Raw genomic sequence first — 126,253 nt, 5'->3', positions numbered from 1 at the left:
TTACAAGAATGTGCTCATTACCTTGTGAGGTTTTCGGCAGGGGCCCAATGAAGTCAAGGTGTACCCGTTCCATTGGGGCTCCGGCATGATAGTTCTTCATGGGATGTCTCCCATACCTCACAGGTTTTTTGTTCTTGTTACATGTAGCACAAGCTGTAATGTAGTTTTGTACGTCACGGGACATTCCGTACCAAAAGTACCGGGACCTTATTTTACTGTAGGTCCGGTTTATCCCAGCATGGCCAGCGGATGGGAGGTCATGGTTAAGCTTGATCACTTCATTCCGTAAAGAATGTGGTACCACTAACAGGTCATTGGCTTCATCCTTCCTCCAGATAAGGCCATCTTTCATATGAAACAAATCCCGGTTCACCCAGAGAAATTTTCCACCTTGATCCCATAACATGAGGGTACCTTCATCTGGTTCCTCATTGGATACCAGCCACTTTCGTAAGTGATTTAGCTGATCGTCGGTCTCTTGCTCCCTTTGCAAGCGTTCTTGGGATGTGAGATCCTCCTCACTATTGTTAACAGGAGGCCCATCATCACCGTCAACCCTAGGGTCCTCCACTGTTACCCCACTGACGAATATGATAGGCTCCCCTACAGTGGAAAGGATATCCACGTGGGTAACATTGTAGTCTAAGTCTTCAGGGAGACTCAAAGTGATTTCGGAGATTTGCTTCGACTTTGTAGCTAGTGAGATAACATCATCCACAGTGGCTACGAAGTGCGACCAGTTCTGATGGGCTTTTTGACAGTAGGAGCATCCACCACAAGGCAAGGATTCTGGGAGACCCCCAAGACGATAATTTTCACAGAGGAACTCGTCAGGGACTCTGGAAAGAGCATCCGCATTCTGATGCTTCCTGCCGGGTCTGTGCTCCACTTTCATGTCATATTGTCCCAGTTCCTCAAGCCACCGTGCCAGCTGGCCCTGGGGCTCCTTAAAGTTGAGTAGCCATGTAAGGCTTCCATGGTCTGTTCTAACCGTAAATGGTTTTCCAAGGAGATAATGGCGGTACTGACGTGTGAATCTAACAACAGCGAGCAGTTCACGACGGGTGACACAATATCTCCGTTGTTCTGGAGATAAAGATAGGCTTCCATACGCAATGACACGCTCTTGTCCACTCTGGACCTGAAGGAGCTCAGCTCCGATTGCTGTGCCAGACGCATCAGTATCCAAAATGAAATGGTCAGTCGAGTTTGGTAGGGCAAGAACTGGGGCAGACGTCATCAGTTGCCGGATATTGTCAAAGGCATCCTGGTGTTCTGGTTTCCATTGGAAAGACTGCTTGCCAGTAAGACCATAAAGAGGTCTTACGGTGTCTGCAAAGTCCTTCAGGAAGGTTCTGTGGTAATTGACGAGCCCTAGGAATTGCTCTACCTCTTTAGAGCTAGTGGGTGTTGGCCAATTGACCACAGCTTTAATGTGATCGTCTTTGAGGTGGAGTCCCTGTCTATCCACTTCTCTGCCCAAGAACTCGACACGTTGTTGGAAAAGAGAACATTTCTTTGGCTTGAGCTTGAGTTTGTGATCTCGAAAGCGCTCCAATACTTGTCTGAGATTCTTAACATGATCAATGAAAGAGGCTCCAAGCACCACAACGTCGTCTAGGAATGCCAGGGCAATGTCCCAGTTTAAACCCCTGAGGACTAGATTCATCACTCTCGAGAAAGTTGCCGGGGCGTTACAGAGGCCAAAGCCCATGCGTACAAACTCATACAGGCCATGTCTTGTGATAAAGGCCGTTTTTTCCCGATCTTCTTTCTTGAGTCTTATCTGCCAGTAGGCAGAGTTGGCATCCAGTTTCGAGAACCATATATTCCCGGAAAGGGTGTCCAAGCATTCCTCCATGCATGGCAAGGGGTATACATCTTTTTTGGTTACATCATTTAACCGTCGGTAGTCAATGCACCACCTTACTCCCCCGTCCCGCTTTCTAACTAGGACAGGAGGAGATGCCCATGCCGATACAGATGGTTGTATTACCCCTGCTGTAAGCATTTTGTTGAGGTGACTTCGTTCCTCTTGCACAAAGTTCATGGGGGTGCGCCTCATTCTTTGTTTGATTGGCGCTGCGTCCCCCGTGTTAATGTCATGTTCTATCTCAGTGAAATTCCCTAGGTCAAATTCATCTCTGGCAAAGACCCCTTCAAATTCTAACAGTAATTCCCTTAGAATTTCTTGTTGATCTTGGGTAAGGTGTTCGATGGACTGCTCCCAGAGGCCCTGTAAGTGAGCAGGGATTGGAGTCGGCGAAGGCAAACCGACACCCCGCACTTGCTTACTGACCTTGGTTTGTGATGACAACGCGGAGTCATGCGCATGCATCCTGCCCTCGTTTGGCGGATCCAAGCCTGGTTTAATGGCGGTAGCTTCTAAGGCTTCCCCAACTACCATGCCTTGTTTCCAACTTAGGTTTCGGTCAGTAGGGTTCAGTGCATAAAGATCAATGGCTCCTGCTGTTTCATGATACGAGCGGGGAATCAGTCCAGGAAGGTCGAAATGTGGTTCAATGATGAACTGCTCCAAAGCTTTGTCTAGTGTGCAGATTACCTTCTTCACAGACCTGGGAGGAAGGGTCACACACTGCTTTACCAGTACTTGGGCAATGGAAACGCGTTCATTTCTTCCCCAAATCATTGGGATGTCCTTGCCTTGAAATGACAATGTTGCTCTAGGGATGTTGATGGTGGCACTGTATTTGTGTAGGAGATCAACCCCAAGTAGCATATCATCTTCGATAGGAGCGATATAGACTACTTCAGTGAGTGAATATTCTCCCATTTTAATGACTATCGGACCGACAATCAAACCGCCCATTTGCATGTCACGGCCTGCCGTGTTTAAAATAACATGTTTAATAACTGGCGGCCTGGGACTAAGAGTTTGGTAAACCCGATCCGACAGGATAGTGACTTCTGCAGCCGTATCCACAACTGCATTTATCTGCTTGCCACCTATTTGGACTTCGATACTAAACATTGAAGATGTCTTGAGCTGACAAACGATGACATCTTCTGGATAGTCATCCATGGTGGCAGGTTCCGTAGTTCGCATCTCATGGGGACTGTGATCAGATTCTGGTTTGGCTGGTGGGGGCCATGGAGGTAGCACCCATGGGCAGGTTATGCTAGATGTAGGCTGCCCCTTCCTTTCTACCATGGTAGGCTGCAACTGAGGAGGTTCTCGGGAGTCTGCACCAGTATTACTCCACGGCTCTCCAGATACCCTTGCTGAGGAAGCAAGAGTAGATGAAGTAGAGGTGGGGCACACTACCGAGTAACATTCAACTGTTGCCTCAGTCTGTTTGGATAAGGCAGGGAATGGGGGCACTTCATCTTTCTCGATTAGTGCAGGGACCTGCAAAGAAGTCTGATTAGTGCCCTGGGCTATGTGGATCGGGGTCGGGCTTGTTCCTCCGATCCCAACTCGTTTCCCGGTTCGTCACCAACAAATGAAACAGTCTTCACTTGTTCAACTTCTGGACAGTCCCGTTTAAAATGGCCGGATTTGCCACATTTGAAGCAAGGATTGTCTGGGCCAGGTGACCTCAGTTTTCCTCTGGCCGGGGACGTCCTTCCTGGGGACGATCTGGGTTTAGGAGGATCACTCCTCATTTGAAGGGTTGTGATGAGCCCTTGCACCATAGAGTGAAGTGTTCCCACCTTTGCTTCGACTGAGTCTAGCTGCCCCTTGACAGAGTTCTGAAACGAATCAAATTTCTGTTCTAGTTGGGAGACTCGAGTTTCGAGGCTAAGATCGGAACAGTGAGAAGTAAGTGAAGATGGGACAGGTATTTCCATCTTCCGCACTTTCTTCTCAAAGGGGTCTACACAGGTAGATAACTGTCTGATGTCCTTCCGAGGTTTGCCTTGCATGGCCTGTCTGGCATGCTGGAACATTCGGGAAACTCGTAAGGCATCATCAAGATTTAGGGGTTGATGATTTAGTGTGTGCTGCCCTGCTTCGCGATCAGTCGATCCCTGACAGAAGCGCAGCACAAGCTGCTTCTGCACGTAACTATCGGGCAGATTGGGGAATGCCTGAGATGCTAAAGCCTGTAGTCGCTCGGCCCACTCTACACATGATTCTTCGGAAGTTTGCCTTGCATAATTAAAATGCACCTGGGCGACTTCCGGAAGTTCCTGTGGAGCAAATCGTTTCTCCAACTTCAGAACTACATCATAGTAGCTTATGGCCGGTTCACGTCTAATCAGTGAGGCGTAGTACTCGCTGGCTTTCCCATCTAATGCCCAACACAGTTGGTTTTGCCTATGTTGTTCATCCCAATTACTATCATTGGCAAATGATGTAAACTTGGCAAAAAATGCGTGCCAGCTCCCTGAACCATTAAAAACAATTGTTCTAGGTAAATATGTCCTGGGAGCGGGCTTGGGAGGCATTCCTGAATTTCCTGAGGAAATGGTGGGGGGAACTATCTCGGGCCGGTTTGAACTATGGCCCTGAAGTTTGGGTGAAGGCCTTGGCTCTGGCTGGTTGAACTTTGGAACTGTAACGGAAGAGACATTCTTCTGTCGGGTAGGTCCAGAACCCAGCTTAAATTGATTGGACCTAGGAGCCGGCTTAGGAGGCTGATTCAGTTCGGGATGAGGCAGTGGTGAGAGCCGGCGAACAGGTGGCGGCGACACCTTTACTGATGCTGAATATCCCCTCTGGTTTCCACCCTGATTGGGATAAAAATCATCATCCCTTAGAGCATGAGTTGGGGTCCGATCATAAGTCTGACGAGTATGATAACAATCACGATCGTCAGGGAGATATCGATCACGAATATGAGTACATCGATCATAATAGAGATCATCCCTTGGTCTTCGGGGAAACGACCCATTAAATTGATCCTCTTTCAGCTGCCTTGGGGGCACTTCCATCTGAAACAGAGAAAGTAACTCTCTCAAAAGATGTGAAGCCTCCTGGATGGAGTGCTCCCTTGGAAGGCGAGACTGTTTTACAGTCTGGAAGGCAGATGGACCAATTGGCTCGCCATATGAATGCAGTGGCTCGTCCATGGGACCACTTGGCTCGCCATACATATGCTGCTGTACCCCGCAATCGGGGATTGTTTCAAGATGATCTCTCGGCACGCCCTGGGTTTGCCTTCCCCCCTCTCCCATTAAGGGCTGTTCAACCTTATTCCTCTGGGGTGTGGAGGCTCCTTGCTGAGCACCCTGTAATTGTTTAGCTACTGTGGCCCGTGGTGTCGCAATGGGCCTAGTAGCTTGAGGTCTACCGATGTCAAGTGGTAGGGATTGTCCCTGCTGACCATATGACACAGTAGAGTCAGAGAGTCTTATCGGGAGGGATGCAGCCCTAGGATGTCCTGGTGCCGGAAAAACGATCATAAGGATACGGGGCAATAGGCGGTGGAGGAGTTCTCCTCCGTGCCTGAGGCACCGGTGAAATATGCGCGAGTGCATCTGCACCAGCAGGTGTAAAATCAAAAGCATCTATCACTTCGTTTAAGTTACGAATATGCGGGACCGAAGCTAATAATTCGGGAGTGATGTTTTCGGTAGCTTCGCGTAACGCAAGAATGCGATCGGCAGTGGCGGAGCCAATGCCTGGTACTCGTAACAAGTCATCCCTATCACAAGAATTAATACGGATCTTATCCATTGCGAAGAAAATTAAAATCAGAATCCGCAAATAAAATTAATTCAAAGACAATTGATGAATATTCGCTAGAAAATAGTGGAGAAATACATCAATTACATTCAGCAATAATCATTTAAAATTTATCCACTTAATTCAGCAAACCAATCGCAAATTCAAATGATTTGCAATTTAACAGTTAATCAATTATTTGCAAATTGAAGCTGTAAGCATTCATTCAACTATTGCAAATACAAATAGAAAATTACATCCAATTATATTATCAATTATTTGCAAGTTATGAAGTTAACATCAAATAATTGGTAACAATAGAGCGGATTTTCCAGTTAACAATTATCTGCAATTATTTCCTAAAGTAGAGAATGACAAAATAACAATAATTAAATCCAAATTTCCTATCTATCATTCATCAACTTATTTATTGTAATCTTTCTGGTGCAGTGTGATAAATTGATCTTTACCACTGCCAATGTTTCCGATTTGGAGTATCAGGAAACAATATTGATTCCAAAAATAAGAGCAAATATCATTAAATGGAAACAATAATCGGGTCACAAAATTTAATTGCAAAAAGAGAACAATTAAATCTACATTAAATGCTAAATGAGACCGCCTGTGATAGCAGAGTACCTAAATAAGCATAAAGAATTAATTTAAACTACAGGTTTTCCTTTTATATTTACTTTTAGAGAACAGTAAGGGAAAGTTATATTTAAATTTAACTCGACCAATATTAAATTTTATTTAAAAGGATGCCAATATGAGAAAGGGAAAAATTTATTTAACAGATTTACTTTGCCTCCAATTGTAAATTGGCAACAATTATCATTCGAGCCGCGTTTTTTACCGCTGGCGCGAAATTCGAATCATGTGAGTCACGCCCGAATTCAATAGGCTATTCACAAAAGACAAAGGCAGCCACACGTAATGGCGGCAGCTACGTTAGGGCGGAATGTTTTGCGTTTAGATAAATAGCTAGTTTAAGCAATTTAGGCCCTATACCTAGCCAGTGACAGCAATAACTATTTAATATGTACACAAACTAATTATTATTGGCCTACTTCTAACGTACCGTATTTATATTAGATCCTACCTAACTCCTAAGTTCCTAACACAAGTTTTAATTCTATCCGGTATCCCGTGCAGAAAACGTGTTCCTTAAACGGGTTCAAAATGGTGAGCAGTGTTTAACATTTGATCACCAAAATGCTGGAGCTGCTCGGACAGCGCCATTAATGTATTAATTAAGTATGATTGAGGCACTTACTGGATAAATGCCCCTGAGCTCCAAGGTGTATAATATCCCTCGGTAGTACGTGGTGTCCAGCGAAAATCTAGAGGTCCTGTATGTTGCGGCTGAACACGTACTTGACTTGACCTTCTTTCTCCAGACACAGAACTCTCACTGGTTAACCTTGACACTCGTCGATCGTCGGGGGTTGATTTTGGGGGGGAAGCGGCGCACGTGCGCCGTGCGTAATGCCCATAGATTGAGGTGAACGGGGAGCTATGTGTTTGTATTGGGTGGTGTTTTATTACCTCGCCGGGTATTTCCAGGCGTCACTATATATTCGAATACTGTTTATACTTCAGTATGTTGTATGGATGTATGTTTTATTTATTTAAATACGGGATAAAAAAACGGCTTTTAGCCGCAAGGCTGTTTTTCAGCAAGTCCGTACATAAGAGTTGAAAAACATAAAGCAACAAATTAGATGCGACGGCATGCAAAGGTGGTCAGCCAGTGCGTATAATCTAGCGAATAATATTACTTTTTCTCTCTTTTTTTCTGTCAGGTCCCGATGCGTGAGAAAAATGGGTGCCATGTGTGAGATCGTGACATGGGCCCTGAATGCAAGAGTCTCACGCACAATGCGCGAGACTTGGTAGCTCTGCCATTCATTTTTCAGTAATTTTTTTATTCTCATTTGCTCATTACTCTTTAATCATTTTTTGGCAGATTGAGATATCAATCATTTGAAGTTTTTCATAATTCTTTATAAATTCTGTGTACAATTTGTTTTCTGTTGTTCCCAGTACAAGAGTTAATTTTTAACCATTTCCTATTTTCATTTGTCATCAGTTCTCACAGAACCTTGATATCTTGGCCAAGCTTTTGGAAACAAGAGGAACAACGCTGGTGGAGGCGAGCCCTCGGGACAGGATCTGGGGTATCGGTATGGGAAAGGACAATCCAAACGCTAAGAACAAGAACAAGTGGAGAGGTCAAAATCTCCTTGGGTACATTCTTACAGAGGTCAGAGAAGAATTGAGCCATGCTGGTTGAGACTTGGAGGAAGTGGTCACAAAATAAACTAGTTGCTAGGCTTGATTTTTCAAGTGTTTCAGATGGGCAAACATATTGGTTAACTGGTTCATTTAAGGAAAATATAAGTGGGCATGTCAATTTCACAATATCACCTAATTCCTGAAAATGTTGCAAGACATTACCCCTTCCATATGGACATGTATCAGAATTGGTAGATAAGGATAATTTGCATTGTTTTTGTTTTATTTTTGTGCATAAAATCAAACATAAAAGCAACTGAGTGATCAAAGCTATTTGTTTGGAAAACCCTATACTCGCACAAATATCAGTCCTCTCTCTTTTCACCTTTTCCTACTAAAATGAGGACTGATGTATTGATGTGGGAGTGAGTTTAGGGTTTCCAGACCAACATCTACTAATGTCCAGAGCTAGACTAGTGGGTATGTTGCTTAATAGTGCTTAAGCAACGAGGGAATAAAATATCTTTGACAGCATCAAAGATATTACTGTGAATCCTGAGGGAATAAGTAGTGCCAAAGGTTCATAGTCTACTAGCAGTTGGTCTCCTTCTCAGAAAGTCCTATACACGTGCCATGAGGGCTAGTCCCATTTAGTCTATTGTCAATTTGGTCCAATTGCCATTCGATCTACACTATATTTGGTCTAATACCCACTTCTACTACCCCATTCTCATTTGGTCTAATACAACAGTCGTTTAATTCCCACTTCATCTGCTAATTACTTTTTACTTTGTCAAATGAAATTTGGTTCAAAACAAGTAACATTTATAGACTTGTTGCAAGAAGATATTTGCGATCAATTGCAAATATTCTGTTGCAATTTTTCAACTGATAGATCAACGTTAGCTGTAGAAAATCAGATTAAAACTTCTTGTTTCAAGGAGCAGATCAGCAATCAATCACTAATTTACAATGATTGATTTAGGGACCAAAATAGACTTGCAATTGATTGCAAGTTTCTTGCAACACCCCATAAGAGGGGTAGTTATACCAAGTGGTTATTAGACAAAATAGGTGTAGCCTACATGTGACTGCCTGTTATTCAGACTTTAATTTCCCAAAGGTCAAATAATCGCAGGCTATTATACCACTTAGCCTCATCTGTTTTTGGCCTCAGTGGAAATGTTAATGATGCTAAGTGGAGTGTTTGCCAAACTGAATCTCTGCATATGATACTCAGGACAACATAGTACTTAGTTTCAGGTTTTGTATTAAAGTATTTTCGTCTTTCAATTTTAAAAAATATATATCTTTAGTGTGTAGAGAGATAGTTGCAATTATCCCTAGCATGCTTATGAAATTGTTGAATTAGGAGTGCACACAAGAAAAGAAAAAAGTAAATTTACTAGGAAAGGCATTTGTTATGAATCTATCATTTTCCTTGCTGACGTCGCAGTCATGTTTTCCCTCGGGAAAAAATAAAATGCATGTTTTCTGACCCCCCCCCCCCCCCCGACCCATTAGCGCACTGTGCTCAAGACAAGTACTCTGCTGAACATGGCAGCTCTACCCATTGTGTACATCTCACTTGGTGCGCCTAGCATCCTAAACTTTTGATGAAATTTTTCATAAGTTATGAACTTTTGTTCTTATTTGATGTGATGAGGAATGAGACAGGTGGAAGGGATATAAACAAATATACAATGACTCATTGGATTAGGCTGAAACTTGTGATGTTCCTTGATGTGAATATTCTGAGCCAGATTTTTGAGAGTCGTACATGTAGTATATTAAATGATTTACAGGTAATTGTCATGTCTACTAGTAATACAGAAATATATACAATGTATATAACACATTATTTTCATAATCTGGTAGAAAAAATTGCTTTTACTCAGGTGCACATTAGACTGATTTATTTCCAATTCATCTACTGCCGATTCGTCCAATTGCCAACTCGTCAACTTACTATCATTTGGTCTACCATCAGTTCATCCACTTACCACAAGGTCTACTTTCATTCAGTATAATGCCATTCCGTCTAATAACCAGTTGGTCCAATTGCAATCTAGTCCATATACCATTTTATCTAATTTGACTAAGTTAAATTGTGCAAATGAATGAAAATGAATTGGATATTAGACCAACTGGTTATGGAACAAAATGGTGATTTAGACGAAGTGATGATTAGACCAAATGGTTAATGGACTAAATAATTATTAGACGAAATGTTGATGGATGGAATGGCATTAGACTAAATGAAAGTAGACCATTGGTAATTTACTCATTGGACTTATGGAAGGTCAAAGTGTGCAAGATAACCTTTAATTTATTTTGTGCATTATAAGCTTTCTGTGTTATTTCATCAACCTTATTTTGCAATACTTTGGTATTATTAAATCAGTAATTTTCTTGTCTGTGCGAGATTGCAAAGTGATCATTTCTTAAAATTGTGTCAAATGAACACTTGAAAATACTTGTAGCGGTTGCTCTATCCTAAGTCACCATTTTCCTGTGAGTCTGCCTTAGATTCTGAATAAATCAGTGTATTAACCTTAATAGTTAAGAGCCTAACTTTAGTTTGGGTATGTTTACATATTATAGGCCCACTTTTGTGTACGATGTTACAGAGAAATATACAGGTATATATTAACTATGAGCAGATTATTTAATTTACATGTTGGGATCAGGATTAATTTACATGGACCTACTTTTCTTTATCTAGAGGATTTTTATTAGTAAAGATGTTTGTAAAGTGATGGTATATGGAAAGCTGATTTGTTTCTTAATCTTTTGCAAATGTATTTGTTAAATAATAGAAATTTGTCACGAAATATAGCAGTGCAAAGTTTATAACCATAGTGTATTAAATGGAATTATCACACAAACTTATAAATTGTTATTAAAGTCAGGATAAAGAAACTTACTACTTCCAGCTTGGCTTTGAATTATTTGACTCTCCCGTTTTTTGTAGCTTTTATGAAACCATCAGGAAAGTTTTATAAAGCTTTTCATAAGATAAGTACAATTTGTATGCATGACATAATGCACTATTCAATTTCTTATGTATTTATGAATTTATTTATTTATAAAGTTGTGTGTAACAGTACCTCATGAACAGTGTTTATGAAACACCCCCAATATGTATTTCAATATTAATAGTGTGAATAAATATCAGGTGAAGAGCATTTTCTTTGTGTAGTTAAATTATTTCAAATTGCAGTAGAAAGCTACATGTACCATGTTGAAAACTACAAAAATTAAAAACAAAACTATTCCAGCAGAAGCTACAATGTTAAAGCAAAAAAAGTAATATGGAGTGTAAAACAGTAATATACCAAAAAAATAATAATGGTTGGCTGCTCTGTATATTGTAACATCACACATCATTCACTCAATGAAAAAATAATAACTTAATAAAAGAAACAAAAAATCATACCTGTTCAAACTGTGACAGAGCAGCCAGTCTCGTTAAACCAACAAAAAGGAAATCATGGCTAAACAGAGGAATTTCTCAACAAAACCTTTAAGTTTAAACTCAACCTGCCAAGCTCTGGGAAAGAGAAAGAGTATTTAATCAACATCACAAGTAAACTGAATTTGAAACACTGACCCACAAATGACCTTTGACCTTTGGTATAGTAACCTGAAATTACATTCAACCCATTACCTAATATTGTGCAAGTTTTATCATACAGAGACATTTTTTTCTCCATAAAGGATACAATTTCAATTTTTCTTGGAAAAAAATATTGAATGGAGAAAAAACATGCCGTAAATTGGTTTGTAAAACAGCAATGTGGCAAAAACATAATGGTTTGTAGCTCTGTGTATGATAGTAATGTTACATCGAATTAACTCAATGAAAACAAAACAACTTAATAAAAGAGACAAGCAACATAAAAATCATGGCAACAATCCAAATAATATATATTTTATTCTCATGTCACATCTACATATAACTCTCTTGAGCATAGAATTTTCTAATATAATTTGTAAAATATTCTTGTCGTATTCATAAAGTAAAAATAAAATTCATACAACTGAACCTCAATACTCGACATCTGCAAAAATAATACATACCTCCAACTATTTGAAATCTAATTTCAATACCTCACTAAATAAATTTTCTCAACATCAGTTTTGCGTATTGATTCTTATCTACATGTACTATAATATCAATTGCATATGCATGGCAGTATGCAGGAAAGTTCTTGTAAAAATTAAGCAATAGGTACATAAATAAATCAATTAGATATTGTTAATAAAATCAATATTCAAATAAAACAAAGGTTCTAAAATCTACAAATCACAATAGTAGCAGATTTGCAGTAGTATAAAACATCAACAGCAAGATAGCATATCTCGCTTGTCATATATTGGTACATAAAACAGAGGGACTGGTTGATATTTAATATTTGTAATTATAACTGAAAACAAAATGTATGTAAATCATTTCTATGATCAGTATTTTGGCCCTAACTATATAGGAAACAGCACCACTATCGACTGGAATCGAAGTATGACATTAAACTAATAGACAGGTAGATAGTACATGTTGGTGAAAGAAATAGGATGTGTGTATGAGAGTGTTTGTGTTAGAAAAGGGAGAGAAAGAGTGGTACTAGAAGGGAGTTTAAAGGAAAGAAGAGGGGGGGAAGCTAAAGACAAGAGGAGGGAAACAGAACAAAATGGATAAGAGGTGGCAACTAGGCACAGGATAAAAGTGAAAAATAATAGAGGGGAAAGAAAAATACATCAAGAGAAGGGGGAATCAGTGTGCTAAAGAGGAAAGAAAAGAGATATGCCCGGTTGTGGTGCCCGCATTGCCCTACATTGATGCATGCAAATGCGGGACACTTTATGGCACGACTTGGCTATATCAGTTCACGACATGTTTGCACATTGCGCATAGTTCACCCATTGTTCGCGCATAGTTCGCGCAGTGTTCACGCACTGTCCCGACGTGCTTTCAGCAAATATTCTCGACACCCTATTCTGTGACGTATCGAGCGCAAATTTAAATATTCAACGTTCTTGTGTTGACACCCTCTACGTTCGTTGATTAGGATGACTCATACTGATCACGTGGTTTGCACTCACAATTTTGCGCATATCATTTGTGAAGTATGCTTGACCTATGCGCGACCCTGTCGTGAACTAGTCGTGAACTGCATGCCACTACCCTGGGGGTGTGCCTACTATTCTTTGTGCCAGGAAATTTCTATTTCGATGCCACGAAGTGGTACGCAGTGGCACGACTAGGTTGCGCATAGTTCACGAACAGTTCATGAATTTGTAATGCGTGCCAAAATTTTCAACATGTTGAAAATTTTGGCATGTATTTCACGCACTGCCATGCACATATCTGCAAGCTGGCACGCAAAGCTCGCGCATTGGCCCGCATGAGTGCGTGCCCATGCGCAAACTATGCGGGAACCAGAATGCGTTCAAGTGTCAACCAGGCAAAAGTGGTACTCCACGTCATTGGAACATTCAATGAGGTCGGTGAAATACAATGGCATATAAAGGATCTTGATAGAGTCTCAAAGGAAAATGGAAAAGTCGTTCAAAGAGAACATACTAGAGAAAGGGATGTACATGTACCATGACGGAAAAGCTTTCATGAATAACATAATACAAATCATATCAAATTTTGTTAGATAAAATAAGTTAACACACACTTATTGCTGAACAAGGTCTGCAGGTAGTTTGCCATGTACATAATTATACACTCATAGCATTAAAAAAATGAACATCAAACACATCATTGACTCATACATGCTGTCATACATGCTGTCACATGATCAGTATTCTTTTTTTCACAAAAAATAGTTTTACTGCTTAATTTGCCACATTTAATACATTAGATATACATGTATATTTCAGTGTCCACCTCATCATGCAGCCAATAAACACTCGTACTTATCTATAAATCAAAATCTAGGAGCATTGCAAGGGTACACATAAATGAAGGGGCAAAGGAGATCTAAAGGCAACTATTTTCCCCCCTTTTTTATCTAATAATAACAAACGGGGGATTACATTGTTAAATGACCTAGTGTTTTTTAAAACACCAGCCATACACCTTTTTTTTAAAATCATCAATTAAAACACCTGTGTATACCTAGTTTCTAAATCTCTATGCAATGAAAAAAAATGTAGTACACAGCTAATTTCAACATATCCAATGATAAAGTCAGGAATCGTGTTACATTTTTGTGTATTTATGCCTCATTACTGAAGAAAGATTGGGCCGTCCACACCCCATTCTCTCCATTCGTTCTTCCATTTATGAACTGCTCGAGCCGTAAAATTTTCAGAGCATTACAAGTTCTCATAAAAACTCGAAATTAGAGATAAATAATTTCAGAAAGGTGCTAGGTATAGGGGATAAGATATACATACATTGTACATGTATTTCATTGAATTGCCCTTTTACAATATATATTCATCATCATAATCTTGTTCTTTTGAAATATACACATGCTTACAAAGTCAAGATCAGATGTAACATAACACTTTTCATCTTTCAAGTAGAATCTGACATATCAAACAAAAACTTTATATTACTTATGATAAGTTGTTCCAAAAAAGATATAGTACTCTGATCATGAAATACAACACAGCTGTGAATCAAAGAAAACATTCTCATAATAGTAAATACAATACACAAACTCAATGTAAAACCAAAGACTGAAGTTTAAAAAAATCCATAAAATTAACACAGACTTCAATAAATACTAAAGTTCCTAAATATCATGATTAATTGTGGTTTGTTATAAAATAGTATTTGTGTGTGTAATGAAAAGACATAATAAGCTTGATAGGCAGTTATCTAGTAAAAAAAAGAGATAAGGTAATACCTACTATATTTTCATATCTTTTGGTTTTAATTTCATTTTATTTCACTTACCGGTATTGGTTTTTACAACAGTTTCCTATTAAGCAACATTTATTTTGCATTATCAAGCACTATTCTTGAATTAAACTTACTAATTTCAAATTCAGTAATTGTTATTCTGAACCAAATGGGTATTATACAATCATACATAACATCAATCAAGTAATAAAGAATTAGATTTAAATTGAGACATGGTTTGTAGGAAGATTATCAAGGTACAAATAATCTAAACAATAAATAACAAATAAATACACACCATGCATATATTCAAATCAAGTGATAATGATATTACATGTAGTAAAGTTGTCTATTAAAATACTTGTTGAGGTAAACAGGCGTTTCTGGAAGATAAATTTGTCCAAAAATATGTAAGGAGTGTTTGAGCTTCAAACTATTTTCTAGAATACAGTCTTGCGGCGTAGGATAGTAAACAAACACACACTGTTTGTAATAATGAGATTGTGTAGAAAGCAGTCAATTTCTAAAATACATAATGACACTCTATACACTTGTATTGTCATATATAAACAAGAATTGGAACTTGGATCCAAGAAATTTATATACTTCAGCTTGAATTCATCATGAACGTGAGAATTTTCAAACTTTGATTATGAACAGTAGAATCCCTCTCAAATAGGGTACAATTGGCAAGTCAACCACTATCATCAATTTGCAGGTCTACAAGAACAACACAGTACATATTAACAAATCCATGATTTTTTTTTCTTCAAAAAAGGGAATTCACCTCTTTTATTTATTGTATGAGAGCATTCAGCTTAGAATCAATATTCACAGGAAAATATGAAAAAATTATGAAAATTAAGTTTAAGAATAGTAAATTTGTTATTTTTACTCGCCCATCTAAAAACACCATACACTAAAAACATACAAATTACTTTTCTAAAAAATCCCCTTTCCAAAGGAACTGATCGTACATGTTTATGTAATGAATTGTTTTATAAAAACAATGAAAAAGTCAGAATAATCCATTTGTAAATTAACTGACCTATCTAAAACCACCATACACAAAAACAAGTAAACAAATTACTTTTCTGAAAAAATCCCTTTTTAAAGGAACTGATCCTACATATTTATGTAACGAATTGTTTTATAAAAACAAATCTAAAAAAGCTACATGCACCTTATAGTGTGGTACGGTATGTCACTGATACAGCTCCCGTAGGACTAGCGTGCCAAAATTGATTTTTTGGTTGTTTTGGCTTCAATAGGGTCCCCTTAGGCCAAAAACGATGGGGTTCAAATTTTCAGACCCCTCCTTCCCTTTGTGGGGGGTCATTTTTGGCGCCATATTGGCCTGTACAAAGCCCAATAGGATAATCCATTGTTTTCAACCTTATTTCTCACCAATTATATTTTTAAGTTGTCTGAGGTGTATGAGAATGAATATTTGATGATGTTGTGATGTCAATGTTTTTTAAATTTTACCATATGGGGGCGGACTTTACGAAAAATGCCCCAAAATTGTAAAATATTGCCCCCAAAATATTATTTTTCCCTTTTTTGGCACTAAAATTAGGACAAAAGGATTAAAAAATGAAATGAATGTCTTTTTATACAATCCAAAAACAGAGGAATATATCACCTGTAATATATATTATTATTTTTGGTCAACTGATGTAAAAATCATCCCCATTTCAGGATTTTATGCAGTGAAAACCTTACTACAACACTAGAGGGCGCCATAACTTATGATAAGCACTTCCCTAAAAAAATCAAAATCTAGGCACTGTAATTTTATCAATAAATTTGAAAGCTGACACATTTCAAGAGCAATTATTTCCAATGCCGATTCATAGTATGGGCATCTAATTTGTTTGATTCTACCCCCCCGGGGGGGGGGAATAGCTGCCTTAGGCTAAAATAAAAAAATCCTGGATTCTTTTTTTTTTTTGTTAAATGTCCTTTATTTGGTTTCTATTCAAAGATTTTTAAGGCTGAAGAAGTATATCGGGAAAAGTTGCAAGGACCTAGAAATCCAAGATGGCTTCCAAAAATGGAGTTTAAAATGGCTGTTGATACTTTAAATGGACATAGCACATTTTATATACCTGAGATAGATGGAATTGGTGTCTAGACCATGGTTTCAACGATCAAAATTGGGACAAGAATACCGTTTCCTTTTTTTATTTATTCAACTTTTGGAGGCCATCTTGGACTCAACATACCGGGACAGTCGGTGGTCCGGTATGTTAAAATATCCAAGATGGCTTCCAAAAATGGGGTTTGAAATTGCTGTTGCTGCTTGAAAAACCAATACAGTTTGTTCAATATCCGGGAATATGAATGTGTGTGACTACCATGGAAAAGTGAGTCTAATAATACATTAGACATGTTAGAATAAGTTACAAGGAGAGTCGTTGGTCGAGTATGTTAAACAATAGAATATAAAATAGCCACTGTTATTTACAAGTGGACATGTAATATCCATCAAGAATATGGTTTGATGTCTAAACCATGATTTTTAATGTCTGAAAATTAGTTACAACCGTTCGAGTGTTGTGGCCCAGTGGATTGGTCTTTTGACTTTGAAAGGGTCATGGGTTCGAATCCCAGCCATGGCATAGTTTCATTCTGCAAGAAATTCATCAACATTGTGCTGCACTCAACCCAGGTGAGGTAAATGGGTACCCGGTAGGAAGAAATTCCCTGAATGCGGGAAGAAATTCCTTGAATGCTAGAGCGCTAGGCAGCCCATCTAAGGCAGGGGTAATAATAATGGCAAGGCCCGCTGGGAGAACAGTTTTTAGTACTGAAGTGGCTTCCCTAGGTAAATATACCTATATTATTAATATTATCATAACAAGGACAGTCATTGGTATATGCCGTTAAATCCAAGATGGCGTGAAGAAATCTGAGTCTAAAGTGAATGATGTTACTTAAAAATGGACATAGTTCATTTAAAATTCACCAAGGACATATGATTTTGGTGTCCACTCAATGGTTTATGATTATAGTGATACTTTCGACTAGTTACAAAGATATGCACTTGTCCATTTTGCCTAAAAATCCAAGAAAGTTTTCAAAATGGCATCTAAAATGATTCCTAAAACTCATTAATAATGGTCAGAGTTCATACAATATTAATATGTGAGGAATAATTTGGATGTCTACATGGTGGTATAAAGGGTCAGATAATACATTCAACAAATAACAAGGATATTTAGTTTTCCATTTTGTCTAAAATCCATGGTAGATTTTAAAAAATCATCAAATGGGTGCTATTACAAACTCATGAATCAATATGATAACTTATCCCATACATTTAAGTGTATACATTTAATATTTTTCACAGGTTTGTATTGTTTGAATAATTTCTCCACTTTTAAGTAACAATAGTCATTTTGGAACCCATTTTTTAAAGCCAACTTGGATTTTAAGGCAAAATTGATAACTGCATAGTCATTGTAGCCAGTCCTTAATAAATATTTTTAATTTCAACTCTTGAAATACTAGTGTAGACACCAAAATAATATCCCCAGGTGTATGTTTAATGTTCTATGTCCACTTTTAAGTACATGTTATATATAGCAGTCATTTAAGCAATCTTGGATTTTTGATAAACTTGACATCTGACTGTTCTTTCAACTTGAAACGATATTTATACTTTAAACTCTAGTGTAGACACCAAAATCAAATCCAAAATGTGCATTTCTAATGAACTATGTCTACTTTTAAGAACCACAGTCAATTTAGACCCTGCATTTTGGAGGCCATATCGCATTTCTTGACATACCAGACCACTGACAGCCCTTATTTACTTATCCAAATGTCTTATTTGACCCTTGAAACCATTGGTTTAGACACCAAACTGGGGGCCGTTTCATAAAGCTGTTCGTAAGTTAAGAGTGACTTTAAGAACGACTGGTTATCCTTTCTTACGCGGTAAACCATCGCCTATGATGTATACCATTTACCAAAAGAAAGGATCACCAGTCGTTCTTAAAGTCGTTCTAATCTTACGAACAGCTTTATGAAACACCCACCTGATATCTCCCAGGCCGATATGAAATGAACTATGTCCGCTTTAAGTATCAGCAGCCATTTTAAGATCATTTTTTTGAATTCATCTTTGATTTTTGGATATACCAGACCACTGACTGTCCTTGTAACTTATCCTTATATATTACTTGACCCAAACCAGTGGTTTAAAATTAAACATCGAAATCACATTTCCATGGACGATATGAAATCAGCTATGTCTGCTTTAACATGTTTAAGTTTAGCAGCCATTTCAGAATAATTTTTTTGAAGCCATCATGGATTTTTGGACCCACCAGACCACTCACTGTCCTTGTAACTTTTTCCAATTTTACTACTTCACCCTTAAAATCATTGAATCAAAACCAAATTGCGGATTTTTAGCACACGGTAGCCTTTTTTGATGCCATCTTATATTTTCCAGCTAGGTATCCTGGGGTCATAATTCACTCTATCCTGTGTCAACAAATTATTTTAACTCCTAGACCATTTAGTATGAAACTAATTAGGATTCTAGGGTGGATAATGAGTGAGTCGTATTCATTAATTTTAAGTGAATGGTGGCCATCTTGGATACTATCTTGAAAATAACCACTTTCCCTGATGCAGATTTTGGTAGATTTTTAGTACATTATTCCTCAGATCAATTAGTACTAAAAACTGTTGAAAAACAATGTAAGTTCGGAAGTTCTCTAAACACCACATGTTATTTCAATAATGATTATTTGCATGTGTGCGTGTGTGTGTGGGGGGGGGGCTAAAATATATTTTATGTGTTTCTTTCTGTCTATCAGTAATTGGAAATTAGCCGAGAAGTATATAATTGACAATTCGAATTGAAGTCCTTTAATCGTAAATTGTACTCTAGAACGAGTGGCCGAATGGTGAAAGTTGTATGCCAGTCAGTGGGGGGGGGTAGGAGATATGGTTGGTAGGATGCTCGTCTAACTTGAAACCTTCAGATAGGCATTCTAACTGTCTAGGGATGATAAAATACCATAAAACAATTCATTTTTTAACCGGGCGCAAAATTACTAATACTCCTGATTTTAGTGGGTCTTGATATAGGTGACCCCCTCAGGCAGTGGGTGAGGGTGGGGAAAATTAGAACCCTATCATTTCCTGATCGATTGGACCCAAGTGAATAATAAAAAAAAAACAATTTTGGCACAAAAATCCTGCAGGAGCTGTGTCATGATATACCGTACCACACTAATATCATCATGATAAGTTATGGCGCCCTCTAGTGTTGTAGTTAGGTTTTCACTGCATAAAATCCTGAAATGGGGGTGACTTTTACATTAATTTACCAAGAATAATCATATAAATTACATGTGATGTATTCCTCTGTTATTGGACTGTACAACAAGACATATAAACTTTATTTTGTAATCTTTTTGTCCTAATTCCAGTGCCAAAAGGGGGAAATTATATTTTTGGGGTAATATTTTACAATTTTGGGGCATTTTTCGCAAAATCCGCCCCCGTATGGTAAAAGTGAAAGTATATTGACATCACAACATCATCAAATATTAATTCTTGTACACCTCAGACAACTTAAAAATAAAATTGGCGAGGAAAAGTGAGAAATAAGGTTGAAAACAATGGATTATCCTATTGGGCTTTGTGCAGGCCAATATGGCGCCAAAAAGGACCCCCCACAAAGGGAAGGAGGGGTCTGAAAATTTGAACCCCATCGTTTTTGGTCTAAGGGGACCCTATTGAAGCCAAAACAACCAAAAAATCAATTTTGGCACGCTAGTCCTACGGGATGACACACCATACCCCACTATTAAAGTGATTGGTTAACATTGGTTTGACTTTTAAAAAATCTGAGCTAGAAGGTCACACTTGTCACCTGTGTCTGTGATATGTTACAAAAATAAAGCCCAGAAAAAATTTTGTTCAAAAATAATTATTTCGTGCTTCAAAAATTGAAATATAAAGTGACCGGAAACACAATCTTAATTTCATCCCATACACTTATGTGTAGTATTTAGGCGTCTATAAGACGCATATTTACAAAATCGGGGTTCACCTTGTAGTTTTAGCTTTTCATTCTCAATAATGGTTGTTTTCAGGGTTTATTAGTTCTAATACATGCACTTGTACACATGTTTCATCTTGGTTTGAGAATTTTTTAAATCGGCTGCTCACAAAGTTAAACAATACTTGCAATCAACACATCAATTTCAGAACAAGATTCTTGAGTGTTTCAGAAAAATATAAATAGACCCTGAATCAAAGCATGAACCTCATAAAATGATATCACTGCATTTAGATTTGCTTAAAGTAATCTCAATATTTCAGAAAATAATTCATAAAATTTATCTCATAAGTAATTTCACTTACAACTCAAGAGCACCATAAAACAATTTGACAGACAAACCTTAAAGGAATATCAGATATATATATTTGTTTAGACTGGAAGCGCTATTAAAGTAATCAGTTATAAACTATTGCCCCTCCAGTAGAGAGTTTTCAACTACAGTTTTTATGCGCTCATCACTTCGTGAACCCCACCACAAAATGCACTCCTTTATTCTTTAGTGTTGAATGTTCAGTGAGCCCAGAGAAACTAACTTCATTGCATGCAATATTTTATCACCTGACTTCACAATTAAATATCTATAAATATGACACAACTTGAACATAAATATATTCAATATCTGGTGGGGTTCACATCACTTTACATTGAGTAGCCAAGTTTCTACACCAAGCAGAGTGCTTATTTAGAGAGCAAAGCAAAGTTGATTTATATTTACCGGTACTTGTCAATTCTATTCTAATACCACACAGGATAAAAATGGTTTGGTCTACTATGAATTTGGTCTATCTGCTTTTCGTCTACACTAAACTTGGTTCAAAACCCACTTACTCCAATTATCATTTGATCTAGAGCCAAGATGGCCTAATTTCCATTTTATCCACTTATATGGTGGCGTTTTAATTTGTCAAATGAAAAAATTGGTTCGTACTTGCTGAACTAACCATACAGATTAGGCAGATGTACATGTACTAAGAGGATGTGAGATGAATCATGTACAACCCAAATGGAAATTAGACAAAATGATTAATGAACTAAATGGCAACCAGAACAAATTGTTAGTAAACTGGTTGTAGACAGACTACAGTGCATCCCACAAAAAAGGAAATCCTTTTTCAGAGCTAGATTTTACCACTACTACACGTTTTTACTGTGAATTTGATACTTATGGTAAGAGTGGAAACTCATCTTTAATCTGAGACAAACAGCTTAGCAAATCATTCATGCACTGCAGATTACAAACAATAAATATTGAGGCCTATCAGTAACGATTTGCACCATGAATCATGTGTGAATCTGAATCCACTCACATTTCAGGGATCAGTGAGAGAAACTTAACAAAGAATACAAAAAATGCTAATGAGCCAGTCATCAAATAAGCACGGTCACCGTATCGCGAACCGATCTTGTTCAAATTTTCTGCGCAACCTGATTTTGACATCAAAATTTCAAACTCCTGTAGCTCATTAATACGTGAAGTGTTCGTCACATGTGAGGCATCAAAATGTAGAGGAATAATTGAATTGCATGACAATGTAAATAAAATATCACTATTAATTTGCCTTTGATGTAAAAAGGTGAAGCAATCCAGATTCCTTTTTTCTGGGACACACCGCAGAATTTGATGAAATGAGATGACAATGGAAGTAGACAAAGCTGGTCTAGACCATATGACAATTTACAGTGTACCTTTTCTAACCAGACATGTATTTACAGAAGTGAAATAGAAAGAGTTAAGTACTAGAGAGTAGACTGAATAGACCGCAAGGCGACAGATGAGCGCGCTACATGCAAAAAATTGGGTATCATATTTGGGAGGCAAGTTAAATCAATGATCTAACATAATAAGTAGATACATCTAGGTAATTATCAATCTAGATATATAAGTTGACAGTGGATCTGGAGGTCAGATGACGTCTCACAGTTCCCCTAACTTCCTGTGGCAGGATAAGCATTATCACTTTAAATGTATTAAAGGTATATATTCAAACAAAGAGAGTTGACAAAATTATAATCAACATCCATGATAAATCAAGATGGCTGTTTCAGTCTGAGCCTGACACGACTATTTCTCATTCCTCGTGATTGGGGGAATTCAAGAACAAATACTCAGGGATTCTCACTGAAAATTGTTATAAGCTACTCAAATCCTTGCATCTGATTTGCTCAGAACAAAATTCGTCAGTGAAATTGCTGAAAGGATACTTCACGAAATACTCCTCAGGAGCTCATTCTTAGTCGGAAATACTATTTCCTGACAGAAAGCCAGCTGATAAGAATTGCCGTAGGTCCAGGTCTATTGTCTTAGGGCCTGGTCTAGGTCTGACATCAGTTCCAGCAGACATCCCATGGACCAGGCCTGCGTAGGGCAGCTATCTCTGCAGGGGGCCCCGTTCTTATTGGTCAGCTCAGGCAGCCCTCGCCATGGCGACACCATGATCTCCTCGTGGTGACGGATAAGGGTCTTGCGGATGGACTGCACGGTGCTTTCAAACGTATCGGCTGGAGCATCAGGAAGAACACGAGCGAAATGAAGTTTAGCTCGTAGGAAATATCCAAGCGGCCACACCCATTCCTACAGGATTTAACGAGAAAGAGATTGTAAAGCTGGTATTGTATTAGCTGGGCTAATAATGTCAATTATCCTGAAGACAGACAGTCTACTTACCCAAAACGCCAAGTTTTCTCTCCTGCTCCACAACTCCACTTGCCTAGTCGAGCCAGCTTTATCATATCTCTCCATGTCTTGGAACTACTAAAGCTTCTCTACCGTTTCTGGTTTACAGTCCTTTAAAGAACTACACTCATTTATGAAAAAAAATACTCTACCATCTAACCTTCTACATTCTAGCCCTTCCATTTCACTTTTCTTAGTCCTTCTACAACTCACCACATGGTGTACTATAAACCACTCCTCTGATTGTCCATACCACCTTACAGATCTTCATCCCATTTCAATTCAATAATTTATCTACAATACTGCAATTCTCTGCAGTTTAACAAGTGGAATGCCTCTTGCCGTCTCACCTGCATCATGCGATTCAACATAGCAGCATTGCTGACTTTGAAAACTACTATAAATCGCACAAGATGTTCAGTGACACTTGGTTACTCTTATTTCCACGTTTTATGAACTAGACCAATACACTTACAGAGATAGGATGGTAGTTCAACAAATACCCTCAAAGTGGCCAAAATTCATTGACCTCACATGACCTTTGACCTTGATCATGTGACCTGAAACTTGCACAGGATAATCAATAATACTTGATTACTCTTATGTCCAAGTTTCAAAAGTCAGATCAATAAACTTGCAAAGTTATGATGGTAATTCAACAGATACCCCCACTCTGGCCAAAGTTCATTGACCTTTTACCTTGGTCATGTGACCTAAAATGCCCACAGGATGTTCAGTGATACTTGATTACTCTTATGTCCAAGATTTATGAATTAGACCAACATACTTTTAAAGTTATGATGGTAATTCAACAAATACCCCCAATTCGGCCTAAGTTCATTGACCCTAAATGGCCTTTGACCTTGATCATGTGACCTGAAACTTGCGCAGGATGTTCAGTGATACTACCCCCAAATCGGCCAAAGTTCATTGACCCTAAATGACCTTTGACCTTGGTCATATGACATGAAACTCAAGCAGGATGTTTGGTGATACATGATTGACCTTATGTCCAAGTTTAATGAACTAGGTTCATATATTTTCTAAGTTATGATGACATTTATAAAAACTTAACCTCAGGTTAAGATTTTGATGTTGATTCCCCCAACATGGTCTAAGTTCATTGACCCTAAATGACCTTTGACCTTGGTCATGTGACATGAAACTCTAATAGGATGTTCAGTAATACTTGATTAACCTTATGGCAAAGTTTTATGAACTAGGTCCATATACTTTCTAAGTTATGATGTCATTTCAAAAACTTAACCTCAGGTTAAGATTTGATGTTGACGCCGCCGCCGTCGGAAAAGTGGCGCCTATAGTCTCACTCTGCTATGCATGTGAGACAAAAACAAGCCAATTTCAAAACAATACAAAATTCATGTCTGTTTGAATTCTCTAGAAATGTATAATTTTTCTGCTGCTTGATGCCTTCTCACATTGCAAACTTTAATTATCACAGAGGATTGGAGGTAGCAACGATTCAACGATTACCACACTTCTGTGAAATTGCCGTGTAAAGTGATAATCGAATATAATGTTTTATTTCCAATTTATCTAACGCCCATTCGTCAAATTACCAACTTGTCTACTATCATTTGGTCTACCATCAGTTTGTCCACTATCCATATGGTCTAATTGCCTATTTGTCCACTCACCATTTCGTCTAATAACTAGTTGGTCCAATAGCCACTTAGTCCATATACCATTTGGACTAATTCGACTTAGTGTTAATTGTGCAAAACAATTGAAAATTAAATGGATATCAGACAAACTGGTTACAAGAAAAAATGGTCATAGACGAAGAGATGATTGGACCAAATGGTTGTTAGACGAAATGTTGATGGATAAAATGGCATAATAGACTGCATGAAAATAATCCATGTGATTTGTGGACGAATTGGCAAATTAACAGGATAATTCACATGAATTTAAGTTCATGTCAGGCTTTCACATGAACAACTTGACTTAAGTCAATACTTAAGTCAATACTTAGAACCTTGATAAATAACTCGGAATGTGGGGACTTACCGGTCCTTGGTGGTAATTCCAACCTCTAGCAGTCTTTTTGTTAGGACCGTCATAGGCATTATCATAGACTCCTTCATATGCCCAGTCACTGAAAACAAACAGTAATAAGGATTGGGATAATTACCATGACGATATATTGTGAATGATGACAATGACGACGATGATGATGATGATGTTGATGAGATGAAGGTGATTATGATTATGAAGATGATTATGATGATGATAACAATGATGATGGTGATGATGACGACGATGATGACAACGATGAAGATGATGATGATATGACAATGATGATGATGATGATGGTGGTGGCGGTGGTGGTGGTGATGATGGTGATGATGATGATGGTGATGATGGTGATAATGATGATGATGAAGATGATAATTATGATGATGGTAATGATAATGATGATGATAATAATGATAAGAAAGGATGATGACAATGATCATGATGATGAGGAGGATGAGGATGGTGATGATTACAGTGATGGTGATCAAAAAAATGTCCATTGAAATGACGATACCATAAATGGCTATACATGTACATATGTAGCAATGATTCATTTAAAAATGGCATGCTTTGTCACATACCAACAAGGTCCGATATCACTTGCTTGACATGATTCCAATTAGATAAAGTATGAAGTAATAAAACATTAAATCTAAGTTTGGATTCAAAGGTCAGAGTTTTCCACTGTGTCTTACATAAGGAATGGTTTCAGCAATCTTTCCCTACTAACTCTCACATGTTTGTTTTGCTCTGGTTATGGTAGGAGGGGGCAGACCGAAAGCATCGCCTGTAGTTTCCTCCATCCCTATTGCAGCCACAAATGCCCCTTTACATCCTAAAAACATTCTTCCTGATGGAGACTGTTTTCTTAAAAACTGCGCCAATAAGGCACAAGAATTTCTGAGAATTTCTTTTTCTACAATTACTTCTACATTGACCCCACAAGAAAGTCCAATAAACAATATCATACAAGCTATATGTGCACCTTGAGCACCTAGCAAGGTGGATACGTGCCATATACAAATCCTATGTTATTATACACATGTAATTATATGCATACAATGTCTCAATATCAACTTTGTTGTGCATTACCGAACTGTGTGATGTAAACCAAATAAATTGCCCATGAATAAAATAAACAGTTCCAAATTAGTCAAATAATAGCCTCAAAAGAGGAAGTAAAAAGCCTTCAAAATGAATAATAATTCCCTACCCTGGGTCCAATGTTTTCATTCCTAGAGGGCCAAGTAGCTCCTTCTGTAGCAGACTCAATGCCGTCCATGCATTACTGGGTGTGAAAAGCTCTGGAGCCTGAGAAAATGATTATAACAGGGAAGATGCATATAATAAATGTTTGATCATTCATATTCACATAAACACAGGTCATTTACAATATAGTAAAATGCAACGCAATCATATGGGCATTTTCACGGTAACTGACATTACATGGCACAACTTTACACACTTTTCATTGTGTGTTTTAAGCAAACTCCCATCATTTGTTGTTTTAGTGATAATCATACACACAATGAAATGTGTGTGAAATTGTGCCGTGTAACGTCAGTTACCATGAAAATGCCCATATACATATTGATCCAAATAAAATACATCTAAAGAATTATTTTTGCTTCTAATGATAACAGTCATATAATTGATGCTTTTTTTATCAAAATAGTATTATATAAACAAATATAACAAATTTCTTCCAAAAATAATTTCAAAAATTCATATTAATTTCTTTTTAAAAATTAACATACAGAGGAAATCAAGTTTGGTACTGAATTTTTTTGTAAGGAATAATTGTTAGGAATGCTATACACTGTATCAAGAATATTATTTACACCAAACATAATATTCTAGGAGCTTTATTTAGTGAATCAGAGCAAAAAAAGAGTAAAATTTGCAGTATTGATATACATGAAATAAGATATATAAATTTAGTGAAATTTAGCTATGCAATTGCATTGTTCGTGTCATTTTCTACCAGCACACAATTTTTATGGCAATCACCGGATCTACGGCCAAGATGGGGGGGGGGTCTCGGGTCAAAGAAGACATTCCACTCTTACTATTAGTGTCAAATCTGTTCCTTTAATAATAATTTTTAATGATTTAAATTTTTTCCAGAAAATGGTTTCCTTTTTTAATTCTGGGATGCCCTGTAAATGCGAAACACTGTCCTCTAACTCACCACCACCATCGCGATTGGGAAGTTGGGTCTCAGCTGATAGTCCGCCCAAAACTGTGTTGCTCCAACACTATCCTTGTACATACCACGTCTGTTGATAAGCTTATTGGCCGTCTTACTCGCATCGGATGCTATCCAGAAATGCTTCTCAAAGTTAGCCTGGAGCTTGTGGTCCCACTCCCAGTACGTTAACTTACTTTGCTTTCCTGTAATGAAATAAAAACAAGTGGAATGCCTCTGGCCGTCTCACCTGCATCACGCGGTTCAATATAGCAGCAGTGCTGACTTTGCATACTACTCTAACTCGCACAAGATGTTCAGTGATACATGGTTACTCTTATGTCCTCTTTTTATGAACTAGACCAATAAACTTACAGAGATATGATGGTTATTCAATAAAAAACCCCAACATGGCCAAAGTTCATTGACCTTACATGACCTTTGACCTTGATCATGTGACCTGAAACTGGAACAGGATGTTCAGTGATACTTGATTACTCTTATGTACAAGTTTCATGAATCAGATCCATAAACTTTCAAAGTTATGACGGTAATTCAACAGATACACCCAATTCGGCTAAAGTTCATTGACCTTTGACCTTGGACATGTGACCTGAAACACGCACAGGATGTTCAGTGATACTTGGTTACTCTAATGTCCAAGTTTAACGAACTAGACCAATAAACTTTCAAAGTTATGATGGTAATTCAACAGATACCCCCGATTCGGCCAAAGTTCATTGACCCTAAATGACCTTTGACCTTAATCATGAGACCTGAAACTTGCACAAAATGTTCAGTGATGCTTGATTACTATTATGTCCAAGTTTCATGAATCAGATCCATAAACTTTCAAAGTTATGATGGGAATTCAACAGATATCCCCAATTCGGCCAAAGTTCATTGACCCTAAATGACCTTTGACCTTGATCATGTGACCTGAAACTTGCACAAAATGTTCAGTGATGCTTGATTACTATTATGTCCAAGTTTCATGAATCAGATCCATAAACTTTCAAAGTTATGATGGGAATTCAACAGATATCCCCAATTCGTCCAAAGTTCATTGACCCTAAATGACCTTTGACCTTGGTCATGTGACGTGAAACTCATGCAGGATGTTTATTGATACTTGATTAACCTTATGTCCAAGTTTCATGAACTAGGTCCATATATTTTCTAAGTTATGATGACATTTCAAAAACTTAACCTCAGGTTAAGATTTCGATGTTGATTCCTCCAACATGGTCTAAGTTCATTGACCCTAAATGACCTTTGACCTTGGTCATGTGACATGAAACTCTAATAGGATGTTCAGTAATACTTGATTAACCTTATGGCCAAGTTTTATTAACTAGGTCCATATACTTTCTAAGTTATGATGTCATTTCAAAAACTTAACCTCAGGTTAAGATTTGATGTTGACGCCGCCGCCGCCGTCGCCGTCGGAAAAGCGGCGCCTATAGTCTCACTTTGCTTCGCAGGTGAGACAATAAAAACTGAAATTCCAATTCACATTTAAATTTAAATCTAAATTTTAAAATGGCTAATATGCAAAAATTAAAATTCAAAATCAGATTCAAATTCAAATCCAAATTCATTTCAAAAAGAGTATATATAGTGCAAAATAATTACATAGATGTATGATTACATTTGATATTATCATTACAAAGAAATACACAAAAAAAATTGTAGACTATTCATGATAAATATTTTGAATAATCATATATGTGAAATATAAAAAAAGAAATGTATTTAGTGATTGACAGGTTTAAAAAGTTATAATGGCCTGTTGCGTTTGGAAATTGCTGAACGGTCTACACCCGCTTTGCCTACTTTCCACTTGTTCTCATCCACGTGGTCTTATTTCTATTTAGCTATTTCCAGTTAGGCTATATCCACTTTGTCTAATACCAACTTGGCCTATATGATTAGATACACTGTTAATGATACAACTTTTTATTTCACAATGCAAAATGTAATAAATAGACAAGGAATATTGGTATAAAATTTCATGATGATATTTAATTGAGATCATTATCACGATCACCAGAGCCATGATTATGATCGATATCACCACCTTCATCACAATCATCATCAGAGATGCCAACTTTTGGAAATCAGAATTAGGGAGGATTTGCAACTGCCACCAAATTATGTGCGCGTGCGCACATCTCGAGCGCGGAGCGCTCGCGCTCGACCCTTGCGGCCGGGGTCCAGGGCCCGCCTTAGGGCCCTGGAAGCTCTGGGTTTCTAGATGCTCTCTGGTGCAATCTGACCCTTATTTTGGGGCATTTCACATGTTTTCAAATAAAAATTGTTCCCACTTTTTTAACATAAAAAATATCAAATATGCATTCTTACATGTAAAAAAAATGAAAGGACAAAATAAGTAACTGTTCAACAATAATAATTAATAAGGAGGAATTATCACTATCGGCTATAGGTAGGTTATGTTCCACTATAAATCCAGTAAAGGTCCCTTGCTTGGTGAAATAAAGTCAACAGGGTACTAGTGGAGCTCGAAGATCTTGTCTTCGTAATGTCCGTAGGCCTATGCTGTTTGCTCCGGCTCCCGAACGGTGCTTCCGAATATCAATATCATCACGACCTCCGTACTCAACTGAAATGTCCACGCTGCAAGTTGCGCAAAATGCATGGTAAATTCCTCTTTCCGACCTCCGAATACACAGGTACTGGAGACTGTATTCAGTCTTATACTTTTGAGACCATTTCTTGGTCTTCTTTTGTTGATTTTCCGCCATTTCGTGTCAATATCAACCCATCAATACGCCAAAATCACACACCGATATTCCACCGCACGACTCGACAAATCCAGTGGCCGCGAGCGCACACGCCTCGCGAAGCTAGCCGGGCCTACCGGCCTGGTGCACAGTGGATTCCCGTTGGGCATATCACATGCACCAGCTTTTCGCTGCTCCTTATTTGTCTACCTTTAACACACAGAATTTAGTAGCAGCGAACGTAATGGAGTTAATACATGCTAAAGTTAGCAGACGATACATGTCCTTCCAATCCAATTTGATCAATTAAAAAAAATCGTAATTTCGGGAGGATAAGGATGGTAATCGTAAGGGCGGGAGTTGGGATGAATTTTCGGGAGCCTCCCGATGAAATCGGGAGGGTTGGCATCTCTGCATCATCATCACCATCATCATCACCATCATCATCATCACCATCATCATCACAATCATCATCATCATCGCTATCATCATCATCACCATCATCATCACAATCATCATCACCATCATCGCTATCATCACCATCAAAATCACCACCACCATTAGCATCATCATAAACAGTAGCTGCAGCTTTATCATCATCACCATCATAACCATCATCATCATCACCATCATCACCATCATCATAACCATCATAATCATCCGCATCATCATTTTCATCATTATCATCCTCATCATCATCATCATCATCACTAACACCACCACCACCACTACCACCATTATCATCATCATCACCATCATCATCATCATCATCGTCATCATCGTCATCATCGTCATCATCATCATCATCACCACCATCATCATCATCACCAACATTATCATCATCAGCATCATCATCATGACAATCAGCATCATCATCACCATCGTCGTCATCATCATCATCACCGCCATCAGCAGCAGCAGTATAATTAGCATCATCATCATCACAATCATAATCAACACCTTAGTCAACATTGACATCATCATCACCAATCATTATCAGCATCACCACCATCATCATGACCTAGTCATCCTCAGTATCACCACTATCAACACCACCACCACTACCAACCCTTCCATCACCAAAAAAAACCCACCAACACTTCCTCAAAACTGCCATCATCTCCAGTTCACTCATCACCACCACTCCCATCATCATTTCTGAGAAATCCTAACCCACCTTCTATCCTCACAGTGACCCCATCATGGGGGAATTTCCCTTCTTTATGAAGCGCCGTAAGCCACCTCACTGCTGCCTTGCATAGACCAACTATCTCTACTGGAGATCCATCCCTGCAGAGATTAAAGACATCACTTAACATTAGAAATTTATAATTAAAAACAATACCAAACATTGATGTTTGTTGCATTTGATATGGTTCATGATAATGTGGGGGCGTTGTGGTCTAGCGGTTATGACTCTAATCTCTCAATCAGATGGACATGGGTTCGAATCCTAGCCACGGCGTAATTTCCTTTAGCAAGAAATTTATCCACATGGTGCTGCACTCAACCCAGGTGAGGTGAATGGGTGCCAGGCAGGATTAATTCCTTGAATGCATGAGCGCTAAAAGGCAGCTCAAGCTACTGTAAGCCTGGCTCACATCTTTGAATTTTGGACTTGTGCTCTGCTGTGCATTGTCTGCAGACATGCCAAGTCTAGTTCCGTAATATGATTTTTTTTTATATTTGTATGAAGTTCTGTAGTGTGAATTTATTTCCAACATCCACAACTGAGCGCAACCAAAATCCATACAAGCACAAAAAAGTGGCAAGAAGCAAATGCAAGCAAAGACACACAGGGATGAGCAAGGTTACTGCTCAATTTCCCTCGATTTACCTTGCTATAGTTGCATGAACCTCAAAGTGCACTCTGACAAGCTTGTACATAAAAGTGTGAGGGCAACTGATTACATGTATTTCACTGCGTAGCATGCTGCGTTAGGCTTCATATTTGCTGCTTTCGGCTAACGCAGCAAATATGCAGCTTATAATGCAAAGGTGCATGAGAGCCAGGCTGAACACATGTAGATTGTGGAAATAAAATTTGGATGATGTTTCCAGTCACTTTCCTTTTCCCTTTTCAAAGCACATAATGATTTTCCAGTGCAATTTTTTAAAGGTTTGATTTAAAATTTATTAAAGACATTGTTGACTCACCTGGGAGTAGCAGGAATCCCTCTGTTGCCTCCAAGCTCAGAATCTCCAACCTTGTCCATCCATGTCCCACAATTCCACTCACTTCCTCCGAACGGAAAGCCAGTATTATGATCCACACCATGCGTTACATTGAACCCTATGAAAGAAAATGTAGAGGAAATAGAAGTTGTCTGAGAAATCTAAATTTGTCTTAAACTTTGGTAAAATTTAAATAATGCAGATGATCATCTATGATTTTAAAACTACAAAAGTGTAGCAAATGTTAAATCTTTTTAAACATCTGTTGATTCTCTGTGAAAATTTGAATTTCACAGTTTATATTCAGCCTCCTCTCCCTACAATGTATACATTTATCTTGAAAAGAGGATCTTACAATATCAGCTTCAAGCAAAAATTATGTTGTTTGTCCAATCCATGCTAGCAAAATGGTATTATGAAAAATAGAGTTTTAAAAATGCTATTCATTTTTGTTGGGATGTAATTTAATATAAAATCGTAAAACATGTCCACTGAAAACTTTTTTTTTAATATCAAATCATTTGCTTCATACCAATTTTCAAATACAAGTAATCATTTATATAATGCACTGACAATTTGGTAAAGGTACAAACATTTTTTTGGGCAGGAAGGATTTACAAAAGTTTAAGATTGGCTTTTAATAACCAAGTTAAAACATAAGAAAAAAAATAAGTCAAACATTTATCGATTAATGAATAAGTAAATCAATCATTTGCAAATTATTCAATCAATAATTAATCATTCATTGAGTCATCTATCCATCTATCACTCACTCCACCATCGTATATACCTTGATCTGTCATATTCCTGTCTAGCCCTTGCCCAGCATGCCTCTCTCTATAGCTCACTCCCTCAGCATGTCTCTGCATTGCTTCTTGTATTACTTCACTCAGTGGTTGGTCCTATAAAACAAAACATTTTTTTATAAGGTCTATAAATTCAATTCAACACGCATTTACTACATTCTCACTTAAAAGTATACACAATACAAAATATGAGAAATTATTAACAAGCCAAGCCATAAATGATTTTCCATACTTCCCGAGTTATCATTTTCAATATTTTATATTTTGTGACACTATTTTGTAAGAATATATTTCAGGATAGTTTTAATGTAGTCCCCTCTCCTGGCTGCTATTGCTTCAAAGTTTATCAACAGAGACAAAGGGGGAAAAATAACAATTTACAAGATAGAAATGACAATGCATACATGTACTTCAGATAAAGAAACTGCTTCAATATTTTTTTGAAGGAATCAACTAACTCACTTTCAATTACATCTTTAAGGGTGGAGTTCCATATTATAGGGAAACTCTGTCATACAGATTTCATTATATTATTAGTTGAACAGGCCATAAGTGAAACAATAATTAAAACAGGTATTGTGTTCATGAATTTGGTGATTGAGAGTAAACATTTCATGATCATTAGGTCAACAAGTGCCAAAACTCCTGAGGAAGTTCAATAAAAATTGTCACTCTAGAACATATACACAAATATCAAGCAATACAAGTGCACAGGAGTTAGAGTCAGCATACATGTTTACATACAATATTACAAGGTATGGTGCAAAATAGCTCTTTTTTATTCTTTTCCTTTTTTCAGCTCTGAATTCATACTGTTTGAACTGCATTCCTGTCATATTTTCATAACAAACTAGGAACTATTCGTACTCACCACAAAGCCAGGAGGGTGTGGGTCGGCATCGTCCGAAGGGAAGATCCTTGAGATGGGGGCTTCCAGGATGGAGATGCCATCCTTGACTGTCTTGGTATAGAGCTGGATGCAGTAGAGCCAGAACCAGACCGCATCCCTGCAGTTAAACCGGGCGTGGTCCCCGCCTCCCAGGAGGTTTGGGATGAGCCCATGACGCAGGGTGCCGGCAAAGGCAAGAATCAGGTGTCTGCGGTGCAAGGAAAATGGGAGGAAGATGTACATGTATTAACCGATATTATAAAATGGATGAGAAAATTCCTGCAATCTGATTGGTTGAGAGCTGCATGCATGATATCCCGATAATCTAAACGATATCCACTGTAAACAAGCTATCGTCCGAAAAGGTCATTGTCATCGCGTATGACGTACTGTTACGCTTGTTTACGTCAAATTGCAAAAAGACAAAATTCTGAATTTTCGATCAAGGCAAAATGAATCAAATAAAGAATGCAAAATGATCTGTAAGTACAAATACGGTACCGTAATTGTTATAGGGATTAAAACTGCCTGCATACTCGTTAGTTTAGAAGTCCACACGTATGATCTAACGTTAGATCTACTGCCCTGGGCTGGCTGTGCACAGCCAATTCTCCACTGCAGGCCAAGGCAGCCTGGCCCCCGGTGCGGCCCGGGCATACACACACAGCTATTGGAGGTCTGAGGCTGCCTCATACTAGTCATAGATACTATAGATCTAGTCAATGCAAAGCTGTATCTGGCATTTTGGATATAATAATGCCTTTGTGCCAACATATTATCAAGTTAGGCATACATATTTATGTTGTCCAAGGTTATCAAAGGGTCTGCATTACATTTTGGAATTTTCATGCATCCAGTAATAAATCATGCGTCGGTAAAAAAAATCATGTGTCCGGTAAATTGACTTAACTTACTTTGCCTCATCAGCCCTTCCTGTGACGAGTAGCAATCCCGGGAGTGCGATGAACGTATCCCTTCCCCAGCATCGCATGAAACCACTGGAGAAATGAGGGAGCCCTGCCGACATGGTTGACGCCCTCTGCACGTACTTCCCGGTCTCCTCGTCCAGACCTGTCGGTACGCCCTCTAGTGACGGCGACATGACAGGCAGGGGAGAGGTTTTCACAATACCACACATCTGTACCGAGCCAAGAGCGAGGGATCGAACGAAGGAGGATCCGTCTAATACAAATCTATATTAAAGAGACAAGAGGCACTTATATGTATTAGTCAAATTTGTTAGAGGTCAAGAAGTTGGCCAAAAGTTGGTGAGATATCGGAGTCATGTCTTTCCACATAAATTTTCTTTGCTAAATCTCCACTTTCAGCAAAGATAAAACAATGTAGAATGTGGAAATGCTGTTATAAAAGACGCTGCATGTGCAGCAGTGCTGACTTTGAAAACTACTATTAAATAATTATTCACTAAAAACACCATTCATATAATGATAAAATACTACATTCATTGACAAATGAACTAGGTCCATATACTTTCTAAGTTATGCTGTCATTTCAAAAACTTAACCTCAGGTTAAAATTTGGTGTTGAAGCCGCCGCCGCCGTCGGAAAAGCGGCGCCTACAGTCTCATTCTGCTATGCAGGTGAGACAAAAACAAGACAAAACAGGAATAATACAATCATATATCAGGAAAGCCAGAGGTGAATATCAACAACTCATTAAGACTAAATATGAGTCTTTCTTACGAGCTCATTTTCTTCCAGGCCAAGTCGAGGATGACCGTGTAAGCTCCAACCATGATGGCATCAAAATAGCACGGTATGAGGTAGCGTGGGATCTGAGTGAGTGGTGTGAATGCTTTCTCAAACCATAAACCAAGCTGAAACAAAGAAAAAAACACATTTAAATAGTTATGGATTTGACCGCAAAGAGGAAGAGTCATGTACATGTGCCATTAGTAGCCTATAATCCTTTGGCAAGACGTCAATAGACACATCGCCAGTCTCCACCAATGAAGGGGTAAGAAATGAAAGTCTATGTGGTACGTCTAACGATTTGAAAACTCTTTGATGGAATGTTCCCCACGGAGTGGAAAAGGAGCATTTCGTGTCGTTGCAGGAACGCCCTTAGCACCACACTTACTTGCATTGCACGCGCGCAGAAACACAGTTAGTAGCGCACATGAGGATATTGCGTGAGGGCGTTTCTGCACCGGTGAGGTGCACGGAAGGTGTGGTGCAAAAGGCGTTCCTGCACTGACACAATGACTTATTGTGTACGGGGAAACCATGAATTCTTGATCAGGGTAATTCAATATACATGTACAGTAAAACATAAGTTTCGTTTTGATGTACTCCAAACTACATACTACTAGAAAAGCTAAAGTGATCCTGACCAACGAGAACCATGCTCTCCATAAATATAATTTGATGAGATCAGGAAAAACGTCTTGGATCTCTTCCCTGCAGAACCTCATGGTTCGTAAATTCTTTTGTTCATGTTTCAATCCATACATTTAATAGTCATACTTAAAATTATATTACCCCCCCTCTCCTGCCTTTATCTTAATTTTTCTTATCTTTGTTCATTCATTTGACAATGTTTACAGATATGCATAGTGTAAACTTTGTGTGTATCGTGATATTTCAAATTATTTTGTGCAAACAAGTTGAATCTCCATTTATACCTGATTGCATTATGGACAATAAAAATATCTGAATTCATATAAAGTGGAATATTATTTATCAGTATTATTAGTAAACTGGCATTGACAACTCTGAAAAAGCTGTGTTCAATATCAGAAAAAAGTACAATTTTGATGGCCTTATGGTTTCGTGTAAGATACATTTACCAAATCTCATGAAGTCACTCTTTTCCACCTCTTCGCTTCTGATTAATTGGTTAAGTTGTGAACCTTTTAACTAAAGAATTCTGTCATACCACAACTTAGTGCAGGAATCACATATTTCCAGTATGTTTATGCAAGGAACTTGCTCCTTGGTTTATGGTTAAGTTCTACCTGTTTAGTAGCAGGGTTTAACTTGAGTCTGTTAGCCACATAGCCTGGCATCCAGTCACCTTGCCTCAGGTTTTCACACATAGGATGGCCCAGGTCGTTCTTACTTCTGATATCTACTAGCAATGACATGAACCCTACAAGAAAGAGAAACACAAAGGCCCAAATTCACAAACGTGGTTTTGAAAACCCACGGTTGAGTCCATGGTTTATGCAAATTTCCTGTATAAATTACGCATAATTTACTGCGTATCGGGCGCATGAATAAAACATGTCCAATGCTGATGCGCGCTTTTGTCAGTGCGCCAAATTGATGCCTGTTACCATGGTTAGAAACGCTATTTTATTTATGAGTCCACTGTTTGAAGAGTGGACTCATGAATAAAATAGCGTTGATAACCACGGCAACTGGCGTCAATTTGGCGCACTGTGACAAAAGCACGCATCAGGATTGGACATTTTTCATACGTACTAAATTAAGCGTAATTTATATAGTAACTCTGCATAAACCGTGGACTCAACCGTGGGTTTTCAAAACCACCTTTGTGAATTTTGGCCAAAGACATTCACGTGACTGGAGTATCATCACTGGGTGTTAAAACGTTGTATCTAAATATTTGAAAATGTTGAGGGCAGCTAAAAAAAGCTGTATCTTAGAAATCGTAAATTGCCGATTCGTTTATTACCAACTTGTCCACTCCCCACATGGTCTGCCTTCATTTAGTCTAATGCCATTCCGTCCATCAACCTTTGTCTTACCACCATTTGGTCCAATCATCACTTTGTCTAAGCACTGGTTCGTCTATGACCATTTCGTCTCATAACCAGTTGGTTTAATCTCTTTTTTATTTTCATTCATTTTGCCCAATTAATACTTAGTCCACTTAGACCCAAATGGTATATAGACTAAATTTCTATTGGACCAACTGGTTATTAGAGGAAATGGTGAATGGAAGAAATGACAACTACACCATGTAGACAGTGGACGAACTGATGGTAAACCAAATGATAGTAGACAAGTTGGTAATTTGACAAATTGGAAATAAACCCTCAGAAATGTGGTTATAGTGGCAAACTCATTCCTGTATGATGGGATGTCCAAACTTCGCTGACTTTTCAAAAATATTCATAAAATATACAAAACCAATTCAAGAAATAGTTACCACATTGACAGCTGTCACAGTGGAAGTGAGATTGTATTCACTTATTTTGTTTCTATGGATACAGGAGGAAAGTAGAAGTGCCATCGTGTGGTGTTGTATAGGGGTGTGTGTGAAGATGAGTAATAGGAGATAAAGAAGAGATTAAATTTCGAGTGTGAAAGGGTCTTCACATTATGACATGTGTGCACTAGGTGTGACCAAGGTTAATCTTTATAGTGTGAAAGTGGTTTGTCTACAATATTGGAGCTAGTTTGAATACATACCTCATTTCTTTCAGCCGAGGAAAGGCTTTTCAAAGTAAATTCTTAGTTTTATTCAGCCCAGGATGGGCATTGTTTGAAGGAAATATCCAGGTGGTTAAATACAAATTAAATTTAATCATGCTCCTTGCACTGGGCAAGTAGTAAGGATTTTTGAGACAGACACACCTAGCCTATAGAGGAGACAGGTACCTTTTCCAAGGGCCTCTTTGACTTTTTTTCGACATGAGTTTCTCTACATGAGTTATTAATTTCAAGAGTTTATTTTCAAGTGATTTCAAGGCAAAAGGAAAGACCTGCAATTGTAATGACAGGCAAATTCTTCATTACGATGAATTTTCTCAAGCATTTATAAAGAGCACCAACGGTGAGTTAATTCTCATAATTATCTTGAGATTTGGAAGTAATTAAATAAATGTGTATGTTTCTAAGTGTGACAATAAAACAGGTCACGATAAAGCTTTAATTGAAATGTATTAATTAAGTAATTATATTGAGTAAAGTCTTATCTTTGAACTTTGAACAATGTGTCACTTTAAGTCAGAATCTTGGAAGTCTTAAGATAGAAGAACTTTGTAAGAATGGATACAAATATGAGAGTATTAAAGATGAACTGCATTATTTGTGTGAACCATTTTAGATAGATTATTAGTTAATCAAGAACCGCATAGTAGAAATTGTTTATGAAATCTATTTTTAGATGGCACGTAGTCTGGGGCAGGAGACACACCCCATCCAACTCTGATCCAACTACCAGTAAACTCAGCACTCAGGAGTCATGTACGATCATCACGACACAGCTTCGTCTTAACTACATAAAGGATTCTCAACGTCAAATCTTCAAGCGGTGACGTATGACATTTGATCAATTGAGAGAGTGACACAACTATGAAACATTTGGAACGATTTTGAGCGGTGTCATTTTGAGAGACTATAAATCCATCTTAGTTTGTGAGAGTTATAATGCGGTTCCTTTTTCAAGTTTAAAAAGGTTCATTTCGTAAATCAGTTTATTGTTATATATTTTTTTTTAGGTTTGTACTCTGGTATATTATAAAGTCATAGAAGAATAGTAAAACAAACTTTGGATTGATGTTTGTTTGTAATCTGGTGTATTGAGAAGAAAAGGGTAGCAAGACAAGACTTATGAATAATTACATCAGTATTGGTGATAGAACATAGATCTTTTGAGTCTGTTAGTTTTTTTTGTTTATCTTTGATGAGTGAATTTGCAAAGTATAGTTATTTTCATGTGACAACGGCAAGATCCTAAACTATAAAATCATGGACAAAAATGTACAGTAGGTCATAAGGTTTCGCTGGTTTCGGGATCTCAAAATTCTATTCCGATCGGCAAATGCGCGCTGTGCTTGAAAACCGTTCTGTAAAAGTGTGACCTAACTTCGCAGACCGAAGTTTATGTGGACATTTAAACAAAAACTCAAACTAAAAAAGTGACATGTTTATATCAGATTGACGGCAAAATGCTATAGAATCGGTTAGTACCACTTTTAACTCACAGTTTTGATGATTTCTGCTTGCAAAATGGTGATATCATAATGCTTGTTGAGAATATTAGATTTTTTCAAAACGGGCGCTAACAGTGACAAATTTGCCGATCTTTTGTCAACATTTTCATGAATACTGAACTCATCCTTAAGAAACTTACACCAAAGGATAATTTGGGGTCGCTTTTCATGTTGATGGTGTCAGATTTTAAGGATATTGGCTGGTTTTTAAGATAATGACTGTCCGGGAAGTATGGACACGCGTGAAGTTTGGACTCACTGCCATACACAACTACACCTTGGTAAATGAAGCAGGCTAGATCACAACTCTAAAATCAAGCTTTTTCTGAGTTGTCCTTAAAACTATTTATTTTAAAAGTTTAATCACCGAGCGATGACATAGCATGTGAAGTTTCTTAATCATTGTAATCAATTTCACCAAAGTTTGGCATTTCTTAGCGCAAGGTACATGTACATGTATATCATATGCCAAAATAAAAATGAGATTTAGAGAACTGTCAAACTCTCTTTAAACCTCCTGGGAGTGTTATACAAAAAATATAATCAATGATTGTTACTAACTGTTGTTATAAGCTACTGAAAATCCTTGTACTTGATTGGTTGAAAGCAAAATAGTCAGTGAAAATAACAAAAAGAACATTTTCATGAAACAAAAATAGGGAGTGGGACGAACAAAAAGGATTGTTTTATGGTATTGCCCAAATGCAAATATACCTTGCAATCCGCAGTAGACAAGCTTGCCAAAGTTTGGGATGTCGTAGGTCGCCGACCCCTTCCCATCATCCCTTTCCTCGTTATCACACCTGTAGAGGACATGGTTCATATCCGTCAGGGAGAGCTTCTGTGCCAGGGTATGGAAGCTGGAGTTGTTGGACGCCATGGGACTGGAACCACTGAGGGTTCGCACACGGTAGCCAAACTGAGCGATGCAGGACCGGAGGGAAGAGAGAGCTGCTCGAGCAGACGGGTGGGGGACAACTCTGAAAAATAGAAAAGTCAGTAACACCACTGAATAACTTCTTATGGCAATGTTTTTAAATAAGCCAGTGCCATATTTTCTATATCTGAATAAGATTCGAAAGTTGTCAGCACTGACAAATTGTCATTATCAGATAGTTACCACAATTAAAGTCATCTGCGGTTGTCAGCCGGTCAAAACCATGGATGATTGTATATGATATCAACAACTTTTCAGACAGTAAATGTAGATGGAACCCCTCCTCCTCCCTCCAGAGCATTTCATGAAGCAAATAGTTGATAATATCGCTGATTATCGATAAAACCAGCTTCAAGTCCTTGGATCTGATTGGCTGAGACCAAAGTGGTTTGTGACACTCTCCCCTATCTCCCGATCTTGGGTTTATTTCCAATTCGTCCAATTGCCAACTCGTCTACTATCATTTGATCTACTATCAGTTTGTCCACTATCCACATGGTCTAATTACCATTTCTCCACTCACCATTTCATCTATCAATTGGTCCAACAGACATTAAGTTCATATACCATTTGGTCTAATTGGACTAAAATTAATTGGAAGAAAGGAATGAAAATAAAATAGATATTAGACCAACTGGTTATGGGACGTGACGGTCATAGACAAACTGGTGACTAGACGAAGTGATGATTGGACCAAATGGTTGTTAGACAAAAGTGTTCATGAACAGAATGGCATTAGACTAAATTAAGATAGACCGTGTGGTGAGTGGACGAGTTGGCAGTGGACAAATTTGCAAGTTATCCAGATCTTTTGTTCTCTACAGACTCACTTGAAAGCAATGACACTGCCTGGTGGGAAGTTGATAAAGTCTATTTCCTGAAGAGAAGCCTGTGCCTGACTACCATGCTGCAGAAGCTCACACACCTCACTGTTGAGGAGTGTGACGTGGGTCTGCATCTGGACACCATAGTTTGAGAGTCCGGTGATGTGTGTGGAGGAGGACGGGGCACTCTCCCTCTCCTGCTCCACCAGCCTTGCCTCTAAAATGATCTCTTCCACAGAACCTGAACAGATGTGAGAAAGAATAATAATAATAATAATAACAGCATTATCGGCATAATCGCCCAGGGTAGCCGCTTCAGTTCCGAGAACTGATCTCCCAGCATGCCAAGCTATTATTAGAATGTTATATCACGAAGCCCAGCCTTGTAATGATATCATATACAGCGCCGCTATATATATTACAAAGCGCTTATATAGTCCCCTACATGTAATTTATACAATATAGAAAACAGAATTCACAAAATTCCAAAAGAATAGTCTTTGAAAACCCCAAAATATAATGAAAACTTATACAGAGAAAATCATAAAAATCAAAGCAGACTCAATGAAACACAATTGAGCAGAACAGAACCCCCCCCCATGTTTACAGACTAAGGACAATACCCTCTCTCCTCTATGTTCAATCTCATTCCAATGCTTCGTAGTGCCGCTCCAGAAACGATGCAAGCTACTACAAAGATTGCCACCTCACCAGCAAAACCTTACCAAGTAACAAGTTTTCATGATTGTGGATGAAAGAACATTTTCTATTAAAACAAACCATGCACAAGTGAAAATTTGCCCATCAAACATTTTCAGTGTTTAGCATGTGTTTTGCAAGACTGATCTTGGATAGAAACTGACATTTTTCTACAAGTTTCATTCTCAAAGGACAAGTCCACCCCAATAAAAAGTTGGTTTGAATAAAAGGAGAAAAATTCATCAAACACAACACTGAAAATTTCATCAAAATTGGTTGTTAAATAAGAAAGTTGTGACATTAAAGTTTTGCTTTAATTTCACAAAACATTTACATGTAATAGTGAGTGAGTGACATCATCAACTCTCTCATTTGCATATCACTGAGTTGTGCATATAACTGTTTTGTGAAAAATAAGCAAAACTTAAAAATACCATAACTTTCTTATTTTACATCTGATTTTGATGAAATGTTCAGTGTTATGTTCGTTTGATTTTTCTCTATCCATTCAAATCGACATTTTCCTAGGGTGGACTTGACCTTTAACAATGGGTCTTACCAGGTATGCACAGCGGTGGTATATGGCCTGTGTACTTTGCATTGTGAGGATGTTTGAAAGCCGTCCGGGCGACAAGGATGACAGAAAGATGTGATATTGGGCAGTGACGTGTGACAGCTACAATGTTCTCATCCACCTGATCTACGTACACCTGAGAGGGGGGAGAAGAATTGGAATAGTGGTTACCTTACCTAGGGGCCCGTTGCATAATGAGTTGCGATCAAAGGCAACTAAAAATAAATCAAACACAATTTGATTTTCGACCAATGGAATGCGCATATTAGGGGCATGCAATTTATTTATTTTTTTTTTTAAAGGCAGTTAAAGGACAAGTCCACCCCAACAAAAACTTGATTTGAATAAAAAGAGAAAAATTCAACAAGCACAACAATGAAAATTTCATCAAAATTGGATGTAAAATAAAAGAGTTATGGCATTTTAAAGTTTCGCTTATTTTCAACAAAATAGTTATATGAACGAGCCAGTTACATCCAAATTAGAGAGTTGATGACATCACTCACTCACTATTTCTTTTGTATTTTATTATATGAAATATGAAATATTTTGATTTTCTCCCTAAACACGTGGAATTCCATTATTTTAACATTTTGTGCTTCAGGCAAGGAGGTCCTAATTGTCAAATTCGTAAAAATGGAAATATTGTATGATTCTAACAATAAAAACAAAAGAAATAGTGAGTGAGTGACATCATCGACTCTCTCATTTGGATGTAACTGGCTCGTTCATATAACTATTTTGTTGAAAATAAGCAAAACTTTGAAATGTCATAACTTTCTTATCTTACATCCGAATTTGATGAAATTTTCAGCATTGTGCTTGTCTAATTTTTCTCTATTGATTCAAATCAACATTTTTCTGAGGTGGACTTGACCTTTAAAGTCGATGGCATTTCTAGACTCATGATGCCTGCACATTTTTTTCTAAACTGACTGACTAGAACTTTACATGTAATTATCATTACCCTGGTAAATGGTTCCATCACTGTTCTACACATTAAGTGCACCATCTCCACTCCCTGGAAAGCATCCTCATTATAAGATGGAAAATTGTGATTTTTTTTTACCTGCTAAGAAAGCATGAATGCTTGTAAGCAAGCAACCAGAGGACCAACTGCTTAAGGTCCTCTTCGATGGACCTGGTGATGAGGATTAATGCCTTACCAAAGGGCACTAGCGCACCAAGTGGGAATCGAACCTCGGTCGCCGGAATCTGAAACCCCCTCTATCGATTGAGCTATCCCGCCTAAAGCTTACCTGAGTATATCCTTGATCTCCTAGGGTCTGATGAAGTTCATTCAAAGCCCTCTTGGCAGCGATGATACCATTTTCAAAGTTGACCTCCGAACTATCCTTGGGATTCTCGTTCCAAGAAGTGTAAAATCGCTTTTCATTCACAACGTGGATCTGAGGAAAGAAATGAAACCAAGGGAGACAAATTGGACTTCAGAGTACTCTCACTTAAAACGGCCATATTTGTAAGAAGAAAAAAAGCAACATCAATGAAATATGCTGCAATGAGCAAGGTTTGTTGCCATGTCAGTGCATAAATTAGCTCTTGTTAGGCATATTTGAAATCTCCCATTTAGAGTTCACTATGGTAAACAGAGCCTAAACTGGATTAGTCCAGTCCCTTTATTTTTTAATTCATTTCAAGATAAATAACAGTTGTGGTAACGATCTCAAAATTAATTTGAACAGAATCCAATGAAATTACCACCCAAGTGTTTCTATGTACAAATAAAAAATATAGTTCAAATGACTCTGGAACAAAAATGTATAATTGCTGAGAAATAAGCAAAATGAGCACAGAATTCCATTTTATGTCGGGTATTTTTCCGAAAAATATTAATAAATAATAAACTGTTCCACATATGCTTTTTTGTGTTAGTGATCATCAGAAATTACAGGTTTATAGCTAAGATTTCATGATCTCACAAAAATAATTCTATTTCAATGTACTAGATCTAGATCTGTGATAATATTGTGGCAATTAACCTTTATTTAAAGGACTTTCTCATGAAATAATCGTTTGCTGCAGCTACTTTCTTTTACCATTAATAATGATTTTCAGGCACTAGTTTTTCTTTGCAGCTTGATTTTTACTATCTATCACAAAAACATGTAAAATTATTATTTCATAAAATTGAACACCTATTTTAGGATTAATTATATGATTGAATTTACCTGTTCATACACAAGTTCATCGTATCCCCGAGTGGATCCTATTGCACAGCTTGCCATTGAAACCAGGGCAGCACTGGGTAAAAGATCATACACTGATCGGACCTGCCAAATATCAATAGGAGACGAGAGTTGAGGTTCATTTAATTACCTATTTCTATTTCAGCCTTACAGCTGTTCTTAATTAAATCTGTGACTCATGAAAATGATATACAAAAGAATTGATTGTTTAATAACAAAAATCAAACCAAAACAGAATTATGACAATCAATATAATGTGAAAAATTATTAAGTACATAAGAAACTACTCGAAATATCAGATACAATGGCCAAACACAAACTTCAAAACAAAATTTTGGTTCAAGTAAAGTAATTAAAAGAAAAAAAATCAATATAAATATAGCTTAAGAAAAATAATCATTCATTCATAGTTGAGCACTATCACACCATTTAGCTCAACATAATCCTCCTTATTCAACATAATAATAATTCAAGTGTTTAATTGTGCATATCACTGCCTGGGGGTCTTTATGCAGTGAAGAATATAGACAAAGAAAGAGAGATGAAATAATCTGTGGAATTTCTAAAAACAATAACCACAACTTAAAACAGGGATTGTAGGGAACTAAAATGACTGCCAATTTGTTACCTGAACGGGTGACGGGTTGTCATGGGTTACATCCATGAATAGGGCGTGGGCTATACTTGGCTCTAGAGGGCGTACTGCAGGTTGGAGAAATGAACCAACAGGTTCCCCTCCATATCGGTAGACCAGACGACCTTCTTCGTGTGAATCGTATGCACTCATGGCCTCTGGGATGGGGGAGGATAAAGATGATAGTAGGTCAATTACAAACCAACATAATCGTGGTAATCATGATCCTCATCATTGTTATCATTCATGCAACCTACACTTCCATCATCACCACTATCGCAACTACCACTATCACAACCACCACTACCACCACCGCTACCATCATCATCAAAATCACTATCATCATCACAATCACCATCATCACCGCCACCACTACTACTATCATCACCATCATCATCACTATCATCTTCATCATCATCATCATCACCACCACAATCATCATCATCCACATCATCATCATTATCACCATCATCATCATCGTCATCATTATCATCATCATCATAATCACTATCATCATCATCACTGTCATCATTATTACAATCACCATCAGTCATCATCATCATAATCACAATCTTCATCATCAACGTTATTACCATCATCATTGCTATCATCTTCATCAAAATCCAATAAAAATCAAGGCGTTTGAACTAACCTCTTATGAGAGATGATATTCCTAACCTGTTGATGAACATGTTATCAATGTGTTCCGATGCGGTGAACAACTCAGCCATCACATACAAATCTGGCCGAATCTTACGCCCTTCATCCAAGAAATACTGAACAAGAAGTTGGAAAACAAGATATTTCAGCACCAAATGAAAATGTCAATATCCTACATGTATATTCTATGGAACAAAAGTGTGGTGTCATCAATTTTGTTTTTGTGCATTTCAGCATTTTAATAAATACATTTTAGTAGAGCATGATTAAAAAAAAAACCCTCCACACATGAAATTTGACATGAATTAGTTTGGTTCCAAGCAAAAATAGCCAATTTACACAGATTTCAATGAGGATAAGTATATCTTACTACAGCAGCATCTTGGGGCCCCCATGAATTGATTTTTTTTGTTGTAGGGAGTTTACCATCATGCTCCTTGAAATAGTTTAACAAGTGGAATGCCTCTGGCCGTCTCACCTGCATCACACGGTTCAATATAGCAGCAGTGCTCACTTTGAATACTACTCTAACTCGCACAAGATGTTCAGTGATACATGGTTACTCTTATTTCCCTTTTTTATGAACTAGACCAATAAACTTACAGAGATATGATGGTTATTCAACAAAAAACCCCAACATGGCCAAAGTTCATTGACCTTACATGACCTTTGACCTTGATCATGTGACCTGAAACTCGAACAGGATGTTCAGTGATACTTGATTACTCTTATGTACAAGTTTCATGAATCAGATCCATAAACTTTCAAAGTTATGATGGTAATTCAACAGATACACCCAATTCGGCCAAAGTTCATTGACCTTTGACCTTGGTCATGTGACCTGAAACGCGCACAAAATTTTCAGTGATGCTTGATTACTATTATGTCCAAGTTTCATGAATCAGATCCATAAACTTTCAAAGTTATGATGGGAATTCAACAGATATCCCCAATTCGGCCAAAGTTCATTGACCCTAAATGACCTTTGACCTTGGTCATGTGACGTGAAACTCATGCAGGATGTTCAGTGATACTTGATTAACCTTATGTCCAAGTTTCATGAACTAGGTCCATATATTTTCTAAGTTATGATGACATTTCAAAAACTTAACCTCAGGTTAAGATTTCGATGTTGATTCCTCCAACATGGTCTAAGTTCATTGACCCTAAATGACCTTTGACCTTGGACATGTGACATGAAACTCTGGATGTTCAGTAATACTTGATTAACCTTATGGCCAAGTTTTATTAACTAGGTCCATATACTTTCTAAGTTATGACGTCATTTCAAAAACTTAACCTCAGGTTAAGATTTGATGTTGACGCCGCCGTCGCCGTCGCCGCCGCCGTCGGAAAAGCGGCGCCTAGTCTCACTTTGCTTCGCAGGTGAGACAAAAACCGCTGATTATGCCATACATCATAAGTTTTTGTGACATCATCACGTATTCTATATCCTTCACATCATGGGCCCATCTTACAAAGAGTTGCGATTGATTCGATCAATCGCAATAACGTCGTTGGATGCGATCATCGCAACCATGGACGGTCAGCAATGTCATCATCTATTATGCATGTTTTTTCAAAATATTTTCTAACTATGATGTATATTCATGCATGAATTGTTTTCTTAAATAATTTACTGTACTTCTCTTTGTTTACAAATTCCTGCAGAAAAATTTATGACACTGACGGATTTCCATAGAGTTACGATTGATTGGATCAATCTAATTAATCTCTCAGGTTTGACATGAGCTTAAGACAACACAACATGTGCATGCATTATGAAACACACAAATTGCACACTGCTGATGCCCTTTTCTATATAACATTTCAACTTTTTACCCCTCCCCACGGTATACAAAATTCTTTAATCATCACCATGACAACCAAATTCATCATGAACCTAACAATAAAATAGTTACTGCTTACCTCTGCAACATGGATGGGAGTGCTGTGACAGTTATCAATACGGACACCGTGAAACACAGAAACAACGTTCTTTGTGTACTCTAGCATGTGTTGCCATAGAAACGGACAATCTTCAGGGCTTTTACCGTATCGTAGTTTGATGCTGTCGCCCCAGTTGAGGAGCTCTCTTCTTAGGTATACCTAAGTAACAATTAAAAACAAGTGGAATGCCTCTGGCCGTCTCACCTGCATCACGCGGTTCAATATAGCAGCAGTGCTGACTTTGATACTACTCTAACTCACACAAGATGTTCAGTGATACATGGTTACTCTTATGTCCACTTTTTATGAACGAGACCAATAAACTTACAGAGATATGATGGTTATTCAACAAAAAACCCTAACATAGCCAAAGTTCATTGACCTTACATGACCTTTGACCTTGATCATGTGACCTGAAACTCGCACAGGATGTTCAGTGATACTTGATTACTCTTATGTACAAGTTTCATGAATCAGATCCATAAACTTTCAAAGTTATGATGGTAATTCAACAGATACACCCAATTCGGCCAAAGTTCATTGACCTTTGACCTTGGTCATGTGACCTGAAACGTGCACAGGATGTTCAGTGATATTTGATTACTCATATGTCAAAGTTTAATGAACTAGACTAATAAACTTTCAAAGTTATGATGGTAATTCAACAGATACCCCCGATTCGGCCAAAGTTCATTGACCCTAAATGACCTTTGACCTTAATCAAGAGACCTGAAACTTGCACAAAATATTCAGTGATGCTTCATTACTATTATGTCCAAGTTTCATGAATCAGATCCATAAACTTTCAAAGTTATGATGGGAATTCAACAGATATCCCCAATTCGGCCAAAGTTCATTGACCCTAAATGACTTTTGACCTTGGTCATGTGACGTGAAACTCATGCAGGATGTTCAGTGATACTTGATTAACCTTATGTCCAAGTTTCATGAACTAGGTCTATATATTTTCCAAGTTATGATGACATTTCAAAAACTTAACCTCAGGTTAAGATTTCGATGTTGATTCCTCCAACATGGTCTAAGTTCATTGACCCTAAATGACCTTTGACCTTGGTCATGTGACATGAAACTCTAATAGGATGTTCAGTAATACTTGATTAACCTTATGGCCAAGTTTCATGAACTAGGTCCATATACTTTCTAAGTTATGATGTCATTTCAAAAACTTAACCTCAGGTTAAGATTTGATGTTGACGCCGCCGCCGCCGTCGGAAAAGCGGCGCCTATAGTCTCACTCTGCTTCGCAGGTGAGACAAAAAAATGAAATACCAGATTTAAAGTCTGTCTTTAAAGCTTTAAAGATAAATGCTAGTTGTGACAACACTCTTAACATGAGCTTGAATAAACTCAAAGCTTTAAAGATAAATGCTACTTGTGACAACACTCTTAACATGAGTTTGAATAAAATCAAATGAAGTAAATCAAATATCAAAATGCTGGATTGCCAGCATTGCAACAGAAAGAATAATCTGATTTGTGACTAAGTTTCTCATTGCAGCAAATAAGATCAGATCAAAGTGTAATTTTCATACCTTAACAAAAAGAAGACATGGAAGATGGAATAATATAGGAGGGAAGTAGGATTGGTTTGAGGATGTCAGTTACACTGATTTCTGCAAAGTGGAGGGAGAGGATAAGGGTGACTGTCACAGGTGTAAGGCTAATCTGGCCAAACCCATTCAATGGGGCAAAATTTAGACAACCAACTTGAAGGTCTATGCCTGAATATAGACCACGGGGTTGATACACTGGCCTGAATTCACAAAGGTGGATTTAAAAACGGTTGATCCCATGATTTATGCAGATTTCCTGTATAAATTACGCTTACTTTCCACGTAAAATAAATATCCAATGCTGACGTGTGCTTCTGTCAGTGCGCCAACTTGACGCCTGTTGCCATGGTTGAGTACGCTATTTTATCTTTTAGGCCACAGTTCAAAACATTGGACTTTGAAAAAAATAGCGTACCATGGGTTCAACCGATGGTTTTCAAAACCACCTTTGTAAATTTGGGACAGTGTCTGTAATACATACACATACAACATTAGGTCTTAAAAGCTATTAAAATAATTCACTTATCATGATCAACTTTTTAATTTATACCCTTTAATATAAAGATATGCATTATGGTATTTGAATGGAAGATATACGTACATGTATGCATTTAAGTTGACCTTCATATATCACTGTTCTACATTGTCAGCTGCTCTCATTTTATGCAATCCATTCCAAAAGCAACTGATTATGAAGAGGATAAAAGGTGCATCAAGAGAGGGGTGGGGGTGAACCAGCTTCATACTTCTTGCACTTTATTGGATTTATTCTTGGTTTTGTATTGTTTTTTGTTTGTGAGACATGTACATAGTGAAGTGAATGAATTCGCATCTGAAAGGTAAATTGCAAATTCGTCTACTGCCAACTCGTCCACTAACCACATGCCATAATGCCATTCCATACTTCAACATTTCGTCTAACAACCATTTGGTCCAATCGTCACTTTGTCTAATCATCATTTCGTCTATGACCATTTCGTCTCATAACCAGTTGGTCTAGTATCCAATTCATTTTCATTCATTTTGCACAAGTACATGTAACAGTAAGTCAAATTAGACCAAATAATATATATATGGACTAAATGGTTATAGGACCAACTGGTTTTTACATGAAATGGTGAGTGGACGAATTGCCAATTAGACCATGTGGATAGTGGACGAACTGATGGTCGACTAAATTATAGTAGAAGAGTTGGCAATTGGACGAATTGGAAATTAACCATCTGAATTACTGGCATTGTACAGACTCTACTGTCTATCGATCAGCCTGCGATCTATCAAGACTGCCTCGACTGACTGACCTTGGAGCCAGCTTCAGCAAAGTTCTTCAGAGGATCATCGCCCATAACCCATCCGTTGGAAGCCATGAGATGAGGGGCCTGAGGGGAGTCCATCAACGCTTCTTCCGTTCGGACATTGGTGGCCGGTCCGGGATGTCGAAAGTACCTGGTGGGAGAGAGGAGGGAGGAGTGAGAATTACCGTTGTTCTTTGTGTTTTCATAATGGCAATGGAGAGTATTGATCACTTTTACCATCAGAATCATCATCATACTATCATGCATGTTTTCACCACCGTCATCATCGACATCGTCAGAACAGCATTATTAAGTACCCCCATAAGCATCATCATTATCATTGACATTATTACTGCCCCCATAATCACCACCAACATATTACCAACATCTTCAAATTTTTCACATCACCATGACAATCATCATCATCACAATTGTCATCATCACTGCCATAATTTGGATCATGAAGATCCACATTGATCATTATCATCACCACAATCATCATTATCGTCATCACCCATCATCATCATCACCATCATAACCACCATGCATCATCATCATCATCATCGTCATCATCATCATCAACATCAACATCACCATCATCAGCATCATTATAATCATCATCATCATCACAATCACCCATCATCATCATCATCACATCATCATCACCATCATCATTATCAATATCATCATCACCACCATCATCATCATCGCCACCAACACTAACACCACCACCGCCACAAATGAGCATCACTATCATCATCACAAAGTTCATACATTCCTCATCCTCTTCACCTGAACGCCGTTACAGAACCATCCTAAGATTCCCAAGGAATCTTCAATTCTCACATACAGCTGACAACCACATGGATCTAGACAATGATAGCAGACATTACAGACAAGTTTCTACAGACTTGGCAAGCATAAAACTCTGGGGCAGAACCAGGATTTTTCTAAAGGGAGGGGGCACATTTTCTGAGAAAAAAGGTTTTAACCAAAAATTAAGGGTATTTCATCCATGACAAGCATTATTTGACAAGCAAAAAATAAATTACAAATTGTAATTGTGCCTCTCAAAAAGGGGGGCACAGGCCAGCGGTGCACCCCCCCCCTGGATCCACCAGTGAAAAAAATAACAACTCATACTTACTCATTTACAAGTGGATTTTTCTTGGTGACCTCGACCAGCTTCGGACCACTTGGTTCTAGATGATGATAGCGGACATTACTGATGAGATTCTCAATGGCGTTTCGTATATCCTCTCCCATCACGTTCGAAGCCAAGCCATTGAGACGTTCAAGATGGCTACGGAGATCCTGGCAACATTGCTCTATCCGAGCCTCAGGTTCATCAACTCCGTTCCTGAGAAATGCAAAAAGAATAATCAATAATCATTAAATCAATACTCAGTGGCCAGCAACTTCCTGATCCGTATAAAAGCAGATAACAAACAATAGGATGTACGTGAAGGTTTTTCTTTAATCAGCACATATCATAAACATATATCCATGATATATAGGTCTTTTATTAAACAGAATGTCATAATCATTACCCGATTATATTTCGATTCTCATCCCTGCACTCATGCAAGAATAAACAAAAATAAGAGTGCCACTGGGGAGAGCACATAACACGCCCGCCTGTAAGCGGAAAATGGAGTTATTGGTCAAGCAAGAAAAGTGGAAAGTGGCGACTTGACCTTTTGACCTCAAAATCAATAGGCTTCCTGGGATCCATGCTAGTATCATACACACAAGTGAGCTTATGTTAAGTTAAACTGAAGTTACAGAAAAATGTTAACGGACCAGCAGACGGACACCGAGCATTATACCATAATACGTCCCGTGACTCCCGTCCCGTAGCCAGGTTGGCGTATAAAGAACATACATGCTCCACACTTTACTCAATGGCCAGCAAAATCCAAACCCAGCGATAAATATCGGTTAATACAATCATGTTACGGGTATTCACGTATCAATGTAAACAAACTTGTTGCAATGCAAGTGAAATCAAGCGTCACTGGCAAGCACGCACATATATCATGCATTTTGGTCTTCCATCATTGTGAATGCTTTTGAAATCTATTTTTCTGATGGGGGCAATCTACACCTGGGCCCCATTGCATAAAAAATTTCCATAAAAAAAACTCTGGTAAGCAAAATTATGCTATTCAAAATTACACATTAAAAAAACTCTGGCAAAAAAATTGCCAGAGTTTTTTATGGCAAAAGTTTTATGCAACAGGCCCCTGTGGTGTAGTAAAAATGTTCTCATCGACAGTTTCCAAGCTAACCTCCTAACAGCTCCAGCTGGGCTGTACCTCAACTTACCTCTGTATATTGAAGTTATCCAAGGCCTTGTTCATGTCAATAGTACTCGCTAATCTTCTGTATTTTTTATCTTGAATAATGGAAACTTCCCATGGCTTACTCTCCTTTTGTGGTGTGGCCTCTTTAGAACCTTGTCAAAGATAGAAAATGAATTCGTAAGTATACTGGGTGGAACCAGCTGAGACGTTGACATAAGGGAGATTATTACGTTGACATAAGAGAGATATGTTACTTTGCCAAGCTGACTTATAAAAAGTTACATTAATAAAGAGAGGATATATTATTTTGCCAAGTCGACTTACCTGTCGACATGGGGGGATACAGTGTATGTTATTTTGTTGAGTCGACTTTAAAAAAAAATACATTGATCAAGAGCGGATATATCATTTTGCTAAGTCGACTTATAAAAAGTTACATGTCAACATGGGGAGGTACGATACTCTGCCAAATCAACTTATAGGATTTGTTTGAAGAGTGGACTCATAAATTAAAAACAGTGGACCCATGAATAAAATAGCGTAGATAACCATGGCAACAGTCGTCACACTGTGACAAAAGCACGCATCAGCAGTGGACATATTTTCATATGCGTGGTAAAATAAGCGTAATTTATACAGGAAATCTGCATAAACCATGGGCTCAAACCTTGGGTTTTCAAAACCACCTTTGTGTATTCGGGCCAGTAAGGCTATTAAAGTTAATATGGCAAAGCTTCCATATTTACCTTTGCATCTTTCTCTGAATTCTTCTAAAGTTTTCTCCACATCTAATTGATAAAACTCTTGTAACTTGAATGGAGGGAAGACTTCATGGGTTAGTATGTGTCTTATTTTCTGTGAACGAAATTACAGGAAAAGCATTGTTACAAAAGTAGGATGTGTAACACTAGTCTGGGTCCCGTAACACAAAGGTTAGTGATTAATCGTACGCTTGATTTCTAATATTGATTGTATATTGTAGCCAATGGAATCGATCACAGAAAAATGTTCTACAATCATTGCTATTAAAGATTTGTGTTACAGGCCCCTGAAAGCATAGACTCATATTTGACACTTTATCCAATTATACCTTGTCTAGAGTGAAGGTTAGATGCCAAAAGTTCTGTTTGCATCCATTGGTAGAGTCAGCCACAGTACATAGTCTCACTACAGACTCTGCATGATGCATTGTGTGAATTATGAAAACAGACTGAAGGGTCTGCGCATGCAGACTAGTATCACACTATGGTGCATACATCAAAGTGGCTATTTCCAACTTGACCTCAATCTTGTTTCTCTTTGTTTCTTCTTTCCTTCATGAAACTTATTCATGTTGATTTAGAAATAATTCTCTTTGTGCTTTAGTATTTACAGAAACAACGTTTTTTTCGGCAAGACAATATTGCAAAATCAAAGTAGAATTTTAAACCAGGGACCTGCTACATCAGAAGTTACAATTATCCTTATTTTGCCATCATGGCAACTCCTTTATACCAATAATGCTCAGCAGCCAATGATAATCAAGGTCTTTTTGGCAGTTACATTAATGGCAAAGTTACCTTAGTTGTAAGTCTTAATGACATGGGCCTACGATGGAAGGGATTCATTCTCATCTTGTTTCTACCCTCTTGCTTGTGAGGATTATAAGTTCACTTCTTATTGCAAACTTTAAATACTATTTGGATCTTCCATCAACTGAATCTATTTAAGATATCATGACAAATGTAAATCCTACCAGCTCGATAACTTTCATGAGAAATGATAACAGTCACTTGAGTATTGCACCACTATCAAACCCTTGCAATTGACTTACATGTAACTGTTCCTCATTGTCAATGATCTTGGGGATACCAACAGCCTCCCACTTCCCCTCCATCACCTCGGAATTGAAATGAGCAAAGATGCGATCGACAACGAATGCCGGCCGAAGATGCGGGGAGTTCTGGACGTTGTAAGCACACTCCGGATGTTCCTTCAGCCAGGGGCTGTCGAAGGAGGAGTGGTTCCAGACAACGTCGCATATGCTGAGGACACCCCATTCATGTTGCATCTTGGAAACCAGACCCTGGACATCCGCAAGGGTGACCTTGTTGCCGTTGCAATCGAGGGACGGGTTGATGGCGTGCTGGTTCCTGATGGAGTAGGAGGAATTGGATGCCCCGAGCTCCTGGATCGGTGTGAAGTGGATGACGTTGTATCCAGACTCGTGGCTGACCCTCAACCGATCTTCCCAGGATGAGAAAGGTCCCAGGCTCTTGGTGAGTACTGTCTGTGCAGTGATGCAGTCGAGGGGAAGGATGTCCGTCTCTGCAGCCACGGTCAGGACAGGATCTACCAAGAAGAACCCTGAGCCTTCCTCCTTCGTACTGGTGATTAATACAAAAAATAATTTACTCACCTGTTTGTAAATAACAATAAATTAATAAAATGATTCACTGAATCCTAATGGGTAAACATACCATAGCTTTACCCCCAAATGCATAAAAATATATTGTGATTACAGTGCAATCGTTCATGAAATTTACTCTAATAACATTGATGCTGACAGTGACAACAGAACTATTGGTGCATCTACAGTAGTCTGCTTCTAGTCCATATGCTACATGGAAGTAACTTGTGTCTCTTTATCAAAGGGCCATGGGTTCAAATCCCACCCAAGAAGATAACTTCCTTCAGCAAGAAGTTTATCCATTTGGAGCTGCCCTCAACCCAGGGGGGTGTTTCATATTTTTCTGCATGACTCAATGCACGACTTCTGACCCCTATACAGCTGCCTTAGTACTAAGAACATGTTCCAGTTGTTTGTGAAGTCACTTGTAACTTTACAAACAGCTTTAAGAAACAAAACCCAGGAGGGGGAGGAAGGGGGGTTGTTTCACAAAGATTTACGTTTGACTAGAAATCACACTTAAATTTTAAGTTACATTGGTCATTAAATTCATCATTGCATTGGTACTGCGAATTAATCAATGAGATTATGGGTTGACTATCATGCATGCCATGGCACATAAGAGGTGCTGTGGCTCCGTAAATAAATCTCCAGACTTTGAACCTCAAGGTCCGGGGTTCAAATCCCACCGCAGCACTCGCGTCCTGTGATCAATCACTAAGTTTTGTGTTATGGGGCCGGGGGGGGGGTTCACAAAGTACACTGTATGAATCACACTTTAAATGCCTAGTTGCATGCGTGATAAAAGGCATGACCACATTGGTCAGATCATGCCAAAGAGGATATGCATCACTCCATACTAATCAATAATCAATTGGGCGTTGCATATTCATATACGTCGGCATTTAAGTGCGACTCCAAATCGTACTTAAATCTTTGTGAAACAACCCTGTGGCAGGAATTTACCTAGTCATTCCTTCTCACCTGTTATCGATCGTGAAGTAGTACTGAAACGCTCCTGCAAGCCCAAGCTCCACCTTGCAGTATCTCTCCGACGTGTCACACTGTGACTGGGAAGCCATCTCCCAACCAAGCTCGTAGAACTCCTTCCGATTGAAGGTCTTCCCTTGGGGTGGATGGTTGGTGAAGACGCTTACGTTCCGAGCCTGCAGGGACGGCCCAAGCTGGAAGTGCAATGTCCATCCTACAGACAAAGAGGAAACTAATAAGCTTAAGGTTGTGAAGAATATTAATGGGATTAATTTCTAAAACAAGCAGAACACTCGAGAGACAGAGGCCCATATTCTGAAGTCGGGTTTAACTTAAACTCAGGTTTAAATTTGTGGTTTAAGTACATGTATGGGAAGCTAAAATTATCAAATTTTTATTAAGTTGTATATTTCTTATGTTTACTGTGCTCTTTCCTGATTCATCGATGATGAATAGATGTATACTTTATAGATAATTATGAATGATTTGAGAGCCAAATGAGATGAAGTATGATATCTCTACTGTTAGTTATTTATGTAACAATTGGCTATCCATACTCAAACCACAAATTTAAACCTGAGTTTAAGTTAAACCCAAGTCCAGAATAGAAGGTTTATTTCCCAAAGACGGATGCTTGCAGAAGATTTTTATGTACCTAGCCTATTGACAGCAGGAATGTAGTACAGTACATGTATAGGCCGGCACTTCTGAGTCATGAGACTGCTGGAGAAAACCTTTTTCCAAAGATTATTCTTGTGACTCGGTCCAAGACCAAGGTCAACAAAATGTGGCCTTGAGGTCAGCTTCGTCTACATTCCTGATGGACAAGTTAAACTAGAAGTGCAATGTCCTCCTCCAAATTGAAATTAAATAAGGTTGATATAAAGGTAAATTCATAGCAGTACATGCACTTTCAAGCTGACAGATGATTGGTGAAGAACCTTACATTAAAAGCCTTTAGGGATGGTCTAAACTAGAGTACAATGTCCATCATACAGATAACAGTATTAAAGGGGGAGTGAACTACATGTATGTGGGGTCTCTCATTGACTGTGTGTTATAAATACATAGTCTTTAAAATATACATTTTCAGATATTTAAATACTACAGAGAATAAATTGTCCTATGGTTGTATTAACAAGTATAGATAAACTAAAATGTTTTGAAAGGAAAATTAATTGTTTTGCTACTTTGTAAAACTATTATTGCGGTATAAATGTATTGAGTAGTTAAGCATGTTATCATTCAAGTGGGTCTATATTACTAGACTACACTAGCATCATGTGTCAGGAAACTGGCCAGGAATGAGTAGTTGAGGACTCAAGATGGCACTGTTGATTTGTATCTGCTTTATTTTAGGTTGAGCATGCAAACGATTCCTACCTGTAAGAGCCCTTCTTAAGCTTCAATGGTAAAAATCATCTATCACTACTCCAGTTCATTACTAGATTGTATACCCTGAAACAGCATTTGAGGGATGTGAAATAAAAATGGGCTTACAGGGTAACTGTTGCTATCATAAGATTAAAATAAACTATTTGCATGCTTTTTTTTTTCTCTTGACATAAAAGTTTTTTTCCAAAGCATGGAATTGGCTGAAAAACTTCAGGATATCATCTCCAGCTGTAGCTTTCAGACATCAAATCACAAAAAAAATAAAGCAAATAATAAAAACAAACACAAAATATTCAAAACAAAAACATAACAATTTAAATCAATACAAAAGCAAATTTTAAAAGTGTATCTTACCTTTTTTGAGTCTGTAAAGAGTGGTGTTTTTGTGTTCTCCCTCATTGAGGGTCATCTTTCTGACCTGACTGGCCATGATGATCGTTGACCCTCGGATCGAAAGGTCAAGCTAAGCAAAGAAAAAAAGAGGAAATTACATAAAACTTTCAGAATTATATCATTTATTCACTAACAAGACAGTCACCGTTCTCATTATACTTTCTAAAACTAAATACTGGAAATCAGTTCTGGAAACAAGTTTGGAAGATCGCTTTGCTGGCGTTCCCAAAGTGGTTTTCAAAAGCACTTCAAGTAAAGTGGCCTTGTTGCTATGGGAATGCTCAGAGAAGATGACGTCTCGGACGAAATTCAAAATCGTAGCGTCGACAGTCTACACAATGCTCAAAACATGCTAAGATCGCTCCCCGAAGAAGGGTTGTGTCCCCACTTACGCTAAAACCAGTTTAACGAAGCAAAGCGATCTTCAAAACTACATCGCGAGGTGGTTTTCTGAACTGGTTTGGAAGATCACTTAAAAGACTGTTTCGACCGTTCTCATTACGTTAACTTACTAGTTTCCACTAAACTAGTTTCCAGTACCGATAAACCAGTCTTAGAGTGGTAATGAGAACAGGGTCTGAGACTTTCCAATCACCTTGCCAATGTTGTGCATATACATGAATGTCTTCTTTTCTTTTGTTTTGATGGGATGACTCTTTAATTATAATGAAATGTTTTAGTTTTCTTTATGTTATGAATTATATGTATTTAGATAATAATGCAGAGCCCTGTGGAAGACCAGTGACTTTTTAATGAATGTTTTGATTGTATATATTGTGTAATTTTACACATTTGTTTGTATAAAGCTTAACAGGATACTATGGTTAAAATTTTGAAATAAATGAATAAACAAACAAAATAAAATGTTCTCTCAGTGTTTGAGACAAGGGTCCTATTTCATAAATACTTTTATACTATCATGTAATCAAAATGAATGATTGCAATAGGTTTATTAAAAATGTTATTGAAAATTTGGTTTTAGATTATAAAGTGAGAAGACAAACTGCATATTGATCAAGTGATCCCTTCAATCCTCCTCCATCCTCTCTCGTTCTTTCTTTCCTTCTTTCATGACCTTTCAGTACAGGGCACAGGGTTTTGAATTGACATGAACCTCTCTAGCTCGCGCTCCACATAATTGGCACCTCCACGGAGAGTAATTTATAGCAAGATTCCTTTCTAAGTGGATTGCTGGCCAGTCTCATTCTATTTGCATTCCTAATAGACTTATTTTATTGATCTCAAAATAGTGTTCACATCTAAATAGTATGTGGTCTGCACTCAATGCAATCATCATCTTTTGGGCCTATATGACTTATTATACATGTATCTCATTTTGACTATTATTATATGCCATACATGCATGTCTATGAAACTGACAGTGTACTACTTTTCCACAGTACATGTAGATACTATTGTAAGTTTAAGTTATAAACCTGTACAAAGCATGTTTTCACAAATGATAAAATGTAGTGAATACACCAAAATATGGAATGACAGAATCAAAGGGTATGGTTACAGATGTATATTTGACAATAATCATGATAATCAGACTATTTTTATCTCTGACCTTGCTCTCAGAATATAATTGTTATCACAACTTATTGATATCTCTGTTTGAACAATGATATTTAAAAGTGTCAAGAAAATTTTTGAATATTCTACCATAATTACCAATATCTAGCACTTCAAGATACAGTGTGACTTCATACATGTACAATCTATTGTAGGATTGCAGTTTAAAAGCCAAAAATTAATATCTGAATAATATCTTGGAGGCCAAAATTACAAAATATACACAATTTATTTAAAAAAAATGATTAGTCCGCACTCCACAAGAGGGTTAGACTCTGATTTGATATTTCACCAGGGTTCTTCTGGACATGGGTACATAAAGGCTACACACCAAAAGGAAAAAAAATGTAAAAGAAACTTTATGTGTCCTCGTTCAGAGCTCACAAATCAAAATTTACTACACTGCAATCATGGATTGCATAGCACCCTACTGAAATTGCTAGGAATCTTTTTCAGTTTTGCAAGGGCACTTGTGGGCATTTCGGAGGAGAATTCACCCCGAGTCCATAACCAAGTCTTGAAGGCTTTAGTTTTAATGGATCTTGTACACAATTGGTATCAAATTCATAACAGGTATGACTAACTTCAGGGAAGCGTTTTCATCAACATTTTTGTCCCACAAGTTGTCAGATATCTGACAACTTTTCTTGATTTTGATTGGCTGAGATGAGAGGCACTGTCAAAAGTAACTAACGGATAAAATGGGACTTGTCAGATAATGCATCTGACAAGTCCTTTCATGACATGCTCCCCAGATTAAGTTTACAAATGGTGTGATTTATATTGACTATTTAGTTTTATTGTATGCAAGCCTCTAGGCCTACATGTATACGTAAATTATCATGGTCTCTATAAACCATTACTCTCCCATGATAAAATACTTTACTTACACGACCATGTGCACTGATCCAAAGAGATGACATGATTGTTAATGAAATACAAGCATTCAATCAGACCACCTGATATTTGTTCAATACATCAGGAACCACATGTACTTAAAATGGTGCAAAAGCCAGCCAAATGAAAATAATAATTCAACGTTGCCAACAGACAAACGAATGATCCTCATAGAACTGTTTCAGACTGGATTTGGTTAGGATAGCTGTAAAGTGTGTAGATCATTATTGATGTTCACAGCTAAGCAAACATTCATTTACCATCGCAGATCAATTTCCAATGGTTGTCAGCATTAGTTAAACACACTCAAAAGCCAACTATTCAACCATTAACAGTTGTTCAAAGCAGTAGCATGTCCGATAAACCATATTAAAGTAACATTAACTGACCAATATTTTCAGCATTTTCAGCAATCTGATCTTTTTATTCCTTAGGCATGCAGAATGTATGCCAAAATGTGAAGTTTCACTTTTGTTTCCTGGTCAGACATTGAGGCTGAAATTTCCAGCGACAAATAGCAAATCAAAGTAGCTTTTAAATATCTACAGTATAGATATTATTGAGGTTTTAATGGTTTCGAACCACTTAATACTTGTTTACAGTTTGAGGTCAACACAATTCCATCCAGTTTCACAAGAAGTCACTCAATTTCTATTGCCAAAATCCAATGAAAAGATTTATGTTCCATTTGATTATGAAGTTCCACACTCTAAAATACTGGTAAAATTAAAGGCTTCCAGCTTCAGCTCAATTTCCAATTTTGATTTGCAAATAAAAGTTAAGCCACACTGTACAAGATACTGTCTCTTTACAGTGAGTAAAGTTGTATTTTTTTTCAGTTTTAGTTGTCAGTACAACGCCAACCAAGAGGTGCTGGCAGCTTCCAGGCCATGTTGGTTCCACACAAAGAGGATCAACTTTAAGAGTCAAAATTCAATGAATATACAGTACCGGTATATACTCCACTCAGTCATTCCAATTCACAGCTGAACAAATGAAATAAAATAAACTTCCTTCTGTACAAACTCACTGAATAAATGCAGTAGTGGCATAACATACACACCAGGATTCGCAGAACAAGATTGCATAGTCATAGGATTTGTTTATTGGTACTCTCTGGAGCAGATTTTTTTTTTACAGCCTGAAACCATTCACCCTTGACAGTAAAACCCTCAGGCTCTCATAAATCTCCTATTCATACACATGTTGATCTGCTTCAGGTAACAAATCCTTGTTATGCCATTTGAGATCTACAGAAGAAAACACAAGTAAAATCCACAAATATGTTCCAAGTTCCTGGTTGTTCAAACTGTAGTCCTAAAGTCTCAATAAATTTGAGACCTCTTTCTTCCTTTGAAGATAATACTCAAAGTCTTGCCGTGGAGAATGAGGGATTGCACACTGCAATGTTAATCAATGGTTCTGTTGCCAGTATCCCAGATAATGAAGGTATAATAGTTCAAATAGTTTTCAGATAGTTTTCACTCTATTCCTCTGGTGTTTCCTTCCAAATGATTTCCTGAGCTGTCGATTATTCAAACTCTAAAAGGAGAGCCACTGACGGCACCACATTCTTTCAACCATGTACATGAAGCATATTTTATAGCCATTTTATCATGATTCTAAACAATCAGAGAAGAAATCAGACATTATGGCCCGAATTCACAAAGTTGGTTTTGAAAACCCTCGGTTAAGTCCATGGCTTTCCTTTAAAAATTACGCTTAGCGCGTATCAGGCGCTTGTATACAAAATTCCAATGCCGATGCACGCTTTGGTCACAGTGCGCCAAATTGATGCCTACCATGGTTAGATAGGCTATTCTATTCATGAGTCCACTATTTGAAGAGTGGACTCATTATTCAAAACAGTGGACTCATGAATAAAATAGCTTGGATAACCACGGCAACAAGCGTCAATTTCGCGCACTCTGACAAAAGCGCACATCAGCATTGGACATTTTTTAACATACGCAGTAAAATAAGCTTAATTTATACAGGAAATCTGCATAAACCATGGACTCAACCGTGGGTTTTCAAAACCACCTTTGTGAATTCGGGCCCAAAACTAGTCAACATCCATATACCGGTACCTCCATGGCTAATCAATTGACGTGTAGACAAAATTAACACCAGAGAATCTACTCCTTGTGCAAGTGTGTATCATGCATACTATTCACTTTGTGGAAATGCATGTGTGCTGCTGTTGTACATGGAGTGCACAAATGTGGAACAATAAGTTGGAGGAGTGACTGGGGGTGTGTCACCTGATGGCCAATCGGATCGCTCCATTCCCACAATCAGCTGGCATCCTGCCTGGCTATTGACAAGCATGCACAAATCAAACAAAGCTATAAACTGCACAGAATAGCTCCAAACAATTTATCACTTTAAATGCAATTCATGCTTTGTTTGCTGGTTGTAGAATGACACTGCATAAAAATTTGCTGAACATGTCAAGCAATTGCAACCACTATTTTCCCGATCTGTCCAACACATCAGTCATTCAATGATGGTCCATCTATTCTCCTTACATGTGAACAGAAAGATAAATACATGTCTGATACTTCCTGGTAGTTTTCTACTAATCATGACAATGAAACCAATTACAAATTGGAGGTCAATAATAAAATACCAGCATACAATGCATCCGGAACCTAAAAAAAAAAAACCTGCTAGTTTACAGGGCCATGGCATACATGTACATGTGTGTGTCAGAAACAACATTCACATTGCACACTATTCTTTTTTCCCAAACATTTTTATATGATTTCAACTTGAATACATATCACAGGTGCATATGTTTTACATTTTTTGAAACGGAAAATCTAGGATGAGGCTATTTAAAACTGAACGTGCAAAACAGTATTATACCTTGTAACAAGCCTTGTTTATAAAGTGAATTGTGTTTTCTTCAATATTTTTTAACATTAATTTCCTCGTTTGTAAATTGTTATAAAATCAAAGATCATGAGATTTGGTGATGGGGTGCATTAAATTAAACATTAAAGCATGGAGGGACAGGGGGCCACTGGCAGAACCCCCCCCCCCCATGCACAGATGAATGTCATGCTTTATGATGGCCTGTAAAATAAAAGAATCTATTAGATGAGAATCAGGGTGGGGGTCACTAGCGTACCTATGGAGGGGGGGGCAGGGAGGCAGACCGCACCCTCCCCCCCCCCCCCCCCGACAAGAATTTGAAGATACATATATATTTCTTTTTTTGCTTTTCAATTTTTTTTCTGTTTTTTCTGGCACGTAATCCATTGTTTGTGGTTAAAGACCTTTTTTGTCAAATTTCTTTGCGGACGATTTTGCCCCCCCCCCCTGTGGAAAATCCTAGGTATGCTTATGGTGGGCATGCTTCATGAACATTGATGGACAGAAGCGTACCCCCCCCCCATGATTCTTCAAGTTCAAAGGATTATAATCAAGAAAATGAGGAAAGAAAAGGAGCAAAAGTCCAAGGGAAAAAATGTGTTGGTTTAACTGTTTAACTAGGCAATTACCATATTTTCTTTTGCTTTGGAATATAAATGAAGTCACTTTAACATTACCTTGCTCCACCCCTCCACTATAAATCAAAATTTCAGAGTACCACAGCTTCAATCAGGGTCAAGTGGGTCTTCACACAAGACCAGCATAAATAAAGCAGCATCAATTGGTACCTTCTGTACACAAGCCAATGCCAAGGACCTTAGGCTGCATATTCAGACCATTTTCCTTGGGTGAAGGCCTTGAGCAGCAAACTACAACAGTGCGGTCACCCCTGATCAGACTACTAGTATTGGTTCATCTTGACCTCTGCTGATAACTGACATCATAGTTAGGAAACAACAGCAATAAGGGAGGGGCAATCTTAATTAGCCTTGCTTCCATCCGTTTTGTCTTTATAGTGAATAAATATATAGGCCTAGCTTGAAAAAAAAAAATTTGATGATGTAAGTCAGGAAACTTGATACTATGCTATTGCCAATTGCAGGTACTTTACAATTAGTGGTTGAAAAATAACTTTTTTTATCCATTTCAGGATTTTCATTGCCTGAATGAATTTAACAATTTTCCTTTGTGAGTACATGTGCACATGTATAGCCCTTCAGTAGACCTGCACTAATTTTTAATAGTGTAAATGTACTGTGCATGTTTCATTGAATTGTGAAAAAAATTCTGTCAAAGACAAATGAAAAAATTCAGTGCCATACTTGTAGTTAGAAGTAGAAAATACAATCTAGCCCAGGAATGAGGCTAGATAAGAAGTGCTCAAGTCTTAAATGTTAATGTATACAGCATACGAAGCTATCAGTTACCATTCCTGCATAACATGCTATACAGCCATGTCTAATCGAAGGAATGACCCACATCTATCAAATGATAATCTCCATGTACAATATTTTGTCCAACGAATACAAGTTAACAATTAACCAACCAAAATATCACCCCCATTAAGAAATTAGTATTTACAATGAAATGAATTATCAAATTAAATCAGGAAATAGCAATAACCAAAATAAAAATAATTTGAAAAATCAATAAGTATGAATCACTACACATAAAGATAAATATACTGTAATAAACTATATTAAACCACATTTTACAGTTTACCAAAATTATATTTTATGTAGAGCCCTAAAACTCATAGATGTACATGTACAATAACAAAGATCTTATTCTGCACATCTGCACTTTAGTTACATGTGCTGTCTGTGACGATTTATTTTTAGCACTTAATAAAGCTTCAAAACAAAAACAATAGGAAAACTTGGCCACTAAGAACTGTTGTTGGCTATGCAATAGAAACTTCAAAATCACTGTTTTTGGTAAACTTCTATTCTACATGTATCTTTTCAACATATTCTCTTCAAATCTCCCTGCATTTGTGAAACACTTTATAGGCGAAACGTTAAAAGAAAAAGAGAGAAAATACAGTTGCCATTTTCAGGCCTTCAACTTGTCCTGAATGAGTTCTGTAAATAAATCAACAATTACAGGGTAAGTTTTCACTCAATAGAAGTTACCGTAATAAAATCTAGAATAAAAATCAAACTAGCATAATAAAAATTATCAAATGTAAACTAAGAATTTAGCATATTTTTTTTCATATGAGTGATCTATGTTTAATGCTCCCCCATCCCTCCTCGACAGCGGCTTTATCCCGGCGGGTGGGGAAATGGTTTTTGGTAAGCTCTTTTTAGCTCAGGAAAAGCACCACCTCAACACATGCCCAGTGAAGATCCATTCCCCTTTTTTTCTCACAAATCCATGATAGAACTGTAGAGGGCTCACTCTAAATTTGGAGGATTTACATTGAACCATCATTGCTTCTTCTGTGATGTCATTTCTGTCAGTATTTTCCCATGCAAATTTTCAATTTCTAAAACAGGAATAGAACAAGCAGAACATGAAATGTAGAATGCTTTAATATCTCCCTTCTTCATGAACCAATGGAACTAGATAAAAAAAATACTAAATATGATCACAATTGAGTGGCAAAAATCGTTGGCTACATGTACATGTACTTTTCTCAACCTATTGAATAAAAAATCTGGTGCATTGGATAAGCTTTTCAGTGAATGGATATTTTCTGGGCTTTTTTTCCGAGGCTCTTTTTTTTCTCCCTGTGACTCAAGAGTAAAGTTGGTTGATTGTTCAATCATGTTCCATCATTTGGAAACTGGATGTGATTTTGAAATTAGAATATCAATGTTGACTTTTTTAATTAAAATGCAAAATTTATGGGGGTCTGTAGAAAAAACAATATATATGGGAACTTTTCAATCATGTATCATTATTTGGAGACTGGATTTGCTTTTGAAAAGGTAATATCAGAAATGTTGACTTTTTAATCAAAATGCAAAAATTATGTTGCTTTAATTAATAATTTTATCACTCTTGTAAAGAAAATACATGAAAACTCAGAGGAAAGAATATTTCATTTCCACATGGGTCTAAACTGCATTCATTAGTCTTTTATTTCTATTTATTAATTTCATTATATTTCTTTTTCATTTTTTTTTCATGAGGGGTGCAGGTGGACGGTTGTACATACAGTGTACATGTATACTAGTAACTGGAAAATGGGGATGGGATTTGTACAAGTTTTTGTGTCACTCACTTTTATTTAGCTCTTGTTTTGAGTGTTTGTTTGGAGCTTTGATGTCTGTATTTGTAATGTTGTTGGTTTAGAGCTTTGATCTGTTTTTTCTGGTTGTTGTTTTATTTTGAAAGATATAGATCAATCTTTTCCTTTTCTTTTGTCTTCAATTAATCATTTGGAGCCTTTCAAGTTTATCTTTAGAAGATTGGTAAGTTTGGATTGCAAAATTCTTTTCCGCAAAATCTTGCTAATTTTGTTGTTTCATAATAGTATGGAAGTACATGTATGTCTACATTTATGTGCAGTGAATTCACTCTTGAATCTGAATTTATTTATTTTTCTTTAAAAAAAAGATAGCTCAAACGGGGCATTCATAATATATATACAAATCTAAGAATGCATTGAAAACTGATGTTATATTAAAGCTTAATTTTTACATGTATGTATCCTTGACCTTCTTGACACAATAAATTGCACAAAATGCTACATACATATTTAACACTCGGCTACTCATCCCTCCTAAAAGAAATTGTAATCAAATGCCCAGGGTCTCTAAAATCAAAAGCTACATATTATACATGTATGTATAACATATTGTTGAAACAATAACATACATAAAGAATCGGTAAAACAATCAAATACATCGGAAAATAGCATACTTGTATGTTTATTCCATACAAAGTACAAAAAGAATAATAATTATATGTCAAAAAATACCCTGTATATGTATACAATACTAAAGTTGCAAAAAGGCTTGTAATTTATATCAGAAACAAGTGGAATGCCTCTGGCCGTCTCACCTGAATCACGCGATTCAACATAGCAGCAGTGCTGACTTTGAAAAGTACTATAACTCACACAAGATGTTCAGTGATACTTGGTTACTCTTATTTCCACATTTTATGAATTAGACCAATACACTTACAGAGATAGGATGGTAATTCAACAAATACCCCAAATGCGGCCAAAGTTCATTGATCTCACATGACCTTTGACCTTGATCATGTGACCTGAAACTTGCACAGGATATTCAGTGATACTTGATTACTCTTAGGTCCAAGTTTCAAAAGTCAGATCAATAAACTTGCAAAGTTATGATAGTAATTCAACAGATACCTCCATTATGGCCAAAGTTCATTGACCTTTGGCCCTGGTCATGTGACCTAAAATGCGCACAGGATGTTCAGTGATACTTGATTACTCTTATGTCCAAGTTTTATGAACTAGACCAACACACTTTCAAAGTTATGATGGTAATTCAACAAATACCCCCAATTCGGCCAAAGTTCATTGACCCTAAATGACCTTTGACCTTGATCATGTGACCTGAAACTTGCACAGGATGTTCAGAGATACTTGATTACTATTATGTTCAAGTTTCATGAATCAGATCCAAAAACTGTTAAAGTTTTGACTGTAATTCAACAGATACCCCCAAATCGGCCAAAGTTCATTGACCCTAAATGACCTTTGACCTTGGTCATGTGACGTGAAACTCATGCAGGATGTTTGGTGATACTTGATTAACCTTATGTCCAAGTTTAATGAACTAGGTCCATATATTTTCTAAGTTATGATGACATTTCAAAAAACTTAACCTCAGGTTAAGATTTTGATATTGATTCCCCCAACATGGCCTAAATTCATTGACCCTAAATGACCTTTGACCTTGGTCATGTGACATGAAACTCTAATAGGATGTTCAGTAATACTTGATTAACCTTATGGCCAAGTTTCATGAACTAGGTCCATATACTTTTTAAGTTATGTCATTTCAAAAACTTAACCTCAGGTTAAGATTTGATGTTGACGTATAGTCTCACTCTGCTATGCAGGTGAGACAAAAAAAATGCATTACAAATTACAAAGACAATACTTAAAACAAAACTCATTAAAGAAAATTATCTACCACATGATGCTGTTTTAATGCCAACTAAATTATATTAATTATCTATCACGATCACTTTCACTTGGCAAAAAAAGAGGCAATTAATTGTTATTTTGTGTAATTTGCACAATTAGAATTGGAATAAATAATTGTACACATATTACGAAAAAAAAAAGTGACATGATAACACATCAATGAATTGAGCTTTCTTTCACATTTCCATTGATACCAAAATTACTTCAAAGGGCTCAAAAACAAAAAAGTTAAAGCCTGTTGGAGACTTGGGTTCAAAATGGTCACAAAAATTATGGATGACTCTATGTATTCCATTGACATGACATTACAATGGCCACAAATTTGGATGAATATGCACGACTTAAACTGAAATAACTTTATAATTCTTTGATGAAAATTAGAGTTCATTTGAAAGCTCTTAAAATAAAAAGACCTTTCAAAGCAAATGACACCAAATTTATGATTTTCATTTTTTTTTGTCACATAGTCATAGTCATGTAGCTAGTGACGTGACAGACCTGTAGTAGTACAACAGAGCTACCAAGTCTCACGCATTATGCGCGAGACTCAAGCATTTTGGACTCTTGTTCATCCCCTCAAATCTCTGTCTCACGCAACTATCACAGCCTATCCCCATATACATTGTACACAATGTCTGTGATCTCACTCAGATTCACAGAAAATCTCACGCGTAGCTGGTCTTTGAACTTGGCATCTCTGGTACAACTACAAATCAAAGTCATGATTATTAGTGGTTCCCTAAACAATGATTCGGCCTAGGCCTATGTAATGAAAAAACACAGACCGAGAGATGAGCTTTTATTTGCTCATGTTTTGATTAATTATAAGTCTCTGGACATCAGTTCATGCACAAGTTGATTGCCGACACGTGCGATTTTCATGTGCATCTTGTAAGTACGGATATCACGTTTCCATGTTCCGATAAATCGAACTGCACAGGAGATTAATCGCTCAACCGCGGTGTGTAAGTGCCAATGGCACATTCGGCCACGGCTCCCTGAACTAACCGGTCCTCTGACTCTGGGCCCTGAACTAGGCCCTAGAGAAAATTACAGTGTAAAAGATTAATGCTTACCGGTACCGTAAAACTTAAGTTGAGGGTTGACAAATTCGGCTGCCACAAATTCTTCCAAATTATTTCTTAATGTTAGCTTTGGGTCAAGCATTTCCTGGGTCGCCAGAGGCAGAGAGAAGGAGAGTGAGGCCTGTCCTGCACTGGAGCCAGTATCGTACCGTACCCGCGCCAATACGGTACGGTACCGTAACCCGGAAATGCAGCTCAACTCGGCGGCTGGCCTGGGAATAAAGCCCCGGGAAGCCCCCCAGCCCCCATCCCTCCTTCTGTGATCCCATGCCAGTGAGGCAATGAATATCGGATGGATGGATGGATGGGTGGGTGGGTGGATGGGTGGATGGATGGAGATCTATAGTCCTACAAGCAGCAAACATTCATTCATTATCGAGATGATACATGACCGCATTCATTCATTATTAACTCAGGCTAAGCCCCCCCCCCCCGGGGGGGGGGGGGGGGGGGGCCATTTCCATTCACAAGGGGATACCATGCGTGACCATGGGGTCTTGAAAAGCACCCTAAACACGTAATTTCCATATTCTGAAAATGCACCCCTTAACAAGTATTGGCGTGTGAAACCCTACCCTTAACAAGTAACAAAACTTTACTCTTGGCAAATATTGAATTCCCTGAAATGAACCCCTTAAAGAGTACAACCTCGAAAAAATCGGACTCTAAACACGAAGTGTTGGGGCAAAAAGGACGTCCTTTATAAAACTTTTCAATTTTGTTTTATCATCCCCGCAAATTCGACCCTAAACACATAATTTTCCTAGCGAAATAGATACCTTTTTTCATTATTTTTGTTTTTTTGATACCCTTATCACGTTACGTACGTAACGCATAACGTGCCCTATCGTTAAAAAGACATCCTTTTTACGTGTTTTTTGGTCGCGCATGGTATCCACTCGTCAATGTAAGTGCCCCCCCCCCCCCCCGGGCTAAGCCTGAGGTTTTGGGTGGATAGGAGGGCCAGGGCTTATCTCGTTTTATTCCAAGGCATAATGATCGACTGTCTTTCCCCCCCACCCCCCCAACCCCCGGCCCCTGCAAAATTGTCAATTGTGAAAAAAGGGGGGAAAAGGCAGGGAGAGGGGAGGAAAAGGACAAAGAAAACAAAAAGAATGAACTTTGAGAAGGAAGAAAAGGAAGTGAAAATGAGGGAGGACAGGAAAGGGGAAGGGGCAGAAAGGAAATGAGAAGAGAAGAGACAAAGTGAGAGAGAGGGAGAAAGAGAATATGAAGAAAGGAAAGGATAGAAAACAGAAAGGGAAGGGGAAGGAAAATAGAAGAAAGAGGGAGGACAGTAGTGGGGGCTGTAGTTGCAAATATTATAAGTGGTACAGTGAGAGGCTGAGAACCAAGAGGAGAAAGGAGAGAGAGGGAGAAAGAAGGAAGAAAGAAAGAAAGAAAGAAAAAGCAGGAAGGCTTTTGTTGCAGATATGAAGCAAGAGGAAGGAAAAAGGAGAGTGTGAGGGACCGGGGGGCTGTGTTTGAGCAAGAGAGCTGCGTAGTAAATACATGAGGGCAAGGGCGATTTTTGCCCACATGACAACCCAAAATGCCCTAATGTAATGCTTTAGGGTGACTAACTTTTCTTAAAGGACAAGTCAACCCCAACAAATGTTGATTTGAATAACAAGAGAAAAATGTAACTAATATAACACTGAAAATATCATCAAAATCCTTAATCGTATGTAAAATAAGAAAGCTATGCATTTTAAAGTTTCGCTTAATTTCACATAACAGTTATATGCACATCTTGGTCGGAAATGCAATAGAGGGACTGATGACGTCATCCACTCACTATTTCTATTGTATTATATTATATGAAATATTCTATTTTCTCCTAATTGTCCAGTGAAACAACGATTAATTCCTCCCTGAACATGTGGAATTAGCATGGTTCAGTCAAATTGGTACTTATTGTCAAATCTGTAAAAAATGAAATATTCCCGGGGGGGGCCACTTACATTGACGAGTGGATACCATGCGCGACCAAAAAAAACACGTAAAAAGGATGTCCTTTTCACGATAGGGCACGTTACGTACGTAACGTGATAAGGGTGTCAAAAACACAAAAATAATGAAAAAAGGGTATCTATTTCGCTAGGAAAATTACGTGTTTAGGGTCGAATTTGCGGGGATGATAAAACAAAATTAAAATGTTTTATAAAGGATGTCGTTTTTGCCCCAACACTACGTGTTTAGAGTCCTATTTGCGCGAGGTGTAGAAGGTGGGGTCGCACTAAACCAAATAAGGTAAAGCCGATGACCGAAGGACCCGTAACAATAAAACAATCCTGTACTTGTTAAGGGGTTCATTTCAGGGAATATTTGCCAAGAGTATCGTTTTGTTTCCAATACTTGTTAAGGGTAGGATTTCACAAGCCAATACTTGTTAAGGGGTGCATTTTCAGAATATGGAAATTACGTGTTTAGGGTGCTTTTCGAGACACCATGGTCGCGCATGGTATCCACTCGTGAATGGAATAAAATAAAAAACAATAAAAAAACAAAAGAAATAGTGAGTGAGGGACATTATAGTCTGTCTCATTTGGATGTCACTGAGTTGTGCATATCACTGTTTTGCGAAAAATAAGCAAAACTTTAAAATGTTAAAACTTTCTTATTTTACATCCAATTTTGATGAAATTTTCAGCGTTGTGCTAGTTTGATTTTTCACTATTTATTAAAATCAATATTTTTCTAGGGTGGACTTGACCTTTCTTAAGTTGCCTCAATATCTGCCAAAAAAAATCAAGAATTTTTTTTTGAAAATAATAATTTTTACATACAGCAGGCGTGTTGCACAAAATAGTAGCCCAGGAAATAAAAGAAATAGCCCCTAAAATTTAGCAATCGCCCCAATGTGGGGGAAAAAATAGCCCCTAGGAATTAAAATTTCCTTTCCTGCCAGAGAGTGAGTTGTGAGTGAGGAAAGGAGGGAAAAATCTTGAGAAGCAAGAGGGCAGAACAGAAAGCGAGGGGGGGGGATTTAGTGAAAATCACATCTGTGTGTGGTCTCTCATTGACTGTGTGTTACAAATGCATAGTCTTAAAATATATACGTTTTCAGATATCTATTAATACTACAGAGAATAAATTGACCTTTAATTGTATTTGTATAGAGAAACTAAAACGTTTTGAGAGGAAAAGTAATTGTTTTGCTACTTGGTAACATAATTATTGCGGTATAAAAATTATTGAGTGGTTAATTACATGTAGCATGTTATCATTCAAGTGGGTCTACATTACTAGACTACAAAAGTCTCTCAAAGAATAGAAAAGTTATTGAAATTCTAATTATTTGATTTGTAACGTCATATGCGAGCAGCTTTCCTACATATCGTATAGTAAAAATCAATGAAATGTTATTTTATCAGAAAATCGAAAAAGGTTTTTACTGTACCGTCAGTATATCAATAGACAAATTATTTCACACCCGTTCCTAAAAAGAAAACAAAAATAAGTCATCACGAACCATTAAAAAAAAAGAGATTTCTGCATTTTATATTACATAACACATTGGACTGCTGCTCTTTATGACATCACGAATCCAAGCCTTAAAATTCTAATAACTTTCTTAATCTTTGATGGATTTTCCTCAAACCAACAATATTTTTTGTTATTTTTTCTCCTATTTTTACAATAAACTTTTGTCAGGGTGAACTTCCCCTTAAAGAAAAAAAAACAGCAAATCTCAATAATCTGTCAAAAACGCAGGGAGTAGGTTTGATGTTCAAATACATTTATTACATGTACCTGTGCATCTTTCTCATAAAAGTCGAATTAATAAACGGCATGTTAATACTGTTGCAAATATTTACATCATGCTAGTACTCCCATCATTTGTTGTTTTAGTGATAATCATACACACAATGAAAAGTGTGTAAAATTGTGCCATGTAACATCAGTTACCACGAAAATGCCCATCTGCATGCAAACTTTGCACTACTACATCAACATTTCATGAAGGTTGAACAGGATATTCACTCCCACAAAGGAGAAAAATTGGATATACCATTCAGCACATAACAAGAACTTTTCATAATTTGTGCGTTTTAAGTCATGCATAAACTTTCCTAACCTTACCAATAGATTGCTGAAACTTTGCACTACTACATCAACATTTCATCAAGGTTGAACAGGAAATTCACTCCCAAAAAGGAGAAAAATTGGATATATCATTCAGCACATAACAAGAACTTTTCATAATTTGTGCATTTAAGTCTTGCATAAACTTTCCTAACCTTACCAATACAGGGTGCTACATGTACATAAGCACTTGCCCGATTGCCCGGGGCAAGTAAAAGTTAGAGTCAGGCAAGTGTTTTGAAAGTGAACTACTTGCCGAATTGGGCAAGCAAAATTCTCACAGTAGAATGACCAAAATTAGGGTCATATGATATATTGACCGTAATTTTGGTCATGGCAGGCAAGATAAAATCACTTTGGAAAAAGAAATGCAACAACAAATAGATCAGTTCATGTCAAAAGAGAAAAAAGGTCAATGTTTTAAAAAAAACGCAAAACTTTCTTTTATTCTTTTGGAGAGGTAAAACTTCAATGATTTTTTTCGGGCAAGTGAAATAGATATTTGGGCAAGTATATTCCAACTTTAAAAAATTTACTTGCCCAACCGGGCAACTGCTTCTAAAAAGTTATCCTGCGATCGATTGCTGAAACAACGCCCTGCACTAATCTGGAAGCACAGACTCAAATTTGACACCTTAACCAATTATACCATAAATAGAGTGAAGACTAGATTCCAAGCAGTGCATGGTGAATCTAGTCTCACACTTCAGACCCTGTATTATGAACTATATGAAAACCAAAGGTTTGTGCCTGCAGACTACCACAGCATCACCAAACAATTTTTACTTTCAAAGCAAAAATTATTGAAAGCCATAGCATAAATGAAGAAGGTTACATCCAGTCTAATTTTTAAAAAATGAAAAACAAAAATAAAAGATGAATTTATCTAATTGTTGCTACAGTATATATGATTGACTGTGCAATGATCAATGCAGTCAACTGTAACTAAAGGTTACAAATAAGATTAATTACTAAGTCTCATGTAACTAGGCCATGTTCTGTGGTAATTCTATGGCATCCCTCTGTCTAAAAGCACCCACATGGATAATAAAGACCTTGTAAATCAGATTTAAACCACTGCTATCAACTTAGTTTAACCTCCAAACCATACAACCTCAAATTTCTTTTTAAAAAGGGAACAATGTCTAGTCGCTATCTTTAGTAACCTCAATTTTTTTTGCATTATAATGCTGAGCAATTTATAGGAAATATGTCAATCTAGGCAAATATTCTAACAAATACAGCTCTAATGTCAGAGACTTGTGTCACTATTGGTTATCCATAGGAAACCATAACTCGAAACCAGAGGGGGTTTTGATAAGTTCAAACTATGGACCAATGGCTTAATATTGTCTTCTTTTTCAAGGATATACATACAGAACATGAGTTGCAATAAGATCCAAATCGATCTCATCTTGTGGTGATCTAAAATTTCTATCTCTTCAATATACAAATTTAGATCAACTGCAATTTAAAATTGAATTGAATCTTCTGCAAAACACTTTGTCAAGTCAACTTGAGATTTATCTGAAATATCAATCTCTTGCAATATAAGACTGCATTGAATCTCTTGCAACTCTTTGTAAGCCATAAATAACCCTGTGCAAGCCATCAACTGGTAGTTTGTATCAGTTCTTGCTCGATTAGTGATAAATATGCTCCAGTCCTCTGTAAACAGGGATTAGGAAAATTTCAATGAGATTCCAGGGCAACAGGTAGAAAATAATAAGTCCTGGCTTCAGGGCCCTGGGAGTGATTTTTTTACTGGGGGTGCTGATTCAAATTCGAAAAAAAGGGTTTTATCACAAAATAAATTAATTTTGGTTACAGTTTACCATTGTTACACATCTTCCAGAATACCTGGGGTGGTGCCTATGGAGAATAATACACGCAGCACCCCCCTTCCCAGGGCCATGCCTGGCTCAGTGAAATAGAAAAATATTTCACTGATCTGGAAAGAATGTGGAATAAGAGGCTTCAAGTATGCTTTCGACCGGTATTTCTGCATCTCGAGGACCACAAAAGCAGCAAGAGAAACGGTGTGTAAAGCAAAGGTCTGGGGTTACTTGAAGATGGTTCTCCGGTAATAACATAGCTCTTCTAAACTCTCCTTGATGTCCCCCATGGCTCTGTGAGATGCCTTCTTTTGATAACCAGCTTCAAATTCCTTTGGATACCACCTCCTAAGAAAAAAAAAGAGAAAGTTATGTAAAATACAATTTTCAAAAAAAAAATATTTTCAAACATCAAATTGTTCATATTTCCTGACCTTGTTTAATGTTATCATTTCAGGGCTTCAAACCTTGGCAACACAGATGAATGAAAGAGAATACCATCAAGCACTCATTATGATCTTTAATTATGCAATAATAGCAGTTCTCAAAGATTAAATCATAAGATTATCACATATGCTAAACTACCGGTATTTAAGAAATATAATTTTAGGCTCAAATCTTTGGCAACTAGGTAAAACAACTGTAATGAACCCTACATAGCTCTTACAATGTGCTTTGATAGTTCTCATAACACCTGCATAACTTAACCCCAGATAATGCAATAGAGACATTCAATTGCCCCTTTTACATTTTTGGCAAGCATTATCGTCATTTCATTTGGCAGTCCCACATACAAAATAGGTTAATGTCAGGTTTTTCGGGGTGCATGTCACATGATGCAGTTTTGACCAATCAGTGATAACAAAACTTGGTATGAGGAATATACTTGTAATCCAAAATGAAGGACTTTCTGTATCCCGAAAAGCTTGATAGCAAAAAAAAAAGAAAGTGTGCAATGAAGGCATTCTATTGGGTTTCCCATTATATTTTCCAATTTTACAAGGTGCACTTGCATCTACCATCCACCCCTCCCCCCCCCCCCTGTTCCACACCTGATTTCATGAAATTTTTGGTCTCTCTAAGTAAAAGGGGATGATACAACCCTCAGACCTGCCAACCACTAGGAATGAAAAACTGTATTCTGTGATAAAAAAACTATTTTCCCCAAAAAAGTGTATTTCATAATAAAATGCCTGGCGCACTCGCTGATCGCAGCGCTCAAGCTGCATGCAAGCTAAAATGCGCACTGCTCTTGCAGATAAAAAATTGAAAAATGTGTATATCTTCATCCTGGTTTTAACTAAATGTTTGACAAATAAACAAGTTACCTGAAATTACATTGATCTAATAACCATATTTGTGTACGTTTTATGAAATAGAGACACATAGAGATGATTTTTCTCAATAAATTACGATTTCGTAAAAAAAAAAAACATATTTTTTAAAGAAAAAATGTACTGCTGTATTTTGGTTACAAAAACGTACTAAATACGCCTAAAATGTACTGGTTGGCAAGTCTGAACCCTCTTCCAAAGGCTTATGATTAGAATTCAAACTTTGAGGGTTGGATTGCTAAATTGATGTACAGAGCATGACAACATAATAGACCACTGAAAAAAATACCTGCAAAGCTCTTTGACAGTGCTGACATCAACGATCCTATAATGCAAATGGTCCATGAATTGAGGCATGTACTTGACCAAGAAGGTCTTGTCGACATGGATACTGTTCCCTGCTAGAGGACAGAGCTTAGGGTAGGTGTACTCCCTGACGAACGATAGCATCTCATATTCTGCCTGTTGAAGGGACACCTTGCTGGCTTTGACCGCGTCCACCAGTCCTGAAGCAGTGTGATGCTGCACGCACCAATCGTTCATCTTGTCTAGTATCTCGTCGGGTTGGTGAATGATGATATTGGGTCCCTGCGTATAAAGTTAAGAAAAGAATTTCATTTGGGAGGATTTCAATGACTGATTGATTGAATCAAACATGCCAACCATCTACAACCAAAAATAGTATTTAAGGAAAAAAAGAGTATTCTTAAAAATTTGTCTCAACGTAACAATCGCCAGCCTGTTGTAGTGAGATAGGTGAAAAAAATGTGAAATTACTCTCCTTGAAAATTCACCCTTTGAAACATGCACTCGTAGGCAAGAACTTACTTGTTCTTTTCATGCAAAAAGTTACTGGCCCCGACAGTGATTTTTACCGGTCTGGGACTGTCAGACCAGCAATAGTGTCATGCGCTGTGTATAATACATACTTCATGTTTGGAAATTTAAAACAAAAGTAACAAATCATAGTAAAAAAGTAATGGTGTATTTATAGCAAAAAAGAGGAACAAATACTCTACAAAAGGAACAGTTGGCATGTCTGTTGAACAAAGGATTGGTTTGTTGCTTGATTGGTTGTTTGATATCCTTTTTAATAAATCAAATTCTCACAGAAGACTAAATTGCAATGATGAGTGTATTACTATCAAAGAGACAATTTAGTTGATTAGTTTAAACACAATTTGGAAGAACAGCTCTTGTATCAACACACAGGTCCAATTAGCTAAATAGTCAGATGCAAATAATTAGACAAATCTTGTAAAATGGGGTGTTTGTATCACCTGGCAGGAAATCTGAACATTGAATACCACAAAACCATTGATTTGAATGGTACTACTATGGTAGTGGATCGTATTACCGAACACTTTTCATGAATTTGATCATATCAAACACATTATTCCAATAAAATTCACCAAACTTTCACCATAAATACACAAATACCTATAAAACATAAATATGCAGAAATTTTGCCAAAATTGTTTTTCATTTTTACGACATTAGCTTTCAATTGGACCTCTCTTCACAAGTGAAATGGGAAAAGTTGGGAGAACAACAAAGTCACTGATGAGCTATTTCTATGGGAAAATTTGGGAGAACAACAAAGTCACTGATGAGCTACTTTGACCATAGTTTATTGTTTTGAGGATATAAAGACTTCGAAATTGTGTTTTTGATCATTTTTCTAAAGTTCCCTTTGGAAGGATGTTGCAAAGGTTTGAGCGTATTTTATTATTTTCTGACGCATATGATGCGCGTGTTCGGTAATATAAGGCCGGTCGGTAATACAATCACTTACTATACTAGTACTAGTGTGAAAGCTGCAAATTTTAGAAGAAAAGAAAATACATGTTTTTCACTAAAGTCTAGTTGAATTCCAGTTTCATACTTGAATCAATGTTGCTGTTAAAATTTGGATCGAATGAATACCATTCATTGATTAAAAACTGTATGCAAAATCAACAATGGAAAGATAGATCTAATTGTAATTTGGGAAATATTTACAAAATTTTGACAAACGTGATATCTTGACTCTAAGGTGCCCTTTGTCTGTCAAGGCGATTTGAATATAAAAATTAAAAGAAGACCCACAACACACTTTTTTAGTCTTTACATCTGCAATACATTCCCATTTAAAAAAAAACAATTAGTAAACTGGTTGAAAAATATTGAATTTCAGTCCCCCTTCATCGATTCTCATGTTAACAGTGTCAATAACACTAAGTTTCATCAAGAAAATTCTAAAGTAGCAAAAATGTCTCTTGCCACATGACTTGTGAGTGTTGGTTTACTTGGATTTAAGGTTGAATATAGCAACAAGCATCTGAGTGAGTTTGAATTTGTCATTATGATTATGACTATAGTGATAGTATGAGGTCGCCATGGCATAATTATAATAAACTAGTTCAGTTCGGCTTATGTCATAATAATGATAATAAAATAATTATGATAATAAAATCAGATACCCACCCTTGCAATAAGCCACTTAGCGCCAATTTTTCACTTCAAATTCATTTCCATAAATTCACTCTTTGGGGTGAAAATTATTATTATCATTATTATTATTATTATCATTATTATTATTAGTTGAACTTTTCTTTCTTTTCCTCAAATTGTCAATGCTTTAAATGATTGAAAATCCACTATTTTACGTGCAAATTGGCAAAATACCTTATATTCAGCTTTCTTATAAATATTTGTATTTATATTTATTTATTCATTATTATTAGACACACCCTTTCGTCCAAACCGGGGGGCTTCGGACGAAAGGGCGCGTTCCAGTGAATGCGACGCGACGTGGCGCTCCCGACGCACCCTTTCAGCTAAACCGGGGGGGGGGGGGCTTTGGACGAATCTTCGCGTTCGCGTTGACGCACCCTAACGCGACAGCACCCACCCTTTCGAAATAAGCCGTTCAGTTCAGGCCAAATTGTAGTTTCGGGAATAGACAGCTGGCAGCCGTCTGTTTCGAGGATTTTTTTAACGTTTTTTTTTTTTATTTCTCCTCGTACACAGACGGCTCGCTATCGTGCAGCCACCATTAGGGGACTTGCAATGCAAAATCCCCCCGTCGGGGCTTTTCGATTTTTGTCTTTAATGAATAAAAATTTCGAAAATTATAGTGACCAGAGTGCAAATTTATATTCCCTCTTGGCATCAATTGCCAAAATACGGAGAAAAATGAAGTTAAAAGGAACAAAAACAGCGACTTACCTCGGCTGTCGCGCAAATTCACTTCCCCGTTTTATCCAATCTTAAGTACATAAACATATGGCCATTGAGTCCCCTGTACAGATCGCGCTAGAACTTCGGTCTCTGTATTTAATTGGTGAGTGAAGCCAACGAAGTTCAGCTGAACAACCAACAAAACAGAGACCGAAGCTTTTGGTCTATTTCGGGAACCACTTCACTTAATCATGTCCTGCTTGTCGATTTCAACTTTGGATTTGTATTTGTAAGTAACCCCGGTAGTACGCATTTATTATAAAGTGAAAGGTAGTAGAATAGGGAAACCATGTGACCAAATAACGAAGAGAATGCTAATCACTTTACCTCAGCAACGATGTTGAGATCTTCATCTGTTATCAAGCAAGCCATTTCAATGATGTGACAAGTGTTCAAATCCAGTCCAGTCATTTCTAAATCAACCCACACCAGACGACTTTTTAACTCCTCATTTTTCTTTTGCCTCGGTCGATTGTGGCTGTCGTTGCTCATATTTGCTGCTCTTCCTCTATCGGTGCTGAAAATAACACTCCGGTTGAACAATTTTAACGGGTTGAGTAACCTTGCCCTTGAAAGAATCATCGGAGAAGATCCATGGACAGTTCCGGAGCGCTCCACTTCCACAACAACCCTCAAGCTATAATTGGTACGGAGCTTACACCGCATTCCAGCCCAAACTTCGGGGATAAGAGTTGAGCGATTGCGGTGTTAACAGGGTGTACGTGTACATGCTAGGAATCACTACTTCATATTTCTTGCGCAATCGTGTACAGTCAGTCATGTATAGCTTATATCACAAGGTGGCGCTAGAGCCATATCCATTTTTATTCTGTTGGAGGTATTTTAAGTTTTTACTGTATGCAGTATTGAGGTACATGTTTCTCAATTCAATTCAATTTCATTGTCCACATCATTGGAAATTGCTTTTGCTCACATTTATATACATAGCATATATTGCTTGCATAGATACAATTATACAAAAATGCATTTGAAAGTGACAGGGCAATTCTTCAGACAATCTTAAAAGATTCAGATGATAAGATCGTCCACTGGCAGGTATCTTAATAGATCACAAAAGAAAAATCAGGCAGTGAGATTATTGTACCTGCGGATGGGGAGGGAAACAAAGGAATTTACGAAACGTTGAGTGCTTTCCTCAAAGTCTACATGTGCAGAAAATCTACCAAAAAGACTAAAAGTTAATATTTTCAAGATATTTTTATCACAAATGCAAAGCTACCAAGTCTCACGCTTTATACGTGAGACTCAAGCATTTTGGACTCTTGTTCATCCCCTCAAATCTCTGTCTCACGCAACTATCACAGCCTATCCCCATATACATTGTGCACAATGTCTGTGATCTCACTCAGATTCACAGAAAATCTCACGCATAGCTGGTCTTTGAACTTGGCATCTCTGCAAATTACAACATCAACGAAAAGGCTTACACAGAAAAGGTTTATATTTTTTGCCTTTAAATTTGAAATGAAGATCATAAATTTACAAAATATGAGAGAATATGATCCGATAGAGAAAGAGGTGTAATTACAAGTCCTTTGTGGTCATGACATATGCTCTTCACAAGAACTGCATTATTTTTGTTATTATTAATATTGAACGGATATTTGTATGTACAATGTAAGTTTTGTATCCAAAGTTTTAAACAACACGATCTAAGGGTGTTTCAATGCCCTGTTTCAATGATGAGTAATAGAATGAATAAAACATGATAATTGATACAAATATTTACTAGCATTTTATATTTTTTCCGACCATGGTTAGATGAGATGAATTTTTAAAGCTTGTAGTTGTATTGTGCATTTGAGGAGTTCCTCTTTTTTGAAATTCATTAACAACTGTTTTCTCTGTGCATTGTGATAAACAGTTGGTGATGATGATTGATGGTGATGATGATTAATGATGGTGATGATGAGGATAATGATGAAAATGGTGATGATGATTGATGATGATGGTAATGATGATGATGTTGAGGATGATGGTGATGAAGATGATGATGGTGATGATAATGGCGATGGTGATTGATGAAGATGATGATTTATGTTGGTGATGGTGATGATGCTGCTGATGATGGTGGTGGTGGTGGTGGTGGTGGTGATGATGGTGATGATGATGGTGAGGATAAAGAGGACGATGATAATGATGATGATGATAAAGATGATGATGAAGATGATGAATATGATCATGATGATACTTTTTTCATATTACACAAGTACTCATATTGCTCGGAAAATGAAAGACTATCCAATTTGTCCTTGTGACGAAATAAAATCTAGTTTATTACTTCAGGTAATATCACCATACTCTTGATTAATAATTTGTTCACGTGGAAGATGTTGATCATTATGGAAATAGGTGATAAGTTGTCACATGGTGGGGTAAACTGGCATTGCGATGTTTTGACTGCTACTTAAACCCCCATTCCACAGAGAGCAAGATCTCTGAAAGACCACTTAAATGAAACTTGTTTGATCTTTCAAAGGTCTTTCAAACAACTTTCAAAGATCTCTGAGGTCTTTCACAATTCCTGATTGATCTTTCAATGGTCTTCATGGTCCTCATGAGTCCCAAAACTTTTTAAAGCAGTTCAAAACAGTCTTTCAGTGGTTTTTTAGGAAAGTGGTCTTTCAGCAGTCTCTTGATGGACGGAGAGGAAATGAGAAAGAACACAAATTCATGTATCCCATTTTATCACATTTCACATTCAGTTGTGAATAAAAGCAAGCCACATCATTTACATGTATATACATAACAAAAACAGAAATAAAAACCACTAAACACAAAACATTCAATATTTTGACACATGATTTATTTTGTGCATTATTTACAGTCATGTACATAATAATATTCATGGAGAGCAGTGGTTTACGGAGTTTTTTAAATTTCAAAGCCATATCATTACTTCGATAACATCACGCTTCATAATACTGTAAAACATAAACTAATCCAATATTTGTTCTCAAAAGTAAAGATTGAAATAAGTCATCCAGTTATGAATAAAAGGCAATAATTTCGTTCTTTCAAGAATATTGGTCAAAAAATAAATTGTAATACCTTTGTTTCTATGTATTAAACATAAAAAATATAAGAATCATGATTGTGAAAAGGCTAAAATCAAAATTCATGAAAGCTGGTAAGTCTTTTTCCTTTTTTAAACAAGGACTTTGTAAGTTTTAGTTTTCATAATTAATAAGACCATTTTCATTATCCCATAACTACATAAAAGCAATCTAAAATCATATCAAAAAATCATAAAAAGATAATCATGATCAGAAAAAAAAGGATAAAAAATAAGTATAAATATGCCATTTGAGTCTTTGCTCGAGTGCTAAAAAAAGATGGAAATTATATTCAAACTTATTTCAATTTGATACAACCAATTAAATTCTTGAAAGATAAAAAGAAAAGAATTCAAATCTAAAAAAAAAAATTGTTTGATTTTAATCCTCTGAAAATATGGGGTACAACAACAGAGCCTTCTCTTCAATACCCTTTCTTCTTTGCATCTCTTCCTATTTTTATTCTCCTCTTCATTTATCAAGAAAAATAATCTTTTGAACAGTCAAAATTCCCTCCCATGTGGTGCACCGTGTGTCTCACTCCTGTAATTGCATTTAACATTTACCAAGAAGAGTCGGTATAGCCTGAAATGAACATCTGAGAAACCATACATTTTTGACATTGAGTTGCTATGTTAGGCATGTAAACCACCGCAAATGAAAGTGAAGTATTGAGGAGGAAATGCTTATAATCATGTAATGTTTTACACGTCCTTGGGAGATTACATAAAGCCGTTTATAAAACTATACATAATTTTGAAATGGCTGACATATGAAGTGGTCGATATATTGCCAAACATTTTCTGACACAAGGGGCCCCTAAGCTTAAGCAATATATTCCTCTCTGATGCAACTCTCTTGATTTATGATAAACAAAATTTGAAGGAAAAAAATCTGTCATGATTTCATTAAAGTACACCTCTTGAGCTACAATATATTCTCCAAGGCATCATGCCTCTTCAACAATGCTCCCTAGTGGGTGTTTCATGAAAGCTGTTCCTAAGTTAAGAGCAACTTTAAGAATGACTTTTGATTCTTGTGGTAAACGGTATACACCAAAATGTTCATTGGCGATGGTTTAGCACATAAGGTTCACCAGCCGTTCTTAAAGTCGCTCTTAACTTTAATACAAACAGCTTTATGAAACACCCCCTAATCCTGTCACACAAAGTTTAGCGATGATCATGAAATCGATCATATGTTGTGCAATCAATTAAAAACTTAGTTCTAAGATCAATTGTTAAGTTTTGTGTTTCGGACAGAGAATTCTACCACTTGGGTCAGGACTAAGTGGACCATAGACTTCATTGGCTTATATTCTGAATTCTGGTTAAATTCAAGCTAAGGTCTTTATAAATAGTATGTAATAAAGTTACTGAGAGCCGAAATTTAAAACGTATGTTCAACATTGAACTTTTATTTTCACTGGGCTTACTTTTCACATGCCTTTGAATAATCGTGTAGAAAACTCGTTTTTTTATCATTTCCAGATTTCCAGATGCTCTTAAATTGTTTGAATAACAAATATGCTCACAAATTTAACCTACAAATTGGTGCCACATTTGGCAATCTATGAAGAACATGAACAGTAGATCCCACCCTACATTCAGAGCTGTGACAATCACCTTGCTAACACTCATTCCACACCAAGAAACCTTGGCATTGCTATTCTCCCAATCCCATATCTGGGGCCCGTAACACATAGCTTAGCAATCAACGTAGAACATTTTTCTACGATTGATTGCATTGACTACAATGTACAATCAATCATGAAAAATCAAGAGTTTTACGAGACCCTGGTCAGGGTTCCAACAGAAATTTGAATATAGAATTTCATGACTTTTCCATGACTAAATTGCTGCTTTCCACTCTTCCCGTGACGTCCCGGGAGTTATGTAGAATTTGGAATGTCACAAAACTGAGATAAATGGAAATCATGAACACCAATTATAATAGCAGAGTATGATCACAGAGCATGAGAGTTGCGAGACAAACTGTAAAGCTGCCATAGCCAAGAGATAAATGCAATTCCATGACTTTTCACATATTTTCTAAAGTCTCCCTGACTTTTCCATGACCACAAATTTTTCCAGGATTTTGCATGACTGTGGGACACTGTATGTAAGGTAAGTATAGACTATTGTAAAGCAGCTGACATGCAAGAGCTGTGATGATCATCTTGTGAACACTCATTCCGTATGCAGAAACAGTGCCACTGCTGTGCGTCCCTCCACCGCAATAACCCATGACATGTGCGAAGAATATTGCGAACTGGCTATAAAAGCTACGATGATCATCTTATTGATCTTTTTTTTTCAATCAGAAGATGATCCAGAAACTGTGCTGTTGAGTCTATGCGCATCCAATCCAATAAATGGTGACATAATGATTAAAGTTTATTGTGAATCAGCTGTAAAAGCTATGATGATCATCTGGGTTCTCCAACATAACTTATTGCCGTCTCAGTACTAAAAATATTCCACAACAAGAAAACCTTATCATTGCTTTGTGCTCACTCTTATCCAATTTCTGATGATACAATCAAAATCCGAATTCAGCTGGCTCTTGTAATACAACGATGTAAGTGGTTTAGTGTCTCCATGATTTTTCTCATTGTCTAAATTGTTTTTGTTGAAAGTTCTGGTTTGCTGGTAGCATCCCACACTCATCTAATATGGTTGAACAGGTTGAGCACAGACTTGGATTCCTGTGGAGATAAAAATAGACAATGAGGTAGATAGCAGAATAATTCTCAGGCAAATAAGAATTTGTCCCTAAATATCTGAAAAATATATCTTGATTTGCATTGAACCCCCTCCAATAGCTCATAATGTCCTCAAGTTACAAATTCAATGAACAGAAGTGGCAGCCCCCCCCCCCAAAAAAAAGGCATCTTTATATTTTAAACTAGTGTTCAATTGATCAACTAGAGTGTACTAAAAGTGGCCTACCATTGACAAATCATGGGGAAATTGAATCAATACAAAATAAGCAAAAGGCCAATTGACTTGCATAATATAATCAGTCCGTCATGAGAGCCCGTCGGACTAATGGGATAAAAGTTCTGACAGCACAAATTTGACCGAACTCGTGATTGTTATTGTTCTAGTTTCCAACAATCCCAATTGCTAGACTCTTAGCAGGTCTCTTGATTGCTCAGCCAAAATAAATATCCTCTATGAAGTTACATGCTTCAAAGTGAAAACATGCAGTTTACTTCTGGTTGGTTAGTCTACTAACAATTGCTCTCCTATATTAGATCTCCCAGATATGCCGGTGCCTATTACATAACACCCCAGGCATGCAGTCGAGTGAAAGACTTGAATCCCTTCTCTTTTCTGAGATTGGCCTTGATTTTCCCCATGATTTGTCAATGGTAGGTCGCTTTAACTTTTGCATTGTTAACTATATGGTGCCCCAATATGGCTTAAGACATAATTTCTTACTTTAAAATTTCATATTAAAGCCCCTTCTAGTACCAAGCCAGAAGTGTCGCCAACACTTTCAACATTGATTTCTACATACTTACTTTTGTTGATCTTGATTTGCTGAAGACGTTCCAGAAGCGTAACGTTTCATCTCCTGCCCCTGTTACAATGGCCTCCCCATCAGGAGATACCGCCTGAAAAACAAATTGAAAATGAAAATATATATCAACATGACAGGCTGTCAATATAGTGCTCTCAATGGTAAGGAATCAATGTCAGTCTTTTCTTAAGCTTTCATAAGAAGTAGATTAAAATCTGATGACAGCGCACTCTATGATAGGCTTTTGAAATCCTCTTACAATACCTACCAACCTCGGTGGACCAAAAATAGTTATCCCTTTTTCATGACATTGCAAGGGACCGTAGCGACCAAGTGGGGGTATAGGAGGATGGACCATCCCTCCAATGTTAAGAAACTTTCTAATATTACTATTCCGTGCCTTTCACTTTCGACTTCCACTTAATTAGTTCATGGAAATGCCAAGGGCCTTGTTGCATGCAAGTTACTATTACAGTATCTTTGCCATCCGATGGTAACTACCATGGTAACGCTGACCAGCAGCCAATCAAAGTCAAGGATTCCATGCAAGTTACCATAATAGAAACTTTTATGCAACAGGGTCCAGATATGAAAGACCATCTCTTGCAAGGACTGTTTCATCAAACCGGACCCACCCATGAATGAAACACAAAACTTACCAGATATAGAACTCTATAGGTGTGACCCGTAAGCTTGGCCACTTGGACTAACGACGGGTACTTCCAAACTAGGATCTGGTTCTGCGAGTAGCCATGCGTGCTTACCTAGAAAATGAGAAAAAACACCAACAAATAGTGTTTGTGAAATAGTTTTCGATCCACTAGGTGAAATGTATGTAATTAAAAAATATTAACATTCATTCCTGTCATTAACAATAAAAGTGTTACAATATTAACAAAGAGAAAAAGAAGAAAATAGGATGGACAGTCTGCAGAAATTGTAAGAGAAATGTATGAAACACAAGAGTCACGATTGATTGACTTCATTGAACAAATCCACACTAAGGAAAGCCAAATGATTTTTTTTTTAATCAGAGAAGCATTTTAGTGTCGGTATCTGCAAAACACTGCTGCTTACTGCGCTCAAAATATGTAAACATGATAAATGCATGTAAAGCATTTACATTTTATACACCTAAATGGCAAAACAAGAACATCAACAGAAATAAATAACATACCAACAAGAAAAGATATAAGGATTTGAGTCAAACTTGAAAATCACTCACTCTCCTTTTTTGGCTGTATTTGTCTTGGGAATGAAAGCAACAATGAAAACACATTTGGACTTCATTCTAAAATTGACAAACTAGAACTGTGAACATGAAAAATGCAGTATTTACACGTTATAAACCTAAATAACACATGAGGAACCTCATCTTTTAACAGAAATACAAAGTACAGAAGATAAATAATCCATTGAATTTGAATTTGCCAGCACCATGAGGCTGCGATGAATGCAAGAAATGCTCCCAGGAAGTGGAAATTGTGCACTTTTTGTGCGGGATTGAAATGAATCCAATGACCGGGGTAATAATATGCTGTAACACACTAAGCCATTCTGGGAAAAGCGCTTTATAAAAAGTGGCTATTATTATCATTATTAGAGAAAGAGATGAGAAATTGAGTGAAATTCCTCCTTCCTTACCAGTTCATTATCGTGTTTAGACCAGGCCAGGTTGCAGACCTGCGAGACGGTGTCTACGTAGTTGAGGGGTTGGCTGGTGAGTGTGTTCCAGAACCTGATGCATCGATCTGCCGTACCGCCCCCTGATGCAAGGAGACCGTGCTGGTGGGGTGACCAGGCGATGGCCTTCACCGCTGCACTGTGTTCGGTGTACTGCTGGACGGGGGAGGTGCTGGAGTGGTTCCATACAAACAGCTGGAAAAGAAAGAGGAGATTGGTAGTTTAGATTGCAGCTTTATGAAACAAGAATTTGATCCAAACTGTTGAAGGAAATCATTAATTCATCATAACATTATTAACTTTGCAATTTCCTAAGGACTCACCACTGAAAAACTGAAAAGTACTAGAAAGCTAATTCCTCTCTAGCCTAACTTTCATAACCTTTATTTAGGTGGGCAGCATTCACGCAAGCATAAATTGTTTTCCAACTTTCTGGTGTTGTTCTGGTGTTAAAAGTTGAGTTTATTGGCATTCCAAATACATAACCATTTCCCCCACAGCAATATATTTTTTAGCTGGAAGCCATTCCAAAGCGTTTATTATAGAAATAATGCATGCAAGCACGTGCATGCAGGGTCAAATAATGAACGATGTGCGAGAAGAGCCAATTGATATACCGCACCAAGGTCCGCAGGACCGAGTGCGGTATATCCATTTGGCGAGTCGAGCACAGAGTTCATTATTTAGGTTCTCTATGCACAAGAATGCGTGCATTGTTTGTTTTATACAACCCCCCATGTTACTGAGTTGCCCCAAATGCTATATTTTATCTAAATTCTAGATAATTCCAGACCTCACACTATCCTGCACTCTGACGTCAGAGTGCAGGATAGTACTTTTGGTATGACGTCAGAGTGCAGGATAGTGCGTTTTGGATGCAATAGTGCAATTCGCTGAATATCACGTGATCCGATTTGAACCAATCAGATTACAGAACAAATTCTTTTAGATGCACTGCATACCACCTACCCTATTATCATTGCCTCCTGAAGCTAGATGCTGATGATCAGGAGACCATTTCAGACCGCACACCTCCTGACGATGACCCCCGAGCCGTCGGATGACCCCTGGCATGCGGATATCTCTCTGCAGGATCATTCGATCTCTGCTGCCGGACGACAAACTGTCTGCGTTCCACGCCAGTGCCCCTGTGTGTGAATAAGGTGAACTTATGTTGAATTGATTGCAAGAGAGAGTATGGACAAGTAAGAGTTCGTACGAATTGTCAAAATGTTACTTCCCTCCTCTCTCTTCAGGGTACTCTGGTGTGGGGGTTGTGGGGTGGAGGTACAGTGCCAGTCATGCGTTTTTGATACCTGTTTGCCTGTTTCAGCCAGAGAGCAAGGGACGGGTACACGGGTGTTAGAGAGGTGTGACTGGTACTGTACAAGTAGGTTGCACAAATGCATTGTTCTATTTCTCTCTGACTTCTCTTCTTTTCTTATCTTTTATTTTTTCTCTTCTTTCCTCTATGATCTCATTCTCCCCCTTTCCTTCTCTCTCTTTTCTTCTCGTACAGTTGTGCAATACATATTTTAACAGTTATGATTGTTTGTTAAATGTATTATTTATGCCATTGTTTATTGTATTCATGTTTGTAACTTTATGCCCGAAAACAAATATTGTGTATTCTTATGCATGACAATAAATTATCTTGAATCTCTATTTTTCACAGCCTTTGTTATCCCCCCCCCCCCCACTTCCCCCTCATAATCTCCCTCCCTCTTCTATCATAACATTAATCAACTGGGATGGGTCAATTTGACTTGCAAAGAATTTGTGATTGCATTCAATCCAGGCGAGGTGAATGGGTACCCATAAGGAATAATTCCTTGAATACAGTGAACACTTTATTATGATCATTATCATTATTTTTATTATTATTATTTTCATAACTATCATTATCATCATAATCATTATTGTGATTATCATTATTACCATTATTATTTTTATTATCATTATTATTATTATAATTATCATTGCTATCAATTTGTTGTTTTTAATGCTATTATCATTACCAAAAGACGTTACAAGATGGAAGTTGCTGCTACCCTGTTTGGCGTTCAACGATTAAACGGACAGAGCCTCGTCAATCTGGCGCTGCACAGCGGCTGCTGGGCCCATGATCAAATGGGCAAAGCAAATTTTTGGAGTATTTCATTTCATGTCTATTTCGTACAATGAATTATGGATTATCATCATCATCATTATTATCCTACTCTATGATTGTCTCGGTACCTACCAACTCTCGCTGCATGGCCATCCAATGCATGTAGTTTCTTCTGAGCTGCGTAGTCCCATACCTGAACAAGACCTTTGTGTGTTCCAACGGCTACCAGATTCCCCTGTAATATATAAACAGTATTGCCAATTTCAAGATCAAAGTAAAGACCCTATGTTTACCTGAGCATAAAATAATTCAATATAATAGCTATGAATAGCTTTTCCTAGCTTCAATGTCCCTTTTAACAATTTTTTTATTAATTCTTTCCATTTGTGTTTAGGTAGAGGACACATTCCTGAAATTTTATGGCAAGTAAATAATACAAAGCTCCTAAAGCTTAAAGCCTAATTTTGTTTAAAGGGAAAGCTCACCCTTTGTTAAAATAGCCGAAAAAAATATTCCTAGAGTTCAGGAAAATATTCCACGAATTGCAGATGGGTGGAATATTGGCCCTAACATGTGGAATATTTCTGGTATTTCATGAAGTAACGCCATCCAATATAATTATCATCTATCCCATCCCCCCCCCACAAAAAAACAATCAATTTGTATTTTAATTTCTTAAATCAATTGGTGACAAACAGTATAGAACTCATAGGTCCGTATTCTAAAGTCATGTTTAATTTAAATCTGATTCAATCTAAAGTTGTGGTTTAATTATGGATTGTCAATAGTGGCACATATTTTCAATGTATCAGCTTATTTTTCTCTCAAATCATTCTTAACTGTTTGAGAAAGATGTATAAGATAGCTACCTTCACCATAAAATATTTAGTAAAGATCACAGTAAACAAAGAAACATACTAATGTGAACAAGATTTTGATGTTTTTGGCTTTCCATGATTTTAACTAAGAGTTAGACCATTATCTAAGTTATACCCGACATCCAAATACAGGCCATTAATTTCAATATCAAGCATGAATAATAATTCACTTACTCTTTCATTCCATGACACAGAAGTAACTGTATCTCCGTCCCCTGAGAGATCACATAATCTTGTTACCTAGGAAACCAAAAAAAATAAAACATTCAGTAGAGGTGTCATGGTCAAATGGACTCCACAATATGGCCCCTAAGCAACAGGGTTCAAATTTCCATTGAAAAAACAATAAAAACAAATAAAATGAAAAAGAAAGAAATACATAAGAAATTTAGAAGACAATAAAATACATAAGAAAATAAATATGATGTTCAATTTTTTTAAAAGTACATTTGATCAGATTCCAATAAAAAGACTTTGATCCAAATATTAGAACTTCAGGGGCATTATTTAATTAATTACATAGCAAATTTTGTATTTTACGCATGAATTAACATAGTTAAATGAGCAATAAGATTTTTCGCAGAAGCTGATTACATGTATATTGTTTTGTAGATTATGCCAGGGGAAATGTGCATGCCAATTTTCGCCACGATTGCGCGATCGATGGCCTAGATCATAAGGGGGGTGCTGAAGCAGCCGTCTTCTCAGACGTCAAAATAGCCCAGTCTACTTTAGGGTCTAACTGTCTGTACATGTATTTGCAGACAATTTAAATCCCTAGACCACTGCGCTCATTTTCTTGTACCTACCTGACTATTGCAAGCACTCCATAGATACACACATGTACCTAAGCCCACACTGAGTATATTCCCTGATGACCAGTCTACAAGGTTTAGGTAGAAGTCATCTTGAAGCTCCGGAGCGTCCAAGACCTTGAAAGGAATCTTGGAGATCTTCCTCATTGGCTTCCGTGGTGATCTCAGCAGCTTTTGGCTGGATTGGGGAAATATCAATGAGAAATAGCAAGAATTAAAAATGGCTTGTTTATGCATGCATGATGAAGCCTATACACTGATCATTATATAACCACTTGATCCATCACACATGCAAAGATTATCAGAGATGGCTTTAATAGGGAGCACTCCAAATTTCTTGAAATCCATTTGTGAGGGAGCGGAGCGACTAAGCAGTAGGGCACAAAGTCTCCGTCAATTATGGAGTAAACAATGAACAGACAAAACACATGTATTACCAGTTTATAGAGAACAAATGGACAAATAATAATGATAATCATAACAATGTCATATTTTACCCAGGGTAGCCATTTCAGTTCCGAAAACAGTTCTCCAAGCGGGCACTGCTTAACATGACTGTGTTATTATTACCCTGACTTTAGCACTGCTACCTTGACCAGGCACTCGAGCGTTCGAAGGATTCTTTCCTACCGGGTACCAAAACACACCATGACTGGGTATCGAGCCCACGTACCTCAGATTGAAAGATGAGAGTCTTAACCACTAGACCACAATGCCCCCACATTACATACAATAGAGTCCACAAATAAGTTTAATAATATTGGTTAAAATCAATGATACAAGTATGGTCATTATCAACCTCGGACAATTAAGAGTGTGGTCTAAGGTGTGTGGGGGGGGCATTTCATCAATATTTATTGTCTGACAACATTCCATGGTTTTGATTGAAGTATGGATGTCTGACCACTACTATCTTAACTGTCAGATAATGACAACTTTCGTTGAACAGCCCACGGGGAGCGTTTCATGAACAAAAGTTTGTCAGCGATTTTCTCTGATGCTAGGAGTTTCAATAGCTTATGAATATAGTCTATGAAAATGACTGTTTGTTTAATGAAACGGCCCCCAGGGGCCCGTGACAAAAGGCTTGGCAATCATCGTGGAACAATTTTTTTCAATATGACTGATTGCATTGGCTACGATGTACAATTAATCGTTAAAACCAAGTGTGCAATCAATCGCCTGTTTCATAAAGCTGCTTTTAAGTTATGAATGACTTTACGCACGACTGGTGACCATTTCTTGTGCTAGATGATATCCCTAGATGTAACTTATTTAGCGCCTAAGAACAGGTTCAAGTCGTGCGTAACTTTACACACAGCTTTATGAAACACCATCCAGGACTCACCTTTTATTTCCTATTGGGGATAAGGAGTACGGAGGGGAATCCTCTCCTTGAGCAAGGCTTGGTCTCTTGGCTTGGACGTTGTATTGGAATAGATTACGCTTGACCTTCTGCGGACTGACCATCCGTCTATCCTCGCATTGCGGGTCTTTGATCTTGTCGATGTTTGCTCCAAGGAGCTCGTTCTTCAGCAGGCAGTGGTAGGCTAGCATGTCTGTGAAAATATCATGTGATAACAGCAAGGTTGAGCAATATAGCTGGTTGTGCGCGTAATAGTGACAACATAAAAATTATGTGTATGATGAATTTGTTGGAGATGATGATAAAGGGTGTGTTGGTGGTGGTGGTGATGATGATGCTAATGATGACGATGCTGATGATGATGATGATGCTGCTGCTGATGGTGGTGGTGGTGGGGATGATGATGGTGGTTGTGATGGTGGTGGTGATGATGAAGATGATGATGATGATGATAGTGGTGATGGTGTTGATGATGGTAAAGGTGATGGCAGTGATGAGCCTCGCAGTAATAATGATGAATAGATAGACTATTAAAGCTAAACTTACTGCAAGATTTAAGGGCATAAACAAGGTTTCAGACAACCTATAACTTGTGACAGCAAATGAACAAAGCCTAATAAAACATAAGATCAAAGAATAATAAAGGCAACTAGACAAGGGGGATGTTTCACGAAGATTCAAGTCAGACTAAAATTGCACTTAAATTCCCATTTGCCTACATATAATGCATCATCGCATAGACCAGTTAGGTCACAATCACAAGATGTGCGCAAATAAGCATTAATCAATGAGATTAAGCATTAAACATTGTGTGCGCATTGGCACTTTATATGGAGTTGAAAATCCAGCTGAATGAAAAATAGAAAAAAAATAATAATTTAAGAGTGCCCAATTTTCTCCTACACAGTTGGATCTGCCCCTGCTTAAAGGGGAAGTTCACCCTAAAGAAAAGTTTGTTGTAGAAAAAGCAGAAAAAATATATATTTTGGTGAATTTTGAGGAAAATCAATTAAATATCAAGAAACTTATCATTAGAATTTTAAGTTGTGGATTTGTGATGTCATAAACGAAAAAGCTAACCCATACGTTATGTAATATAAAATGCATAAATTCCATTTTTTCTTGGTTCTTGATTACTTATGTCAAGGCTCCACATTAACTTTTTTTTGGTGGTGGCCCGAACAGGCCACCAAAACCTTCAAATAATTTTTTTGGTGGCCCATTAGTAAAGTTTGGTGGCCCGGAAAATATAAAGAAAAACATTAATTTAAAATGAATAAAACAAATTGAAATATTCTGCAGTCACTAACACGGACCACTATTCTTTGTACATCTTGTATGTAAATCGTGCTTGCTGTTATTTTACTTTGCTTATTTTGTGGTAATATATAAATTGTTCTATCATTGTAAATATGAAATGATTGAAAGAGAATAAAAGAATTGTATTGTTCCCAGGTTGTGGACTTTTAATCTCCGTATCGACACACACTCAAAAGTAAATAAATAGTGCATATACATGTAGCAAACTCAGATAGATTTACAAAACAATTATTTTTCCTTTCTTCCTTTTTGATCATAAAACCTAGATTATGCAGGCCCCAAATCCAGTTTATTTTCATGTGTAAAAGGGGGAAATAAAAAAAATCAATTTTAGAATAGTATACTGAAAAAAGAAATCAAAAATTGTAAAAAATGAATAAGTGAAATAAAACAAAAGAAAAAATGAAGAAAGAAAAAACAAAGAACAGGAAAAAAACATTTGAGAAAAAACAAAAGAAAATGTAAGAAAAATGAATAAGACAAAATTATCTAAAAATGGGGAAAATTATTATTTTTATTCAGTAGAAACATGTTCTTTAATCAGGCATATTCAATGGGAAGGGGTATAAATGGTTTAATCACTGTAAAAAAAATGAAAGAAAAAAATGAGAAAACGGCAAAAATTATCTGGAAAAAACAGTGAGAAAATTCCTTCCCTATATTCGACAAAATGATGGAAAAATTCACATTTCATATCAATGACATGCCTTCCCAAAGTATTTACTTCCTTAAGAGTGGTTTAAGAAGTCATTTGTAAACAAGAAAGAAAGAAGCTGCATATTTATTTTTGGCTAGAAGAGACACAGCTTCGAAATAAACCAAATATCAACATACATACAAATGCACATATGGGACTGTGATGTACCGGTACTCACCTACATGTATGTGTTTTATGTGTATTAATGCATTTGGAAATCGATCTTTTTGAGTCAAAAGAGAGGTCATAATTCCTCCTTTTAATGCTTGCAGATAATCAGGTTTCAGTAATACGGACTGTAGAAGGGCATTTCATTGGTGTAAAATGTGACTTTGACGTAGATTTTCAGAGTTCTGGGGAAGATTTCTTAGCAGTAACATTTCGTATCGCAGCTCCCTGAGTCTGAATAGTCAGCTCGCGCACAGCTAGCTAGCTGCAGTGGTTTCATGCACGCAAAGCTCAGCCAGACAGCCGGCGCGGCCGGCTGAATAATAGTTACTGTATGCTAGCGGTAGGCCTACGTACTGTCATGACTATGCAATCTTTGTGTGTAGATTAACAAAAAAGGCGCATGACGAATTGGCTTGCAATTTGAACTGTAGAAAGTCGATAAATACATGCAAAATCGGGAGAATTTTGCTACTTTGAAAATTATTGGTGGCCCGATTCGGGCCACCAAAACTTAACATATTTTCAATAATGGTTGCCCGAGATGAATTTTTGGTGGCCCCGGGCCACCGCTAATGTCGAGCCTTGCTTATGTTTTATTTTCTGTTTATGAATGGATGTGAAATGATTTGCCTGTTGATATACTGAAGGTACAGTAATAACCATTTTCAATTTTGTTAGAAAATGGCATTTCATTGATTTATTACATGTACCATCTGATTATGTAAGAGAGCTGCTTGCAAATGATGTCACAAATCATACATGTATAATTAAAATTCTAACTTTTTTATTCTTTGATGGATTATTCTCAATCCTTTGGCAATATTTTTTAATTATTTTTTCTGCTATTTTTACACCAACTTTTTGTCAGGATGAACTTCCCTTTTAACTTAAATATGGTTTTCAGTCACAATAACTACTAGTTTTATCAAAGGTTTCTCACCTTTACTGGAGTCTCCGACCTCCTTGCCTCTCCTTCCAGTCGGCTGTGTTTCATCTGTTTCCTGCTGGATAGATCCAAAGCCTACCTGCCAATTACTGCCTGCTCTACTGGGAATGAAACGGTCACTGTAACGGTCCTTGGATGGGGATGCAGCCTTGCCTGGTGAGATTGGCTGTAATCAACAAAAGAGTTGGATTCATTACTTCGTGATGGTAAGGTACATGTAACAGGACGGAAAAAAATTACACAGGGGCTTAGGGCTATTTCGCCCCCCCCCCCCAAAAAAAAAAAAAATGAATGAATGAATGAACAAAGGAACGAAGGAACAAACAAGAAAATAAATAAATTAATAAATAAATAAACAAAAAAATAAAAAATGGTATAAGTGGATAAATAAAATTTCTGAAATAAAATATTTGTTGGCTTGGGTCACAGTAATGCTAAATAGCATCCAGTCATATTGCGTGGGTACATATTCTATCATGGTGATACAGTGTTATAAATAAGAGCAAAAAAAAATCAAATCTTATCTTACCAGAGTTGTTGGTGAGCCAATTGGTGACTGTCCATTTTGCTGCCTGAGTAATCTTCTCTCAAATTCCGGTTCCATTGTTACCTCTGTTTTGGCACTGAACTGCACATACACACAAACACAGCAGTATGGGAATCTGTCTGTGTGAAAAAGAGAGAGAGAGAGAGGGGGGGAGACAGTTACTTGAAGGGTGCTACATAGTACATACTGTACTTAAAAAGATGTAGGACTCTCTTTATTACCAGCAGTCCCCCCTCCCCCCCCCCCCCACCTGTTTTGGATAAGACACTTTTTCTGCCCTACTCATATTTGTTTAGTTTATTTTAAGATTGAATACAAAGCCCCACTATTTCTTACATTTCCCCTACGGTAGCCGTACAGAGTCAAAATCTGCCATTTTTATTTGATAATTAAAATTGTGTAGAAATATATGAATTGGCTGTTTTTGACTCACCATGCAGGCACAGAAGGGGAAATGTGAATACAACATAAATAACTTCCCTTTTACTCTACTAAAGGTGTTAATTACACAGACAGGAAGTTATCATTTGTACAAAGTGTTATGGTGAGTGGGGCTATAATGTGTGTTTATGTAAATTACATGCAAATATTGTTGTTCATACTAATGGAATACATGGACAAATGTATGCACATGCTGGTTTACAAGAGGTTGCATTAATAATTGAACCACATCAAAAATGATGACGAATGATGACTCTAAGCACTTTGAAGACATTGAAATTCATGAAATATTTGAACTATTTTTTAGCAAGCGCCATGAGTGCCCAGCTGAGGCAGAAACCTGGCACTATACAAGAACACATTATCATCATCATCGTAATGTATGGGTTGTATAAAAATATACATGCACATGTACCTGGGGGAAAAATGCAAGTAATCACATACAGTAGTAATATATTATAATGCATGTACGGATGCATAGTAGTATAGCGGCTGAATACGCTTGCAAAAAATGCAAGGAACACTTCTGCTCTTTTATACTTTAAAAGGGTTCAATAATCAATATCCATCTTGAGGCATCATACAGGTACAGTATATTCTGGAAGAGCATTGTCAACATTGAACATGCCAACTGGTCATAAGATTGCTTATAACTTATAAGTCATGACAAAATAGAAATGTTTATTGTTCTTTTTTTTAGTACAGGTACATGTATATGGTGCTTGAAACTAGTGACAGCACCAAAAAAAAAGCACTCCTTCATGCTGAATGTTGAATGAAGACAGCAACATGACAATGTAGGGTTAGCCTTACTGCAGCAGCCCGAACAGTGTCGAGGTCCCCGGGGCAGGGGTGAGCCCAGAGAATAAACTTTATGGAATGTAATTTATAATATCACCTGAGTTCACAATATAACATATATATAACATGGCAGAACTTGAACACTTTTTAGCACCACTGTGTACATGTATCTTAAAGGGGAAGTTCACCCCGACAAAAAGTTTATTGTAAAAATAGCAGAAAAAATAATAAAAAATATTGCCGAAGGTTTGAGAAAAATTCATCAAATAATTAAAAAGTTATTAGAATTTCAATTATTTGATTTGTGACGTCATATGCGAGCAGCATTCCTACATAGCGAATGGTAAAAAATCAATGAAATGTCATTTCCTCAGAAAATTGAAAATGGTTTTCACTGTAACTTTTGTATATCAATAGACAAATCATTTCACACCCGATCATGAAAAGAAAACAAAATTAAGTCATCAGGAACCATACAAAATCTGAAATTCATACATTTTATATTACATAACACATGGGGCAGCTGCTCGTTTATGACGTCACAAATCCAAAATTTTGAACTCTAATAACTTTCTTACTCTTTAACGGATTTTCCTCAAACCTTCACCAATATTTTTTACTATTTTTTCTGCTATTTTTACAACAAAGTTTTCTTCAGGGTGAACTTCCCCTTTAACTTTAGTCCAAGTCAAACTGCATGTATAAATTATAATAAAAGGTGGGATCTGTAATATGCCAAATCCACTCCGCAAAGTTTCCAAGGACCAAAGTACCATTTCAAGTTGCTTTGGATAGATCGGACATCACTAAAAATAAAAGACCCTCAACTGAATTTGATACTTAAAAGGTTGTCAAAAAATAAAAAACAACACACAACAAAACAGAACAATAAATTAAACAACCAGGTTTGTCAAAAAATAAAAACCAACACACAACAAAACAGAACAATAAATTAAACAACCACTCACTAACTTTAGAAATGCAGGAATACATGTATTTCATTCCACAGCAGCAGTACATAAAAATTGTTCCAATGATGTGAAATCCCGGAGAAAGATATACATGTACATGTATGCATTTAGTCAAACTTTTGGAGAATGAATGATAAAACCATTCCCAAATGAGTACCTCAGTCTCACTGTGAGTCAGATCTGAGAAGATTTCATGAAATTCAGTATTAACATGTAGTTCTTTTTTAAGTACTTCAGAATTAAAAAAAATGTTGTCATTTCTATCCCATTCCTTATTTGTGGATTTAAATAAAGCTTTCTTGAGAAGGATTCTGAACAGCCATAATTAGGCTACAAGTCCTTACTTGCAGGATATAATCTTTTTTTGTGTACAAGACAGAATGACCTTTGATCAACATGTAGAGCTTTCCAAAGCCGGGAAATTTGAATCCTATAACTCAACATGTTATTTACTTAACAAATTCGCATGTGCAGTGTATGTGGGTATTGACAATTTATAAGCAAACTATAAAAAGGAGCAGTCTTGTTGACTTGATCTTTCTTTCTTTTTTTATCAAGAAGCATTCATCTGCAACAGCTTCTTTAAATTCAAACCAGACTTGTTCTGTCATGCAAGTTTTTAATTATTATACGTATGGCTGCTACTGGGTGAATGCTGCTGAGTAAACACCAAACCAACATCGACTCTCCAAAATTTCTAGATATTAACCCTGGATTTATAAACTTGATACACTTCATACACCATACACATGTTGAAGTTTTTATGTTCATCATATCATGGCTGATGGACAGAGAAAAAGCATTCCCCAAAAAGGCAAATAATGTACATGTACAGTAGGATACAGAGTAATTTGAAACCTAAGATGGTTGAGTATTAGAGCTACGGGAAAGAATGTAGGTTGGTCCCCAAACCCAGCCGGGCAAGGTGCCTGTCTGAAGACCCATACATGTACATGTACATGTAGGTTTTTAGTAATGTGATCTTACAAATTCATAATTCAATGATATCTACATGTACTTCCTCATTCTCCTCTCTTTTATTTCTTCATTTAAAGTCTTATCTCTCACATTTATTCATGTACATTACATTATACATGTACATATGTTGAACTACTGTCATACTGACTCCATTACATGTATTGACATTGGATAAGTGATACTCTGTACTGTAATATACATGTAATATAATATTTCTTCTCATAATCACCTAGAACTTCCATGCAAATGCGTGTGATTACTACTAATACCTGATGAATTTTCAAACAAATTCTGAAACTGTGACAACTTTTTTAGCATTCTTAACGGGAACATCCATAGTCTGCTGCAAGAGCTTTTCTCTACCCCCTCAATCATACGAAACATGGCTTCATAAATTCTGTCCTTCAATATTTAAGATTGACATTTCTTTCCAACAACAGAAACACATGAGAAAGAAGACGATGTCTAGTTGTATACTTTGTCCAACCCATTATTTCCAACAGGAAATTGCAGAATGTTTACGGTATTTACAGAAGTTGAACGTATTTATCATCAGAGTTGTAAGACAGGGGGCCCTGGGTCCCTTCTTACAAAGAGTTATGATTGATCCGATCAACCTCAACTACAGGCCTATGGAAATCCATCAACGTCATAATTTTTTCTCCAGAGATTTTGCACAATGTACTTTGTAAACAAAGAGAAGCACACCAACTTCTTAAGAAAAAGATGGATGTACATGTAAGAATATAGTTAGAATATATTTTGAATATGCAATAAATATATGATGTTGCTGGCTTTCCATAGTTGCGATTGATGGAATCAATCACGTACATTTTTGGCAACAGTGAATGAAGTTGGATGTGTACTTAATTTATTTTATCTTTTCAAAGAGATCCCTGAATTGATTTGCGTAGCCTCCCTTACAGTTACATGAACAATAATTCAATTCTACAGAATACATGTAGGCTGAGAGTAAAGTCCCCAAACATCAAACAGTTCCAAATATCGGACGAAAATGACTTCAACTCCCTCCCATATCTACAGGGACCTGCACTTGTAAGGGACTTGCATGCATAAGATACATGAACATACCGTACCACCCATGGGTTCATATCGTCTCGCGAGTGAAGGATTATCAGTCATACGCACGCGACACACCACTACACTTCTAAAATACAGTGGGCTTTTGCCCACATAAAATATTATGTATAAATAAATATTCCACATCCTGCTATGACACTTACCGAATCATTTAGATCCTTCCGTGACTTCTCCTTGAAGTTTCTTTCTAAAAATATGTATATTTTCTTGATCTTTAGTGAAGATTTTACGGAGATAGAAATCAGTCAGCGTTGATATCAATTTTCTCCTGAAGAGGGCGCGCGATTTATATTCATATCAAAGACACGACAAGGGAAAGAATAGGCACCTACACTATTTTACACGCATATCGACGCAAGGCATTACGCAAAGTCCGTGAAGTGTCCAATCTTTTCATTGTATAGACTTTGGTATACCGTATACGTATTATTGACGTTCGTCAAAGCTTGTACTGCTGGTTTCTTTCCAGGCACGTATATTATTTTCATTTTTTTTTTTATCAGTCATCTTTTTAAATTAATGCAAATGAGTGTTATCATCACCAATAATAATCATTAATTATGTTTTTTGAAGGCATTTCATTAATTGGTGCCCATAATTAGTAAATTAATCATGAGGATTGCGCATTCAAAGAATTTAGATACAGTTATAAAATTACCGAGGAGCTGAATCAAGGTTGTGAAATTATTAGCGCCACCAACGGGCTTCCTTGTATTTCCGTGGAAGAGACAAGCGAAGTCACTTTCGAGGCCGAGGTAAGCAAAATGTGCTTTTTTTATCGGATTATTATTTTATTATTATTGTTATATTCAACAAACTCTTGCTACTTACCGGCAAGAGCCCCGGTGCGTAGCGAGAAGGAGCTTCGGCAAATATTACTTCAGCAATGAAGCGATGTTTGCCGACTACTTCGAAATCCAGGGTCAAACACGGTCTATTGTACGAGGTTAGTACATACTAACCTCGTACAATGTGTGAGTGCATACCGTACCTGCTACTGAACGGCACACACAGTAGATCCAAGTTGCTGCTCAAAAAAAAATATTCCAGGGGTTAAAATCCACGATTTTGACTTCCAGAGATTATGACCCTCACTAATTATGGACTCCAAAAGATTGATGACCAAAAAAAATCACGTAAGGGAGAATTGACTTCCGCCAGAAATATCACTGCCGAGATCGCACATGTTCATTCTATCACAAAAAAAATATGCAATGGCCACCGCGGAGGTTCCCCACAGCGGGAAATTCGACACCCTTCCAATGATTGTGATTCCCACTACTCCTAATTGAGAAGTCAGTTTTCACCAACTTGCACCACTGCCTCCTTAAACTTATTGAAGCATGAAGGAAACTGACAACAAGATAGACCAGGGGGTGTTTCACAAAGATTTAAGTATGACTTAGAGTCGCACTTAAATGTCTGGTCGCGCATAGTATGAAAGGCATGACAGCATTGGTCAGATCATGCCAAGAGGACGCGCACTACTGCGTATTGATCAATAAGATTGCGCTTTGCATATCATGTACGCGTCGACATTTAAGTGCGACCTAAGTCATACTTAAATCTTTGTGAAACACCTCCCAGGGGGGTGTTTCACAAAGATTTAAGTATGACTTAAGTCGCACTTAAATGCCGACGCGTACATGATATGCAACGCGCGATCTTATTGATAGATACGCAATAGTGCGCGTCCTCATGACACGATCTGACCAATGCGGTCAAGCCTTTCATACCGTACGCAACTCGGTATTTAAGTGCGACTCTAAGTCATACTTAAATCTTTGTGAAACACCCCCCTGGAAGTTCGACTGATTTAGCATTCTTCCAGTATTTGAGGTAAGGTAAGGTAAATATGGCACTATCCCAAACATCGGACATATCGGCCGATTGGATTGGAAATGCGTGCCGTTGACGCGCGCTCATTTTCAGAACAAAGTCGAGAGCAGCTGAGCATAGACGTCTGATGTCCAGAGCCGAAAGCGGACCGTTTGGTATTAGTAAATCATCATTTTTTACCATTATCTACATGTATATCCAAAGTCATGAATTATTATTATCGAGGATTTTCCAAGAAAATTTCAATTTTATTGTGAGATATTTGGCACACTAATTCCTAATGATGTAAGGAACATTATCAAGTGAAAGATTTTGTGAAATAAAAAGAAATTCATATGAAATCTTAGCTCAAATCGTTAGGTGCGCAGACTTGGTGACCACCATCATACATCACGAAATACGTCATGATATTACATAGGTTGTGTAGATTTGAATCAGTGATAGCTCAATACGCCATCACGTGACCACAGCTGCGAGGATCGCATTTGTTATATTCTAGGTTGTGACGTCACCTCAGTGAATATACATGTAACTGCGTTGTATTGTCGATTGCGCGTCACTAAGGTGACGTCACTCGCTGCTTACAAGTTGTGTAATGATGTACATGTATGTGCTAGTGTAGTGTTGTTATCTAGAAAAAAAATCCCGGTCCGAAACCGTCCCGGCAACTTCAAAATTTCCTTATCGGGATCCCGGCTCGTCCCGAATCCCGAAACATATCTCCACGCACAAATGCAATCCAAAAGTGTATACCTACATGTACATTGCGCACTGGCGGTGCACCAGACAGTCAAAGCATAGAACTATTAACTGTTAGCTCCATGGTCAAAGTGTGCATGCCACCACCGCAAATTGTAAACATTCACTCAAAACGTGGGGAAAATAATGATGAGACAGTCAAAGCATGCCACCACCGCAAACTGTAAACATTAATGACCACTGACATGACCCGAATTATGTTTGAGTCGACCCAGCTGCTGATCTGACAGTCCAATAACACACGTGTCGGTGCCACTGATCTGTGGTCGGTGCGCACGTGGTTGAGAGTTATAAGCAAATTGCGTAATGTCTTGTCAGTGCGCCTGTGGCCCTAGCTAACCCGGAATATGGATTAACTTTCAGTTTCACTCTCTCTCTCCCTCTCTCGTAACTCTGAACAGTATGATATCACCAAGGAGATATCTCCTTGATATCACTACTACTGAGAAAAGTGAATACTATCTTATCAGAGAAGCTTATTTGGAAATTTACACAAGATTAGTCCCGGCGGCCAGCACTTCGCATCAAAACAACAAACTCATTTTTTCTTTAATCATGAATTACTTTCGATCGAGAAAACATTATTTGAATAGATACTCAGACTATTCACAGTAAAAAAAATATTTTGAACAACTATTTAAATATTAAGAAACATTGTTTAAGCCAGTCAATATACAACTATTTTTAAACTATTAAACCAATAAAAAAAATTTTAAACTTTAAACAGTTTGTTTTTAAATATTTTTTGCAATTTCCAACGATATCATTTAAAACTGTTAATATCATTGATAATTTGTTTGATGCATTTAACAACATATTTTTACAACATATAGGGTATGATATGACTTTCAAAACAATGTTGTTTCAAAGTTTAAACAACGCCACTTTAAACATCGCCAATTCTAACAGCGTTTTGGTACAATTTTATAATTTAAGTCGAAATATATCTAGGAGAAATGATTTGACCATAGAGCTATTAACAGCTCCATGATTTGACCGACTGGTTTGCAATTGTAAACATCAAGTCAACAGATGACGGATGGTCCCCAGTCGTGAACGACCAAGCACTTCCCGTAACCCCCCCCCCCCTTCTCTCTCTAGCTCTCTCTCCCGGCTCTAACCAGCTGAAACATGATACGCATTCGTCTAGTTGTTATTTGCAAACCCTTTCGCAAAAAAATACCCCAACAAATACAATCATCACAAAATCAATGGCGACTTTTTTTAAATGACTAAATTTGCAAATACTCATAGATCATCATCGTCAATTGTTAGTAAATTATTTCATGATAAATTCACTAGTCCATACATATCATAGCAGATTCAACTCGAAAGTATGGGGTAAATGAATGACTCAGTAAAACGAACTGAGGCGAAAGAGGTCTGCACATGAGACTATACAGTAGACGATTGTTGTCTGTGTATATCTCTCGGAGCCGTGTGCAAAGCTAGATTGCGTGCATGCTCATGCGATCGACAAGTACAGATAGCTATGTAATTGCGTAATATTTCGAGGTGCATGTGCACACAGCCAGTTGAACTAAATTGTTCTCTCGTATTTTGTAAGTACAATTACTAATTAGGGAAATATTACAACATGAATTTGGCCATTATTGATTTTATTTTCCTGCCGGGATACGGTCTAAGTTGATTGATCCCGGAACCGTCTCGGAGCCTCAGACCGCCGGGAATTCATCCCGATCCCGGACCGACTGACAACACTATGCTAGTGAAGCCCAAACGATTAAGGTGTCGATGGCATGAAGAACGCGCTTGATGTTTTTTCAAAGAAAATTCTTGTGATGAAAGTACATCTAAATCTATAAATTAGCGCAGAAGTGATTTAGCACTTTTTGTATGTATACTTTCACTAGCACTCTAGCACTCCCTTAGTCAATGAGTACACTTACATAGCACCATGACAGTGCATTTGATTTTTGGACATTGGGTTGTGTGAGGGACCAGGATTTTGCCCTTCAAAATCAGAAACATCCTGGCTCAGAAGACATATAATTTACTCGAGAAAGCAAGCAAAGAGGTTAGTTGATGTTTTATTTTATGTATTTTTAATTATGGTCTCTGCACAAAGTGAAATTTTAGAGATCTTTTTCTTGGTTCACAATGACAAATGATAACGCGTATGTAGTATGTATAATGTATGTGCATGTATGTACAAGCTATAACAGGCTTACTGTACACCTTTGTAATCTAATAAGACTGATTACATGTAGTTATTACATGAAACTACATTTTGTACTAAATTTATTATATGATATATAAAGAATGATTGTTGATTTGTACTTTTATTCTTATAATTGTAGTGAGAACAAAGCTGAATTGTGTTTGTAGTTTGAAACCTTTAATGAGTAAACAATCATATATGTATAGTGGAGAGAATTTGGAATCTAGTTTATATTAGACTATTTAGGTCTTCCAAAGATTGATGTTGCTCTATTGATATTTAAGATGTTTCGTTTTGCTGGTATTTATGATTCCTTTTCCTTTATCATTGACTCCATAGTTTTCACGGTTTACAGGAACTAATTGGTGCAAAAGGATTAAATAATCAACAGATTAAAAGCACTAATGGACTAATATGACCAATTCGATTTGATTGATTGTACAGATTTGATATCGGATTGACATATTAAAACAACAAAATCCTGTAGAGGCCTTTGTTACGCTTGTCTTTTGTTCGTCGACCTCACTACAGCCACAATTCTTTTATGATGTAGATGGATCAGAGCTGTAGCAAGAATTTCGGGTTGGAGCCAGATGTTGAATGCAATCTCTGATGGTGAATCCACAGACTATAAAATATAACAGATATTGCCTGGTCTATCATTTTAATAAATAACATTTCAATGCCCTCCTATAGAAAGAACACATGATCTAATGATAGATGTGATAAAAGAGGCAATTTAAACTGTGAAATATATACTAAAGTACCGTAAGTAACGGTGTATTAACTGCACCCGTGTATTAACCGCACCCCCAACTTTGGACCCCCCCAAAAAAAAAAAAAATTCTTCTCACAGTTACATGCATACATGTATTTGACGTACGAAGAAACAAAATTTTTAAGATTTCAAAGTATTCAAAGAGATTACCGGTATGCAGAAATCTGCTGTTCTTGATCAATTCATCTACAAATGTTAGAAAGAACGATCCCGACAATATTGGCAACTTACAGTCTTACACACTCACTCACCTCACAGTCACAGTGTACACAAACACACACAGCACTGCCATTACATTGCAAACTACGATACAGTATCTTATCAAAATTTCAAATTAGGATCTGTGTCTTTCCCAACGTAGGAGGAAGAAACATTCACATTTCTTGCATCACAACCTCACAATCACTTTCAGAAATTTGATGTCTTAGCATGAATTTTGGATACGGGATTACAGGAAGGTTCAAGAAACAAAGAAATTTACATTTTTTCCAGTTGTTTTTTAGGGCTTCGTGCCGTCTCTCTCATGCGTGGTTTACATGATATCTTATGAAAAGCAAACAGGAAGAAAAAAAAAACAAGATGGCGCGAAACGGGACTTTGAATAGCGCCAGCTTAAGTCGCACTATAACCACATTACAACGCAATCTCTAAGCTCACTCAACTCTTGCTCTGCAGTGACAAAATATTACCGAGTATGCTTGGCGTCTCTTTTAAATTAGCCAGGGAACTTCACTACTTTGAATCGAGAATAAAGTAAAAATTAGTGTCATTAAGGTGGGTGCATTTGTTATGGACAACAACATTTAATTACAAGGCATATTGTAATAATCGCTTCCCATTACCGGCGGCTCATACCCCTCTAAACGCCATTGCCCGGGCGGCTACACCCGGCCACTCGATGTGTTGTGAACTGGCAGACATCGTACATGTACGAGAGGGGTTACGGCGGGCTGGCTCAGACCCGTCACCGTGTATAAACCGCACCCCGACTTTTGCTTCTATCCCGTCGAGAAAAAGGTGCGATTAATACACCGTTACTTACGGTAATAGTATTAGTAATATATACTAAAGTAACAGTAGACAAACAACCTCCACTCAACTGTTATCATACTGGTAAAATTCACAATTCAAAGAATATGAAATGTTTTTAGAAAGTCCCTTTTTTCTGAAAAGTGGTTAAATCTGGTCAATCTACAAAGCTCTCCTGCAACCAATCATGGAGTATGCCAGCATAATATGGGACCCTCACACGCAAGCAAATATAAAAAAGCTTGAAATGGTGCAGCGACGCTATGCACGCTTTGTCTGTAATGATCACCGTAGGACAAGCAGTGTTGCAGCCATGTTGAACCAGCTCAAATGGCCAACTTTACAAGAGCGTAGGGCACAGGCCAAGGTGGTTATGATCTACTGTATTACCAACTCACTCATCCCACCTACTTTCCTCACTCCATCCACATCTATGCATAGAGGTCATTCTCAGAAGATCCTTGTTCCCTTTGCCAGAACACTTGTCTACCAGAGGAGCTTCTTCCCAGTTTCGATAAGACTTTGGAACTCCCTCCCCCAAAGCACAGTTAATTGTACCTCTCTACACATCTTTAAACAAGAGGTACAAAAGACCCAGCTCCGTTAATAACGGTGGTTGTTTTTACTTGCACGCTGTAAGCAATTTTTTATCAGATAATGTACATACACTTGCACGCTGCACTTCACCAGTACGACAATACACCAGACGGTGGACTGTACTGTTTTCAGAAGAAGAATCAATTACTTTAAAAAGATAAAATATCAGTCCATTCTTGGTCCAGAAAGATCAACGCTACGTGACTTCAAACATATAAACACGAAAATGAGTACATGGCACTGTACTATGTATTTAAGTGTTGTGAAATCACTCGGCGTTGATCTTCAGAACCAAGACGGAACTGATAATTTATCATTTCATTTTCAGTAATTGACCAGATTAAACCACTTTTTAGAAAATATTGACAACGGGAAAGCGTTTCAAATTCGGAATACGAATTTTACCTGTATAATAGCAACTGAGAGCAGGTTGATTGGACTTCCTGTTTCAACTTTCCTTTTCAACCATTTCTGGAACGCAATCAGGGAACATGCGTTGATTTGGTTTGAATTTTTATCTTTTCTGTGTTTCCTACCCTCATTCCTTCATCTCTTATTTATTCATCTTTTATATTTATATGGAAATTTTAGAAGGTGAAATATACACCATGGCATTACTTTGTCAGTCACAAGGAATTAATTTATGTCGTCTTTTTCTTTTTTAAATACAAAACAATTAAATGTACATCCGATTACAGCAATACTGAATTCAACTACACTTTTTAACCGAGTTAAGCTTAAAATGTCCCCACATTTTACGAAGAAAAAAAATATGTTCATGTTTATAAAAAATTTTGAAACTGATAAAAATTCAATCAAAGATGAGACTGAAGCTGTCATTTATTTTCATACTTTGTCGTTTACAAGGAATGAATTTATGTCTGGTCCTTTTTCTTTATTAAATACAAAATTAGGTCCGATTACGATCACGATCATGTCAATACACTGTACGTAATTACACCACACTTTTATACCGAGTTTAGCTTCAAATGTCCCCTCATTTTATCAAGAAAAAATACCAGACCAGAGATGGGAGCTTTCATAGACATAGTGGATTTCATTTCAAAAAATATTTTGTATAGAATTCTTATTGTGCACAATCACTAACCACTATAAATGTTTATTTTTTTCATACTTAAATCTATGTAGTCCACGCTGTTGTACATATCAATTTGCAAAATTAATATGCCAATTTTTATTTTCAACGAACCACCGAACCAGGTCTTTGCCAGTAGAGGCGCACGGCCAATATGGGAGATTCTCTCCAATATGGGAGACTCTCTCCAATAGGGGAGACAATCTCCCACATTGGAGACTTGCTTTGCAAAAGGACAAAAGAAACAACACCAACAAAAGCATGATCTTTTCCACCCAAAATTTGTCTCACTGAGGTCAGAAGCCCATTTGTTCTGTGTGTGATTGACAACAAAAATCCTTATCAAAACAAAAGTAGACGGTGAATTTTTAAAGTAGATGGTGAAAAGGGGTAATTTTTCATGAGGAATCTGCTTATCACATTTTTATTTGCCGCCAAGGTAATCCTTTTGCCGCAAATGTACACAAAGGAAATTGGTCTCCAAAACTGGAGACCGTCTCTGAAATTGGATACCCAAATTCTTCACAAAAGTCTCTGATATAGGAGATAATCTCCCACATTGGAGACAGTCTCCAATATTGGCCGTGCGCCTCTACTGTTTGCGCTCGGTTCGGAAGTGTCAAGTTCGGCAAACTTCCGTTCGGTTCGGCTACAGCACTACCCCGTCGGGCAGAGGAAATGTTATATTTAAACTCTAGTCTAGGTAGGCAATATCTTAATATTTCCGAGGTCAATCCCAAACACTAGCCTGATTTCAAGTAGGCCTACGGTGTTGTGCCTTGTGGCTATTGTTGTCACAACAAAACACCAGATTTCAACACTGTACTTGAAATCACCCATTGGCACTTGGACTCCGTTGGATTGACTTCGTGTATGAATTGTCAGACGCCGTGCCCCGGCCCTGCTATGCCTATGGCATGAGCGTCCGAGTAGTATACCAACCCAGTTGTTGTGTGTCCGGACGATCAGTTTTACAATTTTTAGAAAGTCATTTGGAAAAATTTGCAAGCAAAGTTTCATCAATTTTAATTAGTACAAAATGTTAGGAAATATTATAGAGAACAAAATAGAAGATGATTACTTCCATTGAATTCATATTTTTAGTGTAATCCTAAGAAAAAAAAGGCTTCAAAAATATAAAGTGTCCGGACACCCGGCCCCCCATCCTACGTACGTACCGGGCGTTAGTCCCGCGACGGCGACGCCGCCCGCGCCCGTTTAGCTGTGGAGCTTAGCTTTGCACTGGCTGGAGTGGAAATGAAGGAATGGATTTGATGTCCCCACTCTGTGGCATAATTTACAACGTTATTATGAGATCTCATAAATAATAATGCACAAGTAATACCTATAAAATACTACAATGAGCATAGAATAAATCATTGACCATATACTTACCAGGTATCAAACAAATTTAAGTGACTTTGGTTTTACAAACAGTAGATCATCACAATCACAGACAAGCTCCGGCATCTATTTTCATTTGATTATTGTTTTGCTTAAAGCGCCACCAAGCGGCGAATGATAAACACTATTTTTTTTTCTTTTTTTCTTTCTTTTTTTTTCTTTCTTTCTTTCTTTTTTTCTTTCTTTCTTTCTTTTTTTCTTTTTTTCTTTCTTTCTTTCTTTCTCGGACCCTTACTGCATTAAGCTTTGCGTTGAAGCACTAGCGTAATGGGGAAATAAAAGAGGCAGCGAAATGAGATGAATGGAAAAAAAATATGACATATGATATTTGCTATATGATGTAAAAATCTATCACATTTCATTTCAAAGGCCATTTTTCTTTCTGGCTCTTTTCGCTCGCTGGCGACTTTTTACAAATTTTCCCACATTTGCTCCCCTCAAAATATTTGGATGATTACCGGACATGCACAATTGCATTGAATTTATGTACGTGTTGTGTGAAAGCTGTATAAAATGAAATAATATACACGCAATTTGATTAAAATTAGTGGCCATCTGTAAGGTTTCAAATGCATGCTGCTTTAATATCAAGAGGTCCCGGGGGTTCCGCCCAGGATCCCACCCATGCACATAGCACTGTTGTATGGTAGAGTTTGGACCATGGCCCCAAAAGTTCTACAACCAAACCACACAAAAAAGGGGGAGAAAGAAAAAGTGTATTATATTTTTCTGAAAGTGTACGTCAAAATCTATCTTCAAGTTATAGATTCTCATGAAAAGGTGATTTTTTTCATCTTGCTCGCTTCACTCGCTCGGGACTTATATTAAGCTACTTCTTAATTGTCATACTGGGCATAGAGCTTCGCCCTGTTCTACGTGGCGTACAGACCAAAAAAAGAAAAGCCGAGATATATTGGAATATGCTTCCTCTCTCACTTCGCTCCATCAAGACATATACTACTTTCAAAGATCACCTTAAGACATACCTATTTAAATTGTAACTGATTTTAAATGTATTTTGTTGTGTTCCATTTATGATTATAAGAAAGATGATTCATTCCTTCCCGTTCACTGGCTGTTCATGTGGGACCCGGTGTCCCGTCAGATTGCTATAGAGCTCTGAGTTATGTACAGACTGGGTTTACCCCATCAATTGTCAGTGACAGGGGCAGCTAGAGGGCACTGGCCCGGGGGGGGGGGCACTCAGTATATAATGCATAGTGGGTATGTGCCGCGGAGGGGACCCCATGGCAAACTTCGATCCGTTCCAATTTCGATCCACGGTTCCAAGCATAGCATTTTTGTCTTATTGAGAAAAAGAACAAAGAAAGCCGCGCCATGCCGCCAAGGCATAGCATTTTCTTTTTATCGAGAAAAAAAGAAGAAAGAAATCCGCTTCAAAGCTTCGCTATTTTTCGTTACGCCGTTCCTGCAGAGCACTGTCCGACCATCGCCTAGCTGCATCATGCACGCATGCCCGTTCCACTAGACAGTGCGTATCAAAAAAAAAACGGGAAAGATTTGAAAAGTCTATAAAATTTTTGTTTGAAATTATGATGTCTATATTTTGGTGTTAATAGGTGCTCTAAGATCTTATCTTTGGAATGAAATTTAGAAAAATAAATTTTGTTCATGCTTGAGCGAACACGGGACTTTTTTGTTGGGGGTTCAAAAAGAGGCTTGCGCCAGAATTGCAGAATATGAGTAATTTGATGATCAGACTTCTTGCTAATCAGGAGACTTCCTCTTGACCTTTTCATTATTTGTGCCACAATTTTCGAATTATGCTGTCAAACTTCATTCACAAATTTATTTATTTACTTGAATTATTTTTTTTCTTCATTTAAACTTCCCTTACTTATTAATTTTCCTCCATTAGTAACTGAGAAAAGAAGATTTTTTGTCAACCCAAGCAAGAAGATTTACACTATCATTTGGGAAAACTTGTGATTATTCAAATCCTTTCATTCGCGAAACAAATTATGTTATGTACCTTTAAAAGACATGAATCTATTTGTCAAGGGGTCATTGATTCCTTGATCAAGTCAGGGGACCAAGTTAACCTGCTTCGCATACATTCGTAATTCCGAAGCTTCGTAATTCCGAAGGTTCGTCCGAAGGTTCGTAATTCCGAAGGTTCGTCAATCCGAAAACGAAATAAGGTTCGTAATTCCGAAGGTTCGTTAATCCGAAAACGAAATAAGGTTCGTAATTCCGAAGGTTCGTTAATCCGAAAACGAAATAAGGTTCGTAATTCCGAAGGTTCGTTAATCCGAAAACGAAATAAGGTTCGTAATTCCGAAGGTTCGTTTATCCGAAAACGAAATAAGGTTCGTTAATCCGAAAACGAAATAAGGTTCGTTAATCCGAAAATTAAATAAGGTTCGTATTTCCGAAAATGAAAATAATTCATTTTGGTAACAAAAACGATGTTGTCATTACAAGATTACACGATATTATGCAATAACGATCGATGATACATGCGTGTGTTGGGGCCAAAGCATGTATTTCATTAAGAATATAGACGCCCTGATCAAGCATAGGCTAATTTCGATTTTATCTGAGCACAGGGACCTGGGAAGCGGGGGTGCTGAAGCACCCCCAGAAATTTTCCTGGGGGTGCTGCGTGTATTATTTTCCATAGGCAGCACCCCCACGAAATCAGGTTCCCCCTGTAATTTTTTTTAATATGTTATAATGTACATAATTATCACATCCAAAATCGCAAATCATTTACATAGTCTTTCACATATTTCAATAACTTCGCTCCTATTACGCGACTCAATCAAGCTCGGCACTTGCGCGCGATACGTATAACCATAGTTAACTAGTACACAGTCTACTCGATAGAAGGGAGGAACACATGGGTGTGGCTGGACTTCAAACTTCCAGGTTTTATGTCGAATCAAGTATGCGCGCGCCCGGCCGCCCGTGTTTTGTATGAAACAATTACAAGTCAGACAATTGAAATCAAATTTCGTAGTCTTTTTCGCCCTCACCCCATGGCCCTGGGAAGCGGGGGTGCTGGGGGTGAAGCACCCCAAAATTTTTGGGGTGCTGCATGTGTTATTTTCCATAGGCAGAACCTCCTGGAAAGCTAGTGGTAGGTATGATAATTGACAGAAATGTAATGAAAATGAACGACGTTTTGTAGACCCCCCAGGGGCGGATCCAGCTTTCGCCAATAGGGGGGGGGGGCGAAAAATATTTTCAGCAACATTTTTCTCGATTGGCCGCCATAATTCTATTTTTTGTTGGTTTTTCAGGGGGTAGTCCTAACTAAAGACTGAAGTTTTAAGTATATGTTAGTTTTTATTGTTATAAACAAGATAAGGTATCTCATGTGGTCTTAATATATAATGCGAGCGCGAAGCGCGAGCAAAAAATTCTTTGATATTTTATGTCCTTAGAACTGAAGATTCTGAGCAGTTTTTATAATCATGAACAAAGATAAGTATCCAACTAAACAATGCGAGCGCGAAGCGCGAGCCGAAATTTTATTACAGTAACGTGAAAATTAAGGGAATCAAATAGGACTGTTTTTAGTGAATAATGAAGAGGATACACAGGGGCGGATCCAGCTTTCGCCAATAGGGGGTGGGGCCGAAAATATTTTCATCAACATTTTTTCTCGATTGGCCGCTATAAAATGATTTTTTTTGGTTTTTCAGGGGGTAGTCCTAATTAACTTAAGACTGAAGTTTTAAGGACATGTTAATGTTTATTGTAAAAAATAAAGATAAGGTATCTCATGTGGTCTTAATATATAAAGCGAGCGCGAAGCTCGAGCTCAAATTCTTTGACATTTCATGTCCTTAGACCGGAAGATTCTGATAAAATTTTATAATTATGAAAAAATATAAGTATCCAACTAAACAATGCGAGCGCGAAGCGCGAGCCGAAATTTTATTATAGTAATGTGAAAAGGGACTAAATTAGGACTGTTCTTTGGTGATTAATGAAGAGGATAAAGTATCACCAATTTAATAATGAGAGTGCGAAGCACGAGCTCTAAATTTTTGATATCCGACCTGAGAACTGGACAGTCTAAGCGCGTTTTTATTTGAATAAAAAACAAGCTGTGTGTTCACAAACATTTTAACAATGCGAGCGCGAAGCACGAGCTTGATTTTTTTATATACAGACATAATAAAGAAGCATTTTACAAATTTTGGTAAGAATTTCCAAAGAGGATAGGTTACTCACAAATCACACAATGCGAACGCGCAGCGCGAGCTGAAAATTTTGATAAATATAAACAATTTGTGTAAATCAAACAAAATAATGAAAGCTTGATGTGCGAGCTAAATTATTGAGTGCAAATTGATTTCAGAACTGGATATGTAAGTGCCATTAATCCTCTTGAATGGAATTTATTACACAGGCAATGTGAGCGCGAAGTGCGAGCGAAAATTTTAATATAAAGCAAAGTCTATTTTCCAATTCTTCCCCTCACCTTTTCTTGTTTCCTTTGGGGTCGAGCCGGCCGTTACGAGGCTGTAAATTATACATCATGGGTATAATACCTCTTTTTTTTTACTTTTCTTTCTGTTTTTCATAGTTTCTATCAAGTTAAAAAGTACACTTTTTCTGCAGGTTGTCAAAAAATAGGGGGGGCCGGGGCCGGCTCGGCCCCCTCCTGGATCCGCGCCTGCCCCCCCCCCCCTCCAGAATTTTCCGACACAGTACTTAAAATGGTGTTTAAATTCACCCCTTTTCAGATCGGAATATCAATTTTTTTCTGCTCGCGCTTCACGCTCGCATCGTTGATTGTTAATAAAAAAAAATATATTTAGAATGCCCAGATGCTAGGTCTATCTCTAACACGCGCACGCATGCTTATTCAGATACGCAGCTTGTTTTGGGGGTACTCCGGGCTGAAAATATTTAATCAAATACATTTTATGAAAATAAATGAATTTTATGAATATCTGATAACAAATAGTTCAGTTATTTAATTCTAAATTTCAGCAATATTTTATGAAAATGGCGATATGCATGTCGTCATGAATATTTAATAGGTGAGTTGACATGCATGGGCGGAAATCAGTCCCCTAGGTAGGGGAGACCAGGGCCCGGAAAATCTGACAAGCCAAAAAAAAGGTTATCACCCTAAATGTTAGGTCATTTTAACCCTAACAAAATTTGACAAGCCCCCCCTAAAAAAAAGGTTTTCACCCAAAATGTAAGGTCATTTAGTCAAAAATACATGTATTATTTCGATTGGCAAGTGATGTATTTTTCTCCATAATGAAAGGCCCAAAATAGGAGGGGGATATTGTGTCCCCCTGTCCCCTCTGGGATTTCCGCCCATGTGGGTTAAAAATGTTACATTCCCACTATCCTGTTTCTTGTGTTATTAAAAGTATGGAATCAAAATTGTTTCATTTTTTTTCAAACAAGTGTAAATGATATGTCTCCCTTATAATGAAATAAGTTGCAGCAAAGAAAATCTAATTGACTAAATCAGTTGTCAATTCAACTGTTTTTGGTTCTTCAAGGGAAAATATGGAATAACCCTAATTCTATATAATGAAATACAGAAGAGCAAGTGGGGATATGACATTATCAGTTTGCTCATTGAATATTAATGAAGACATGCTTCACCGGAATAATGCTAATCTTTAAAATGCTATAACTTTGATTTCCTTGTCGGATTTTGATCTTTATTCTTATGTTCGTCGGATTTTTCTTTATCTGTTTACCCATTTTACATTTAGTTCGGAGTATCAGATCAGAATATCAGAAAATTTCTGCTCGCGCATTGCGCTCACATTATTAATATAAGAATATATCAAATTACCCATCACATTCTTGATTTACAAAACATGAATAGAATGTCCCGTTTATAGGTCTGAAATCTCAATTTTGTTTCCGCTCGCATCAATCGTATAATTGTATACCCATCCTGTATTCTTGTTCATGATTAGAAGAGTGCTTAAGATGTCCCGTTTATAGGTCTGAAATCTCAATTTTGTTTCCGCTCGCGCTTTGCCCTCGCATCTATATATTGTATACCCATCCTGTTCATGATCAGAAAAGAAAGTGCTTTATTGTCCCGTTTATAGGTCTGAAATATCATTTTTATTTCTGCTCGCGCTTCGCGCTCGCATCAATTGTATAGTTATATACCTATCCTCTTCATAATTAGAAAAGTGCTTAGAATGTCTCGTTTTTTTTTGGGGGGGGGTTGAAATCTCAAATTTGTTTCTGCTCGCGCTTCGCGCTCGCATCAAATGTATAGTTATATACCTATCCAAATCATGATTACAAAAAGTGCCTAGATTGTCCAGTATATAGGTCGGAATGTCAAATTTTTCGGCTCGCGCTTCGCGCTCGCTTTATTTGATTGTTGATATCTGCATCGTCTTAATGGGTAATTGCAAACAGTCCTTGTAACACGTCCCTTTGGATCAGGCCAGAGCGTATCTAAAAAATATCTGCTCGCGCTGATCACGTTCGCAGTTATTATCTATTGCATACGCATCTTGTTCACGACCACAAACATTGCTCAAAATGTTATATATGTGTGTGGGTGTGTGTGAGGGTGTGTTTGTGTGTGTGGCGCCCTTAGAGGTGTGTGTGTAATTATGGAAAACTTAATTGTGCCCCTCCCCCCACCTTTGACGAGAGCTTTCAGCACCCCCACTGAAAAAATCGTTCCCAGGTCCCTGTCTGAGCAATTGCTGCCTATAAGCAAATGGTTTAATTAAAGATGCAGGGGATCAAGTGTGTTGGAAGCGTGCGAGCAACCTCTAGATAATAGGATTTGTATTGGAGGGGACGTCATTTTTAATAACAGCTTCTGCTGGTAATAAAAATAAAAATAATACTAATAATGATCCTTGTGAGATGTTGAAAGCGAATCGCAAGCTCAAACTAGTAGACATTTCATGTAACAAGACGTGAAGTGAGCATTCGGAGCATTTTTTGTAATCCCGAGAAAGATGTGTATCTTTCTAAAGAACTAATGCGAGGGCGAGCTGTAATTTGTTTATATACTGACCTGGGGCACGTTGCATGAAACTTTTTACCTGAGAAAACTTCGGTTGTTTTTACAGGAGTTTTTGCCCTGTGCTAAAGTCAATGGCGGAAATCAGACTAACCTTAGTTTTCATTTTTACCAGAGTTTTCTCAGGTAAAAAGTTTTATGCAACAGGCTTCAGAAAGTAATCTTTTAAGGACTGCATTTAGTGACTCATGAATAGAATATATATCTCACGAACTAAATAATGAGAGCGCGAACCGCAAGCTTAAAATTTGTGATATTCCAACCTGAAAACTGGACATTTCATACTTCTTTTTTGTAACCAGGAATAGAATGAGTTCCTCAATAAACAATACTTGATGCGAGCGAGAAACGTGAGCCAAATTTTTCTGATTTTCAAACCTGAAAACTGGAAATACTAAGCATTCTTGTAAAAAAAAATAATAATAGCTAGGAGAATAGTTTTCAGAACTGAAGTGGCTTCCCTGGGTAAATAATATCTTTATCAATATCATTCTAGGCCCACAACATCTCACAAGGACGCCCTTTTAACAGTAATTGACGAAAAAGGTGAATTTTACATCTTCAGATTTGACTTTTTCCCTCAAACCGCTTGCTCTCTACGCTCGCAGAAATGAAACGTAAATATATAACTTTAGTGATCACTTAAAAATTTGTGCTCAATTTAGTTACTACAAAACACACAACCTCTTTACACAGATGATAATCTAATGGTGAAAATATCCGTTTGCACCAAATTGCCCCTATTGGCCCCTTTTTTTGCTTTGCCCCCCCCCCAAAAAAAAAAACGTTCCGCCGCCATTGGTTAAAACACGCATCGTCTTCATGGCTAACTGCAAAAAGTTCTTAAAATGTCCCCTTTAGATCAGGTCAGAGCTTATACAGTGCGTATCAAAAAAAAGTTTACACTTAGAAAAAATCCTGTAAAATTATACATTTGTAATATCCTGATGGTTTTTCCACATTTCAACATTGGTACAGGTCCATTTAAGCAAATGACGATAAAACTGTCGAAAAATATTTCCGCTTGAGTGAGCAACACTTACTTTTGAAAAGTTAGTGAAAAATGATTTGCGCAGAACTTTGAAATAGTTATGCGAATAAAAGTAGACCTTAATCATGAATAATACGTGGAATTTAGCTAGTAAAATTGATCTGAAGATATCTTTTACCTATTTAACTTGTTTCATTGCCCAAACCACTTCGAGGAGTGCATTGGGATTGCGCCCCACCCCCCTCCCCCTCACACCGAGGCCATCGGGACGATATTTGCTTTACACTGAGCTGTGATTTACATGAAATGGCTTAGGCTTGATTTTCATTTTGTTAATCATTGTCAAGCTTGGGAAAAGTGTGGAGAAACAAGTATTGAATAAAAAATGAAATGTAAACCCACTTTAAATGATAAAAACTTAGTGAAAAAATGCTAGAGATGTCTGATATAAACTTTGGTTGAGATTCGGTTATATCCTCAGATCCAGCAGGCACAAAAAGGGTAAAAGTTGTGTATACTAAGTGTTAAAATTTCAATTTGGGTGGCAAAATTGTTAGAAAATACTTGAATCTATCCGTTTCATTTCAATTGACTAAAAGTGCAAGGGAAATGTATGAGAAATGTTTCGCAGGGTAAGTTTGATTTCACCCTTTCCCCTTGACACAACGCCGTACAAATGGGCATTTCTGCGCAAACAAATTTCTGCGAGCTTTACAAAAATGGACAGTGCTCATTCAAGTGTAACATTCCGTCAAAATTTTTACTTTCATTGGATAGATGAGACCCAAACCCAACATAATATATGAAAAAATTACCCACATGTTGTATATTTTTAAATTCCCAGGGCTTTTTCAAAGTGTAAACTTTTTTTTGATACGCACTGTATATTTAAAAATTCTGTTCGCGCTTCTTGCTAGCAGTTATTGTCTAAATTTAGTTACATAGGCATCTCGCTTTGAAGATCACAAACATATTGCCCATCATATTAACAAAAATATGTAGCACGCGCTCGCATTATTTAAAAAGGGTTTATCATGTTATTACATATTTACTTTATTTCATAAGGATAAAGCTAATTATTGACTGTTAGGACTACCCTTTCAAAGAAACAAACAAAAATCAACTTTAAACTGCCGATCAAGGAAAATATGGCTAAAAAAATTGCCCCCCACCCCCTCTATTTGACGAAAGTTGGATCCGCCGGGAGGGAGGCAGGAGGCATCAAAAATGAAATAAAAAACAGGGGAATTAATATTTTCCAAAATGGGAAAGTTCCTTTTTCAAAAATAAATATGCCGTTTTTCATATTTTTTTCGAAATAAAATACTCTTTTTAAAGTATACAAGTTAAATTAAGTTTTCAGGCTGGAATATTGAAAATTTTCAGCTTGCGCTTCGCACTCTCATTCGATCGGTGAAATATGCATCCTAAAAAGGTCACTAAATGCTTTCTTTAACAGTTTCCTTTTCTGGTCAGTATGTTTAAGATCGCGTTTTGCGCTCGTGTTAATTCTTTAGTTAGATGCACATCTTTTTAATGACAGCAGAAATCTTCTCGGATTTTTAAAAACTAATTTTCATTTTTTATTGAAATAACCTTAAGTTTTAGCTTGTGATTCACGCTCGCAACACCTCGCAATAATGCCATTTTAAGAATAATTGACCACAAAAAACGTTATACAACTTCACCCTTGAATTTGTTTTACCAAGCCGCTCGCTCATTATACTCTCTCCCGAAAAATAAAGCCTAAATATACATTTTGCCATAATAAGAAGTCACTTCAAAAAAGTTTTTCTCTACTTAATCACTATCAAACACACAATGACTTCAAGCAGATGATAATCTTAAGGTGAAAATATCACCAAACTGCCCATTTTGACGTATGAGTGTCATTTTTTGGCTTTACCCCCAACGAAAATTCGTTCGGCCGCCCTTGCCTTCCCATCCTCATAATAATTGAACGGCAAAAGCGTCCCCCGCCCCCCTCCCCTTGCCTCTGCTTTCCCGGTTTTCATTTTTCGGATTAACGAACCTTATTTTGTTTTCGGATTAACGAACCTTATTTTGTTTTCGGATTAACGAACCTTATTTAGTTTTCGGATTAACGAACCTTCGGAAAAACGAACCTTATTTCGTTTTCGGATTAACGAACCTTCGGAACAACGAACCTTTTTTCGTTTTCGGATTAACGAACCTTCGGAACAACGAACCTTATTTCGTTTTCGGATTAACGAACCTTCGGAACAACGAACCTTATTTCGTTTTCGGATTATCGAACCTTCGGAATAACGAATCGTCGGAATTACGCCACAAATGTTCGGATTAACGAACCCTTTTTCGTTTTCGGATTAACGAACATCGAGGTATAGGCAATTTACGTGTTTCGGAATTACGAACCTTCGGAATAAAGAACCTTCGGAATTACGAAGTGTAACCAATTGCTTGACAGGATATACAGGAAGGGATTCATGTCTTTCAATGGCAATGGTGTATTGAGTCAATTTTGAAGGAGCTAGATATGGCAGATCGAGTAAAATGTATTAAAAAGTTGTGAGCATGCAAATATTCTTACTTTTCTATTACAATATCAAATTTTGTGATAGATTTTGACATAATATTCAGAAAATAATATCATCATTTTACTTTCTGTCTTTCCTTTAATTTCCTGTCCACTTTTTTCTTAGTCAAGATTTTTTTTCAATGGGGGGGGGGGAGCATCCCGAGCCCCAGCCCATCTGTGTGGCACTGTTCAAAAGTGAATTATCTTGAAGAAGGAATATTCAAAGCTAACAGAGAGCATAATAAAAAGAAACAACAGAACAATTCAAGCAAATTAATAGATCTGAAAATGAATTTTGATTTTGACCGCATGATTTGAAAATTATGGTAAAGATAATGAAAAGGTTAAGAGGAAGTCTGCTAATTAGCATGAAGTCCGATCATCATATTTATCATTTTATGCCATTTTGGCGCAAGCCTCCTTTTTAACCCCTGACAAAATCATTCCGTGTTCGCTCAAGCATGAACGAAACTAATTCTTTTTAATAGCATTTGGAAGATAAGACCTTAGAGCAACTATAAACACCAAAATATAGACATCAAAATTTGAAACAAAATTTTTATAGGCTTTTCAAATCTGTCCCGTTTTTTTTATACGCACTGTATAGGGATGCATATGCACGTACTCACAAGCCGGCGATCCGTTCAAAGGACCCCCTTTTTCACAAACATTTGTAATTCCGAAGTCCGTTCTGAGGACCCTCCTTTTTACAATAAGCCCGCTCCAAGGCCCCCGTTTTTTGCCTCGCCCGCGGCACACCCTTACCACTTTTTAGGTCGAGTGCCTCTCCCCCCCGGGGGGGGGGGGGGCACTGGGTTCCGCATGATGATGGGCTGATGGGGTTCGGTGAATGAAGCGGATGTGAAATTATCATTCTTACATTGCACTTGTTCATGGTTCTTGTGTAGTATTTATATAAATTTCTATAAAATCTAATTTTTCCATTGTAAAAGAGAACCTCGTCTAGCGTCATGAGCGTCTACTGACGGTGTGTGCGCTTTACAAATATACACTATTATTATTATTATTATCATCATTTTCATTTTAACATGTCAAAGTCTATCACAAAATTGGATTTTTGTAATCAAAATGTCAACATTTTGCTCACTCGCTCGCACTTTTATTTTTTTATACTCGATACACCATACATCGCCCCCTCAAAATTGTTGCCTCATGACACCATTGCATGTTCCATGATATAACCGGGAAATTTTTGGCTCTTGCCCCCCCCCCCCTGGCCATCGACAACCGTCAGGCCCCGCAGGGGAAGGAGAGGCGACAATAATTTTGAAGTGGGGTATGCCTCTATTCCTCTGCATGGCGACGCTCCCGGCTCCCAACACCCCCCCCCCCTCCTGTGATCGAAATCAGTGTTTCCTTCATTTTTACTTCTTTATTCCCCTTCGTTATCTCCTTTCTTTTTTATTCTTTTTTTATTGCTTCCCTTTTCTGGCTGTCTTTCTTTCTTCTTGTTCAGTTTTCTCTCTTTTTATGTTAGTTTAGCTTTTTCTATGTTAGTTTCGCTTTTTCCAAAAAAAGAAGTCTAGCCTTAAATAAAAATACAGATAACAGTAAAAGGAACATGGGGGGGGGGCAATATATTCAGACCACAACGGATCCAACCGGGTATGGCATTGTTCCAGAAAGTCTTCCTGGGTTTGTTTCTTTTGCGTGTGTGTATATTTGTTTCAGGAACTTGCAATCGAGCCAAGGGAGATCAATTATTTATTAAGTAATTTGAGAGCTGCGTTAGATCTATTTCTTCATACAGAGAATATTGTTAGTATTGGAAAGTAGGCCCTGCCATCTTGGTCATGGCGGAGTGGAAGAAGATCTATCGGAGCCTTGTTATCTTATTCTGGGTGATTAATGCTTCTGGCTACCCTGGTAATTATACTTAACACGAGTATCAAGAGTCATTATTGTCATTTCATTTTTATTGAAAATACTGTAGCTCCACGAAATACACTTTAAGAACACTGAGTAATATTTTACCTAATATCGGATAGAAAGGAAACATGCATGTTTGCTTGGTATAATTTTTATAAACCCCATATTGGCCTATTTCAACGCAACATTGCTTAAAAGTCATTGTTTTACCCAACTAATATGCATGTTCCCATTTTACCCAATATTGGGAAAACCTTTTTTAGAGTGTACCTTGCAAAAAAAGCATTTGCTCTAACTTTCACGTATACATACCAGAGATCTATATACTTTTCTCAGTATTGTATCTCCTTTTTTTACGTCTTTCAGTATATACTCTGATTTGAATTTTCCTTTTTGACTTCTTGAAAATCACTGAGGATCGGCCCCTGTATTTATGTGGCATATACTGGCCGAAATGCACTTACATCACGAATATTAATGATTTTGATCATGCAGTTAGAGAAGAAAGGAGGCATCGGAATGGATGGAGAGGCTGCCAACCTCCTTGTGGATTTTCGTCAATCCATAGGCGAACCCAGATAGTGTGTGACCCAAGAGAAAGATCGTGTAGGCCTACCAGACATTTCTTCCGAATGCCAATCAGGTGCCGGACAAGACCGGTCTGTCCTATTACAAGGGCCCAGGTAACCACAATTTCAGTTTCTCAGGTGTACATACATAGGCGCCACTGTACATACGGCGGCCTATCTCCAGGAGTGGATCCAAGGGCGGGGGCACCCCCTTTAACAACAAGTTGTTGCCTCGCGAACACTCTTATATGTAACACTCACATTATGAGCCCCATCACATAGCTCTCATGTTGTGCCCTGGTTGTGCGCCTGGTTATGAGAAGTAACCTCTCTTTGATAAAACCACTATTTGCCATAGAAGTGAGGAAACGCGCATTGTAAAATATTTTCAGAGTGAGGGAAGACTCGCAAAAAAAATTCTACAAAACAAAGTTCATCAGCTTTTTGTAGTGTTACCTGGCCTCCCCGGGCGCGCGTTTCCGTTTTACACCCTGGCGAAGGCATTTTCCGGAAAAGTAGCCAAAAAGCGACTAGTGAAGAGTCTACACTCGTCGCTGGTTGCATGCAGCGTGCGACACAGGCGAGTCCACCACACTGATCTCTATAAAAAATCACCACCGCATGCAATTTGCACAGTTACTGATCAGAGCACAGAGTTCCTCGGCACTTCATGTACAGAGAGAGCGGCAGTCAGGAGTGAAATCCGAACATGCTTTTGCAGTCGCGTTGTTTATGATAGTTTTTTTTTCTAAAAATAAATTATTAACTAAATGAATAGAATGACGGACAAAATCAAAATAAACAGATACTTATAATGGAAAGACAAACTGAAGTTTGATGGATTGATACACTTAGAAGCTGCCGAAAGATAGATATAGAAGACTGATAAATAGATAAAGACAAGATAGACAGATAGATAGATAGAGAGAGAGAGAGAGAGAGAGGTGGATAGATAGATAGAAAGAGAAAG

At 37.4% G+C, this 126,253-nt stretch overlaps 4 protein-coding genes and 2 long non-coding RNA genes across 6 annotated transcripts in view; 3 read left to right on the top strand and 3 right to left on the bottom strand.

Annotated features, from left to right (window-relative positions):
- Positions 1-20,870: 20,870 nt before the first annotated feature.
- On the bottom strand, positions 20,871-64,126 carry LOC121423566 (glycogen debranching enzyme-like). Its single transcript, XM_041618925.1, has 27 exons — positions 61,559-64,126; positions 59,055-59,163; positions 57,300-57,519; positions 55,740-56,292; positions 54,673-54,781; positions 53,949-54,078; positions 52,768-52,980; positions 51,627-51,771; positions 48,731-48,910; positions 46,794-46,917; positions 46,136-46,299; positions 45,490-45,591; positions 44,560-44,709; positions 43,286-43,436; positions 42,034-42,268; positions 40,981-41,246; positions 37,318-37,451; positions 36,044-36,177; positions 35,254-35,532; positions 34,322-34,547; positions 33,435-33,546; positions 32,627-32,762; positions 31,647-31,759; positions 27,729-27,931; positions 26,751-26,848; positions 25,529-25,616; positions 20,871-23,395 (listed from the first exon to the last, which is right to left on the bottom strand). The coding sequence occupies exons 1-27, from the start codon at positions 61,589-61,591 to the stop codon at positions 23,117-23,119; spliced, it is 4,686 nt and encodes a 1,561-aa protein (XP_041474859.1). The 5' UTR covers positions 61,592-64,126; the 3' UTR covers positions 20,871-23,116.
- Positions 64,127-74,285: 10,159 nt separating this feature from the next.
- Positions 74,286-74,904, top strand: LOC121423934. Its single transcript, XR_005971323.1, has 2 exons — positions 74,286-74,636; positions 74,801-74,904. It is a non-coding gene; the product is annotated as an uncharacterized LOC121423934 (long non-coding RNA).
- A 1,440-nt stretch (positions 74,905-76,344) lies between these two features.
- Positions 76,345-81,910, bottom strand: LOC121423933 (oligoribonuclease, mitochondrial-like). Its single transcript, XM_041619481.1, has 3 exons — positions 81,475-81,910; positions 78,215-78,513; positions 76,345-76,939 (listed from the first exon to the last, which is right to left on the bottom strand). The coding sequence occupies exons 1-3, from the start codon at positions 81,811-81,813 to the stop codon at positions 76,819-76,821; spliced, it is 759 nt and encodes a 252-aa protein (XP_041475415.1). The 5' UTR covers positions 81,814-81,910; the 3' UTR covers positions 76,345-76,818.
- Positions 81,911-83,952: 2,042 nt separating this feature from the next.
- LOC121423471 (fizzy-related protein homolog) lies at positions 83,953-98,376 on the bottom strand. The gene is made up of 11 exons (XM_041618820.1): positions 98,268-98,376; positions 97,733-97,904; positions 94,587-94,797; positions 93,233-93,416; positions 92,598-92,663; positions 91,678-91,780; positions 90,405-90,583; positions 89,397-89,630; positions 88,412-88,516; positions 87,754-87,846; positions 83,953-86,931 (listed from the first exon to the last, which is right to left on the bottom strand). Exons 1-11 carry the CDS (start codon positions 98,340-98,342, stop codon positions 86,890-86,892), a joined length of 1,464 nt encoding a protein of 487 aa, XP_041474754.1. The 5' UTR covers positions 98,343-98,376; the 3' UTR covers positions 83,953-86,889.
- LOC121423472 lies at positions 98,315-112,338 on the top strand. The gene is made up of 3 exons (XR_005971290.1): positions 98,315-98,402; positions 111,475-111,480; positions 112,256-112,338. It is a non-coding gene; the product is annotated as an uncharacterized LOC121423472 (long non-coding RNA).
- Positions 112,339-124,544: 12,206 nt separating this feature from the next.
- Positions 124,545-126,253, top strand: part of LOC121423547 (sporozoite surface protein 2-like) — a 7,389-nt gene continuing 5,680 nt past the window's right edge. The window contains exons 1-2 of the mRNA XM_041618900.1: positions 124,545-124,711; positions 125,210-125,397. Of these exons, the coding sequence (XP_041474834.1) occupies positions 124,639-124,711; positions 125,210-125,397 (261 nt within the window). The 5' untranslated portion in view covers positions 124,545-124,638. The remainder of the gene's footprint in view (positions 124,712-125,209; positions 125,398-126,253) is intronic.

This window comes from Lytechinus variegatus, chromosome 11 (assembly GCF_018143015.1).
Source record: "Lytechinus variegatus isolate NC3 chromosome 11, Lvar_3.0, whole genome shotgun sequence".
Taxonomy (NCBI): domain Eukaryota; kingdom Metazoa; phylum Echinodermata; class Echinoidea; order Temnopleuroida; family Toxopneustidae; genus Lytechinus; species Lytechinus variegatus.
This window is presented reverse-complemented; position numbering and strand designations above follow the sequence as displayed.

Coding starts and splice junctions, on each gene's coding strand:
- LOC121423933 (XM_041619481.1), bottom strand. CDS start 81,813: ATGCGGTGTAAGCTCCGTACCAATTATAGCTTGAGGGTTGTTGTGGAA. Junction 78,514..81,474: donor ATCTCAACATCGTTGCTGAG/GTAAAGTGATTA, acceptor CTTTATACGCAG/GGACCCAATATCATCATTCA. Junction 76,940..78,214: donor ACTGTCAAAGAGCTTTGCAG/GTATTTTTTTCA, acceptor TTTTTTTCTTAG/GAGGTGGTATCCAAAGGAAT.
- LOC121423471 (XM_041618820.1), bottom strand. CDS start 98,342: ATGGAACCGGAATTTGAGAGAAGATTACTCAGGCAGCAAAATGGACAG. Junction 93,417..94,586: donor TCCCCAATAGGAAATAAAAG/GTGAGTCCTGGA, acceptor TCCCCAATCCAG/CCAAAAGCTGCTGAGATCAC. Junction 87,847..88,411: donor CCTATAGAGTTCTATATCTG/GTAAGTTTTGTG, acceptor TTTGTTTTTCAG/GCGGTATCTCCTGATGGGGA.
- LOC121423566 (XM_041618925.1), bottom strand. CDS start 61,591: ATGTCATCTCTTTGGATCAGTGCACATGGTCGT. Junction 54,079..54,672: donor ATTCAGAGAAAGATGCAAAG/GTAAATATGGAA, acceptor ATCTTTGACAAG/GTTCTAAAGAGGCCACACCA. Junction 48,911..51,626: donor TTGCTGAAGCTGGCTCCAAG/GTCAGTCAGTCG, acceptor ATTGTTACTTAG/GTATACCTAAGAAGAGAGCT.